This window comes from Lathamus discolor, chromosome 3 (assembly GCF_037157495.1).
Source record: "Lathamus discolor isolate bLatDis1 chromosome 3, bLatDis1.hap1, whole genome shotgun sequence".
Lineage (NCBI taxonomy): Eukaryota > Metazoa > Chordata > Aves > Psittaciformes > Psittacidae > Lathamus > Lathamus discolor.
The window spans coordinates 98,447,690-98,591,868 of record NC_088886.1 but is presented as its reverse complement, the minus strand read 5'-3'; the positions used below and the strand labels follow the sequence as shown (position 1 = coordinate 98,591,868).

The following is a 144,179-nucleotide window of genomic DNA, read 5'->3' as shown; positions in this document are numbered from 1 at the left end:
GTGATTCCCTGAGTTTGACAGCTATATTGATAGTATAACAACAGGTTGAAATAATACCCATAGTTGAACTTCCCCAAGCAAGTTTTGATGACAAAGGCTAGAATTTCCTTTACTCTGGCTCCAGCTCATTCTGGTAAGATGTTCAACACAACAATTTTCTCTCAAAGAGCAAGTTCTAAATATCTGTGACTTGATACTTCTGGGTTTGACCAGTACAGAGAGACCAGTGCTGTTACAAATTGAATGTTGCAGTGTTCCTGGTGAAAACCAAATATGAGTTCTAAATTATTACCTGTTTTGGGTTGTTAGTTTTTTTTTTTTTTACTAACACAGGAAGTGACAGAAACTCTATTGATGTTTATAGCATCATTTTGTAGATCCCACTGGTCTCACTACTTAGTACTCAGGCAGAATGTAAGTTTAGATCTAAAACATCTAATATCTAAAAGCAGCCACAGTGAATTTGAAACACCACTGGTCCTAATTCTGCTCCATTCTACACACTGCAGTTTGTCATAGCTCATAAGTATCAGCTACATGTGCTGCTTTACCATTCAAACCAAAAAGTGAAACGCATTACAGATTATGCATCTGAAAAAGCAAGATTCTCCAAAATCTAGTATCTTTGCAGAAGAAAGTTGCCAGGTGTAAAATTTGTTCAATATTAAAATAGCATAAAGTAATATAAAATAAGTCTCAATTAGAAGAACTGTTTCATTGGACTGATTATGATTAGATTTGCAAAGCAGAGCAATCTCTGGTGGAAAACTGGAAGGAAGGAAATTCATACCTCATGACACTGATTTCCTAAAGACAGTATCTCAATAAATGCAGATTTTGAAATAGTATGTAAATAACACAGAACAAGGTAAGTCTATTTGCAATTCAACATCCAGCACTTTGGCAAATTATGTTTCAGAGAATAAACATTAGATGTTACTCTGGTCACTATACATTTATCAACTCAATGTTTCCACTATAAAAAGGATAATAAATGATTTAAACCTAGTAAGTTAAAACTTGTAATTGACTTCCTTATTGGCAGAGAAAGAAAAATGAAACCTTTCTCCCTTCCTTTTATACATGTAATAATTATGGCAATGAAAGACATAATGATATCAAGAAGCACCCTCAACAGTACACAGACTGCCCTCTAATAATAGTGTCATAGCTACTATATCATCTGTATTTTCAGACATATATTAACTAAGTGTTCCATTCTGCAAACTTCAGTTAAATGCTTTTTCACAAGGTTACTGAAGGTAGTGGAACGGTTCCACAGAACAGGAAGGACAGCTATTAGCACATGAGAGATACTGCTAATTACTCAAGGTGGTATTCATACCATGACTGCATTTGGCAAATGATCTATGATGACAGGGATCCTTTGCCCCTACTTACAGCTCATACCAACTTTCCTCCTTTCTTCCTGCTCTGCAAATGAAGCACTGTGCAATGCTGCTTCATCATCCTGACACTTTGCACCAGCTCATTGCACTGTAAGCCATAGCGACACAAATTTGAAATACGCTTCTGCTATGCTGGGGCTCTATCAATACAGACCAAGGTAAAAAGGAAAGAGAGAAATAAGACTTTGTCACACATAGGTAATAAATGCATTTTTTAAACATTAATTCCATTTATGGAATTTCTGTGTATTAACACTTTATCCAGTGGATTACCAAAAGGATTACCAAACACCACAGACTTCTTTTAATCCTGCTTTCTTCCTGACCTGATGATCATTATGGTTTATAAATAAAAAACAAAGTACCCTGATAATTTCCACTGTGCATAAGTCTCATTGCAGCTACAAATATTGTCAGAAATTATTTTAATGTTTTTCCTCCTCATCTGAAGTATTTCCTCCTCACAAAATACATTTCTTACAGAAATTTTATCATGTAAGAATGATAAGAATAATCATTTTATTTAAGAAATAATCTGGTTTAGTCTGGGACAATAAATTGCTTTAATCATACTAGGATTTTAAAAGTGTGAAGCTTTGAGGTTTTTCTACATATCATTCATAGCTAATATAAAACAAAAGACTTTTCTTACCAATACCTTTACCACTGAAAATCATATATTACATATATGATCCCCCATATAGATGTAGGAAGCAAGGCCTAAGTTGATGCAAAAGAAGACACTACTTTTTTGTTGGATATCACATGAATATATAGACTTACTTCCTTATCCCCCCTCAAATGCTGTACATAAAATTATTAAAAGCAACAAAGATGATGCAAGGCCTAGAGGGCATGATTTATGAAGAGCTGCTGAGGTTTGTTCAGTTTAACAAATAGGAGACTGAGAGGTGACCTTTATTGCTCTCTACAAGTTGAGGGGGAGCGGAGGGAGAGCTGATGATCTCTTTGTGTCTCGTGACAGGAACCTGAGGGAATAGCTTACAGCTGCACAAAAGGAAATTTGGATTGGATACTGGAAAAAAGTTCTTCACTGAGGTGGTGTTCAAGTGCTGGATTCCAGCAGAATGGTCATGGCCCCAAGCCTCTCAGTGTTCAAGAAGAATTTGGACAATATTCTTAGACATATGGTCTAAATTTTAGGTTACCCTGTGAGAAGTCAGGAGTTGGACTTGATGAAATTTGTGGGTCCCTTCCAACTCTGGATATCAAATTAAATCAAAAATTAATTTAAATTGTAGTCCATTCATAACACCCATTCCTGTGAAATATTAGGACGTCTTATACACTCTAAGTGGTCTGACTGCTGGAATTTCAGGCACCCTGATCACTGCTCTTTATTCGTCCACAAAATGGATAAAAACATGCTAGGAGGAAGCACCTGGCAGCCTGTAACAATATGTAGCCACACTGACCTGAAGGTGCCAAAACTAGGTCTGTGCTTGGCCTTGGCTACTGCTGATAAAAACATGAAGGAGGTTATCAGGGCAGTTGTGGTAGTGAGTCTCAGTGTCAGTCCTTTGAGAAGTGAGAAGTTATTTCCCCACAGGTAAGCCTAAGTTACCACTCTAGGACAGACTTGTGACTAGCCTGTTACCAAAAATGCAAACTTTGAGCCGAAGAATGCCCCTTCTTAAGTGGTGTGACAAAATAGAATCAGTGGTTTCTTTCGCATGTGCCCTGGGTTCAGCAGTAGCAGTCATTTTTCTCCTTCTTAGTAGCTGGTGCAGTGCTGGTTTTGATTTTCAGCCTGTGAACAACACTGATAACACCGATGTTTTCAGTTGCTGCTCAGTAATGTTTACTCTGACCAAGGACTTCCTCAGTCTCATGCTCTGCCAAGGAGGAGGGGAAGCCAGGAGGAAGCAGACAGGACACCTGACCCAAACTAGCCAAAGAGGTATTCCATACCCCAGCACATTATTCCCAGTATATAATCTGGGGGCAGTTACCCTGAAGGGTTAGATCACTGCTTGGTCAGGCTGGGTATCTGTCTGCAGGTGGTGAGTGGTTGTATTCTCTCCCCTTGTTATTTCCCTTACCATTATTATTATTGGTGGTAGCAGTAGTGGTTTGTGATATACCTTCATATATACTGGACTGTTCTTATCTCAATCCGTGGGAGTTACATTCTTTCAATTTTCCTCCCAGACCCTCCAGGAGTGGAGGGGAGGAAGGGAGGAGTGAGCCAGCGGCTGTGTGGTTCTGGGTTGCCGGCTGGGCTTAAACCATGACAGCATGTTACACTGAATGCAAAGAAAAATATCATTTTCCTTTATGCTATTTGCCACATTCTCTTACTTAACACTAAATTATCCCAGCAGTCTTTTTTCTCCTCCTTCTCTGCAATGAAATCTGATTCCTTAAAAGAAAATTAAGAAAATTACACCCTTTCACTTTATGTCTATACTAGTTTTTACTTTTTCTTTCAGTTCTGCAAAGAATTTTTCTTTTCTATTTGGATAAAAATGACTCTGAAGAATCAGAGTTAGAAGGATCAATTAAATTTGGTATATTCATGCATCTATACCCACACTTCAGGATACTCTGATGAAACAAACCTTGATATGAAATCCCAGGCTTACTGAAAAAAATCATGAATTCACCATCTCCTCTTTCCAAGAAAGTTTCACCTTCTGTCGCCAGTTAGGCCTGGATGTCTTGCCTCTACTTCTCATTCAAGTCTGACACTATCTGCAAGAGCTGCAGGCTTTCAGCTCCCTGTTGTAATTCCGTATTAACACATGTAGGTCTGGAGACTCTTCTGCCCTGAGAGGGCTCAGAAGTTGTCAAGTAAGAAGCAGTCTCCCGTCCCTCCTCCCAGACTTCTTAAAAGAGCACTAACTGAAATGTGAACAAAGAAACACTATTCATCACATATTCTAACATCTAAGCCCAGAGGAAACAGTGCATTTTGATAAGATATGAATGTGTCAATTTATTTTAATATGTTCTAAAATGAAATACTTCCATCTGCTCATAATATAACCCAAGACAGATATAACCCATTATAAAATGGGTAGACAGAGATGTGAAGCAAAATGTACACAGAAGAAGAAAGAGCACAGATCTTGCTAAGGAGTTATTTAAGAATGATGGGCAGCTAAAAATACGTCATGCAGTTATTTCAATAAAGTAGTGCAAATAACACAGTTATTTAAATAAAATATTCAAATGAGTCTCATATTCAAGCCTATGACTCAAAATGCTTCTAGTGAACATGGCCATTGATGGAAAAAAGGTGAAGAGGTTGTTCTTGATTTCACTTAGCTTTGGATTTGAGCCAAGATGACTACATTATCTGTTGTTTTGTTGTTTTTCTTGAAAGTTGTTTCAATTGTTTTATAAAGGACAAAAACCATTAAAAAATAGTAAAATATTTGTGAAATATTTAATTTTCAAGCCATTAACTGCAGCAGGGTTACTGTGAACATTTTTCTTCACTGTTTCATGGTATGTCAGAAAAAAATATGTGTTAGGAAGCAATATGAAAAGGAAAAAGATGGAAATTTTGAAATGAAAAGGTTAATCAAATATTTGAAACATATTCATCATTAAAAGGGAAAAAACACTGATAACACTTAATTAAAAGCCATTTTGAATCAAGTATCTGTTCATTTTCTTACCTTTATGTACACCTATGGTAACAATCTCTTTAAATACTAACATATTTTGCATTATTTGAGACTTTGCAGAATATTAATATAATATATCCTTGAAGTTTTACCTGTACCTTAAGTACAAAACCAACAGTCAGACTCCTTGTAAGTGTTTGAAACCTGTCACTAGCAAGTCACACTACGTTTATTTATTATTCACATAAACTAAATCTTGTCTTCACAAAATACATATCCACCAACTATGGGAAAGAGTTATTTTATGTATGTTCTCTCCAACATAATGCAACAGCCTGTAATCCCATGTGAAAGAGGAAACAACAGAGACCAAGCTGCAAACCACCCATCCTTCCTTATTTATATTTAAAGGTAGCTCTACTGTACCACTGATGAGTGAGAAAGTTGACAAGATACATGCTGAAGGAAAAATGGTGGACTCCTAGTATCTACTGGCAGGCTTTTAAGAGGCAAATGTTGTTTTCCTTTGTCCTGCACTTCAAATCCTTCTGAGATTGCAGGATTTTAGCCCACTAACCTAAGATGATGCATCAGTTTGCATCTCTTGGCACACTGGCACATTCTTCTATGAGATGAAATTTACACGGAACTTAGTGTAAATGTGGGTAACCAATGAGCTTAATGGTTTGCAGCTCTGGAGACTGATTTTACTGGTCTGTTGTGGTTTTGTCCTGTTTAGCCTTCCTTATCTTTCTTTAACCTTCTGGTAGTGGTATTTTTGAAGCTGCTAGAATTCTTTTCCCACTTTAACCCAAGTAATGTGCATTATTTCACAACTTAAATGAATTTGTTAAAAGATATAAGGGGAATTTCTGTCAGTGTTCATTAAGTTTCTAACATCTCGTGAGATCCTTGTGGGAGTAATATATACATATTACTAGGATTTTTACTTTTTCCGCTCACTCTTTCTAAGAGCTGAAATAACAACTAACTGTACTGTGTTTTCCTCTCTAATTAGATTGCAATTTACATTGTATTGTTTGCCTTTTTTGCCACAGATATAAAAATAAAAAATGCTACATTATTATTATTAATTTCATAGTAATAAAGCATGCTTCCTGTTGGCTATAGAGGTATTTGTCAGTATCATGGCAATATCCTCCACCAGTCCTCAGTCTGCTGGGTTGACTTTGTGATAATGTAAATAGCTTATATCAAAAGTGGTTTTCCCTTTTTTTTAAGAGACTCTTAAGGTCTCAAAGCTTAAGTTGGCAATAGTCAGTCTATTTATTTATTTATGACTTCTCTGACTTTGTGGCTGTGAAACGAAGATCGTGGTTTAATAATGGTTTATCACTAAAGAACTTAATTTAAACACACAGATAAAGCATCCAGATTCCCATATCAATGAATAACATTAACTATTACTGTAAACTTTTTGTGAAATGTAGAGATGCCATAAACCCACTCCGTAATTTAGGATATGTTGGCAATTTTCCTATAAGGAAGGAAAAGCAATATGTAGCGCATTATCGTTTACCCTTTGGAACTGCCTCTTGCTCCTGAATATCCCAATCATCACCAGCATCTTGAGGGCTGAGGTGGTCACCTCAAAGTGAAACTGCTGCACAGCAGAACCAATCATCCTACAAACTAACTTGGAGAATATATTTTGAAAGAACATTCTACCCTCTAGTAATCTCTTTTCTGTTACTAAGTGTTGTCTTCTCATCTATCATTCCATTTTCTCTCATAACCTGTAGTTAAGACCTTTTGTGTCAGCTCTGGAAGAAGTCTGAGTGACATGTAATATGACTAAAGTGCACTTATACACCAGGCAAGGAAAAGAACAAACGTAATTCTAAACCAATGTGTCTGGGAAGATTCCAGCCAAAGACTCTGATATAACTCTTCACTAAGAGCTTAGTTGAATTAATGCTCCAGTGGGTGATTAAATTATTTTGTTACTTCTTTCTACAAAATACATCCTCTGCTCAGTACAGGAGTATTACAAAAATTAAGAGCATCACAGCTTGCTCTTCCAAAACTCAGCATTTCCCCAAACACAGAGAAATGAAAGGCTATACATAGCATTAGAATCTAACAGTCTGCCTCATCGTAGCCCCATGGAACAGAGTTTCAAAAGGGGTTTATAGATGTATGAAAATTCTGCATATATATGTTTCATGCCATGTTTTAAAAACTGGGCAAGCTACAGCACTACAGCAGTACAGGACATTTGATGTGTTTTTAATAGGTCTTTAAAATAAATAAATAATTATTTACTTTTTTTTTTTTAAAGGTTAGTATTGGTGTTTGTTGAACAATAGCAATGTCCTTTCATTCATTTATTATTTAATTTTGCATAATGAAAACCATGTCAACATGTTCAAACCTTTGTCACCTTTGTCTTTCTGACCCTGACTGGGAAATGACTAGCAACATGGTAAAATCTTTTTGGTCTCAGAGGGCCTCAAGAATACATTTGAAGTCAAACAGGTACCATAGGTTTGAGCGAGATGGAGACTTTAAAGTTTGCCACACATGAATTTACAGATATCACTCTAGAACTTGCTCACGATCTCCTCATTTTACATGTTCCTTTGGTGATTTGGCTGCTGCATATTTCACTAATGTATTCAGTGACATAATTCATCTGCAAATGAGATGCCCTTTTCAATTACATTTCTGGAAAGAAAGTGTTTTCTAGCCAACTTTTTGACAGTACTTTTGGAAGAGTGGGAATGATAAGAATAAATTCTTGAAAAAGTGAAAGGGTTTTTCAGGGAGGGGTTTTGGAATATTTTTCTTCCTGTTGGCTCTTTTAAGTTTTGCTTGTTAGGTTAATACTCTTTCTCCATATTATACTCTTTCAGTAATGTCCTGGGTTGAGCAGCAGCAGTCATTTTTCTCCTTCTTAGGAGCTAGTGCAGTGCTGTGTTTTGATCTTTTGGCCTTGGAACAGCGGTGATAACACCGATGTTTTCAGTTGCTGCTCGAATGTTTGGTCTGGCCAAGGACTTTCTGAGCCTCATGCTCTGCCAGGGAGGAGGGGAGGCCGGGAGGAAGCAGAGACAGGACACCTGACCCAAACTGACCAAAGAGGTATTCCATACCACAGCACGTCATGCCCAGGATGTAACTTGGAGGGAACCGGAAGGGCTGGTGGGTCTGCAGGGTTGGAGGAGGTATCGGTCGGTGCTGGGCTGGGGGGAGTGGGGCGAGTTATTGGTCGGCTGGTGTTGAGGTGTTGTATTCTTTCCTCTTGTTATTTCCTTTAGCATTATTATTATTGGTGGTAGCAGTAGTGATTTGTGTTATACCTTAGTTACTAAACTGTTCTTATCTCAACCCGTGGGAGTTGCATTCTTTTCGATTCTCCTCTCCGTCCCTCCAGGAGCAGGGGGAGGGCAAGAAGAAGGGAGGGGAGTGAGTGGACGAGGTTTGTGGTTGGGTTTAAACCACGACAGTTCTTTTTGGCGCCCAACGTGGGGCAAAGGGTTGAGATAACGACAGAGATGATCAGATTAATAGTCGTCACAGTGCTGATTTATTGGCTCTCAAAGTTGTTTCTCTTGCTCTCAGAGCTTCAGAATGTAGTACATTACTTAGAGCCGGTATTCCCTGTGGTAGTGTTTATCAAGTGTGGGGCTTGGGCTAAGGTTTTTGTTTCGCTGTACTTTATGGCAATGGCTTGTAATACGGTTGGGCTCCAGCAGCAGGGAGAGATGGATGTGGCCGTGGACTTGTACCAGGCCGTCCCGCTGCTCTTCACCGCCCTGGCCCTTGTCCTCGCCTCCGTCTTCGTGAGGCTGCGGGGAGCGAGGGGGAGCGGCCCCGGGAGCCGGCGGCGGCCGAAGCGGCCCGGGAGAGCGGCCCCGGGGACCAGGCGGCGGCGGGAGCGGGGCCCGAGCCCGGGAGGAAGGCGGCTGCCGAGCAGCGGGAGGAGGCGGCCGAGGAGCCGAGCCCCGCGGAGGAGCCGAGCCCCGCGGAGGAACCGAGCCTCGTGGCGGCCGAGAGCGTCCCCCGGCAGCCGCCCGCAGAGCCGCAGGAGGATGCAGGAGCCCAGGCAGCATTTCCCAGCAAGGCAGAGGAGGAAGAGCTGCACCCGGGAAAAGAGAAGCTGGTGGTGGGAGAGCCGGCAGGCACAGCAGCGACACCAGCCCCAGGGACAAGTGCAGCAGCGTCATTGGAGGGTTCTGAAGGGTTTGAATGGCCTTTGGGTACCCTTGGGACCTGCCTGCTGATTGCGATGGGGATCAGCATGTTGGCACACACACAGAGGGTGTTCTACCCACGGCCATTTTGTCTGATCTCAGAAGTTAAGCAGACTCAGGTTTGCTTCTTGTCTGGGGTTAGACCACAATATGGGAGGACCAAGAGATCTTCCCCAAGGCTGGACAGTCATGAGTGGCAGGGTGTGTGGGACAGTATGAGTGAGTACCTGGTCCACTGGGCCCCTCCAGTGCTTTGGAAGCATTGGAGATGGAAGGCAGCTGTATGGAGTCCCCAGCAACAAGCTGCAGAAACTGCTGAAGGGGACAGTGAATTATTTTGAACCTGGTGGGCCCATGGCACTTCAGGCCATCAGGGCAGAGATGCGACACAGAGATGGACTCATGATCGAGGGGTGGACTTAGCAATGGACACTATTGCCCAGGTTATTCACTAGTGTGAACACTGCACACAGCCTCTCCTGCTCTGAGAGAGTGTTACAAGAGATGGCGCCTGACATCATGGACCAGATGGACTCAGCAGCTTTATAGGTCCATGCACTAAGAAATTATCTTTTTCTCTGTGTGTATGTAGATGTATATATATATGTAAGAGTGATGGCATATTGAAGATGTGGGATCTGAGCATGACGTGAATGGTATGGAATAAGGGGTGGATAATGTCCTGGGTTGAGCAGCAGCAGTCATTTTTCTCCTTCTTAGGAGCTAGTGCAGTGCTGTGTTTTGATCTTTTGGCCTTGGAACAGTGGTGATAACGCCGATGTTTTCAGTTGCTGCTCGAATGTTTGGTCTGGCCAAGGACTTTCTGAGCCTCATGCTCTGCCAGGGAGGAGGGGAGGCCGGGAGGAAGCAGAGACAGGACACCTGACCCAAACTGACCAAAGAGGTATTCCATACCACAGCACGTCATGCCCAGGATGTAACTTGGAGGGAACCGGAAGGGCTGGTGGGTCTGCAGGGTTGGACGAGGTATCGGTCGGTGCTGGGCTGGGGGGAGTGGGGCGAGTTATTGGTCGGCTGGTGTTGAGGTGTTGTATTCTTTCCTCTTGTTATTTCCTTTAGCATTATTATTATTGGTGGTAGCAGTAGTGATTTGTGTTATACCTTAGTTACTAAACTGTTCTTATCTCAACCCGTGGGAGTTGCATTCTTTTCGATTCTCCTCTCCGTCCCTCCAGGAGCAGGGGGAGGGCAAGAAGAAGGGAGGGGAGTGAGTGGACGAGGTTTGTGGTTGGGTTTAAACCACGACAAGTAACAATTACTTGAGTGTTGTAATTAACTGCTACACTTTTTATAGCTGTATAGGCAAAATTTACAGTTATTAAATCCAAATTAATTATTTCCACACAAATACTAGTAGAGTGGTATATGCTTGGGTGGGGGTGGAAATCTTTTGCATTTCCTAAGCTGTCTCAAATAGAAAATTCATAACCCCTCCTAGAGCAAGGGTTTTAAGAAAACAGACTAAAATGCAAAGAATTAACTTAAAAGGCTTCTTTATGACTTAATTAGAATATTGGATGATATATGACAGGTCAATTTTGGTTAATTGGCAGCTCTAGACCACAAACCAAGGGAGGTTACGAAGTAACCCTCTGTAACATCCACAGATGCAGGTAACTCTCGTTGGACACCCCACTAAAACTGCACAATGGTCAGATAGCAGAAAAAAAACCACAAGTGCAGAGTTTCATCCAGAGAGAAGCATTAAGGCCCCCAGTTCTTTTTCTCCTGGGCAGGGATGACATGACTCACTCCCAGGATGGTGACACAACTCCCTTGTGCTTTGGTAGTATGACAGAGGAGTTAGGAAGCAGGCATGGGCTGCTTTTGCATTTATACCACATCTTGCACAGATTTTTCTGACTTCTAAGGAAAGAATTAATCTGGATTACCGGCTACCAAAATTTCACAGTAGATGTTTTAACTGATAGAAGCTGCCGTCAGCAAATCAGTCTTTTCCAGAAACCATGACTGTGAAGCAGATTCTGGTGTACAGCCCAGGTTCAGGCTGGAAGACAACCACCATGGTGTACTTGAAAGTCTTCAGAAGCAAAACCTTGTAATAGCTTGATTCTGGAAATATCGATTTAAAAGTATTCTCTTGTAATTTGTATTTGGTAAGAAGCATTTTTGTACCATCTTTCCAGGTGTTTGAATAAGTAAGCCTATGAGAATTAATTTTACCACAAGGGTTATTACAATAGAGACTGACATTCTTTTTGTCAGAGGACTTGTAAATCGAAGCAGACCGGCTGCACTTTCTAAATAAATGAATAATGTACAAACAATTCTTGCTTTTCCCAGATACTGCACAGTATAACACACAATACAGTTTTCTGCATTTATGTGGATGTTTTATGCTTACAATGGAACATTTATCTGGGGAAGTGACAATTGTGACAATGGATGACAAGATCTAGAATGTGCTTTATAGTCATTGTGCTACAACAGTAAAAAAAACCTCAAACCAATAATATCTAAATAAGCATTATCGTATAGATACATCAATGCTAGATGGTCTCCAGTTCCTTAGTCCAACATAGCCTTCTTTCTGTATTCAAGCTTTCTTCTTAATATCTACAGTCAAGACTCCAGTATTCTGGTGTCAAAATAACAAAAGTGACAGGAATACCGTTTATACCACTAATAAGAATAATCATGCTAGCTAACAGCTGCTATCCTTAATCTGTTACTGACACATTTTGTAAAAGGGCTTGTTTGAAATGTTCGGCTGATCTCATTCCGAAAGGAAACATTTTCAATGGCCTGCCAGAGCAATTGGCAAAATATGAATAAACATGAACTAGAGCAACAAAATTCTTTTCTTCCTGTGAAGCTTTATTAGTGCAGATATAACTGGAAAGAATATAGGAAGGTAATTCTCTGAAAGTATAATGTAAGTAACTCCATACTTGCCACTCATTCCTCATGTAAGTAGATATGTTGAGTATTATGCAAGAAGTGTTATTTTTACTAGCAAGGAGCATTTTTATGCTAAATTGAAACATAATGAAACAAAGCAAAAAATTGTAACGAAACAAAAAATCCTCTTAAACAGATTAGGAAGCCATATTCTGGAAACAGTGCAGCTTGACAAAATCAATCCTGAAGTCATAATGAGTCTGGCTTGTTCTATCTTTCAAGTCTTTCTTGACTGACTTATGGGTGGTATCCTGGGTTGAGCAGCAGCAGTCATTTTTCTCCTTCTTAGGAGCTAGTACAGTGCTGTGTTTTGATCTTTTGGCCTTGGAACAGTGGTGATAACGCCGATGTTTTCAGTTGCTGCTCGAATGTTTGGTCTGGCCAAGGACTTTCTGAGCCTCATGCTCTGCCAGGGAGGAGGGGAGGCCGGGAGGAAGCAGAGACAGGACACCTGACCCAAACTAGCCAAAGAGGTATTCCATACCACAGCACGTCATGCCCAGGATGTAACTTGGAGTGACCCAGAAGGGTTGGGACTGGAGGGTTGGAGGAGGTATCGGTCGGTGCTCTGCTGGGGGGAGTGGGGGGAGTTATTGGTCGGCTGGTGTTGAGGTGTTGTATTCTTTCCTCTTGTTATTTCCTTTAGCATTATTATTATTGGTGGTAGCAGTAGTGATTTGTGTTATACCTTAGTTACTAAACTGTTCTTATCTCAACCCGTGGGAGTTGCATTCTTTTTGATTCTCCTCTCCGTCCCTCCAGAAGCAGGGGGAGGGCAAGAAGGGGGGGAGTGAGTAAAAGAGGTTTGTGGTTGGGTTTAAACCACGACAGGTGGTCAAAAGGAACAAGATTTAATTTATAATGATCATATAATTAGAATCATAGAATCATAGAATAGTTAGGGCTGGAAAGGATTTTAAGATCATCATGTTCCAACCCCCCTGCCATAGGCAGGAACACCTCACACTAAACCACGTCACCCAAGGCTCTGACCAACCTGGCCTTGAACACCACCAGGGATGGAGCATTCACAACTTCCCTGGGCAACCCATTCCAGTGCCTCACCACCCTCGCGTAAACAACTTCTTCCTTATATCCAGTTTAAACTTCCGCTGTTTAAGTTTTAACCCGTTACCCCTTGTCCTATCACTACAGTCCCTAATGAAGAGTCCCTCCTCAGCATCCCTATAGCCCCCTTCATATACTGGAAGGCTGCTATGAGGTCTCCATGCAGCCTTCTCTTCTCCAGCCTGAAAAGCCCCAACTTTCTCAGCCTGTCTTCATACGGGAGATGCCCCAGTCCCCTGATCATCCTCGTGGCCCTCCTCAATAATAATTTCTAAAATCTACCATATAAAGAAAATAAAATCTTTAATCAAGTGATGATTTTGAATTCAAGGTTTCCCAAGGGTATATCCCTGCCCAGTGAAACGAGTACATCTCTTAAGAAAGATCAAAACCAGCAGTTTGGGCCCTAGCAACCTCCTTTATGTCAGTCCTGGGGTTGAGGGCAAAAGCTGATAAGAAGACCTTTCACAAAACCAGTAGTGACAGGCTAAATAAAATGTTCTGTTTCCATTGCTCCTTCCCAGAAAAGAAGAAGTGCTCATATAAACACCCAGATATTAAAAAGGCAAGTAAACAAAACTGGGCCATTTCTGTCAGTTTCTGACATTTCTTGCCTGACAAACACCCATGCCACAGAGCACTGGAATTTTTTCAGACTTCAATTAGAAGTTTTAAAGATTCTCCCAAAGTTGTTTATTTTTTCTCACATTCTCACACACACAAGCGTACCTACCACCTTTCTCTTTCCTTCCTCCACAAAATGGTTTCTTTTCAAGTAAAACTATTTTCATAGCTTTCTGAAGCTATGATGGAACAGGCTGAACTGCTGCTTCATTTCCTACAAAGCCTATATGTGGACTCAGTATTTTGAGAGGAAACTGGGGAATGAACAGTGACAGTTATGGACTGCCTCCTTGTTCTTGAGCGGTATAGTTAGTGTACAAACCTAATGCAACACAACTTTCTGTAGTACTTGCTTTCCCTGGAATGTCATAGACAAGTGCCATTCACTCCTTGCCTTCTTGCATGACTATGTGTTCTACCTCTTATCCAGATCCTGTAATGCTAGGTTTGTTTCCCTTTAAAGTGCCTGGTCTTGGAAGCATGTAACTCTGAGACAATGTCAAATTAAAAAAGTAGTTAGGTTTCAAGACAATGGAGTGATCTTTAAAACACTAAAGGCTTAAAAAATATATAAAAGCAATAAAAAGAAATCTGTATTTATTGTTTGAAAAAAAAAATATTTCAAATGTTTGGGCCTACTATGATTTATCTAGAAGAACAGCAGCAGCTCTGCAGATATACCATAAATTTTGCTTACTGTCACAGGGAAATAAGGAGATGGCTTATTTCTCAATCCCTTAACAAACGCATATTATATAGACCACGCACTCCAGTTCCAGACAAGTTAATAGAACACTTTTTGTTCTTGAATCTGAAAAGCATAAAGCTCAGTGAGGTTGCTTCAGGTCTTTTCATATTGTGAAAAGTTTGCTTTCACTGATGTTACAGGATAATAATCATGCATTAGCAAAGAGAGGATCAAAACAGCTATCCGTTATGCATAAATATTTTCTTTTAATTATACAACATGCATTAAATACAGGTGTTCATGATCTTCTAGATGTGCTCTCATGGAAATACAGAGTCTTTGTCTTTCTCAAAGATTAAGAAAACACCTAGATGAGATGTTTTAGTGCTATATAGATGGATATTTATGATTTGTGGCAGGTAATCATATAATTGCAGTGGAACTATGTATGGTTTTACTTGAATACCTGAAGAGTTTGCTATTTTTGAAATGACTGCAGTGATTCCATAAAAAACAGTGACCTGGTCTTCTAGTACATAAATATGTCAAGCTGACTTGCACCAGTAAAGTCAAGGAGAACCAGACAGCACCTAATAGGTGAAAGCACATCACTATCTCCTGAAATTTTATGAACAGTCATGATGTCATTTATGTTCCTTCACCTGGAGGGTTTTTTTACCTTTTTTTTTATTTTTCAGTCTGCCTCTCACTCCTGGATTTTTCCAGATCCTTGACTAAAAGTAAAAAGTAATTGTTATAAAGAGAGATCTTTTAGGCTGCCCTCACTCAGTGAACTCACCTGAACATTTCTGAATGCTAGATAACAGTTAAGTCCCAAATCTTCATATGATTTAGCCCAATGGCTCTATTTGCAAACATTACTGCTATTTAACCTGAGTAGGATGGGAGGTTGAGATATACTGCTTTTTAACAGTGATATAACCTTACTTTCCACATAATTAATCTATAAATAATTAACCTGAGTCATCACCCCATTTATCAGCTGGTCTTGCTGAACTTCCACTCCTACCTAGATCACTCAGAGAAGGGATGAACATTCAAAGTATGCTCCTTTTTGCTGCAATAAAAAGGGCAAAAATGTTTGGAGAGAGACATTAGAGTTTGACAATATTAGACATTATTAGTAGAATCACCATTCCTGGAAGTATTCAAAAAAAGTGTAGACGAGGCCCCTAGTGACACAGTTTAGTGACAGACTTGACAGTCATGGGGTAAAGGTTGGCCTTAATGGTCTTAAAGGTCTTCTCCAACCTAGTGGATTCTATAATTATGTCCTGCACTACAAAGCAAAAAGAAACTGGCAGGTGGTCAATTTGTCATGCACTACCGTTTTGGCCGCTTAGATGAATTGTAAAAAGCACAGGGCAGGATATTTAGGCGCACTGAATTATAGTGAGACATTTTAATGTTCTGTGATTAAAGGAGTTATTTTGATCCTTAAGCAACTGGAGTATGGGAAAAGAATCATGCTGTGCCAATCTATATGAATTTAACAGACAGTGACGAAAAATACTAAACAGTGGCTAGCAAGTAGAAGCCAGCCTTTAATAATGTCACTCATTCTAAACTATGAAAAACTGCATGGTTTCTTTGATTCTCCTATACTGAGTATCCTATAAAACTGGAACAATGGCAACAAATCATATAGGAACTTTTCAGAAGCAGGCTTCCCACACATACTCAAAGTAGGGTTTCTTTTACCCATATAATTGATGTTATTATGAGATGAATAAAAAACACACAAAAAAATGAAATAATATGTCAAGTAGACAATTTAACTGGATCCTGTCACAGTGATTCTAACTGAGGAACTTAATATTTGTGTATTTCTTGTAAATTACTTCAGCTGTCAGTCAGCATTATCCATTACGAAAACGTAGTCTTCATTCACACCTGTATCAGTAGATCAGCACTAGAACCTTTGTGTAATCACTTAAAACTCTGAACCTCAAGTCATGTTCCAACAGAGCTACATTTCTGTCACATGAATAAATAGATCAAGAAATCACAAATTTGAGATAAATCAGTGACTCTTGCAAACTATCCTTCCATTCAGTCTAAGAAGCTGCAGTTGATTACTGGAGATATAACATAGTCTAGAATAGCAGACTTTATGAAGGTGTCTGTTTTTCAAACAATACTTACAGTGCAATGATACTGCATGCAATAAGCCTTACATCACCTTGTAGAAAATACAATTTTTCATAATATTCTTTACCTCTTCAGTGAAAAAAAAAATGTTAAAATTGATGATAGCTTAACATTTTATACCTTTAGTCATCACTAAGATTCATATGAACGTTATTTATCTACACAAACTTTGCTCCCAAGGTATGCACAGCACAGCTGGTTTCATCAATACAAACTCTTCAAGAATCTTGAATGAGAGACGTTCAAAGCATCATAACAGTAAATTGGTCCTCCTCTGGATGCAGAAAGTGATGAAGCCCTATGTAGTCATGTGCTCCAGCTCTGAACTGTTCAGACCAAGCCTAAGCTTAGAACTCCTTGCACATACAAGGTTCTCATTTCTGTAAGTAGTTTTCTTACAAATCAGGAAATTACACAAGGGTAGATGGCTCCCTCCACACATGGACCCATGGAAATATAGATTCTGCATAGAAGCAGTAGATACTTGGCAAAATTGAAGAAAAAAATTACAATTTTTAATACATTTTGCTCAATGAAGATTATTGTGGTTTTGCCTGAATGTGAACCTGTACCTTGACCTTATTTAATATATTTGCTACTTACAGAAAGAATCACGCCTTTTACTTGTAAATTAGTGCAGAGAAGAAATATGAAAGATTGTATGGACTGTGAAATTGCTAGTCTAGAAAGATATCATGGCCAGAATATGTTAGACCTTCATCCAGCAGTGCGTACCCACTCCTTCTAGAGTTAAAAAATACTTATTCTGCATAGCCCAACTTGTGAATTACACAGTGGTGCAAACTAATAACCCTTTCAAGGCTCCTTCCAGCTACTGAACAGCACATGGTTTAAATAACCCTGCAATTCTGTTACTAGGTAGAAAAGTCACAAATACATATTATAAGTTGCTAAAATTATTTGCAAATAATAATAATAAGTTGCTAAAATTAATTACTTATTTGCAAACCAGATTATAATGGACCCAAACAAGGTTCTACATTCAACTATGCCAATTCTCCTAGGCTACTAAATGGACTCTTTCATCTCTTCCTTGAAGGCGTTTTTCTGAGCATTAATGTCACAAAAGACAATAATGTCAACTTACATTTAATTTTAAAAATTAAAAGAAATTCAGAGACAAGAATAAAATTGTGAAGTGACTTATACTGCTAGATGTTATTCTTCTCATAATGCCATAAGTGTAGATTGCTTGGCTTGTTTTGGTTTAAACTTGTATCTTTCATATCAGTTATCTATAGAATAGATTATTTCTTTAGAGTGTTACCTGATCAATTATGGATAATATAAAATTGTTCTTTAGGTCTCAACCACTAGACCCCTTGTTCTAGATAATGACCTTATTTTTCTGTCAGATAAATCAAAACCCTCTTGCTGTACTTAAGCACATCAATATAAATGGCTACAGCCTGGTAATGAAGCATCCTTCTCTCCAGTTAGATTTAGTGAAACAGACTCAGGTAATAGCTTTTGAGTAAAACATCTATGCTAATACAATTTGGGTAGATTTAAAAACAGGTCTCATAAATCAGTTCTCCAGTGGTGTTTATTTTTGTCTTTGTTCCTGATTCTCGTCATGCAAACATTAGTCTTGTAGGATGTGTCAGCCTTTATTATAGCCTTGATTTATTTCATATAAGAGAAAGTAACTTGTCATAGCATTAAAAGTTAATGGACTCCCTAGTTTGCTATGCAAGTTTCTAAAATTTGAGCCAATAAGGTCCCAAATAACTCCAGCATGTATTGCATTAGCATCTTTAAATATATATAATTATATTCTCCATTAATTAAAATGTTAATTTCATACATTCTGCAGTACTGTGCAGAACAGCTCATATTAACCTACAATGAATGGTTGGAAGGAAACTTGAAGGTGACACTGAATTTAGCTACCACGGACTTGAGGGACTAAGAAACAGAGAGAAAAGGCAGGGTTCCACTGAGTGTTGGGTGCAGCAGAAAAAGATCTGAAGAGCCAAGCTTGTTTGTGACTGTTACTGCTGACACTGCCAGTAGCAGTCAGCAGCTGTACTTGGTCTAAAACCTTGCTTACCCCATGGCAGTAGTAGCAGCTTAACAGAAACAACAGCAAGGCCCACTTCTCAACGACCGGATGTAGGCAAAACAGATAGTGGTAACATTGCTGTTTCATTTCCAAAAGTAATGTTCTAATTCAGACAGCTGCTTCCTTCCTTCTGGCTAGGAATGGTTTCAGGACAGATGAATCTGTTTCTGAATGAAAACTGCCAGATGAACAGCTCTAGGACATGAATTTCTCATACATCTCGGGACAGGTGTAGCATATACAGTGGAAATATATGCTCCATAAATGAGCTCTGCTTGAAATGTAACCATGGAGAGTCTGGGTTATGTAAGTCTAATAATCTTAGTCCAATACCTTATGCAGTGTCAGCTGCTCTGACTTTGTAATTTTTGCAAGGGTTCAGATAGCTACTTCTGCATGGCATTCTGTCAGGGAATGTGTGCCCTTAAGGCATGAGATCAATGATCTTCTATATATGTATATATTTTGGCTATATATATTAAGAAAAAAAAAAAAAAAAAGAAAAATGGACAAAACAGGGGAGTTGGAACTAGATGATCTTAAGGTCCTTTCCAACCCTAACTATTCTATGATTCTATGAAAACGTGTAAAAAAATTATCTCTGGTCCTTCCTATTCCACAGTATTTATTTCTTGCTGCTGGAAGTCTTACATCTGTAATACAAAAATATGATACAAGATCAAGTGATTTAAGTCACGTTACCTGGCAAGGCTGTGTCAGAAATAGGAAAATAATGTCAACTTCCTGGTTCCCAGTTAACTGAATATATTTCTAGATTATTAAAGAATCAGTTGTCCAGCATGCTAGGCTATCTTATTCAAAATCTAGATAAGCATACCTTATCCTGTGGAGGTAATATTATAGAGAGCGTGTATGAGGAATAGACAAGGTCAAAGGTGCATTTCTCAGCAGAATTAATTCTTACATATTGTGTTTACTGTTCTCCCTAAATATATGTGTAAATCCTCAAAAGTGCACTTTATAAATTACTTCAATAATGTTAAATTTGAGTACAACCATCCAAAAGGACTAATATGCACAACAGAAAAGTGCATGGCCTCCAGGATTGAGCATATCTTTTCTGAGTCTGGCTGTACATGAATTGTTTGTAACACCTCTGATTTAACTTTGTATTATTGTCCTTATTAGGTTTTTATGTCAAAATATTGGTGCTATTTTAAAATACCATTAGCCTGAGGGTGTCCCTGTGAGTACATAATGCACATAATCAAAAGGTCGATAATGACTTCCAGCAACACCATCAGCCTGATTCTCCAGGGCTGTTAATCTTCTACATCTACTTAAATTTGTGTCAAGAGCATACAAAATGTTACAATGGGCATCAGTGAGTAGGGAATACTCACTGGGTCATGGACCACAAACTCTCTGCCCAGGTGAATTACAGAGTCTCTTCACGCGACTACCCAAAGTGAACGGGAGCAAAGAATGAAGCCTGTTGCTTCTGATGAGGCAATTACAGAATGGTCACAATATTTTATTTTGCTTTCCGTCAATGTCTGATTCCACTATTAAATCTTGGAAAGTGGTAGCTATCCATTTTACTGATGTGCATGTGTAACTTGAACTCACACACCTAGGAAGCCCCAAAGAATATAAGGCTGCTAATTACAGAAGTTCAAACCTTCGCTCCGTAATGGAGAAGCAAACACAGGAGCAATTTTATCAGCTGTCATTCTTGTTGGATTATCTTACACAGTGAAGCCCTGCATTACTCTGTTTAAACTGACAAGGCAACTTGTGATTATATAGTAAATTTACTGTTTGAATAGGATGAGCATCAAAATGGCAGAAAATGCCATTGACTGCAGTTTCAAATTCCAATAAAGCCTAGTACGCTCCACTGCCTATGAGCATCTCTGAAGTAAAACACTGTAGTTAAGCTTTCACCTTGCATGCTAGTCTAGAATTCATAGAAAGAACAGGAAAGAAATCATAATAAGAAGCCCTAGCTATTGTTCAGATTTACCGTTTTACTGTTGGTGAGACAGCATATTTAGATGCTTCTCAGTATTCACTTTTTCACTCTGCTTCCCTCTCCTGACCCCCACTCTTTTACAAGTATTGTCTATAGTGCAGCCTAGAAAACACAGTATAGGGTGAAAATTTGTTGGGTAAGGGGTTCAGTGTCTTCCAAATGAAACAAGCTTAGTAGAAAACAATCACACCATACAAAACACCCTATTGCAGCAATTATAGAACAGAAAGACTCTCTAGATATAATTTAGTTACTTATTATAGACTACTGGTAGTCACTGAAGATAGTCATGCAAACAGAACTATTTTATCATGTTACAATGCTATGCAAGTGTGTATTTTTCTTCTTCATAAGATGCTATCCAGTGACATAGTAAGACCTGATGATCCCATACTGTCTTCAGACTGCTAAGGGATGTCCTTCATTGTCCTCTAGCTTAGACCCAGAAAAGTCTTGCTTCAGTTTCCACGGACAAACAAGCCAGGAATTCAGTAATAATTCCCTCAAAATCTCAACCCACCAGTATTTTAACTTTACTGAATTACAATGTAGGCTGAAATGAGAACAGCTGTACAAAGCCACTACTGATTAAGGTCAGATAGAAAAATGTAATTTTCTCAATTATATAAAGAAAAGTTAACTATGAAATTAAACTGATGGAAACTGTAGATGCCCCATAACAAGCACCTCCAATTATGCAACACATAAATTATACAGCTGAATACAGAAAACCCTGACCTATCTTCTTGCATGCTCCCTCTTTTTCCAAGGTGACTATACCATATTTCCCTCCATTCCAGGTTATTAAATGGTTAGCAAAATATATTGGGTCCTAATAGAAGGACAGCAAAATATAATCTCAAGATTACAAATCTGCATTTTAGAGTTACTTTATTTTCATTCAGGCTTCAGTTTCCAGACATTTCATTTCATTAAGTCATTCTCCACTAAACAGCCTTTTCCTACAAAGTACTTTTTTATTTTGAAAATACTCATAAATTGTGAGAAATGACACCTCTCCATCTTCCCTGGTGATCAACTAATTTGGCTAACTTCTTTTGTGTCTCTCTATTATGTAATAATCTCCAATTCATATACATAGATGTTTTGTTTCTGGTTTTGCACTGTCAGAAGATTTTCAACATTCTTTTGAAGAACATGAGTACTGGAACTTCACACAGAATTTCAGTATCACTCTTACCTGTAGCAAAAAGAGATGAAAGTCCTTCCCTTCTCACAATCTCCACTGTAAACAGTCAAGGACCCCCTTAAACATCTTTCCATAGCTTTGTCTTGAAAGCTCATTTTTGTTTACCCACCTTGACATCTATATATCTTACACAATTCACCTTTTCAGAGAAGATAGAAAGACCCATATGGAATTAATATTCACCATCCACACCTAATAAGCTGATCAGATTCTTTTTCTGATCAGAGACAGAATAATACAATGTAGTTTAGGTAATTACTGATTAAAATGGCAGAAGTTGAGAGCTCTTAATATTCTCCCACAATTTCTGTTTAGCACCACACAATACACTTGGCAGCCATGTCTTGTAAAAGTCAACACGTTCATAAGCTAGGGAGGGATGGAAAGAGGAGGAAAGGAGGAAAGAAGGACCTGCTCTGTCACGAGGCTGTCAAAAGAAAGCTTTCCTACCTAAACCTCTGCTTAGGCAATCAATTTATTATTTTTTTTTCATACTATCTGGCCAAAACAGAATTAAGGGGTTTCTATGAAGAGAACTAAGGTCGCACTTGGCAGAAAAGCTATGCCAGTAAAGAGGTGAATTCACATGTGTCAAGAAAACAGTTTGTATAGCTTATTTATTTCCCTGTAGAACAAGGGAAAAAAAATTAAAGGAAAAAAAAAATATTTGCTTGCTACCTCTTTCTGACACGACACAACACAGTATAACTTGGAGAGACCAAGGGTAAGAGTGAGTCTTGAATACTTTCAGTGATAGTGGCTTGTTTAATTAAGAGACACCATCACTATTCTTAGCTCTATATAGCCTGTTGAAACCATCCAGAAAATGACTCTATGAGAGATGAAGAAACATCAACTATCTTTTTGTATGTATGTCGTGGTTTAAGCCCATGACAATGTATTTCTCTTGTTCTATTTGCTTTTGACAAAAATTAGAACAGCAAGAATGTTTCAGTGTTCCTGCCTCTAAAAGGTCAAATGGGTCCCCCAAAACCATCACATCTCTTACTTAATGTCTTCTAACTAAAGAAGCATAGGTTAGTTCCATTTTATAACCTGTCACATGCTTGTGTAAAAGTTCAAGTATTTAAGCCTCAATTTGAGCTCAAGGTGGAAACATTTCATGTTTAAGTAGACCTCAACAGTTAAATACCATGAACCAGAGGAACCAATAGGGAAATATACTTCATGCACAGTTCTATTAAAGGTTAAAATGACTGAAGCATGACATCGACCTGAGAAACAGCTGTCTTTATTCTCTCTAAAAGTACTTATTCTAGGAACACCTCTTACTGAAAATACCTAGCTAGTCATATTAATTCTACTGCTGCAGCTAGTCATATTAATTCTACTGCTGCAGCTAACTGTCCAGATCTGCTACTTGTTTCCTTCTTCATCAGCATGGACAGCCTGTGTGGCATACAGTAGTATGAGTGTCATTTCCACATCTTACCTGCTGTTTTTCGAACAGTTTTTCAGCTGCTCTATTAACACAACATTCTTCACTCAGCTGCTGAATACATAAATAAGTAATGTCGTGTTTGAACCTGTCAGCTTTTTATTCCCTCCAAGTTCTTTAGATGGTTGATGGCACAATAAATGCAAGGGTATCGAGTGGACTCATTCTTTGATGTTTAACAAGTTATGTGGTCATGAAAAAATAAATAGCAGTGATTCTAAATTCGTCTTATTTACAAGTGAGGGATAATCAAGTAGGATAGCCCTTTATTATTCTGACACAGCTAAACAACTTTGTTGTTTTGGCAGGATAAGTTTTGTGACTGGACCAATGGAGAAACAGTTTTTCCATATATTTGCCTGGCATTTATTTTTAATTTTTATTCTCCAAACAGCCTAAATGTCTGTTTACTCTTTCATCAGACAGGGAAAAACCAAAGAACCGTCTAAGCTTCAACACTCCTAGATCTTCAAGTGTCCTTTTCAGAAGCCAAAGAAAAGGCAGTTTTTATGGAACATCTTCCTCTGTGGTAGGAGGGCCAACACTTATTTCTGACAGACATCACTCCTTTCTCTTTTTTATTGAGTACATTTGCAAATTGCACTGCAGAAAGTACAGGCTGGACACAAGAGAAAAACATTTTTACAGGAGGATAGCACAGCACTGGACAGGTGACCAGAGAGACTGAAGAATTTCCAGCTTTTGAGGTTTTATGAGACTCAGATAGACAAAGCCTCAAGTAGCCCAATCTTCTGTTGTCCGAAGTCCTATTTTGAGCAGAAACTTGGACTTGATGATCACTAAAGATCGCTCCTGGACAAAATTTAAATGATTCTGTGTAATTGCAGGCAAACCACAGGTCCAACAGAAATTCCCCTTTTGGCACACTTCCAAACCTTGACTCGGACAGTTGTAGTGCAGCTTTTCTTTTCTGCAACCCAGAGTTAGCATATTTAATCTATAATTTGTGCCTCAGTTTCTCTGTGTGTAAATTGGGATTGAGGTATTGCCCAAGAGCAGCTCTCAGGATGACACAGCTAAAGAGTGTGAAGTGCTTCGATGCTTTGAAACTTTCTTTCAAAAGGAATTCGAAATTTCAACCCACCTATGCCACAGCACTATCATCATTATATTTCAATTGCTTGGGGAAAACACAAAAACAAAGGATTTAAAGGTGGCAAACACTCTCTTTTCATTGACCATTGGTGGTAAAGGAAACACAATTTCTTTACAGAGACTGATGAACATCTTATCATATCCACACAACCTGCCAAATTCCTGAGGCATTCGTTGCACATCCAAAAATGTCCTAACACATTTTTTTCTTAAATATTTTTCTTAAATAAAGACAAAATAAGTCACCCTCCCCCAAAAATAAACTAAACCAGAAAAAAAAAATAAAAATTGGACAATTTTTTTTTTTTTTTTTAATTATTGCTATGCTTAGAATCATACAATGATTAGGGTTGGAAAGGACCTTAAGATCATCTAGTTCCAACCCCCCTGCCATGGGCAGGGACACCTCACACTAAACCATGTCGCCCAAGGCTCTGTCTAACCTGGACTTGAACAGCACCAGGGATGGAGCATTCACAGCTTCCCTGGGTAACCCATTCCAGTGCCTCAACACACTTACAGGAAAGAACTTCCTCCTTATATCCAATCTAAACTTCCCCTGTTTAAGTTTGAACCCATTATCTCTTGTCCTATCGTTACAGTCCCTAATGAAGAGTCCATCCCCAGCATCCTTATAGGCCCCCTTCCGTTATTTTGGAAGGCTGCTGAGGTCTCCATGCAGCCTTCTCTTCTCCAGGCTGAACAGCCCCAACTTTCTCAGCCTGTCTTCATACGGGAGGTGCTCCAGTCCCCTGATCACCCTTGTGGCCCTCCTCCAGACTTGCCCCAACAGCTCAATGTCCTTCTTATGTTGAGGACACCAGAACTGTACACAGTACTCCAAGTGAGCTCTCAGAAGAGCAGAGGGGCAGGATCAATTCCTCCAACTGCTAGACACGCTCTTTTTGATGCAGCCCAGAACGTAGCTGGCTTTCTGGGCTGTCAGCACACACTGAAGCCAGCTCATGTTCAGTTTCTTGCCTACCAACACCCCCAAATCCTCCTCTGCAGGGCTGCTCTGAATAACTTCTCTGCCCAACATGTAGCTGTGTCTGGGATTGCCCTGACCCAGGTGCAGAGTTAAGGTCTGTTTGCTAATTTACAGGCAGCCAGTATAAAGAAGATGAGAGGTCTAATCTGCCCAGGATTGTTCAAAGACCAGGGAACAAATATGTCCTCAAATTCTGAAGAAGCATAACCAGAGCAGCTACTCTGCTGGAAGCCTGACTGAAGGGGAACTGCAATAAATCAAGCATTGTGCTTATGAGGAAGAGGTCTTGCAGTTGCCAGGTCAGCACAGGACAAATAAGAGCACAGGACAAGCAAAATGTACTGAGACATTTTCATACCACATCCAGCAAACAGGGCTTACCACAGAACAGATGCAGTTTGCAACAAGTGACAGAAAACTAGAAGATGACTGCAATGTCAGTCTTCAGGAGTAAAATAGGCAAAATAATACATTCTTTACGTATCTATAGCATCACTACTGTTTGTGTCAAAAAATTCTTATGTCCTTGCAACAATACTCTGTAAGCTTGTCTGGGCAGGGAACATGCATATGTACCCGTTGATAAAAGACACCCTGAATGACCTCCCCTCAGCAGCCAGGCTACTGTTTTTTGTAAAACTAAGAACAAAATAATTTTTATGCATCCAGATGGCAATGTCATGTAAGCAATTCTCCAGAGAAGAGACTAAGCTCCACGGGGTACAAGATACACAGCTGTGCATTATGAGAGTGCTGATGTTATTCTATGCTGTGTTAGGAAACAATTTTGTCTAGAGGCTTCACATATCCTTTGAGCAACAAAGGTTTGGAGACAGATCTTTGAAATATGTCATTTTTCATACCTTTGGGCACCATTTCTACAGTTTGATTATTTCTTACTGGTCTTCAGAGCATAAGTTCTGATACTCCAGTAGCATCTCTTAGCTGCTGAAGCAATCACCCATGATGAGTCATATCAGATGTTGCTGAAGCATCTGCTCTAAAACACCTATATCTTTCGAATCTGCAGTTAGATGGAATACCTGCCTGAAAAGCTGCTGGTGTCTCAGAAGTGATGAGTAAAGAAACATACTCTCTTTCACAAAGTGAAAAACCAAAGCGGGAACTGATAGAGAAATAGATGGTTACTGAGCACAATGTCAAGGTCATTGCTAAAACCTGTCAGCATTATGCCAGCTCTCCAGAATACATTTTTAACATATCATGACCATGTTTTCAAGGAGCTAAGTATATACTAAGGGGAAATCCTGCCTGACCAATTTGGTGGCCTTCTATGACAGGGCTACGGAACTGATGGACAGCAGTAGAGAAGTTGATGTCATCTACCTGGACTTGTGGAAAGCATTCGACACTGTCCCACATGACATCCTTGTCTCTAAATTGGAGAGACATCAATTTGATGGATGGACCACCCGGTGGATAAAGAACTGGCTGGATGGCCTCATGCAAAGAGTTGTGGTCGATGGCTCAATGTCCGGCTGGAGACCAGTAATGAGTGGTGTCCCTCAGGGATTGGTGTTGGGACCAGTCTTGTTTAACATCTTTGTCGCTGACACGGACAGTAGGATTGAGTGCGCCCTCAGCAAGTTTGCTGATGACACCAAGCTGTATGGTTCAGTAGATACACTGGAGGGAAGCGATGCCATCCAGAGGGACCTTGACATGCTTGTGAGGTGGGCTGATGCCAACCTTATGAAGTTCAACCATGACAAGTGCAAGGTCCTACACCTGGGTTGGAGCAATCCCAGGTACAGATACAGCTTGGGCAAAGAACAGATTCAGAGCAGCTCTGCAGGGATGGACTTGGGGTGTTGGCTGATGAGAAAATGAACATGAGCCGGCAGTGTGCGCTTGCAGCCCAGAAAGCCAACCGTATCCTGGGCTGCATCAAAAGGAGCGTGACCAGCAGGTCGAAGGAGGTGATCCTGCCCCTCTACTCTGCTCTTGTGAGACCCCACTTGGAGTATTGTGTGCAGTTCTGGTGTCCTCAACATAAAAAGGACATGGAACTGCTGGAACAAGTCCAGAGGAGGGCCACGAGGATGATCAGGGGACTGGAGCACCTCCGGTATGAAGACAGGCTGAGAAAGTTGGGGCTGTTCAGCCTGGAGAAGAGAAGGCTGTGTGGAGAAATCATAGCAGCCTTCTAGTTTCTGAAGGGGGCCTATAAGGATGGTGGGGATGGACTCTTCATTAGAGACTGTAGTGACAGGACAAGGGGTAACGGGTTAAAACTTAAACAGCGGAAGTTTAGATTGGATATAAGGAAGAAATTCTTTACTGTAAGATTGGTGAGGCACTGAAATGGGTTGCCCAGGGAGGCTGTGAATGTTCCACTTCTGGCAGTGTTCAAGGCCAGGCTGGGCAGAGCCTTGGGTGACATGGTTTAGCGTGAGGTGTCCCTGCCCATGGCAGGGGGGTTGGACCTAGGTGATCTTAAGGTCCTTCCCAACCCTCACTATTCTATGATTCTACGATACCACAGTCAGAAGTGCATGTGCCACACCTCTTAGTTATTTTTACTTCTTACTTGCCCATACAAAGCCAAGCAAATCTGAACCTCCCCTGAAGGAACTTGAGACTATTTCCTCTTGTCGCATCACTTGTTAGTTGGAAGAAGAGACTGACACCCCCCTCGCTACAACTTCAGGTAGCTGTAGAGAGTGGTGACGTCTCCCCTGAGCCTCATTTCCTCCAGACTAAACAACACCAGTTCCCTCAACTGCTCCTGCTAAGACTTCTGCTCTAGATCCTTCACCACCTTTGCTGCCCTTCTTTGGACACACTCCAGCACCTCAGTGTCTTTCTGGTAGTGAGGGGACTAAAAGTAAGCACAATATTCAAGCAGTGGCCTCACCAGTGCTGAGTATAGAGGGACAACCACTTCACTATCCCTGCTGGCACACTATTTCTAATACAAGCCAGAATACTACTGGCCTTCCTGGCCTCAAGCTGGCTCATATTCAGCTGGCTGTCGACGAACACCCCAGGGCCTTTCCTGCAAAGCAGCTTTCCAGCCACTCTTCCCCAAGCCTGTAGTGTTGCACGGGGTTGCTATGGCCCAAGTTCAGTTAGCAGCATTTTGCCTGTTGAACTTCATACCACTGGCCACAGCCCATCAACCCAGCCTGTCCTGATCCCTCTTCAGACCCTCCCTACCATCCAGCAGATCAACACTGCCACCCAGCTTGGGGTCATCTGCAAACTTATTGAAGATGCACTCAATCCCCTCATCCCCCTCATCCAGATCACCGATAAAGATATTAAACAGAACTGGCCCCAATACTAAGCCCTGGAGAACACCACTTGTGACTGGGCACCAACTGGATTTACCTCCATTCAACACCACTCTTTCAGCTCGGCCATCCAGTCAGTTTTTTACCCAGCGAAGAGTACACCCCTCCAAGCCATGAGCAGCCAGTTTCTCAGGAAAATGCTGTGGGAAACAGTGCCAAAGTACTAAAGTCTAGGTAGACAATACCCTCATCCACTAAGTGGGTCGCTTTGTCATAGAAAGAGATCAAGTTAGTCAAGCAGAACCTGCCTTTCACAAACCCATGCTGACTGGGACTGATCACCCGGTTGTCCTATACGTGCCACATGATGGTACTTCAGATAATCTGCTCCACAACCTTCCAGGCACGGAGGTCAGACTGACAGGCCTGTAGTTCTGTAGACCCTTCTTTCAGTCATTCATGTAGATGAACATCCCATTTGCTAACTGGAGTCTCCCTCATTAGCCAGGACTGCTGGTAAATGATTGAGAGTAGCTCCGTGTGCACCTCTGCCAGCTGCCTCAGTACCCTTGGCTGGATGACATCCAGGTCCACAGACTTGTATACGTCTAAGTGGTGTAGCAGGTGACTGACTATTTGCCCTCAGATTATGGGGCTTGATTCTGCTCCCTGTCCCTGTCTTCAGGGGGCTGGGTATACAGAGAACAACTGGCAAAGACTGAGGCAAAGAACGCATTATGAACAGGAATAATTTAGACACATCTGTGCTGTGTCATGGGCACAGTTCACCCCAGAGTGGATACAATCTACATAAAAAACACTGTGGGGAACCCCTGGTTACCTACCTGGCTAAACACAGACAACAATTACCTTGTAGAACCTATATTGTACTTGTGAAGTGTTACACACATAAATGAGGATGCATGGATGATGTATGAAGGACGTTACTATTTACCTGATAAGAATACTAACATTCTAGCTGTGAGCATTTTCAAGTGACTGTTTTTCTTCTTTCTTCTTCCTTGAGTCTTAATGTAGAATATTTCCTACAAATTACATTGAGGAATTGTTTCAGGGGTAATTATTCTGATTCTTCTTATTCATCATCTGTCATTGGTCCTGATTTTCAAGTAAAAAGAGTACACATATTTGAATTAGTTTACACTTCTTTTAAATAGAAGCAGTTAATTCAGACAATAGCCACACAAGAATGGATCAGAAATAGTTAGCTCCTTTAAACCAAAACCTTGCCACAATACAAATGAAATTTAGCTGATTAGACCTTCATTATGTTCAGTTTCACAGCAGTGACAACCCTAAGATCTCATAGCTTGTGAACCAGCAGGGGTGAAATGTGAACATTCAACCACTGAAGGAAACTGGTTTGACAGGTGTGGGGAAATTAAAAAACATAACTGCAGTACCCACAATGTCCCTAGTCTTAAAAGTATTTTATACATTAGCACTTCTACAGAATAACATTGAAAGTCTTGGCAGTAGGTTACTTAGAAGGCTGGGGCTAATATTTACAAAAAACATGTAGGTCCCCCGTCAGGATGTATTTTACATCTGGAGCACAGGGCAAGATCCTGAGAGGACTTTAGCCATCTTTAACGCTGCTGTGCCATTACACATTCTATCAATAAGCATACAATTTCTTTCAACTAAGGCACAGAATTAGTTATTAAAAACATAATACAAATGGGCTCTACTCAGAATCAGAACAGGTTTTATTCCAGTACCAGAAAGAAATGGACTTCCAGCATGAACAATGTGAGAAACCTTGTTCCTGTACTGTGTTTTTGCTGCCCTTGGCATTGGTTGTGGTACAACAGCACCCTGTCATGACTTGCAGTTTGAGGCACATGCAGAATGGATCACAACAATATTAAAATAAAATAATTTAAAAAAAAAAAAAAAAAAAGGCAACAACAAAACAGGGGTGAGAAACCCAGCAAGGCGCCAGCTCTGCTTACATAATAAGCTCAATAGTGCCACCTGCTGAGAATAAGTTCAAAGTATTTGTCTCCCAGGGGCCAGGGGCTCGTTCAGACAGTATGTCTCATTTTATGCCGTCGAAACTTCTCATAGTCCGATCTTTTCACAGTTCTGCTTTGCATAACATACCACAATTAGGCTCCCTTCCCCGTCCGGGTTTCATCCTCTTTTAGAGGTCAACAGACACAAACGAGGACATCATCTAGCAGTTGTCTAGAAATCAGTCTCAGCTGAGGTGCAAATGAGCTGCGGATTTAGAAGGTGTGTCTAAGTGTGTCTAATCTCTCTGTGTCTTCCTCACCTTACAACAAGGAGTTTACAGGATCTATCTTCATATCAGTCTTTATTCTTAATATGGTCTCCTCCCTTAGCTTAATCAGGCTTTTGTCATCGTATATTAGTAATGCTAGCAGCCCAAGCAATAGGAGCTCTTTTCCTTCATTACTGCTAAGAGACAAATTATTTCAGAGGAGGATACAGCCAGTGTGCATGAAGGTGAGGAAGGGAAACAGACACAAAACATAGTTTTCACTGTCAAGCTCAAAATTGGAAAGACTATAGATCTCCTTCTGTAAGTGAATTCTTTTGTTTTCACATTAAAAGATCTCAATCTATGTCCACACTGCACAGGTTCTACACCAGTTAACATAGCCTTCCTTTTAACCTCAGAAAGAAATTCTTATAGTTAAGGTCATGCATTCACAAAGGGCAAATACTGAGCTGAAGATCTAAATCTTCTTTGGGGCTGGACTTACTTCACCCTAGTGCCATGGCCACTCAGAAACAGGGAAGAATATTTTCAAGCACCTGAATGGAGTCCATGCATCAGAAATCTTGCGTATCTCCAAAAGACATGGACTACTCTTTGTAAGACATAGCCTGCTGTTCCTATATGCATATACTTAGCATTACCCTTGAGATAGATTGCCATGGAATAGATAATTCAGGATCCTGAAGCACATGCATTTTGCTTTTTGTTCCCTGCAACATCTTCTCATGGTAAAGAGTAAAACAAAACGGGGAAGAACACAAACCACATTATCTTTTTTCCAAAGTAATGGAACCATAAAGAAGGACGACAAGGCTACAGACAGAGTGATCTGTTTCACAGTTTGTAAACTGTGCTTCCTAGTGTGGAAATGAAGCCTACATGAATACTCTGTTAGCAAGTCTAACTCAGGAAATGTTCTGAAGAGAATAATCAAGTGCAGCTCTAACAGTTCACAGTACACAGCTTCTAGAAGTATGAGGAAGGGCATCTTGACTCACACATCTGAAAATGAAACTGGTAAACTCATTCAACTGCCAGGATCTATCGTGTCATAGAAACCCAAATAAAGCACCCTGTTTCTGTGTGGTTTTTTTGCTTTCAAATACGGCATTCCAAAAATCACTTCATCAAAGCTGCTTGATCCCCTCCTTCACTATGGCACTTTTAAATTGTTAGAGTCTACAACACCATTCAGAGAGAAAAAGTGGTTATTTCCCATAAATATTCAAGTTCCTAAGTGGCAGTCATGTACATTGATGATACCTGCAGGTTACCAAGTGAATTATCTATTGGAGGGTGCACTAGACTTGGCCACCACCTTCACTTACTAACAATTCTCCTGAAAAAGTAGACTTCTCCTTTTCTAATGTAATGAATGAATTACAGTCTGAATAACAGATGCCAAGAGTGTGTTGACTATTTATATCAAATCACAGGCAGACTATCAATGATCCTCATGGTATTTTCCTAATCTTCTTTCCAACTTTCAGGGTATGCACAGGAATACACAGTGTGTGAAAGCTTCCAAATGTGATGTGCAGAATTATTTTCATGAGTATTTTGAATTTTATTATCTCTAGTATGCCATATAAGATATCCTGTATTACAAGAAAATTATTTCAAAGGAGAAAAAGTCCTGTTGTGCCATGAGTCTTCTGAATTCTCTCACTATCTGCAAACAAATGCAATGCTGTCTTGGAGAAGCATTAATCTATTTGTCAGGCGCATGCACCTAATTTTCCAAGACACGTTTCAATCTATCTGCACTAATTCTATCTTGATGACTATTCTTGTCAAAATATAATTTCCCCTTTAGTTTCATATGGTGAGGAAATTTTCTTATAGCTTTCATCAGGATGACACTGTCAGCTTACTCTGATTTGCTTATGCAAATGTGAACCTACCAGTAAACATGGAATATATGCACTGAAGTGACCAGCTAGGCAGGTAACCACTAATTTCTGTGGGACACTTTATATAAAATGTTATCTTAAATAATAAGCCAACACATCTATTCAGTTCCCTGCCAGAGCCATCAATAGCAAACTAGCAAATTCTGTACCCTATAAATTGTGTGGTAGAAAGGTGTAGGTAGAACCCAGAGATCTACATTTCTCTGAGATGTAATACATTGCGTAAGTGGGCTGCTATGTGTTAAAGTTCCCTGACATACATCTAAAAAAATAATAAGCAAGCTCAAATTCTGGCTTACACTTCAAGCCAATGTTATTTTTCTTCAGGCTGTTTAAGTAGGCTTCTTCTAAGTCAGCTGCATACCTAAGACAGTGGAATTGTGGCCTCATCATTTTGCCTAAACTTGCTTTTTTATTTACTCTACAAGACCTCCAGAATTGTATAGTACTATTCAGCCAGAAATGGAATAGAGGATAAAGGGAATCACATCCAAAACAGTGAGGACAGATGGAATAATCCTGAAGACATAATCATATAAAGTAACTCCTAAATCATCTCTTTCATTCATGACTTGGTTTTTCCCTATACTTCTAAAGGGGACAATATGAATTTGTTTGAGTTCAATGTCATTTAAACCTCAGGCCTCGTTAGTTGCCAAAACAATGGCAGAGTGAATCTTTTAAGCCTTTTGGTCTTGAAGGGATTTTTCTGCTGATAGGAATTTATGCAAAATTTTGCAAAGAAAAGTTTCACTCCTTTTTCAAGATGATAACTTTTTTCTGCCTCTGGATGGTGCTGGCAGAAGGAATTAAAAGTTTCTCTGTCTCAAATTTTTTGCTCTCCATACTGGTGAGAAATTTTTGCTCTCCATATTGGTGAGGCATGCAAGCAGCCTGATGAACAGAATCATGGAAGCATCTGTTCTTATTAACAACTTTAATATACTTAGATTTCCAAGAGAACATAAAAAAACATAGTCAGTGGATGCCAGGGCTATTTATATAACCACATTGCCATGAAATGCAGATGGATGTTCTAACGCAGAACAGCAGTACCGATCATGCTAACAGCCAGAAGGACCACACATAGCTGGGCATTGAGAGGCACTCAGTAGCAGCTGCCCCTTCACAACAGGTGCAATACCTGTATTATTCCCAAACAGTACTAAATACAAACAGTACTAAGCCATAGAACCTAAGTAATTTGCCAGAGGAAGCAAACCTTTGATTACAGCTCAAAGGCTGAGCTTACCAAATTAGATTTCAGTTATACCACCTCAAATCTTAGGCGTTTCAGTTCAATGCAGGCAAAGATGCACCTTTTGACAAAATTCTGTATTTTTCAGAAAGCTGCCCCTACCACCTACCAGAGGATGGCTATTCCCACCCCACAATTCTCCCATCCCCACCCCCTTCTTCTCATTCTAGGCCCAATGCAACTATGAGATAAAGTGTTCCCAAAAGATTATTTTGGACTGTTGTCCTTCACTATTATCCCAAATTAGACCATGATACAAATCATGGTTATAAAGGCTAACCAACTTTCAAATAAACCAACACATCTTTGTCTTTTTTAATATCCACCTGGAACACTTTCCACTGATCTGTTCCTGATCACATAGTAATTTCACAGGCAACAACAACAAAACACTGTAACATTTAAGTCGGATGGATGAAGGGACAGAATTATCAGATTCTAGAAAACAACAGCAAGTCCAGCTCTTTTTGGAGTACTGTAAAGCCGGCTACTTGTCATGGCTTATAACCAGCCAGCAACTAAGTATCACACAGGACATCCCTGTGTTACCAGCATTATTCTCAGACTAAGGCCAAAACACAGCCCTGTACCAACTACTTGAAGAAAATTAACTCTATCTCAGCCAAAATGACGACTTTACACAAAATATCCAGATCCACTCCAAAACTCCTTAAAGGACTCGTTCAAGTTCTATTTCATGTCCTATTCTTAGGGCTGAACAGCACAAACACACTAAATATCCACTGATCAGCAAAGTCACCATGTGCAAAGAAAAGTGATCAGACCTTTAAAGATAATGAGAATATTCATTTTGTTTGGTAATAAGAGTTTTCAAAATGTGAGGTTTCCCTGCAGAACATTAATAGAGAACAGGATTCTATCTAAATGTTTTACCTGTACTCAGGATTTTATCTGAACCATTTGTCCTTCCTATAAAATTCTATATGATTGTAAAACCTAATAAATTTCATCTACTAAATTTTATCTAAGACCACAAGCACTGTCCTCACTGCTGTGTTTGGAATTTTGTCACCAGCTTCAGTAAGGACTGGCTTTACTCTAAATTAGTTTTAAAGCTATTTTGGTTCCATTATAATGGATGCTGCGAGACTCACTCACACTAAAATGTCCCGAACAGTATTAGACTAGAATATAGATTTTAAAACCATGTGGCTAAAAGAAATGAATACTTGACTAGAAGAAGCCAGAATGTTCTCAGAGGTATTCATTAAGAAGGATGTGTCTCCGGAGCCTACACACTGTGCAATAGGAAAGAGGCATGAACAATAGTAAAGTGCATCATCAGATGTGGAGATGTGGAGATTGAATGAGCCAGGATAAGAGCACCATGATATGTAGTCATGAGGACTTCATTTAAAATTCAGTGTTTCTATTTACCCACTCACACTAAGGGGACAAAACAGCAATAACCCACTCACTAGTTTATAGTCTTTCTAGATCAGGGTCTTCTGAGGAACCTGACCAGGAACATCCACCCACTACGAACTTCACATATATTAAACACACAACATTCCCCCCACAAACCCTAGTCAACATAGTTCTGTTATGTGATTAGCCATCAACACTACTTCCACAGCTGTGTAATCTATTATTTTGACAGACCTGTAATCTCCCCAAATCTGCAAACAGAAGGCATAGTACAACCGCTTTGGTGCTGGGTAAAGGAGACATTCACCCTACCAGTATTATGCTATGCCATACCATGCCAGAAAATTATGGAACACTGGCAAATACTAGAAAGGAACTTGGAACAGTATGAAATCATAACTACAAACAGTGATGCCTATGAAGGCAGGTATGCAATGATCAAAAGTCAATGTTACAAAATTGATTATCCTTCACACAACTGGATGTGAGAAAAAGCTGCAATATATCAGGGACATCTCATACGGTACAAGGTTTCATCTTGCAAGCTATTGGTGACTACATTTAGGACTTTCCCTTTGTTTCCAGTGTTTTCAGTTTCCCCATTCTTGACCTCATCACAGACATTTATCAGTTTGTGAGACATCTTTGGGAAGATTTTTTTTTAATTTCTAAATCTTAAGTCAAACTACCATGAAAGCTCAGGGTTTTTTTCCCTGTTTGACAATAGACATATGTTAATTGTTTGCTTTACTTTTTTTTTTTTTTTCCAAGACTGTAACTTTGTTCTTCTTGAGCTGCTTAAATATGCAGCATCATCTAACTGCTATTCAGTCAGGGTTTTTTTCCTATATGCCTCCAAGATGTCTACTGAAGTAAAACAGAGATTACCTAAAAGAATACACAAGATCTTCCCAATTCGCTTTCAGTTCTATTGACCTCGCTCTGCTGGCTACCTACAGAAATTCTTGATGGTAATAGCAGTAGATGAAAGATTGTAAGAATTTTCTACGTAGAGGCTCAGGGCAGCATGAAATCAGACACACAGCACCTCCAGAGAATTGATTAAAGGTCTTGACCCTCAACCGTGGGTATTAAGAGACAGATGAAATAGAGGAAAACAGCTTGATTACTCCACGTTCTAGTCCCAGCAGAAGCAGGATGAAGCTATGTCTCTATTATGGCAACTATCCCAGGCACACCTACAGGTTTGGCAGAGAAGAGACTCAGAGCAGCTCTGCAGAGAAGGACTTGGGGTGTTGGTTGATGAGAAAATGAACATGAGCCGGTTTCAGTGTGCACTCGCAGCCCAGAAAGCCAAACGTATCCTGGGCTGCAACAAAAGGAGTGAGACCAGCAGGTCAAAGGAGGTGATCCTGCCCCTCTACTCTGCTCTTGTGAGACCCCACTTTGGAGTACTGTGTGCAGTTCTGGTGTCCTCAACGTAAAAAGGACATGGAACTGTTAGAACAAGTCCAGAGGAGGGCCACGAGGATGATCAGGGGACTAGAGCACCTCCCGTATGAAGATAGGCTGAGAAAGTTGGGGCTGTTCAGCCTGGAGAAGAGAAGGCTGCATGGAGACCTCATAGCAGCCTTCCATTATCTGAAGGGGGCCTATAAGGATGCTGGGGAGGGACTCTTCATTAGGGACTGTAGTGATAGGACAAGGGGTAATGGGTTAAAACTTCAACAGGGGAGTTTAGATTGGATAAAGAGGAAGTTCTTTACTGTAACGGTGGAGAGGTATTGGAATGGGTTGCCCAGGGAAGTTGTGAATGCTCCATCCCTGGTGGTGTTCAAGGCCAGGTTGGGCAGAGCCTTGGGTGACATTATTTAGTGTGAGGTGTCCCTCCCCATGGCAAGGGAGTTGGAACTAGATGATCTTAAGGTCCTTTCCAACCCTAACTATTCTATGATTCTATGTTACTGTAGTATGAACTTCATAACAATTGCTCGTCAGCATGTTCTCCAAGAATGTAGGAATGCAAATACCCAAGTTCCACTGCAACTACTTCAAGTATCAACAGCTGCATGAGACTAGGAACTTCCTAGAAAGATAATACCTGTAATGACTTCAGGACGTAAGAAAAATACACTGAGCTCCTCAAGGTATTCTTCTAAGTAATGTTTCATTCTTTTCTTTAATGTCAGCTAAGCCAGCATAATTTCCTTATTTTCAGTATTTTCATGATGCATCTCTACAGTCTCTCAATTCACCAAACAAAAAATTAACCAAAGTGTTCTTGAATGCTTTTAGTCTGTAAGTATCATTCTGAACGATTACCCATTTGGCTCATACTGAATGAATGTTTAACAAGGTGCAAGAAAAACAAATTCTAGTCTAGTTCAACTAATCTAAAGCATGGAAATATTTTTATATTACTCTGGTACTGCTGTACATATACTATTTCTGTATTAACTATTAACACTATTCTCTTGGTTAAACATTCTCCCCTAGTAATTTTATGAATGAGACACTAGTTTAATTTTGAAGGTTAGATAATGTACCTTCTTTCTATATAATAACAGAGATTTGAGACTGAGAACAAACAGAATTAGTAATTATACTTGCATGTCTTCAACACAAGCATGTCAAAATTCATGGTTAAGAAAAATCACTGAGTAAAAAAGTTCTTAATAATAACAGCAATTACAACAACAGCATGAAGAATTTTTGAAGTCCTTTTACACTGCTAGGCTATCAAATCAGCCTCTAAGATGCGCCGACTGCAAATCACTGAAATTAATGGAAGGAATCTTGAGATACTGGTTGATTCAGACAGAAATATTGCATTAAAAAACCAGCACCAGACTGCAGTGGACTGAAAGACATAGACTCAGTGCATGATCTAAGTTGTTTATTCTTTTTTTCTTGTCCTTTTTATAGGTACAGTCTAGGATCTTGACTTTGCAGCCATACAGGATATTCACGTACTCAGCAATCTCACCTCCTCAAAAACATGCAAACATCGTTCCAGTGTTCTGGAACAATTTTGCCCCTGTGTTTTGGGAACAGATCAAGTCAGCACAATAATCACACTCCTTTTGCACACACAGCTGTGTACTTTTGAATTCCTGATACTTGCTGGCTAAGAACCAGTTATTATTTATAATCTTGCTTGCTTTTAGAGAGGCCTGAGAGAGACACAACTGCACTTCCTGCACGTCCTCAGTTTTGACATTCCCACACCATACCTTTTCAGCTGTCATTCTCCATGTTGTTATGATGAGGAAGAAAAAAGTCACACTGTAAAATTATAGCCATGAGGTTTTTGCTAGGAGCTATAAAGGTTTTCTGTCTCACATCTCCAGCTCGAAGAAGGTCCTCTAGTGAACGCATGAAAATTAATGATCATATTGATTTACCATCCATAAAGACATGTTAATGTTTCAGAGAACAGTAGCTTTTGACTTAACCTAAAAATTGAACATGTGGCTTGCAATATTTGATGTTACCAAAAAAAAAGTGTTTTGTCTTCAGTATATCTATGCTCTTTCATCTATCCAGGCACATCTTAGTAGAAACACACTCAGTTTTACAAGAAACTTTAATTTCAAGGCCTAATGAACATGATGAAGTCTTGGGTAATAAAACATATCACAGCTTGAGTGTCGTTCTTCTTTTTCAACACATAAAAAGATGTTTGCTTCTCAGTTATCAGAAATATGGACCCCCATGGGCTAGAAGAACCAGTTATTGTAGCTGTAGCCATTTGTTCTATTGAAGAATTTCTGAAATGTTGGAAAGAATTTTCTCAAAATTAACAGTGTGATGAAAGACCACATATTAGGAGAGGAATCAGTTTTGGAACTCTGGAGTTGATTTGGAAAACATCGGTTTGGGAAAAAATACTGAATTCTCCAAACATTCTCTGCTTAGTATTAAAAGCAGAAATTAAGCTTTTGATGTAGAAATCAGTATTTACAATTAAAGTAGGAGGCTATTATTATCTTGTTTTCCTTTCTTAATTCAATCCTTTGACTGAGCATTCTGAAAGAAAAATAACAACACATTATATCTGATCTACTGGTGAAAGGCACAATTATCCATTTTTAAGTTTGCTTTTAATTGCAGCTTAATGTTTGTTAGTTATTTTCATGTCTAAAAGGCTTTTTCTCCCCTATAATGCTAAAGCTTAATTCCAAGATAAACTGTAGCTCCTGAAAAAGAAACTTTGCATACCAACTTTGTCTTAGTGTCCATGCTTCTGTTGTTACAAGTTCATGGGAGAAATCCTCAGCTTTCATACACTGACACAATTCAACTGATTCTACGGAAGCTGGACAACTTGCACTGAAGGTCTGACATTTCATTATGAGAATCTGCAAAACTCTGTTCTGCTGCAGGACTCCAACTGAGTTCTCAGTTCAGAATAGAGTATTGGCTATTTCTAGATGCCTTGCTCCAAGCTGTATACTGATCATCTCATTAGTCATTCAGATTGTTTCAAAAGAAATCCTGCTTTTAAACTGTTTTGTCTAACCTTGTAGCAATCTCATCCTCCCACAAAGATTCTCACTGAAAATGAAGCAGTACTCAGAATACCTCAGAAAAAAAAAAATAAAAAGTTGACAAAGATTTGCTTTATTCCCTTGCAACTGATACATTTCATCTACAATAGTAAAGCCACAGGACTCTTGCCAGAGCTTCTTAAGGGCATACTTGCTCCTCATTGTGACAAAATATTAACTAGTGTCAGCCACCATTTCAACACATTAAAAAAAAACCTCTGATATTTAACTGATCTTTGAGTTGACCTGTATCAGCACATGAAAACATCAGGAACAGTCCTTTGATGCCACTCAGCCAGGATTACCATTGCGATCTACTACCGTGCTTCCTTGAGGTCTTATGCAATTTTCCTTGCATGGAATTCAGAGATATGATTTATATTTCAACATCATGTGCTTAACAGTTTTCCCTGACCACCCCTGAAGACTTAGATATGCGCTGAATCGTTTTCACCAAATACGTGCAGCAGGCTAAATATACTGAGCATTTACTTATTCCTTGGCTCTCACTTTATCTGCTTTCACATATCCACTGACAATGGCTAGGCTTTAACAATGCAGGCATTCTTCTTTCAACTCTTAAATAAATACTAGCAAATAATCACTCATGCAACAGCAGTGTTGCTCTAGTAATTTAAAATAAAAACTACAAACTTTTTGTTTCGCAACTTCATTAACTCACGTTTTATTATTTTGATATCACTTTCTACCATCTTATTAAATTGGATACTTCTTGTAACATGTATTTCACTAAAACCATCTTAATTTACCCACTAGACTGTGATCTATAATCAGACTACATCAAATGCATGATATCTAACAGAAATACAGACATCCCTGGTGCTTTTGCTCCCCTGACCCTGAAACATGGAAAAGGCAAACAGCCTGTTGATGTTTGAGGGACTGCGGGCCATGTTTGCAGTTCCAAATTAATTTATACAAACTACACAAACTGTCTTAGCTTTACTTAAGAGTAAAAATCATTAAATTACTGTAATTAGATAATTCAGGCTGGGAGTATGGCTTTTTTGTGCTAACAGTTTGCAGTATTTCCTGCACGCTCTTATCCTGAGAAGGAGCTCTGGCTATCTGGCAGTCACAGCTCACATTTTTTTGAGATACTTCTGTTAATTCCCTTAAGTTTAGGATGTGGAAATGAAAATAATTAACATTCTGTACCTTGCAAATTCACATCTATGTATAATGTGGAACTTTAGCAAGTAATTCATCCATTTTACAGTATACAAGTAAATTTCCATCTCTAATAACATTCCTTTATGTATATTTTTAAAATATTGATCTAATGAGATAGTTCTGAAAATGCTATATTGTTCTGTGGGCTCTATCCTGCTTTTTCTGAAGTTATTTCCTCCATATAAAGATTTGGGGGAATACCCGAATACATGCAGGCATGCATTACATGTAGGTAGTGATAGCTAGGAAACAAACGCAACAAGCTTGAAAGGTGAGTAAAATTACAGCTGTAAGGAACTCCCCTAGAAACATGGATGTATACACTTGTACCTCTGGATCAGAAACCAATCCTGATTTTTAAGGAAAAGTATGACTGACATTTCAAAAGCAGAAGGGGAAAATATTACCCATTTTTAAAAAAGTAAAGGAGTACCTGAAAATCACAGATCATCCAGCCTTATCTGATACCCAAGAGGATCCTGGGAGAGTTGCTAAGCATTCTCAGAATACTGGTAAGTAGATAAAATAAGCCCCTCCATGATGTACGGTCTCATCAAGAACGTCTTACTAGAACAATTAAATTTCCTTGTAGGTAGCTTAATGAACAAAGTCAAGCAGTAGTTTCGCCACACCTCAGTTTCAGTGAGGTATTTGACTCTGACATTACAATAAAGTGGAAATATTTGCAGAATTGTAAGCAAAATAATAATCTCAAAAAGTAATAGTTTATGTCTAATGACTAACAGTCATTATCAGACTAAGATGTCTGTCCTGAGATTAATAAGCCTTAATATCTGTAAACTATTTGAGTAATTAAACAAACACATAAAATTCACACATGGCATTGTACTGGGAGAATTTACAAGTATTTTGGAGGAGATGGTCACAATTTGAAATAAGCCTGGTAGATCAGAAAAATGGTTTAAAGTCAGTAAGGTAAATTCTTTTAGGATTAGTGTGAAGCACTGCCCTTAGTAGGAAGGGGAAATAAAGCACATAAATACAAAGAAAGGAAACAATCATTATGTCAGGAAAGAGCCTGGTTCTTAAGATTAAACCTGAGAAATGTCAGCCATATGGGACACTTATTCTGAACTGTACTAACAGGAATATTGCAGATCTGAAATGGAGCAAATTGCTTTGCTTTTCTTCATCCTGGCAAGGGCTCAGCTAGAACGCTGACTGTAGCTTGGCCACTCTGCTTAAGGCAGACAAAAGCAAATTGTCTGAGTCCTGAAGAGAACATTAAGAGTAATAAAAGGTTTTAAAAATGTGAACTAAAAGGAAAAGCTGAAAAAATTCAGCAAGGTTAGTCTAGGGAAGAGAAATCTTAGAGGTAACATGGCAACAGTTCTCTAATGTCAAGGCTGGTAAAAATGTTGTATATAAATTGTTCTCCATTCTCACTGGAAAAAGAGAAAGAGAAACAAACTTTGGTTGCAGCAGAGATTTCGGATAGACACTGAAGGAAGTTTTCTAATTCAGAATGTTTTCTGTGTTTTGAGTGGCCAGAGAACTTCTGTCACAAGCTTAGACATTGCTTAGACAATGAAGAACAAAATAGCTGTCATTACTCCCATCTCATTGAAAGGAGATCAGCTACATAAAGGTCCCTTACTAATGTTACATTTCTAAGATTTGTATGTGTTCTTTCACTAAAAGACACAAAACTAAATACTGAAAAATATTGTACAATACAGGTATTCGCAGTTTTGCAGTTAACATGTCAAGCAGTTGTTTCTCCATCTTAAAATAACTGAAAGCCCAGATGGTCCATGAAGCGATCAAATTGTATTGATCTGTTCTGCATACAGACTACATTTCTTTGCACATTTAAGCTGTTAACACCGTACACATTCATGCAGCTTTACAATAAGAATGATAGGTAATAGTAATCTTTGGTTAATGCATATGCCACTCCTGAATAGAAATTTTGACCGTAAGAAGCTTATTTCCTTGCTTCTAAGGCTTATTCTTCAGTCTTTGAAAGAGTTTGTATAACAGATAAGCCATTTTCTGCTATTCAAAACAAATAGTTTAAATCTGTCTGGTGTTTTGTATGTGAATCTTGTAAAAAAAAAAAAAAAAAGTACAATGTATTCATAGTAGACAGGTTCTTTTTTAAATCCTGATTCACAATGTCCATTGGTATTGCGTATCTGAAACCCACAGAATCTGATGTTGATAATGTTTTTTTCTCTATTTAATTACCTGTGTTATGAAGAAAAAAAATGGTTTTAATGTTGATTTCCCATGTAAATGTCAATACCATATAATTTCTTTCAAATGATATTTGGGGGAACAGTGCCATTTTCTTAATTCTTAATTAGTAAATATGATTAATAATGCTATGCTATTCAAGCCATTATGTCTTAGCAGTGCTGTGGTGTATTACAAACATACTCCCAAAATGCAGAGCTGTTTAGCAATTTTACTACCTGTCCCGGATTCAGCTGGGATAGAGCTAGTTTTCTTCCTAGCAGCTGGTGCAGTGCTGTGTTTTGGCTTAGTATGAGACCAGTGCTGGTAACACACCCATGTTTTAGCTGTTGCTAAGTAGCACTTACCCTGATCAAAAACTTTTCAGTCTCTCACGCTCTGCCAGTGAGGAGGGGCACAAGAACCTGGGAGGGAGCAGAGACAGGACACCTGACCCAAACTAGCCAAAAGGGTATTCCAAACCACAGCATGTCGTGCCCAGTATATAAACTGGGGGGAGTTGCCCAGAAGGGATCGGTCACTGCTCAGGTCAGGCTGGGTATCCGTCAGCAGGTGGTGAGCAATTGTACTGGGTGGGCATCACTTTGTTTTTTTCCATTATTCCTCTCTCTCTTCCACCTGCCTCCCTTTTTTATTACAATTGTTATATATTATTATATTTTTATTTATTTCAATTATTAAACTGTTCTTATATCAACCCATAGGTTTTATGTTTTTTCCAGTTCTCCCCATCCTTTCATTCTCCATCCTCTCTGGGGTTTGGGGAGCAGGGAGCGATCAAGTGCTGCATGGTACTTAGTTGCCAGCTGGGGTTAAACTATGACACAGTCTCTGCAAGTATTCACTGAAGATATGCAAATAAGCAAACAAACATATATAGCTGCATTCTGTTGATCACATAAGGAGTCACATCACCCTCCATTGCCAATCATCCTCCAGTTATTCCCTGGATTAAGTTAATAAATCCACTTTTTCTCAGTTAGGAATCTCTTGATTAAGTTGTGAGAGAAAGTCAGGAGAACATACCAAAACCAAATAATAAAAAGACCTTCACAAAAAAAAAAATAAATCTATTGCAGCTGGTACAGTGCTATGTTTTGGATTTAGTAAATAAATCTATTGTTTGTGTGGTTTAATTGTCTTCATCCACTCTTGGTAGCACAGCCAGAGGGCTACAAGGTACATTAGAAAAATTAGTTGATTACACAAATTCACTTTCTCTGAATACAGAAGGAAGGGAGGAAGAGAGAAAAAACTTTTATTCAAAACAGTCAACAGCCTGCTAATTATTAAAACAGCAACCTGATGTAGTAGACCAAAATTCAAGTTCTTGTTTTAAGTCAGTTCTCAGTGGTCTTCATGGAGTTGGCTATTTTCAATAGTCATTACAATCATGAAACCCTGGGTAATCTTCTTTCACATTTTTAATTAAACTTTCAAATACTGAAATGAATATGAAATATCAAAAAGAAAAATACTATTTTTAGTCCATCACAGTCTTCATGAAAAAAAAGAAATAGCTTTCTTAAAAGCACTTACCCAAAGACCTTGAAAGTCTAAGAGCACTTACCTAAAGACCTTGAAAGCTTACATTGTTGAAAGAACTCTTTGCAGAGATACTGTAGAAGAGAAGAAGCAGTAGCAACAAACGAAAAAGGGACAAGAACTTTAGCCTGACTCCTAGATGAATTACTGCTTAGGGACTTGTTAGCAGAGACTGATTTTTCTTTTCCTTTCAGTATTTGAGGATTTTTACCTTGCACAGAAGTCTCTCATGTGTTCCCATCAAAAGAGAAAGAGAATGAGATGTCCTAGATTTACATCAGCCAATAGACGTACCAAAGGACTGGTGGGACAAAATGGCACTCATAGTATCATAGAATAGTTAGGGTTGGGAAGGACCTTAAGGTCATCTAGTTCCAACCCCCCCTGCCATGGGCAGGGACACCTCACACTAAACCATGTCACCCAAGGCTCTGTCCAACCTGGCCTTGAACACCTCCAGGAATGGAGCACTCACAGCTTCCCTGGACAACCCATTCCAGTGCCTCACCACCCTCACAGTAAAGAGCTTCTTCCTTATATCATTCCTTATATGTCCCCTGAGGGATACCACTCATGACTGTTTTCCAGCTGTACACTGAGCCGTTGACCACAACTCTTTGTGTGCGGCCATCCATTCAGTTTTTTATCCACCAAGTGGCCCATCTATCAAATTGATGTCTCTCCAATTTACAGACAAGGATCATCTTTTCCATCTCACCTGAGTACCAGGGCGCTAGCAGCTGTTATCCTCTAATTGCTCCACATCCACTTAAGGGTGAAGCAGCCAAAAAAGATGATGCATTTCTTAGCATCTCTCTCCTTTGCAGGCAAACACGTTTCTCTTTCTACACAACCAGCCTCTTCTCTACACATCATTGGATCAGGAGCAGCATTTACTGTTCTGGCAACACATCCCTGCATCTTCTCAAAAATAGGGTAGTGGGCCAGACAGATAGAAGCTCTAGTCTCTCTCTTGATTAGGCTGGCTTACAGCACTGCATCTGTGTACTATATTTAACATATGTAAAAATTATCCACCAAAATGGAGACCATCAATTTAGCATTATTGTTGATAACGATATTCCAGACACTTAATTTTCCTTAGAAGCTCAAATCAAGAAGTGTTAAAAAGCATTTTATCAAATAATGAGGAAAAAAAGATTTTTCAAAAATTACTAATGAGTTTAGATGCCTCGATTTTTCACCTGAAGTCGTTTGAAAGGATTTGTTCTGCAAAGCACTAAAACCTCCCACAAAATGTCTCTAACTAACGAAACAAGGCAATGCATAACCACTTATCATATTTGAAAAGTTGGGCTGTAGTATGTTCCCAACCAAAACTGTGCCTGAAATATACACTGAGATACAAATATATGAAGTGCAGAGTGCTGTCTGCCAAGATGATCAGTCCTGTGTGTTATACGTCTTGGAAGAACATAGAAACATCCTAGCTCATAAATGGCCACTGTTTCTACAAAATAAGTTTTGTCTTGTCCTCTGGCTTTAATTGCAACAGCATAACACCACAGGCAAGCCAAATGTTATTAGAATATTTACTTTAAAAGTGTGCTGTCTCCTTGTCTCCCAGGTAGAAGGGTTACGAGAATGTGAATTCACTTGCATTTCAGTACCAGGCCTTTTCCAGTGACACACTAGCTAAGGAGGATTTTGTGCCTGTTCCAATTTTAATGTGATCAGAAATATTTCAAGTAGCTGTGTCTGCCAAACCCTGAGAACATTTTAATTGTGAACATCCAGACAAAACCAGAATGCGACCTACTTGACTCCCTGCCTGTCAAACTACACTCACCATGTATTTTGGTGAGTTATGCACCTTTGTCAAATCTTAGCAAAATATTGGAGCAGAAGTTCCCTATCTTAGAAGAAGACTCTACTCCAATATATGTATTTTGCAAAACAAAGGCAGCTACAAGGGGATGCTACAGTCACTCAAAAGTCTCCTATTATACGGATGAAAAACGTGGAAAAAAAAAAAAATATGTGCCAGCCTGATTTGGTAAAATACTGTTTTTAAAGATGTGGTAACTAGCCAGACTACTGGGATTGTGCAAGCAGGACAATCCCAATTCAGCACGCTTGTCTCAGTGACTAAACCTCTTGAAAATTTGAATAAATACTATCATACACAAAAATTGGTTTAGAAAAAGGCTGTCGTGGTTTAAACCCAACCACAAACCTCTTTTGCTCACTCCCCCCCTTCTTGCCCTCCCCCAACTTCTGGAGGGACGGAGAGGAGAATCAAAAAGAATACAACTCCCACGGCTTGAGATAAGAACAGCCCAGTAACTAAGGTATAACACAGATCACTACTGCTACCACCAGTAATAATGGTGCTAAAGGAAATAACAAGAGGAAAGAATACAACACCTCAATACCAGCCGACCAATAACTCACCCCACTCCCCCCAGCCAAGCACCGACCGATACCTCCTCCAACCCTGCAGTCCCAACCCTTCCGGGTAACTCCCCGTTACATCCTGGGCATGATGTGCTGTGGTATGGAATACCTCTTTGGCTAGCTTGGGTCAGGTGTCCTGTCTCTGCTTCCTCCCGGCCTCCCTCGTCCCCAGCAGAGCATGAGACTCACAGAGTCCTTGGCCAGAATAAGCATTACTTAGCAACAATTGAAAACAATCGGTATTATCAGCTCTCTGCCCAGGCTGGAAGTCAAAACACAGAGCTTGCACCAGTTACTAAGAAGGAGCAAAACGGCTCCTGGTAAACCCAGGACAAAGGCTTACATGAAATATAGTAACAAAGACTTCAGAATAACTATCACTGTTGAATTATGCACATTGAATAAAACCAAGTAGCACACTGATGCACTTAAAAAAAGGGGAAAAAAAAAAAAAAGGAAGAGAAAGTGGAACAACTCTGGCAAAACTTCTTTCCTGTTTCTTCATCTTCACCTTTGGCCCACCAGGAGTTTCCTGACTCCAGCATTATGAGATATAGATGATCATCAAGCTGAGCACCAAAAATGATGAGCTGGGCTTAATGATTCATGCCCAGTGTCAGAGCCGAGTTAATACATACTCTTCTCAGTTCAGCGTTTATGAGCTTAACTCAGCACTATGCTCACTGACTTCAGATCTCTAAGCACAGGAGGAATGTATTCATGTCTGCTTGCAGCAGAAATATGCAAAGAGTTTGCTAACATCCATGTGAATAAGGATATTTAGACAATATTATATGCTTATTTTCAGATTCTGCTCACTAGCCTGAAAAGGAAAGTTAGATATGCCAAACTTCAGAGGGAGTTAGTTTTTCAAAGGCCTTCTCTTTACATCAGTTTTGATGAGGTTTTAACTACCCTTCTCTTCTTTGAGCACTGCATACCTTTTTACAAACTGAATAATTTGATTTTAATAAATTAATTTACAAACTCAATAATTTTAATGTTTGTGTAACATTAAGAAAATCCTATTAGCAAAGCAAGCATTTGGCACCTAACATTTTGTATTAAAGTATTTAGTGTTCAGCTTAAAATTGTGCCATCGTTAACTTATTGCTGTAGAGGACCTTCACTGGAATGAAGCCTATCATGTACCAAATGCTCTTTCCAATTCTGTCTCCAGCCCACATCCAACTGCCTTGTTCTACAGGTTGTGGAAACAGTGTTCATGGCAAGGTGCCATTACAGTTTTCCCAGCATACCAAGTTCGCCTGCACAGCCACTCAGAAGGTTCAAAACAGTACGTAAGATCTGCACTGATTGTGAGCTCAAAATAGTACGTAAGATCTGCACTGATTGCGTGCTCATCTTCTGAATGGGGCTGAATTTTTCTCTGGTATGACAAGAGGACTACATGTCAAGAGAAGAAAATAATCTAAATCCCTATGTAGGATATTAATTGAAGCTGAGGATTATGTTCCTTAGAGTTATGATACGCAAGGCATAGACTATGGAAATAGCTTGACATGCATTTACTTGTATACCTTAGAGAAGCTGTTGTGGTGATCATCAAAACTTAGAGCCCCATTTTTACATCTTAAGCTCTGCTTTCTACATCTTGCACACTCTCTCACAGAGTTATTTAAATAAGTCCAGCCCTAGCTGTTTCCAACTCTGCTTAAGTGCTAAATGAGCCATACCACTGCAATCTTCTAACCTGTACTTGTAGCAGAAAGTGCTTCGAGATTCAACTATGTAATACACTGCAAATATTACTGACTGCTCAATTACAGACCATGACTGGAAGTTTAGAAGGAAAAAGAAGTTAGAAAAAGAATCATAAAATACTTTCAGGAACCATAAGATTGGTAAAAAAAGCTGTGCAGACAGTCCAGGCTTTAGTGAAGTCAACCAGAGGTCTACTAACTTTCATCGGGAGCATGGAATATGTTATAAAAAGAGAATGTATACGATTGAAACTTAGCTACTACTAAAGAATTTGATTTTGAAATATTTTGGTATCTGAGAACAACTTTGACAGATGTTTGTGGCACTACTTTACTCAGACTGGAACATTTCCGGAAGCCATAGAATCATAGAATAGTTACGACTGGAAAGGACCTTAAGATCATCTAGTTCCAACCCCCCTGCCATGGGCAGGAACACCTCACACAAAACCATGTCACCCAAGGCTTCGTTCAACCTGGCCTTGAACACCACCAGGGAGTGAGCATGCACAACTTCCCTGGGCAACCCATTCCACTGCCTCACCACCCTAACAGGAAAGAATTTCTTTGATATATCCAATCTAAACTTCCCCTGGTTAAGTTTAAACGCATTACCCCTTGTCCTATCACTACAGTCCATCCCCAGCATCCCTATAGGCCCACTTCGGATAGTGGAAGGCTGATATGAGGCCTCCATGCAGCCTTCTCTTCTCCAGGCTGAACAGCCCCAACTTTCTCAGCCTGTCCTCATACGGGAGGTGCTCCAGTCCCCTGATCACCCTCGTGGCCCTCCTCTGGACTTGTTCCAACAGTTCCATGTCCTTTTTTATGTTGAGGACACCAGAACTGCACACAGTACTCCAGGTGAGGTCTCACAAGAGCAGAGTAGAGGGGCAGGATCACCTCCTTCGACCTGCTGGTCATGCTCCTTTTGATGCGGCCCAGGATACGGTTGGCTTTCTGGGCTGCGAGCGCACACTGCCGGCTCATGTTCATTTTTTCATCAACCAACACCCCCAATTCCTTCTCTGCAGGGCTGCTCTGAATCTCTAATCTAGATTTGTCTCAAATCTAGTCAATTTTAATTAAAAGTTTGAGACACATTTCCTTTCAAAAACAACCGTATTTGAAGACCTCTTCAAATTCAAAGTAAACACCCAGTAACATGCATGTTACTGAGTGTTTACTTGTAAGCAACAATACCTCAGGTGTAGTTAGGAAAGGATTTTACAAAATCACTTTCATTGTTACTCTATTGGCAAAAAATTACAGATCCACTTACCTCCTGGTAAACTCTTTTTTTTTAGTCAGTTATATTTTACAAGCTCTCCTAATACTTCACATATGATTGACCAGCTAGCAGGTTGCACCAGATACCTAGACTTGCTCTTGTGAGGCATTCATTCAAGGACAGCTCAGTTCAGGCTGATGACCTATGGAAGTTAATGTAAAGATGAGCTGTCTTACATTAACAGGATTTCCAGTAAACAGCTACCTAATCACCAGTCAGAAGACTTCAGCAGGTAAGTCAAAAGCATAAAGTCAAAATCATCTTCCCAGTCACAAAATCTACAGAACCTTGATGAACCGTACATTAATGTGGTGCTGAACACCCAAAATTGCAGTTAAACAAGCTTGCATTCTTCAGTCCAACACCAATGCCTGTCTCTATGCTCACACTTTGTCTTGAATATCACATTTTCACATAGTGTTTTTTTCACTGACTTTCTCTCCTTCTCATATGGGTCTAGTTTCCACACAAGTAACAATAGAGAGTTGGTTTTTACACTTCACGCAAGGTAGAGAGCTTTTAAGGAATATGTGTAAGGAATAAGGTAACTAAGCACATGATTAATTTAGTGACATTTAAGCTACTATTCAGAGCAAAACAATTTCGTAAACAATAATAGACTCTTATTCAGAAAATAAATGGTACCTAAACACATATTGTATCTTTTACAGTGATGAAAATGGTGAATTAAAAACATCTTCAAAGAGTTTCATTTAGAACACTATTAAAATCAAAGCAAGTCCCTTGTCCAGCAGGAGTTTCTAAACCCTTCACTCGAGTTTATTAGGCAGGAAAAAACCCCAAAGATTCTTCTTGCATTAAACTGTATTTTGTTTGGTATGGGTGGGATTGCTACAAGATAAAAGGTTTGTGAGGATATGGATTTGAAGTATTAACGAATGGCTTTTTACTGAATATCAGGACCATTTTATTGATAATGAGGGATTTGCTGATTATTTACCACTGACATTTGGAGCTGTTGTTCTGTAATCCAAAACGATCTCCTACTACAAAGCATTCACTTTTAAGCTAGGATCCAGAGGGAAAAAAGCAGGCTTTCGGCACAGCGTAGCATTTTGATATATTCTGAAGAGTTATTAAAGGACTTACCATCTAAAGCAGCAGGATAGATTAAAAAATATGTAAGAACATTTTCATTAAGAGATTGGCTGTTCTCAAAAAGCTCAAACATTTTTATATGAAACACAAGAGTTCAGGCACTCATCTGAAATTGTTTCATGGAATTCACATCTTTGGGGTCCCATTCTTTATATATCTTCTTGTGTGAAACATTCAACAAGTTGGAAAATTAAGATAAAAGCAGACTTGCATGGATTTCCAGGAGTTCTGGATCAGGCAGGCACTAACACAGCACTTAAGCACTCAGTTCAAAGCTAGTAAGAACCAGGAATTTAGGAGAGCCTAAGGGGAGACTGGAACTGGAGGCACTGAGCATTTCTTAAACTTCAAAAGAGTTTTGGTATTGTTATATATAAAACCAGGGCTACTTCAGTTTGCCTGAAATGGATTTCCTTTGTTTATCAAAATTGTTTATCTTAGGTGTTTTTTTTTTCTCTACTTTTCTACATTACCTTTTCTATAATTACTATTCTAGCACAGTTTCCAAAGGAATTCTTCAAGCACACTTTAATGGTGCACTCAAGTGACTAAACTTACTGGCAAACACTAGACTGTAGAAAAAAAAAAAAAACAAAAAACAAAAAACAAACACGAGAAGAATCAAGAAGTGGCAAATATCTGTAGCTCTGAAAAAAAGCAGAAGATCCTGGGCCTGGAAAACTGAGCAACAAGAATAATCAAGTAGAAACACTGAACCAGTTCATAGGCTGAGCTGTGCTACAAGTAACTGTTTATTGTTCCAGAAAGCATAGCTCCTGTTATAGTCTTATGATTACTGTTGATGAGGAACTCCCATAATGTGTGTCTAAATAGATAGAGAAGAACTGTAGCACCTTCTGTACCTCAACATATGCTCCAAATTTGTTATTTTACATTTATACAAACAATATTTTTTCCAATATGATACACGTACATTGTACATATAAAGTTACATACAATGTCTGAGACTTCAGTTTGGCTACTTCTATTGTGGTCCCAAATTGTGAGTTTTGGAGCCTAGATCTGCACGCAACTAAGACTTTTTTTTTTTTTACCATAGTATAATGTAATAATACCCATGTTCCTTTAGGAAGTAAAACACAAGAAAAACAATAAACAAGATGTCAATTTCACACCACAAATTCACTGCCTGAAAGGAAAGATCGCCATCAAGGAAGCTAATAGCACTGGTCTACAAGGCTTCCTGAGACAGGACATCACCCAGATGCTAATATAAATTCATTGGGCAGACATAAATCTATTGTAATATTTATTTATTTCCCTGTTGTCCATAGTGACAAATTCCTTCCTTGCATTCTCTGGTTAGAAATGAGCTGCCTTTTTTTTTTTTTTTTCTTATTTACCTCCTAAGACCCCAGGCACTTTCTCAGTCGCATCTGTAGCTGTTACAGAACTCATATGCAACAGTGTTTTACCAGAAGTGCAACAACAGCAGTCACTGTAAAATATACAGCTTAAAGAAGAAACTCCACCTGCCTACGCTAAAATGAAGCCTTCAACAAATCCTCTGTTATCCATCAAATATGTTTTTAAATCATAAAAAAAATCCAAAAAACAAGACCATCCACAAACACCTCTGTATCTCTATTACATACATTTTATGAGTTTTAATACTGCAAACATGGCAAGAATGCCCAGCTGGCTTCTGTAAAATACTTTTCAGCCTCTTTCAGTAGAACTTCTGCCCCTATTCACACACAATGAATTACAGCAGCACTGGTGTATTCTGTGATAAAATAAAAAAGCATATGGCAAAACCTTTACTGAAAGATGAGCTCCAAGAATAATAATCTGAAAGAAATTCACAAGGACAGATGTGAAAATGTATCGGTTATACCAATAAATTTGCTATAGCCCTGCAGACGGAAAAATAAAATAATCCCAGATGCTGAAAGATTAAAATTAAATTGAGCAAACTTCACATAAATCCAGGGAAGCCATCCTAAAATTTTAGTACAAACATGACTTCCAAAGACACCCTAAAATGTTAAATTATTTCGTGATTCTACAATTCTTCCATTCTGAGCTAAAAGGAGTTTTTTTCATGTCATGGGTGACCTTTTAACTCATGTTGTGCCGTGCAGAATGAAGGCAGGAGATTCTTCATCTTTTACCTGCCGTTTCTAATCAACCACAATTACAATATCCTGTGTCTACGTTTCATTTTCTCTATTGTACTCCTTAGTTCATTGAAAATTAAATTAACATGGAAAAAAACCACAAAATATTAAACAAGCATCAACTATTCATCTGAACCATTTAAGAAAATGCAACTTCAGTTAGACATTCTCTTGCTTGTTCTTCTGTACTGAAAAGATACATACTGAGATGACCTTAGAAAAAGAAATCAAAACAGAATAATGCCATTGCGAAAAACAGGCATCACTGTATTCTTGGTAGCTATTTACAATATTTCTTGTTATGCTCAAGCTTTATTACTGAGCATTATTTCAGTATGCATTAAATGGTCTTGTTTTTTGAAAGTTTATAAACTGTATCAAAGCATGTCAAATCAACCAGAACATAGTTGCTTGCCACTCTACTTTCTCTACCACAACAATTCTATTTTAGCAATTTCTTATTTTGACATTTTCAAGTCTTTAAGACAGTTTTCCCTCTCCTGTATATGAAATTGGTTTTAGTGCAGTGTGGAGAAAGGTGTTAGTGATAAGATTTAAATTTGTATTTCCGGAGACCGATAACACTTTATTTCGTTGAACAGAAACAGTTCCATTAATGGAAACACAAGCTGCCCTGGTAAATGTGTGTGCCAGCTGTGTCTGCAAAGTTGAGAAGGCAGATTTATCTTCTTTTGCATTCGAGGTCTGATCCAACGCCCACTGGAAACATTGGAAAACATTTGCATTTTGTAACTATCCTCAATACTGAACTAATATTTGATTTTGTTTTAGTGACTCATGGAGATACAAACATGCTGGATTTTTTTTTTTTTTTCCTTTAGATTCCTTCTAGATCAAACTTGAACTTTAGACCTGGTTAACACTTGGGCCAGTGAACACTAACCTCCTCAGCAATCACTGAGGGGTTTCCTCTTTCAAAAATCAGTCTTTTAAATTATCTTTCCTGCATTCCAGCACCATTACCCTGGCAATTTTGGGAAGTTAAGCCAAACAACAACAAAAAATGCATCTTACCTTCCAGTCCACCTTCATCAGGTTAATATTATTGGAGAAGACGGTTCCTTTCCCTTTGGAGGCAACATAACAGCTTCCTTCCTTACGGTCTTCCCATTTCTGTTGTTCAGCCAGAAGTAGCAGAACTGAGTGAGTCTTCTCCAGTAGCCAAAGAGTTCTTTAACTAGGATAGTTCAGCATTCCTCCATGTATTTCCTACTGCGTGTGTTATCTTGGAAATCTGTAAATTATCAGCTGAGAGAAATCAAGCCACGGAAAAAGATTCTATCAGGCCTGCAGTTCGGGCTCAGTACATAGGAGGCTTCTGGCAGATGAAAACTACTATTGAAAGTCTTCTCCAGTAAACCTACAAGACTAAGTCCTCAACAGCCGAGGCTTCACTTTGGAGCACTCATGAGCAAACTAAGCCACAACAGCTCCAGCCCTCACCCTCTTCCACTGCTTCTGTAGCCACCAGCTCCTTCAGCCACCCTGACAGTGCCAAAGCACCTCATCCTAAATTCACACAGTGACAAGGCTGAGCTAGAGGACACAGTTCTTCTGTGCAACTGCCTCACTGAGACACTGGAGGCCAAGGGACCAGGAGGACAAAACCAGTCAAGTCTGTGACACAAAGAAAACCTGGCAATCAATCCAGACAAATTCAGGTGAATTTAGATCAATTAACTTTACCCAACGCAAAACAAGTGTTGTTTCAGTTATCCCTTTCTTTTCTCTCCCTTTCAAAAAGGCTGATGGTTAAAATAATAACTGATTTCAAGCATTAAATCTAACAGTCTCATTCGGGAAAGGCCAAAATGAAGCAGCCTTTCACAAAACACACGTGCCGCGGGAATCCCGGCCGGAAGGTGGGAAGGACGGAAGCAGGAAGAAGAGGATGGTAACGCTTAGCCGACCCGGGCTTTTAGACTGAGAGACCTGGGCGCCGCGCGAGGGCGGGCGGCCGTTATCCGGGCTGTGCGGGCGGGGCCGCTCAGCAAACAGGTAAGGTTTAGCACTCAAACCCTGATTGTTCTCAAAAAGACGTGGAGGAATCTAAAAGCAACAGAAAGCCGCGATGTGTGGGGAGGTTTAACTAAGGAACTCTCCAGAACAACCGTCTCGTCCGCATCATGCCGCAAGGCTGATGCTGCCCTCCCGTTTTACGCACTAGGGTCTTCCCTGTCAGTGAGCCTGTGCCCGGCACTGCGATCGTCTCTGCGATCCGCTTGCCCTCAGCAGTGCCACCCTGCGCACCGGCGCGCCCCACGATGGACAACACGCACCCTCAGCTCTACCTATCCATGAAGTTGCATGCAATTTGCAGCATAAGCCTGGAGCTAAACTGTCAGGAAAAGGTTTATATTTCCTCCTAGGCTATTTAAGCTTGAGTAGAAGTAATTTTCGTTTGTCATATGCTTTTTAGTCATCTATAGTAGCAAAATTAATGAGAAATCCCATGTAATTAGTTCACATGGCTTTGAGAGCCACAAAGCATTTCTACTGATGATAGGTGTTTACAACAGACAATACTTTTGTTTAAGCAAGCAAATTCTTCTAACCCCTTTATACACTCCCCTGTATATTAGTCAGATTTCCCTGTATTATTCCCCTTGTACATTTGTTAACCCTGTATCACTGCAAGGCAATGAAATAGTTCAATTGCTTGCCTGTGCAGATGGCTCCAAGACAATGTAAGTGTTGTTGGAGCGTCTCAAGATCCTTAAGTTTCTTCATCTGTGATAGATACACACTAGCAGGATTTGAGGAGTGGCAGCCCCTCTGTGCTGAGTTGACAGACAAGACATTTGTACTTCACAAGTTGTTCTGAGGTGGGTGTGATGGTTGGTATTATTCCTGCAGTGCTGTGGGATTATTCTGACAACAATACAGGCTACTCCTGCAGTTTTAGACGCAGGAACTCAGTTCATGACCTCGTTGTACTTCTCTCTGCATGGTTAATTACTGCATTACCTTGGAGAGTTTTAAACCGTTTCAGATCCTGCCTGACTCCCCAGCTACTATTCTAGGAGTCAGTGTGTTCCTTGTTACATCTTTGCAGCATTTATATTTACAAGGATCCAGCCACCAACTTCAAGCCCCACATTTTTCAGTTGTCTCTCACAGCACATTTCTAATGTTAAACTAAGTTCATTAATGCATTTAATCTTTGTTACAGCTGATCACAAGGATGCCACCATTGTGCAGAAACAAAGTTATCAAAGAAAAAAATCTGAATATTATCCTTCCAGTCTTTGAAAACTTCACTTGAAACAGGTAAAGCATTAATTCAGTCTCAAGCACTCCGTTCGTTGATTTGCTGTTGATACAAAATGAACCACCAAAGACATTGATAAAGAAGCTTTACAAAGGGATTTGGCAAGTGATCATCAATTACTAAAGTGTAACTTGAAATGAACTTTAGCACCATGGGCAGGTGCAGACACAGTTTTACAACCAGAGTATTAACCAGGAGGCAGGTTTCTCCTTGGCTGTTGTGAATTTGGTTCATTATTGATAGGTCTGGGGGAGGAGGAGAGGAGAATATAAAATAAAAAAAAAAAAAAAATAAAAAAACAAAGCCTTGGTGCCTCTTGATTTATCTGCAAACTGTGGCCCAAAGTAAATGCACACAAGCCTTTTCAAATCACCTTGACTGCTTGCTTGGCAGACAGAGTATTTTTAGTCCATTGGATTTTAACAACTTCCCAGAACAGATGGGTTTGCACTTCACAACTGTATATGCAGTGCTGTAGAACAGAATGAATAAAAAATGACCCAACTGTGAAATCCTTATTCCCCACTTAGTTCTCATTGACTTCAACAAATTGTCTAAATGTCTACTCATCAATAGGAAAACAGTTTCACAAAGCCTCCTTTTTTTCCTTTGCAAACTGACTCATCTAGGGTGGGGAAGAGGAAGTTGGTTTTTTTCCTGTCATGGAAATATTTCAAGTTTTCCAGAGTTTTCACATTTTCTCCTGACCCTTTGTCTCCTCAAATAACCAGTGATCTTGACAGAGGAGCTGATACCAGACTGACCTGGAACTCTGGATGAAGTCAATGTTTCTAGTCCAACCTAAGGTGATCAGCTGGAGTCCAAGCTATTCGTTTTTGCTATACAACAGTGGCTATTCTATGGGATGTTTTGCATTTGCATGCAAATGTTTCTATTTGGTATTCACATTTGTAGTCTGAACTTTCTATTTCTTAATCAAAGACCTTCATGCAGGAGCAGATATCTGTTGTGGTCAGTCACAATGACACCTTAGAAAATTAGATCATTCTTCCTGCAAAAGTTCATGAATAGGCTTAGTTTTTCACATAACCGTAGGGTTAATTGATAGAATTAGTCTTTTTCAGAGAAACTGGAATAGCAGACTTTATTTCCATTATGTTATTTATTCCATTTAATTATTTTTCATCACACTTTTTAGTAATGGATACATGGAAATCATACTGTAAGGATGCAAGCATGTAACACAAAATATTCAAAATTGAGAACAAGATACATCAGTTCTTTTTTTCTGAACTCACTTGCTAGCTTGATTTTCTTTTTTTTTTTTTTTTTTTTGAGAAAACATTATTTGGGGTCTTATTTATAACTTCATAAATTTATTTCAAGCATCAAATTGGTTATTTAATGGGCTTGACATTTTGAATAACTGTTCCCTGGGTATTTCCATTCTCCTTTAAAAGGAAACTAGCATTAACGAAGAGAATGGATACCTAATGAAATGTCAAAAACATTGCATATCTGTTTCGACTTTGGAGCCTAAAGCAGCATATATTCTTTTAGGGCTGAATGAAAAAGGGGGGGGGGTGGTATGTTAAATTTAAGTATACTTTTCATATTTTCTACGATTAAAAATGCCTTCAGGTACTTCTAATGTTTTTTACACTAAAAAACTGAAACAATTTCACAAAGGCTTGCATTTTGGAAACAGAATGTTTCTCCATTAAAAAGTGTTAATGGAAGATTTTAGAGTACCTCAGTTTCTTTCTGGAGGAAGTGAAAAGTGATTTTCACAGGCAATGCTTACCAAAAAAAATCTATCTTATTTTTTGAGAATTTAAGAACTCCAGTGGATGTTGTAGGGCTCAGCACTGGAATTCAGTGAACATTTTCCTCCCATAGAACAGTTTGCTCACATACACAGCTCTTCACTGTTTTGTTATTTAAAAACGTGGATAGGTTCTAATGTAGCACATAGCATACTGAAATTCAAAATTCAAAATGAATGGTGTGCTGTGAGTACAGCACATAAATGGTAACAAAATACTGTCTACCAGTCAGACCAAAACTGAATACATTTGGTCATATCTTACATATTTCCATTTTTTCTGGGATTCCATAAGGACAGATGTTAATGGTAAAAATTATAATGAAACATACACCTTAATACATCTTCCATAAAGCTGGATTTGAATTACTTACTTAGTTCCTAAACCAATATTTCTCGTTAGCATCAGGCTATCAAAAGCAAGAGGAGTTTGAGAACCAAGAACAAGTAGAAGTGCAACTCTTACTAACTGGAGTTTTACCAACTGGAGTGCAGCATTCAGCATATGGCTCTCTGAAATGATTTGGTGTAATATTTAAGTAAGTCCATTATTAAGCTTAAACTCCTAGATGAGGTGACATTTTCCTGTCTACAATATTAACTGCATTTCCTAGAGGACAGGAGTATAACTGAGGATAGGCTTTATTGTTTGTTGAGAAGTTAATTATGCTTTATGCGGTAAACAGTGTCTAACTTCTGCATTCTCATATTCTGATAGTCACACATAATACAATTTAAAGTTTTCTGCCCAAAATATCATACAGTAATGTTTATTAACTCTTTTCAAAGACAAGTATTTCTGATTTTCCTTTTAGGCAATCTATATTCCATGAATTTGTGGAATAGGAAGTACATTAAGATTGGCCACATCTTCACGTGCATTGACCATTAATGACAATTGTATAATTAAAAGAATGAACTTCAACCAATCATGAATTTCTAACAACTCCTAGTTCTACACACCCATATACAAAATATGTCTTTACCATGTTCTTGATCTGCACTACTGTGTCATTGCTGGGGCACTGTAATGTGTCATTCCACTCCATTTGGGCCCTTTTCACATCCGGTATGAATACCCTCCTGTTGCCGTTGTGTAAGGAAGGGAACAGTAGCGAGGATAGGTCTCAGCTTAGATGCTCTGAATGCTAAGCAGGAAAAACACTGCATCCTAGGAAATACTGTATTCAAGACTTTGCCTGCTCTTACATGTAAAATTACATGAAATAAGACAGGCCTACCTCCTCTCCTTTCTCTCCATTGCTCATGAGTGTATGACCTTCTCCCACATACTGTTCTTACTAAAACTGAGAACAGGGAAGTAATGGCAGCTAAACTTTAAAGAAGACATTCACATGATAAGTGCTTCCTTTACACATAGATCAAGTGAACATGATTTGGACCAAACTAGATGTCCAATCTCTTTTCAAGTTATTTCTCCTCCATAAGAAAAATCAGTTACTGATGTTTAATAAAGATACCATAAAATGATGTTATCTTCATTTAAAACTACTGAAAGAAATTCCAAGACAGAAGAAACAAACTCATTGAAGGCTCCTGTCTAGCAGAAAATTCACATTAGCCATGGGTCATAGTGTAAATATGTGAGCTACAGGACTAATCACTAGCAGTAAACAAATATTTGAAGAGAAGGTTTCACACACACTTGCATGGCAAGAAATTAGCTATAAACATCAATTACACATCATTATCATTAGACAGTATGTATCTAGAAGATTCATCTCGGGAAACACAAATCAAACATCTGGTCAAATGCAAACACCGCATTCTGCAATTGATAGCCCATTCAGGGATGCATTATTACTTCACAGAGGTCAGTAGCACTGTCCTCTCAGGAAAGGAAAAAGGAATCTTAAAGCAAAGGCATAACAAAACAGAAATAAAGTCAGTCCCTGAAAACCATTGGAAAATAAACTCTAACCTGTAAATTATGCAAACAAAGGAGGAGACAAATTTCTCCCACTGTGAACTACCACATTTCACCTGAGACCAGGTTTGTGTTCTGACATTATGTAAGAAGAAGAAGAATTTAACCTGCAGTGAAATGTGATGTGACTCCATTATCCTATATTCAGGTCTGCGGTGATGCAGGAGAAGAATGAGCAGAAGTAGATTCCTAGTTTGTTCAAAACTGAATTGTTTTACTGTAGTCAGTGTATTAATCTTGGATCACCTCAACAAAGAAATAGGTTTTATTCATTTGATTCAAAGTAATTTAAATCCAGTGGAAATTCTCACTCTGAATCTGGTCTTTGGAAACAATTTCTACTCAGTAAGTCTGAAAATAATCTGTTATATCTAAAGGTTTTAGATATGTCTTTCTTGAGGCAGGAGTTATCTTCTTTTGCTCAGTACTTGTTCAGCACAGTAGGGACTTAGTACTTAATAGTTGTCCTGTATTAGTCTTTTATAAAAAACAATATGTAAATACTCATACTATATAATTATTTCATTACAGTAATTATAATAGGTAATAGGCTGGCATCTACATTATTTGAGTAGTCTTGAAAATCTCATCCATGACTGCTTGCCAATTTCTTAGTTTTTGTTCTTATGCTGGTTTTGTTTGGGTACAGGTCATTTTTTGCACACTAGCTAGTATAGGGCTATATTTTGGATTTGTGCAATATTGCTAACACAGGGACGTTTTCCTTATTGCTGAGCAGTGCTAACATAGTGTCAAGGCCTTTTCTGCTTCTCACCCTACCGCACCACCGAGTGGGCTGGGGGTGCACAAGAGCTGGGAAGGGACACACCTGGAACAGCCGACCCCAACTGACCCAAGTAGTGTCCTAGACCGTATGACCAGATAACAGCAGATCATGTTCAACATATAAATCTGGGGAAAGAAGGAGAAAGGGAAGGACGTTTCAAGTGAGGGTGTTTGTCTTCCCTAGTAACCATTACATGTGATGGAGCCCTGCTGTCATGGGAAAGGCTGAACACCTGCCTGCAGATGGGAAGCCGTGAGTGAATCCCTTGTTTTGCTTTGCATGTCTTTATCTCAACCCATGTATTTTCTCACTTTTGCTCTTCCAATTCTCTCCCCAGTCCCAACCCAGGGGTAGTGAGCAAGAGGCTGAGTGGCATTTAGTTGCCAGCTGGGGTTAAACCACAACAGTTCTCTTTCATAGAAGACAGCTGTATTAAACTGGAGATGCCTATCTACAATAACAGATTAAAACAAAATTAGAAAGAACAGATGCATCTGTGGATCTATGAAGAAGCAGGAATAAATCCTCAAGAGCTGCTTTTTTCAAAGATACATGCAAACAAGGTTGGGACCTTGTGTGCCATATTTTATTACTGTGAAACAGGTATGAAGAAAAGTTCAATTAATTTAAAAGTCTAAAGTTTCCTTTATTGCTGTAGCATTTTTCCTTATGAACTAGAATTACTGTAATAGGCCTCTCAGGTATTCCTGGTGGTCTCATTGACAAGAAATATAGACAGGAAATCTTATAATGAAAATCCATAACATACACCTCTTACAACAAAAACAGATCAGAAAACAAGACCTGAAGGTCACTGTGTAATAGAATAAAACTAACCATTCCAGACAGTAAAGCTGCAGCACTAAAAAGATTTTGTATACAGTGCTGAACAGAATCACAGAATCACAGAATCCCAAGGGTTGGAAGGGACCTAAAAAGATCATCTAGTCCAACCCCCCTGCAAGAGCAGGGTAACCTACAGTACATCACACAGGAACTTGTCCAGGCGGGCCTTGAATATCTCCGGTGTAGGAGACTCCACAACCCCCCTGGGCAACCTGTTCCAGTGCTCTGTCACTCTTACAGTAAAGAAGTTCTTCCTGATGTTAACGTGGAACTTCCTATGTTCCAGTTTACACCCATTGCCCCTTGTCCTATCACTGGATATCACTGAAAAAAGCCTAGCTCCATCAACAGCTTCAGAGATCACTAGATGTAGAGGCAGGCAGCGTGAAGCAGATGCAGCATTCAGGGCTGCAGTATGGACCAGCCTAAATCTTACAGACTGTGAATGTAAAGTCTAGCTCCAAGGTAAATTTAGCTCAAAGCTGAAATCTTGGAGACTTGCAGAGAGAAAGGGAAGTAGTGGTGCCCAGTCTTCCTCCCAGAGTAGCAAAAATCCAAAATGCCTTCAAAACAACGGGATTAGCACATTTCTCCCTTTCTTATTTTCTAATTTTTTTCCATATTTACTCCTTTACTGCTTTCCCTTCTATGTTTTTTACAATTTGGTTACCTTTTCATAGTACATTTATTTTCTGTGTAAGGCAACAAGAAGCAGGTCTTCTTAGAAAACAAAGTTCTTAGAAAAAAAAGTTCTTAGAAAACATCTGCGCACTTGTACTTCGCCCACTACTCTGAAGTGTATTGACAGCAGCTGCATGCCTCTATCAAGGAAAGCTTCTGTTCTTAACTTCTGCTTGCTATGATCTCCTTTTGTTTCCTTCAAAATTTATCTTCAGTTAAGTTGCACTGTATTTTATTGCTGCTGCTAGTTATGTATTGTTGAGTTTTTCTTTCCTTGTAACTCCATGAATTGGCTGGCTATTTTTCATTATTTCTGTGGGGCTATGGAAACAAAAAGCAATTCCTTTACTTGAGAATTCTGACATTTATTAGCATAACAAAACTCAGACAAAATTGCAGTTTTCCAAGTAATTTCATTTGCAGGGGAACTTACAAGGGATTTATTTTAAAGCCAGGTAAAACCTAGAATGAGAAATGGATGGAATTTAGACAGAAACATTCAGAAAATTTAAAGTAGGAAATGTGCTCTGGAGTGAAAATGAGGATGCTGTTGTGATGTTAATTACATCACAAGAGGACAGAAATTCAAGAGCTAATATTACCAAGCCTTCTTATCAGCTAAACAGAATGCAAGCAGTTGCTGGGAAGTGTGTCACCAGAAATAAATAGCTGTGTTATTATCAGTCTCTGAATGTGAATTCCTTATGGAACAAGTTGTTCAATATCCTGTCTGTAAACACTCTAAGAATTGTGTTCAATGCAGTAATCTTCCAAAACCTTTGGAAATTGCACATCTTCTTTTCTAGCATGCCTAGCACCTTTTCCAAAGAAAAGGCAGCATTTTATGTCCTCTTTATCTTTTTTACAGTACATAAAGGCAGAACAGCAGTTTGCAAAGATATCTAGGTGTCTAAAACCACCTTAATTACTCAGTACCACCTTTAGACCCTCAGTCCTATGCAGCCATCTACTGCTCTCTGGCCTCAGAGATAAGTCTATGAATACATATATCTTTTTTAACTTTAAATGGTCTCTGTCCATTCTCCTGTGAAGTAGGTGGTGGAACATGTGCAGCTGTGAATAACCTGAGACTGAGGTGGCTCTTGAGATGTCTATATAGAGGGAGCAAGCACAGAGCCAGTTTCTCAGAGGAAGCAGCTGGTAGATCCTGGAGCTGTTTGGAGGAGGTAGATTACACTTAGTGAATGTTCTACTGGAAAAAAGCAACTTTGTGATTATTTTACAGAGTCCACATTTGAAGCAAAAATAATTACTCTGTGCTGAGGTCCACATTCTGGCAGGTGGATTCAACAGCTGTATGTACCCTGTACCACCTGTATTCTGATCTCAGGTCACACACACAAGGCTTCTTATTTAATGGAGAAAATAGATCCTACAAAAGGCCTACATAAATGTTACTATGTTTGGAATTGCAGAGACGCATTCCATGTCTAGAATCCAGCCCCTGGTGACCTGCAAAGGATCACACTTTAAAAAAATTTCAAGACCACTTGGGTATATTGATCCTTTATCTGGCTGCCAAGTTATTTTGTTTCTTAAGGTATCAGACACATTGCTAAAGAATCTCCTACCTCTGTAAGCCTACCTCCTATGAAAAGCCCAGCTGTCTTATCTGAGCTCTGTGCACCAAGAACAGCCTGCTCCAGCTAATAAGCGTTGCTTATTTGCAGGGTACTGATTTGCTTTGTTATGAGGTGCTAACAGTAACTATTTAAAACCTCCTGAGCCAGTGTCTCAAGTGATTAATACAGAAATTCTCCAGCTAAGTCTCTTTGGAAAGTTCATTACAACTTTCTTTTCATGGATCACAGACATTGATGGATTAAATCACACAAAAAGCAATGTTAACGAAAGAAAATTTTCTTGAACAACAATGAAGTTTGTGTGCAAAAATCTGTACTTTAATATGGGTCAACTATAGAATTAATTACAAAAAATTGTTGCTATTATTACCATAGGTTTTTATTATTATTGTAGCACCTTAAATGTCTGAGCTTATAAAGTACCTCATACAAGTGTCTTGTCCCCGATGAGCTTACCATCTAGATTAGACAAAGTATAGAAAGGAACGGTGATTCAAGAGAAATGACTGTGTGAGGAGAGATGGATTTACCTGGGTTTCAGGAGGGAAGTCTACGGTGGGATTTGAAAGAGAACCACAGAGGAATTTAGGGACTGCCCAAAGCAGTAGCATATAGAAATACACATAGTGTGCCTTTCCTATGTGTTCACAGATTTCCAGGTAAAAATTAACTGTGAAGGTACAGTAACACATATGGATTGGTCCACTTTACATCTCAAAATACACATTATGTATGAAAAAGTATTGAGAAACTGCTTATTAAAGGCATGGCTGTAAGACTAATCAGTAGGTTCACAACTGACTCCGTCATGTCCCAGTTCACTCTTGAAACAAATCAGTTGCCCAGAAAACTGTCACAACCCGGTTATTTGGAATATTGCCCTGCAAAAATGAATGTTTGGAGCTAAAATGAACACTTCTATACCCAACAGATTTTGCATAGCCATTTATGGGAATAGAGCAAGGAGCACAGGAAGGTAATAGTAACAGTTTTGCAGCATTTTCACTCCATTCCCTGAATTGGCTGCCTCAGTAGTATCCAGCTTACCTGTGAAACAATGCAGGACTACATCAATACCATGTGACAGCCAGATTGCAAGAAGTGCCAAGACACAAATTTCAGGAGAGCATATTGACTATTGTGATGAGAGAAGTTGTTGCTCCAAATCAAGCTGCTTTCATTAGAATAAATTTCATTAGAATAAACTGACTGCTTTCTGTGCAGGAAATTCTTTCCAAGGCTGTTGCACTACATGAAAATGTAAATAAAATGTATATGAACTTATACTGTCTCTGCTGTGGTGAAATTTGTAGGTTTGAATTCAAAAGCACAGTGGCAAGTTTCCAGCTACATCTAAACACTTAAGCAATTACAAACTTCAAAAAGATGTTTTAAGACTGCTTCTCTTATCAAAAGTGCACTGCCAAGTAATGAGATGGTCAACAGAAACTGACAAAGATTGCTTTGGAAAAAAGAATCTAATCACCAATATTGGTACTTCATTCAATGCTGTATAAGTAGTTCCCAGTCATACGTCTTGCTGCATTTTGCTTTTTCAGTCTCAGACATTAAGAAAATTAAGATAGGAACTTAGCATTCAGCAATTGGCCATGACCCCCTGAAAAATTTCTGGGAATAGTCCTCATCTGTAATCTGCCGGTAACTTCTCACATTTAAAATGTCGGCAATATGAATAACGACGATAGTTAGATGCAAAACAGAAATATTTTGAGCCTTCTAATGAGGATGCATTTTGGCCACAAGACCAGGGGCACTGGAAGTTCATTAACTAATTTTCAGTAGTTATTTTTTGTAGTTATCTATTACTACAGCTATCCAGAATGCATTCCTGTTAGTCCTGAATCAGTTATTCAAATAAAGGGATGTAGTCTGGTGGATTCTTCTGCTGTCCACATGGCTCCAGTAGTAGCTCCCCACCTGAGGCTGTGATGATTTCTTCCTAGAAAGACAAAATCAATTAAAATATCAAAGGTCTAAGCTGTTCCCTGTCTACTAAAAAAAGCAACTGATAGGAACAAAGACCATCACTCCACTGTAATTTGTAACCAATTATGAATAAATGCTCAATAAAATAAGTACAGGCCATCAAAGGGATTCTGTCAACTATTCATATTCTTCATGCTTTGTTTATCTCTTACTTATGCCAGTAGTAACTTATGATAGTATCAAACAGTGAAATCAAGCAGTTGGTGTACAAGAAAGGCTGTGATATGTACTACCTGTAAGTTCCTACGCTACTTAAAAGAAACAGCTACAGATGCCTACAAAGGATGTTCTCAAGGGTTAACAGACATATGCCAGTCCTACTATGCTACTTCCATAGCCATTGGGATGAAAGAAGCTTCCCCAGGCAGACTGAGCAAGAGCTCAATGTTGGGTGCTCCCTCATAACAGTAACAGCTTTCTGACTGATTGTAGAGAAGGGAAAGATACAAACCTTGCTAGGGTAAAGAAAGTCTTTACAAGTAGCACCTATTCTCATTAAATACCCACATGGCAAGCCTGTCATTTCAGTAATTAATTACCAACATGAATAAAAAAAGAAAAACTCACTGGAAAAGTAGAGAACTTGGTCTTTGCGTTTATTCCTACAGTAATGATAATTCACTTTTTTTTTTTTTATTGTCGAAGTTTAAGATTTCTAGATGCACCAAATTGAGCCAGAATCCAGAATTATATTGACTAAAATAGCAATCTTTCATCTGAAATTTTACATCCAACTTATGGATCTATACGACCTAACATTTTCAGAACTTATCCAGTTTCTATTGAAATTCAATGAAAAATTTGCTGTCTCCTTTCCTCAGAATATGTGGAAGCTCCCAGGTGTGGTTCTATCCCAATCACTACCTCAGAATGAGAATAAGTTCAGAAAGTTGCTACTCAAATTAAGTGCTTATGAGAAGGTTATGAGGAAGTAAATACAAAGATTTAACAATGATTTTGGATATGTTATTGCTGCTTTCCACACAATATTTAAATGCAAATAATAAGATAAAATGCTCACTTACACCCTCTTCTGTAAGAATTTATTTTCTTCCTGCTAATGGTTAACACCCCCGCGTATCTGTCACCCTGAGTGATCTCTTCCCATTTTTTTTAAAGCAAAACAAAGCAGTGTGAGATTAATAATCATAGAGTCATAGAATAGTTAGGGTTGGAAAGGACCTCAAGATCATCTAGTTCCAACCCCCCTGCCATAAGTGTAAGCAACTTAAAAAATAGTAATGCCAGCTACGCTTATTTTCATTGAAAGTGAGAAGGACCCTCAGAGAGAAGCCCATGCAACTTTTGGGGTGGGAAAGTATAGTTTTGCCAAAAATAGTCCCGATGAAGCAGCAACTTTTCCAAACAATATAGCAATAGCTACAAGAGCAAATGTGCCTGCAGCACAACCATTTATATAAAGAGTGCGTAGCTGGTTACAGAAAGGCTTTGGGACACTTGGCATTGTACTCTACCAAAAAGGGCAGGCAGAAAAGCTTCAAAGAACACCATACAAGAGACAGGATAAGATATCTCCTGAAGTGATTGCCAAAGAAACCAGTTTTAATATGGTTATTACCTTAGACAGTTCAAAGAGAGTTGTGGGGGAACTTTAAAAGTGAACTGGCTTCTATTGGCTTACTGCAGAGGGAACTATTAACTATTGTCAGGGGACAGCTAAGAAAACTTTTGCTTTCTTTAAATGTTAGAAACTAAAAGCCATTCTGATTCTGACAAATACTCTGTTGCTGTCTGCAAATAAGTGTGTTTCTAATGCAGTGATTGCATAGGGTGAGCTGTGTTGAAAATATGGGAACATAACTGGAACAGAGATGGCTGGGACTGGTTGTCACCATCGCCCCTCCACAGAAGTACATGGAATACTACTTTAGCCAAAGCTCCCGCATCCAGTGCCTGATAGTCTGCATTTGGCGTGTTGTATGTGTGCTTTTCTTTCCCTGGCATAGCTCTGGTTAGACTCTTTCCAGTTGTACTGGGTCTGTCTGGGATGGAGTTAACTTTCTCCACATCAGTCTGTATGGTGGTATGTTTTGAATTTGTGGCTAAAACAGTGTTGGGTAACACACTAATGTTTTGGCTGTTGCTGATCAGTGTCTGCATAGCATCAAGGCTTTCTCTTTTTTTCCACTCAGGCCCTGCTGGCCGGGAGTAGGCTGGGAAGAAGTGAGAAGTTGTGAGGGGACACAGCCCAGATGTTTGATCCAAACTGCACAAAAAGATATTCTGTATCATAAAATGTCATGTTCAGCAATAAAAATGGGATAAAGGAAGAAGAGGGAGTGGGGATTGACTTCCAACATAGCCTTTGAGAGAGAATTTCAGCAAATTAGGGGAGGGTGTATTTTTTTTGATCAGATATGACACCTAGTATCTTCCCATGTGGAAATATAATTTGTGGAAATATAATTTGTGGAAATATAATGTCATAGTGATCTGTGAGGGGACACTAAAACACTCAAGAGATGTTGCAAACTAGCTGAAATAAAGATTTTAAAGAGAAGGAAAATTGAAAGAAAAATAACCACTATTTAGTGTTTGTGAGACTGAATGCTAAAAGAAAAAAAAAATCTGTGAAAAAAAAAGAGGAGAAAAAATTCAACAGAATTAGTTTGAAATGAGTGAGAAAAGGATAAAAAAGGAAAAGGACCTAGAAAAGAGAGGATGAAGAGAAATTCTGAGGGTGGCTAAGAAAAAAGCAGAATTAAAACTGCATCTGGGAAAGATGCAACATGATGGAAACAATCTACACTATCAGAAAGCTGAGTCACAGTCTGGCAACAAGAAACATAAATCAGAGGCAAAATAATTCAAACCCATCTAAAGTCAAAGACGAGTAGTAAATTACTCTTGCAAGATTGTTTTGTGTAAGATGGAGTGACCTTTACAACATCCCCAAAAGAGAACCCCTCCACATTCCCTTCTTTACTGCAGGGCTCCACTCCTTTGCTTTTGCACATTCAAAGTGAATCACATCAAAGTTTGGAAAAATTATGAAATTTCATCGAAAGACCTTTCTGTGGTATTTCCAATCCAATTTTGCACAGCAAAGATGCTCCAAATGTTAGCTGTGTCAATCCTTATTAGCCCATTTTTAGCCCAGGAGAGCGCACATTGTGTAAGAATCTGCTTAGAAGGGGACACAAATACGTGTTGAAGCGTTTGACTGAATGGTAAAAGCCTTCTGATTCATTGCAACAAAGACACAAAGTAAAAATGTTACTACTTGGCATTTCTAATGCCAAGCTAACTGCAGAATATATGCATATATTCTTTCCCCCACTATGGTTGTTACTGGTTTCCAATGTGGTTTCAAATTACATGGTTCCTCTCTAAATTATTAATCCATTCCACTCAGCTATTGATCTCTAGCTAGCAAGTGTTACCTTGTGAAAATCAATAAGATCTGTCAGTGTTGCATGTCGGTTTGGATCTACCCCCAAGAAGCTGTAGAAATCCCCCGAAGCATCAATGAGGAAGTGTTTGAACCCACTTTGCTGGCGATAAGACAACGCATAGCCCCAGATTTTCTCACTGACTCGCACCAGGAATGTTCCTTCAGATTTATTCATCAACAACTCTTCTGCCTCCTGGCGACTGATAATACCTGGCAAGAAAAAAAATGGACAAAAACTAAGGTTATGCAGATAGCAGTCAGAGTAAATCAAATGCAACAAATACAGAACAGAACTGAAATTCAAATCGCATGACTTCTCAAGACTGAAATGTTTATAGGAGGAGTTAGAGCTATGGAGAGAACGTTTATGCCATTTGTTTCTGAAGGATAGCTAAAAGGGTTTTGATAGAGTCTGGTGGGATATGCTTTTTAATTGTCTGATTCAGACTTGCTTACTGCTTTTTCAAAGGAAGTGCATAAATGCAACCGGTCTATCAGACTAGCAAGTTCTGTACATGGGATCATTTAGCAGACTAGCATGGTTTGGCACTGCAATTTGAATTAGCAGTATGCTGCTGATATTTGCAATTGTATTGTAGTATATTTGACTTGTTGCCTTACAACTGTTTTATAGGTCCTAAAGAAAGAACGTAAAGCAAGTGCCAGGAGAAAAAGCATTTGTCTGCTTTTGTACATCCCTGCACATATGCGTCCATAGATGCATATAAATAAATTGGAACACAAAGAAATAAAATCCTGCAACTAACAGAGCTGCTAAGAGAGATGAGCATGTTAGATACTTATTCACAAGCTTGCATTTCTAGGGAACATTGTCACAGAGGAAAACAAGAAACAAAGAAAGCTCATAGCCCTTTCCTGCTGGGACCTTTCAGGCTTAATATTAGAGAAAGAGTCTCTAATTAAAAACTGTAGCCATGAGCTAAAGCGACACAAATATTGAATATTGTATTTGTCGACCAGAAGTGACAAATTCAAATTCTTTACAATTCATAATGAACAATGAGTTATGTACCTTGCTCTGGGACAAGAGAAGACAAAATTAATTGGGGCTCCTTGCAGTATGTAACTATCATCCGGTGGTAATTTTCTCTATGAGCCAACGTATTTCTCTGGACAAACTCAACCAGTTTGATCAAATCAACCAGGGAACAAAGTCTTTCCCCATATCCTGGACACCAAGTGGTTGTTTTATAGGTGAATTAATTCCTTTGCTGTATGAAAAATATATTTGTCAGAGCCAAAGAAGGATCACAAATTTAGATTTTCAGAGTAAGCAAGAGAAAAAGTTTAAGAGGAGTATTACTTTCAAGAATTTTCCCATTTTATGTTTCTGTGTTAGAAGAATCTTCATCTCTCTTTTCCTTTCTAATCCCTGGATGCAACACAGAAGTTGCTGTTACTTCTGCCTGCAAACAGGGTATAGAAGATAAACCCTATCCTGATCACACTCCACGTAAAAGATGTGATCAGAATTGCACCCAGCACTGAACCAGGTCCACCCACCTAGAGACCCTGGTTCAAATTTGCATGGTAGGCCTAGAGGACAGTAAGCTCATCTCTCATAATTATCTGTGAAATACCAGATGCTCACTTCAGTCAGGAACAGATGTTGAATTAGGCCATCCTGAATGTGAGCATGGCACAAATGTCAATAAATAATACATGTACATGTTTCAAAGTTGCTCTCTGTGAAGCTAAACTTTCTTGAAACAATATAATACTGCTTGTTATTGTAGAAGCTTACACATGTCCTAGTGAGAGTTCCATGGAATCCAGGTACTGAAAAGCCACACTGGTGTAGCATAATAATAACCATAGCCCAGGGATTACCAATTTGTACATACAAAGAAGTACCTACCTGAAAGACCAAAGTACTATTCTATTCTATGTTTGGCATGCTTTAATTAAGCCCACAAGGAAAATTATGCCTCTGGGAGACATAAGGAACTGAGGAGATCTGGGTCCTAAAAGCAAGCACTGTGTGGTGTTAGAAAACAAAGAAAAGCATCTCTTTCTTTCAGTTTTTGTCTACTTTGAGACAATAAATTCCTTTTACAGTTTTACTGGTGCGATGAGGAGCACAACAAGGGCTCAATCTCAGTGGGGCTCAAAGGTCCTTCCTGAAATATCTTCAGTAATTATTAAGATGAAACATAACACATATATACTCTGCTGAATAAGGTAAAGTTTCTGGAGGATATTGCATCATTTTTGCACCAGAAATGCAAAACAGGCAGCAATCATGCAAACATAAGCTTTTGTTTAGAAACAGCAGGCTATGGCTCAGCCAATAGTGTCAATTGCTGCACCATGCAAAACTAAAAACAGTTTTATTGGAGGTGTTCCAAGATTAATTTTTTTAAATTCTTGAACTCTGTTCAAATGAAAAGATAGTACTAATATGAATCCATATGATACAGCATATTATGTGAAGCTGTATCACTAGGATCCCAATACTAGGTGCCCTGCGCCAAGAATTACACAAAAATTGATTCTGAAATCACACTATTTGTTAATCTACTCTTAGAATCATAGAATAGTTAGGGTTGGAAAGGACCTCAAGATCATCTAGTGCCAACCCCCCTGCCATGGACAGGGGCACCTCACACTAAACCATCCCACACAAGGCTTCATCCAACCTGGCCTTGAACACTGCCAGGGATGGAGCACTCACAACCTCCCTGGGCAACCGATTCCAGTGTCTCACCACCCTAAAAGGAAAAAATTTCCTCCTTATATCCAATCTAAACTTCCCCTGTTTAAGTTTTAACCCATTACCCCTCGTCCTGTCACTACAGTCCCTGATGAACAGTCCCTCCCCAGCATCCCTATAGGCCCCCTTCAGGTACTGGAAGGCTGCTATGAGGTCCCCACGCAGCCTTCTCTTCTCCAGGCTGAACAGCCCCAACTTTCTCAGCCTGTCTTCGTACGGGAGGTGCTCCAGTCCCCTGATCATCCTCGTGGCCCTCCTCTGGACTTGTTCCAGCAGTTCCATGTCCTTTTTATGTTGAGGACACCAGGACTGCACACAATACTCCAGGTGAGGTCTCACAAGAGTAGAGTAGAGGGGCAGGATCACTTCCTTCGACCTGCTGGTCACACTCCTTTTGATGCAGCCCAGGATACGGTTGGCTTTCTGGGCTGCGAGCGCACACTGCCAGCTCATGTTCATTTCCTCATCGACCAGCACCCCCAAGTCCTTCTCTGCAGGGCCGCTCTGAACCTCTTCTTTGCCCAGTCTGTAGCTGTGCCTGGGATTGCTCCGACCCAGGTGTAGGAGCTTGCACTTGTCATGGTTGAACTTCATAAGGTTGGCATCAGCCCACCTCACAAGCGTGTCAAGGTCCCACTGGATGGCATCCCTTCCCTCCAGCATATCAACCGGACCACATGGCTTGGTGTCATCGGCAAACTTGCTGAGGGCGCACTCAATCCCACTGTCCATGTCAGCGATGAAGATGTTGAACAAGACCGGTCCCAACACCGATCCCTGAGGGACACCACTCGTTACCGGTCTCCAGCCGGACATTGAGCCATTGACCACAACTCTTTGTGTGTGGTCGTCCAGCCAGTTCTTTATCCACCGAGTGGTCCATCCATCAGATTGATATCTCTCCAATTTAGAGAGAAGGATGTCGTGTGGGACAGTGCCAAACACTTTGCACAAGTCCAGGTAGATGACATCAACTGCTTTACCCTTATCCATCAATTCTGTAGCCCCATCATAGAAGGCCACCAGATTGGTCAGGCAGGATTTCCCCTTAGTGAAGCCATGCTGGCTGTCACCAAGCACTTTGTTGTTTTTCATGTGCCTTAGCATGCTGTCCAGGAGAATGTGCTCCAAGATTTTACCAGGCACAGAGGTGAGACTGACTGGTCTGTAATTCCCCGGGTCTTCCATTTTCCCCTTCTTGAAAATGGGGGTTATATTTCCCTTTTTCCAGTCGTCGGGAACTTCACCTGACTGCCATGATTTTTCAAATATGATGGCCAGTGGCTTAGCAACTTCATTCGCCAGCTCCTTCAGGACCCGCGGATGGATTCCATCAAGTCCCACGGACTTGTATGCGCTCAGATTTTGAAGATGGTCTCGAACCAGATCCTCTCCTACAGTGGGCCCAAGGTCTTCATTCTCACAGTCCCTGCATCTACTTTCTAAGAACTGGGTGGTGCAGTCAGAGCCTTTGCCAGTGAAGACCGAGGCAAAGAAGTCATCCAGAACCTCAGCCTTCTCCAGATCCTGTGTAGCCCGTTCTCCCGAAAGCTTCCTCAGGTGGCCTATTTTGTCCCTAGTCTGTTTTTTGTTTGCTATGTACCTGTAGAATCCCTTCCTGTTATCCTTAACATCCCTGGCTAGGTTTAATTCTAACTGGGCCTTAGCCTTCCTAACCTGGTCCCTAGCTTCCCGGACAACATTCCCCAAATTGCCTTAGTTTAAGTATACAATGAAAGGTTTCATGCCTACTTCCTTGTTAAATCTCTGCTAGAAATACATGTAGACAAGCCACACTAACAAGCTCAGAGCATTTAATGACACAGGAAAGGATAAACAATTCCATTACCAGCAAATGCGACATTAATTCCAATAATCGATATTTATACTGTAATTCTAGATTAAAACCATGCTGTTAACTTTCAAGATAGGAATTGGGTGCTGTTACAACTACCCCTTCTCTAAGCAGTGTCAGAATTGTCATGCAGCCCTGCTAGGGAATGAGGTGGCATAGACCATTTGCCACTTAAAAAATAAAGGGTTTGTAAAGAAACAGACTTGTTAAAAAGAAGGTTTGTATTATATGGTGAACATTATTCTTAGGATATTTCTAGGGTGACCATCACTATTAGGCATATAATACAAAATTCATTTAGCACCAATTAATTCAATGCTAAACAATCTGCTCACCTGCTTTCAACTCCTACCAGTAGAACTAAACCACTTCAGGCTTCCACGTGATGTTATATTCTTTGCCAGACCTTATTTTTGTTCTGGGCACTTTATATCATTGAGTAGATGAGAAATGCTACATTGCTCACAGCTCTTTTCTGGTTTAATTCTCTTTTCTGCTAAAATGGTGTAATAAATTATCAGCCAGCTGTTTTCTTCCCTTTTTCTCTCTTGATTCTGTTAACAGCTCATGAGAAACCATCTCTCTCTACCACCTCCTCCCTCTCTCTGCCTCCTAGTTATTTTATTTCTGGTTCAATGCTTTAGTGTGTGGTGATTGCAGCAATGAAAGTCTCCCTTCACCCTTTAATAAATGGTAGGCTGTTCTCAAGACAACTAGAAAAAGAGTGGCACTGTTCACTCCTGAGACAGCTGTAGGGAAATACACAACATCTGAGAAAGCCCTACATGAGCATTTAAAACTGTTTGAACTGAAGTCAGGAAACTTTGGTTTCCCAGGGCTCGGGTAAGAGGTTTAGAATCACTGATGCTCTTATTTGTGCTCGTTAGGATATTAATTGGAAATATTATCTCAAAAGGAAACCAGTGACGCTTTGAAAGCTAATTTTCCCTTCTCGTTAATCCTTGCTAATCTCTTAAAAAAAAAAAAAAAAGAAAAAAAAAAAGAGGCAACAACTTCACTTGATATAAAGCAATGCTGTGTTAAACAAAAGCAGTAATCCTGTAATGTCAGCACAACTTTGCAAACCAGCCATTCAAATAAATACCTCACAATTAATCAATCTATCATCAATATAATTATTTTAACTTGTCATATGGCCATATACACAGAGTATTTGGATAGGAGTTAGCAACCCCACTGAAACCCCCTTACATCTTCTGCCTGTCATGCTAAACAATTTCTCTCAGAGTATACAGACTGCTGTTGTCTATAACAAGCTCCTCTTAAAGGCATGGAAATCTATCAGTTGGTTTGAGTTTTAGGCTCCCCTCCCAGATTCACAGTATGCATCTATCGTGTTGCATGCATCTACCTGTCCGTTTTAAACATTCTAGTTTTGCAATGTTTATTAATGTAAGTTGTGAAGACATTAAGTTAAATGTTAATATTAATTTTGTAATGCATATAAACATTTTGGATTCTTAGCAAGAGAGTAACATTTTGGACGACAGTTATTTCAAATCACAGGACATTCATCATCAACTGACATGTTCCTCATTAACATATTCATTTTTAAATACAGTGCCTGTAATGACAATTTGTGGATGACAGTCAGTTCTTAACATTTTGTTGTAATTATGGTCTTTTTACTGATACCAATCTTCAATCAACTGCTCCAAAAAAGGAAAAAGAACATCCTAACATTTAGAGTATGTTAAGCCCACATGGGAACTAGAGAGTCCATTATAAACTTAGTGGGCACAGCTAAGAAATCTTGATACTGCCTTCCAAGTTTACAGCAGCCTCAATAGCAGAAAATGCTATTCTGAAACATTATAAGATGACACTTTAGCTTCCCACTCTTCTCTCAGCATTATACTACCTACCTCCTTGAGTGAAACTCAGGAGATGAAATACAGAAATATTTGCTAAAAGAATGTCATAACAAGCACGAATTCAAACTAGAAAAGCTGATAAACTTTGCCAACAAGGCAGGACTATGTATTAGAAGTCTAAAGTCATTTTTTTATTATACAGATAAAATTACACCATGTCTGTTGTTGTAATCTACCTGTGGTCTAATGTGCCACATGTAATAACAATGTCAATACATAAAGATAATTTGGCCTTTAATGATCGTTATATTTTTAACATGGGTATGTGCATTTATGTATGCCAAGAGGTCAGCTAAGACTGGAGGGACAGCAGGTATAAACACAGCCCAGAAGCATTCATTTACCCTCCTGCAATAGAAGCTATTTGCTTAGTCAATGTTTTCTCTTTTCATATTTTTTCATTAGACTGATCTCAAACACTCTAGTGCATGAGGCTTTATTTACAGAGCAAAAGCATCACAAATACTGGCATGAATAAATAGTAATGAGAGCATTCATGCCAAAAGTGTTTTCATGACCATTATGAAAAGCCTTTTATTTCACAAAATTGATTTGTTGAACAATTATGAATATACACAAGTAATCAATAAAGAGGAAAGAGACTCATCCTGTTTATACAACTCAAGACATCTGGCCAGGGAAGTGTGTGATTTAGGTCACCAATCAAAACTAGGATCCAAAACACAAGGAAGCCAATATCAGCATCTCTTCTGTTTTCAACAGAATTAGATCAAAGCCCATGTGAATACAAATATTCCTAGCCATCATTATGTGAATAATTCATATGCTAAAGGTCATACAAATGCACTACACCTAGAGCAAGTGTAAATAATAAATAAATGAGTAAATACACGGAATTATGAAGAATTAGGATATAACTCCCAAATAATGTAAAGGACTATATTTGTCCAATTATATAGGCAGACCTAAGTAGTAATTTGAAAGATAGTTATAAAATGGCACAAGGGTTAAAAGGATCAGTTTTCTAAGCACCAGCCAATCCCTTCCAACTTTTGGAACTGAAAAATTAAGCTAGACAGACATACTACTATAACTATACCATTTGGAATAAAATATTTCTCAAAAGAAAATAACCAAGCAAATATTCAAAAAGTTTCCAGATAAATTTCCTCCAAGACTTACTTTAAGAATCAAAAGTTGGATTACCTTGCAAAAAAAGCTTAAATATATTTCAGAGAATGGCTATAAAAGCCTGAAAATAAATATGGATTGAGCAGATTTTTTGTCTTGGGTACTTTTAATTAAAAGAAAAACGTTCCAGTTTGAGAAGAGGAAAACACGTTACAGGTTTTTCTGCATACATCACTATAATAATAAAAATCACATAGTTGGAATTAAAGACCCAACCCACTTGGGACCAAAATACGATTAAAGGCAATCAGTTTTGAAAGAAATAATCAGAAATGTAAACAGAAATTCAGAAGGGATTAATCCAACTGCCGCCAGTGTGGTTTCAGAAGAGCTGACAGCCTGTGATAGCATGCCAGCATTAACATAAATCACTGTCAGGAAGTACAAAGGCAGCTTGTAAGAACACTGGTCTATGAACCTAACGGCGGGGGTCATAGATTTCAGAGTCAACAGCAAAGGAAGATATACATGAGGAATAAACACAAACTAAGATGAAAGCTGAAGCTAGGGAACTAAGGTTTAGAATAAATCTGACCTTTTTATGATCCCATAAGGTGGGACAATAAAGGCTTGAAACAAATCTTTGAATGCACGATACTAGAAATCAGCTCTGGTCTAGAAGAAGGTGAAAAATCCAGCTCCTTCAACCACTCAGAAAGATCAAAAGCATTAAAGAATGGAAGATGAAGTGATTGCTTCCCTGCAGTGCAAGAGCTAGAGCAGCTATAGTTTACGCTCTCAAGGAAAAGCAGTCTCTACATCACTCAGAGCAATAGTTTCCTCAGGCTGGTTTTTTTGAGTTCTCTCCCACAGGTGTAAGTCTATATGTGGACCCTTAAGCTGAGAACATACTTATGGTTGTTCATTGGGAAGGGCACAATTAATTCACAAAACTATGATGTTTAGTCTGAATATGTTATGAGAAAACCAATGCCATGTATAATTTATAGATCACTGCTATCATTTATGGTGGTTTATGGACTGATCTGCAACTGAAATAGCTAAAGGATAATATACATATCTAGGTCACACCTCATTTTTCCAGGTGTTACAGCAGGAGTAGCATGCACAATTGAATACATGCATAAATATTTGCAGGAGTAGGCATTTACAGTGTGCCACTATTAAAAAGGTTTCATTCTCTCCTTCCTTTTAGTCACAATACTTTTTTGGATAGTGCAACAAAACAAGTAATGAAAAGAGAAGATCAATAGCATTGTGTGAGAAAAGCTATGGCAGAGAGATAACAATAGCTCTGCCTATGCTATTTCAGAATAGAAGCATTAAAGACTGAAAAGCAAAGCAAGGGGGTAAATTAAAGACGGCTGGTAACAGAAACAAAGCTGTTGAAGCTATTTATCATCTGCTTTTAAAGCAGGATAAAATCCCATGGGACTAGGTCTTCAAAAGAGTTCTGTTCCCATTTAGGCATTGAAATAAATGGCCATGCTTAAAAAAAAAAAAAAAAAAACAAACAGCACAATGACTGAGGTTTTGTGGTTGGATTTTGTTTTTTCCAAAACCTGGCCAAAAGTGTCACAGCAAGAGCCCAAGAGCTGAATTCCTATGAAATGCTTTTCCTTCTTACAGCTGGCGAGACTGTAGATATTTCATGCTGTGCTGCATGTTGGTAATCTGATTTAAGTCTGAGTAAATAGCACAGTATCCATAAATATTACTAAGGGACTATAGGCATCTGTGCTGATAATAGAGAGAAAATGTGCAATAGGTTACAAAAAGCAGAACCTAAAATACAAGTAAATAAACTAAAACCTCCCTGTCTGCACATAAGTGCAATGGGAAGCAAAACTTGGATGCATTTAGAAATCAACAGGTAAAATGCATATTTGAAATACAGTGGCCATGTCACAGATAAGGTTATCTGAGTACTCAGTGGTCAGTACAGGGCTTGCCTCCTCCCAGAGCTGCACAGGCAAAGTGAAGTGACACTGGTTAGAGAGTCTGGAGAAATCTTTCTTTGTTCCACATTCACCTCCTTCTGTGCAAGCTCAGGAACAAAGCATGCAGCATTCCATACCTAAGATAGAGATAGATCTGTGCTTTTGAAAGGTAAGCAGGAGTCCATTACCCATTCTTCACCATTCCTCTCCTTTATCACCATCCTGGTACATTTAAGATACATGCCACATTGGGAAAAATCACACCAGTGAATTTCAGCTATTTCACCAGCAGGCCTTGCTCAGTATAGAAAGTATCCTCTGTGCTACAAACAGAAATATATAGAAAACAAAGGCCCAGAGGAATAATGCTTTTCTAGGGGCAAGAGATCTCTTCAGGCAAGGATGAGGTATACTGATAATGTACCATGCCCTAAACAAGCTCTTCTTGAAGACTTATGTGGTGCATAGTACTATCCTCATCCTCTATGTACGGGAGAAATTCACCAAGGAAAAGCATCATATGTAAAAAAAATATAAGCCTCTCCAGTGGTGTTTTGTATTTTGTTGGGTTTGGGGTTTTGTTTGCTTTTGTTGCTGTTGTGTTTTTTTTTTTTGTTTGTTTTTAATAATATGTATTAATCTCTCTGTTCTGTCAGCATAAAGCTGTTCTAAGAATAAAAAAATTCAGACCTCAGAAGGTTTTTTAATTCCCTAAGGCTGAGATTCCTTAAAGCAATTAAAAATCTCCTGAAATTCTGAAGGAAATGGGTGCCTTACTCCCCTGGGTATCTTTGAAAATGCTGCCTAAAGGAGTAATGCAGTTATAATGAGTATTTTTCTTCAGGTTTACAGAAAATCAGATGTGCTACATCCATTGTTGCTAGTGTGGCTTACAGTTAATTCCCTATGCACTCTGCAGAAAATATACCCCTTAATTGTCTCCTTTAAAGTTCATTCTATATACAAACTATCAAGTACTGTAAAAACCCTTTATACCCACTGTCAAAATATTTACACCATATTCACTAACGAGCAGTACAGCACAAAAAGATAGGTCTGAATACACCATGGGTATAATAGAGCTATAAATTTTTCTGGTAATGCCTCCTCAAAGCATAGTGTTGATTTCTTTCTTTCCTTCAGAGTCAGCCTAGACTGCATTAGCCAGGAGGAAAACAAAGATTTCAGACTGTCTCTTCTCTTGGTACATTGTTAATTGTCACATATTAGGGAAGAAATGTAGCACAAAAGACCTTCAACCTTTTATCTCAGATGTATGTCTTGATTTCTTTTATAAAGATGGACTCTTCTGCCCTGAAATCCCTGCAATGAGCCTCTGTTAGTACCCTTTAATTTTTCTGAGGTTTCTCTTAACATCTGAACAGCTTCTGAAAAAGCATTTTAAAAATTAGAACAGTTAACCATTCCATTTTCAGTGGTTTCTCAGACTACATTCTCTGAGTGTAGTTTACCATGCATGATCAGTAAATTGACAGAAATTGAGGGGCAAGAACATTTCATTTTGTATTGTTTTCACTGACTACAATTTGAAGCTTCTATGGTCTAGTGAAATCAACGGAAGATCAACATGGAGGTTCCAAGCACCTAAATAGGATGTCTTACATAAACAGTACAAATATTCTTGATAATGATGTTTTTTTACTTTGCTGATAGGATGACTGGATAATAAGAAAGTGATTGCTTAAAAAAAAAAAGATAAATAAAATCAGTAAATACTTCCAGGCCTATATAGGCATCCTAAATGCTGTTATAGATGGTTGACATTTCCTGCAAATAGCATGGAAAGTAAGGTTACTCATGAGGATGTCTGCAAACTCCAAATAAGAAACAAACATGCTTTGAGAAAATATCAGTAAACTAATCCAAATAGGGAATTTTGTTACAAAGATTATTCCTGTAGGATGCATTCACATTCTTACAGTACAGATGGGATCAAATTTTTATTTCTTTTATGTGTGAAAAAGATAGCCAACTATACAGACTATCAATCAGCTCCTGTGATAGATGCGTTACGTGACACATACAAAGTAAATATTAAAACCTTACTGGATCTTCCAAAACATTAAAATATGCAGAAATACCCTTCCAAAGAAGCCTGACGGGGCTAGAAATAGTACAGTGGTGTAATACATAACCTACTGTAGAGCAAAGTAGCTGATCTAAGCTCTGATCCTGTTCCAGGCAAAGAGAAACACATCAGTTCTGGTACAATAGTCACTGATCTTGTGTTTTGTGTGAAAATTGAAAAGCATGGCGGTTCTTTTAGAACATTAGTGGCCAGTATTCACCATCCTTTCTCCAGGCAGACAAAATATTTGCATTCAGTCAGTCTTGGTCTTGCAAGAAACAGAGAATAAAGAAAGGGAAATTCTAGCTTGTGGGCATCGATTGCAGGCACTTCTTATCCACTTCACTTGTTTACATTACTCACCCTGTTACTTATTGAAATCCTCAAATATTGCTGAACTTGAAAATGAGAGAGAAAATCTTCTGGTACGCAAACAAGATCTAAATCAAAGAACAAAATGAGAATGTTGATCTGTGAGAAAGAGGGTAAGAGTGCAAAATCCCTCCTGGGATCTATATATGTTCTCGTAACTCCAGCCATCATAGGTCCTTGTTCCTTCAAAATACTTCTATGGGCAGCATGGACATTAAAAACCATGGAAGACTGAGCTTTTGCCAAACGAACTGCACAATGCGAAATAAAGCCTATGGTGAGATTTTTCTTTGCTTTAGGTTTCTCTGAAAAGGCAACCTAGAAGAATTAGTTAAGGGTGGCCTCTTTGTAGACCTTTCCTGGCTTTGTAGAACCCATTCTGAGGCAACAATGCCAGGTGACACTCCAGAGGGAGCACATGAGCCAAAGGCAAGAATAGCTACTAAATAGCCTTGGCTAGGATGACATTCCTGCAGAGGCATGTTCTCAAAGAGCCCATTATTGGCTGATGGATAGTTGCTGATTGAGAGTGGGAAGGTACAGTTTGGAACACACAGAAACTGAGAGAAGTTTGTAAGGTTGGAGGGAATTCTTTCTTGAATAATGGGCTCCTTTAAAAAATAATTTAAAGAAATAGTCATTAAATTAGAAATTATTTGCGATTCAAACTCATCAATTGCTGGACACTTTAAATGCTGAAAGCATTGGCATCAGAATCAGATTTGAGTGCGAGTTCTCTGATTTGCCATGTAAGCTGCATTTGGAACTCAAACCTTTACGCACCTGCTAACTTAGTGAGTGCAAATGTTACCATTTCGCACTTTCTGCAAGGGGAAGACAAGTATGAAAAACTGAATTAAAACTACTGCCAGTCTCAAAGAGTGCTTTTGAAAAAAACATGTCAGATTTTGATCAGCTTGCTGCTTCTCCCTTCACTCAAGTGTATATATGAACATTTAACCACCACAATTTTCTTTAAAAACCAGTGCCGGAAGAAATGCTTGTACTTGCAAATCAACACGTGTTTAATCTCAGCAAGACAGTCAAGTCAAGCACGAAACTTCTACCTAGAAGGATAAATGATGCAATCCTTTAAACCAGCATACATAATTTACTAGCTCTGAAATAAGCATTTCTGACTGGAGTGTGGAATACTTCACAAAACATGCAATCCCATAAGAACTATTTAAAAAAGTAAATTATAATATATTTGTTTTAGCACCAGCACATTTTAATATACTGATGTTTCTTTAGGAGCAAGAAGCTTCTTTCAGTCCTCAAAAAATCTTGACACAAGAAAAACACAATATGCTAAAACCCATTATATATGGTTCCACTTACAGTACTGGTATATAAATAATTTTTGATGCTTCTGAATTGTGAATATATGAATGCTTAGGCAAACAACCTTTTTTGTTTGCAAATGCAGACTGGATCCTGTGCATAACCATCCCCTCCTCTCATACCATGGCCAGAGAACAATAATGCATGTTCATTAAAAAGCCCACTGTGATTACCCCCCCATTTGTATGATCTGTCATGAATATACCCTTTGTAGAGGAAAATGAGATAATTGAGTGCCTGTGAAATTCCTTATGCGTAGGCTGTGACTACGATTTACATTTTACTGAATATACCATATAACAAATCAACAAACTCCGGCAGAACAGTTAGAGCCTGATTTGGTTTTGCCTCATATATTGTGCAGTCACTTATTCTGGGATAGTTTTGTGACCTGGTATACTAATTTTTGCATCATGTAATTGAGTACAGAAAGTACAGAACATTAAAAAATCAGGCTGTCTATACAGATTGGACTAAGACAACTGTCTGCCAAAAAGCTTTCTAATAATAATAGTAACAAATTACTGAGAACTATAATATGCTATGATTTTATTTCAAAACAAATAAGACACCAACATTAAGTCCTAACACAGTTTTCCTGTGCCATTATTGCCATAGCTGTAAGTACCTATGAAGCATAGCCACTGGATTTACTAAAAAAGTAACAAATTACTTAGGTACTAGGAAGCTACGGGCAAATTTCATCAAGCCAAGGGAGAAGCAGCAAAATGAACAAGAAGATTCTTAAATTATGAGTCAATTGCACTGGAGGCTGCATGATGCAGAAACTGACTATAAAAAAGACAAACAAAACCAAAACAGCCCAATCTATATCACCACATTTTATAGGTACTTCTGCCTTTATCAGAGTATCTCCAAAACCCATGCAAAAAAATACAGCAAAGAAAAACAGCACATTCAGTCATGAGCTAAATTGTAAAAGGACTGCTATTTTTGATGGTTAAAACTCAGAGAAAATTAGCAGTGCCAAATTCTCAAACTCATTCCGGGGGGGGGGGGGGGGGGGGAAGGAATGGAGCAATTCTTGAGCATTCTTTCCTTCTCTATATTGCCATAAAGCTCATTGACATGTCTCACACAAAAGCAGTATATTTTCTTCATTACAAAAACCAAAACGCATTAAAGAATATCTTCAATTCATACTTAAGTTTCCACCACTTTTTGTGAATTAAAATAAAGCCAAACATTTTAAATTTGGACTTAGAAACTGAACTTACTGTCTTTATTAGAGGGTTGATGTATTTTATTTGGGTGCAATAAAGCAACCAAAATTATCGATTAAGCTTCAGGCAATCGGGAAACATACCCTAGTCATATTTAGAATAAAACTTAAAAAAATAAATGAGATGTACAGAAACAAAGCACATATTAAGAATATCTGAAAAGCACTGATCATGTTAGTGGTAGAAAAAGGAAGACAACTGATTTGTCTTTAGGCTAGCAGATGTCACTGGTACTTCTATGGGCCCAAACAGTTTTCTATATAATGCGTCTCTGCAAGAAAAAGAATATTTAATAAATACCTACTGGATAAATACAGCAAATTACTATGCAGATCTACCTAAAACAAAGAAGCTTCACAATTACAACTGTGAAACAGAGAAGTGAGGACTATTAGGTATTCAAAACATGCTTGTATGTAAACTGAAAACCAAATCTCTTCATATGTCCATATTTAGTTTTATGCAAATGTCAAGTTTGTATGAACAATCATCTTGAATAATGTAATACAAAATGCACAGCTGTATGGGAAATGTTTTGTAATTCTACTGGTTAGCAAGAGACAGGTGATATCTAGGATGCTCATGGTTTTGAGCATTTAGAATGTTCAGAGCCTTCTTCAGGAGTCTTCCTGGTATATTGCTAGTTTAAATGGCCTTACTTTATGCTAGTATTGATTTGTCATTCAGTACACTGGGAATGCATTATGAATACAACTTCACTAATTTAGTGGGCTCACTGTAGAGCATTTGCCCAATAGATGGACACTGAAATGTTCAGAAGTTAATTGGGTTACATGGCAGCAAACAGAATATCACATTACAGCCTCTGACAAGTTGCTAATTTGATAGAGTTGCTGATATTTTCCACTGGCCTTTTTGTATTGATGTTGATTTCTATTGATTTCCTATTGATATTCAAATATTTTAATTTCAATGTGCTTTTTATCTGAGTATACGGAAGTTAGATTTTCATTCTTCATTGCACCAAACAAGGGTCATTAAACCTCTAGTTCAACCTCCAGCTCCATAAGCAACAAGAGTTGACTTTCTGATTCTGGGGTCCATTTCTGTTGCATGGGGTCCATTCTACATCATCTTTTTAGAGCTGATGTATAATGGACTCCTAGAAAGGGAGCCCAAGGCTCATTCAGGTGGGGAGGGACCAGAACAGCTTTGGCACTAGGGTGCAGTAAGCTCCAGCTTCCCTCTTCCCATGGAATATTTTCTAAGGGTTGCTGTACATTCCTAGCATGAAACCATTAATTTCAGGAAGAACCTAGACCATTGTTATAAATTTGCTCCACAGTTTACAGCTAATTTGACACACTATCATGAATACACTCAGTAGGTATCAGCTGATAACGGTAATTATATAGTGCAATTGGCTCTGCAAACGTCACAATTTGTGAGTATAAGGTATAATAACTTTTCAGGAGGCTTTAACAATAATGTTCTTGATTGTGAATTAGAAGAAAAGCAGTTCAGTGTATTCTCCATTTGTTTTTAAATATCAAAACTTCCCACACTTGGTTATTTACCAAAATATGTCACACAATCAAAAATAACCAACCAACCCTTCCCTTTCTTTCGAAACATAGAATCATAGAATAGTCAGGGTTGGAAAGGACCTTAAAATCACCTAGTTCCACCCCCCCCACCCCTCCCCCCCCGCCACGGGCAGGGACACCTCCCACTAAACCATGCCACCCAAGGCTCTGTCCAACCTGGGCTTTGAACACTGCCAGGGATGGAGCATTCACATCTTTCCTGGGCAGCCCACTCCAGTGCCTCACCATCCTCACAGTTCCATGTCCTTTTTATGTTGAGGACACCAGAACTGCACACAATACTCCAGGTGAGGTCTCACAAGAGTAGAGTAGAGGGGCAGGATCACTTCCTTCGACCTGCTGGTCACACTCCTTTTGATGCAGCCCAGGATACGGTTGGCTTTCTGGGCTGCGAGCACACACTGCCAGCTCATGTTCATTTTCTCATCCACCAGCACCCCCAAGTCCTTCTCTGCAGGGCTGCTCTGAATCTCTTCTTTGCCCAGTCTGTAGCTGTGCCTGGGATTGCTCCGACCCAGGTGTAGGAGCTTGCACTTATCATGGTTGAACTTCATAAGGTTGGCATCAGCCCACCTCACAAGCGTGTCAAGGTCCCTCTGGATGGCACCCCTTCCCTCCAGCATATCAACCGGACCACATGGCTTGGTGTCATCGGCAAACTTGCTGAGGGCGCACTCAATCCCACTGTCCATGTCAGCAATGAAGATGTTAAACAAGACCGGTTCCAACACCAATCCCTGAGGGACACCACTCGTTACCGGTCTCCAGCCGGACATTGAGCCATTGACCACAACTCTTTGTGTGCGGTCGTCCAGCCAGTTCTTTATCCACCAAGTGGTCCATCCATCAAATTGATATCTCTCCAATTTAGAGAGAAGGATGTCGTGTGGGACAGTGCCAAACGCTTTGCACAAGTCCAGGTAGATGACATCAACTGCTTTACCCTTATCCATCAATTCTGTAGCCCCATCATAGAAGGCCACCAAATTGGTCAGGCAGGATTTCCCCTTAGTGAAGCCATGGTGGCTGTCACCAAGCACTTTGTTGTTTTTCATGTGCCTTAGCATGCCTTCCACGAGAATGTGCTCCAAGATTTTACCAGGCACAGAGGTGAGACTGACTGGTCTGTAATTCTCCGGGTCTTCCATTTTCCCCTTCTTGAAAATGGGGGTTATATTTCCCTTTTTCCAATCGCCGGGAACTTCACCTGACTGCCATGATTTTTCAAATATGATGGACAGTGGCTTAGCAACTTCATTCACCAGCTCCTTCAGGACCTGCGGATGGATTCCATCAGGTCCCATGGACTTGTGCATGTTCAGGTTCTTAAGATGGTCTCAAACAAGATCCTCTCCTACAGTGGGCCCAAGGTCTTCATTCTTACAGTCCCTGTGTCTGCCTTCCAAGACTTGGGTGGTGTGGTCAGAGCCTTTGCCAGTGAAGACCAAGGCAAAGAAGTCATTAAGAACCTCAGCCTTCTCCAAATCCAGGGTAGCCAGTTCTCCTGATAGCTTCCAGAGGGGGCCTACATTGTCCCTAGTCTATCTTTTATTCACTACGTACCTATAGAATTCCTTCCTGTTCTCCTTAACATCCCTGGCCAAATTTAATTCTAACTGGGCCTTAGCTTTCCTAACCTGGTCCCCAGCTTCCCAGACAACATCCCTGTATTCTTCCCAGGGCCCCTGTCCTTGCTTCCACCTTTTATAAGCCTCTTTTTTAACTTTGAATTTTCCTCAGAAGCTCCTTATCCATCCAAGGAAGTCTCCTGGCCCTCCTGCTGCACTTCCTTCTACTTGGGACGCAACACTCCTGAGCTTGTAGTAGGTGATCCTTGAATATCAACCAACAGTGTTGGGCCCCCCTGCCCTGTAGGGCTATATCCCATGGAACCTTACTAAGCAGGTTCCTGAAGAGGCCAAAGTCTGCTCTCTTGAAGTCCAGGGCAGTGAGCTTGCTGCACACTCTTCCCACTGTCCTGAGGATGTCTAATTCAACCATCTCATGATTGCTGCAACCAAGGCTGCCCTGGAGCATAACATTTCCAACGAGCCCTTCCCTGTTGGTGAGCATGAGGTCAAGCATGGCACCTCTGTTTGTCAGCTCCTCTATTACTTGTAGAAGGAAGTTGTCTTCCACACATTCGAGGAACCTCCTGGATAACTCGTGCCGGGCTGTATTGTCTCTCCAACAGATATCAGGGTAGTTGAAGTCCCCCATGAGAACAAGGGCCTGTGTGAGGCTGTTCCTATCTGTCTGTAGAGCGCGTCATCCACAAAATCCTCAAATTCCACAAATTCAGGCAGTCTGTAACAGAACCCCACAATAATGTCCGCCATAGCTATTCTCCCTTTAACCCTGACCCAAAAACTCTCTGTTGACTATTCACCTGTCCCGAGACAGAGTTCCATACTCTCCAGCCTATCCCTAACATAAATAGCAACTCCCCCTCCCTTCCTGCCAGGCCTGTCTTTTCTAGAAAGCCTGTAACCTTCCATTCCAACACTCCAGTCATATGAGCCATCCCACTATGTTTCTGTGATGCCTATTATATCATAACCCCGTAGATATGCACACAACTCTAATTCCTCTTGTTTGTTCCCCATTCTACGAGCGTTTGTATAGAGGCATCTGAGCCGAGCTCCAAATGAAGCCGGCTCATTGGCTGGAGCGGCTGGAATATCTATACATTGCTCCAAGCATTTATTATAGGTGCTGGCAACTGACCGGGTGTGTTGGGATGGAATGATGCCCCCTCCCCCAACACATCTGGTTTAAAGCATCCTTGACCAGTCTGGCAAGCCTCCTACCAAAACAGACCAGCTCCACCAGCCCCCAGTAGACCTGGCCTACTAAATTGGGTCCTGTGTTCAAGATATCCAAACCCTTGACTATGGCTCTACTCTTCTAAGAATTTATTAACCTGGCCAATCCTCCTAGCTTTTTTAGGGTCCTACCCTCTATCCTGGAGAATTGATGAAAAGACAATCTGAGCTCCAGAGCCCCTAACCACCTCTCCCAGGGCTCTGTAGTCCTTCTTTATATTCTCCAGGCTACTGCTATCTATATCACCAGCACCCACATGGATCACTAGAAGTGGGTAATAGTCCATGGGACTTACTAGCGCAGGCAGCCTCTCTGCAATATTTTTTTTTATTATTTTTTATCTCTGCAATAATATTTTTAAAATAAAAATAACATATAATATGTAGGAAAACTTCACATGTATACAAATACATTCACATGCACATTATGGTTTTCAAAAGCAAATATATCGTACAGCTTACATAGAATACTGTAATCTCATAGGCATCAAATAAGCTGTCAAGATACATTTTCCACGAACCTAAATGACAACTGTAATAGTAAATCACAGTGTCAGCAGAGCTCACTCAATAAAAGGAAAAAAATAAAAGTCAGTGTTAACATGGACCCCTGGAATTCAAATTTTATAGCTGGTGTTACAAACAGATAACTAAGCAGAAAATATACTGTGTTCTTTGCTTTTCATGCTTTTTTCGTTTGTGAAGAAAAATTCTTTTGCTTCACATATATTCCATCTGTGTAAGGTTTAAGAATACATACATTGTTTAGGTACATTTGCAGTCAAATCTGAAGTCTTGAGTATCTTCCAAATGATATCAGTGATCTTAGAAGAAATCCTTCTGCATGTTTTAGAATATCATTAGAACTTGTATTGCTAAAAGGGATGCAAATTTAAATCATACTATATCTGGAGTATTTTCTTATATTTGAACAAAAAAAAAGAGTTCCAGATAGATTTCTACAAAGCAGATGGATGGTGATCTTTTCTGTAAGAGAAACTATACTTTATCCAGCTCAAAGAAAAATAAATCTTGGGATAATATTGATAACTAATTTTTCTTCTCAGACGCTTGGCTAGATTTGGGAACGTTACGCTCACTTTGTTAATTACAGTGCTTTCAAGCTGCTTGCAACATTCTTGCATACTGATTTAGTGTACTATTCCTCAGGGGAAAAAGTTACCTTTAATCACTCAATACAGCAAGCCAGACACTCAAGCACTGTTGAAAGTCAAATGAGAGTAACACTGGGATAGTTAAAATTTCATGCCTAATGAGTGGCAGTATAATAACCACGTGCAGCTCTTACAATGATCCAGTTCTTGATATCCTCTGGGGTTTGACCCAGTTCTCAGTTAAGACACTAAAAAACAGCCATTAAATAGCTTCATTTCCTACCATCACTGGAACTAAGTGAGCTAGCAGCTAGTTCAAACTCACAGCAGAATAATCTGAATTAGGTTTTTGAAGCCACTATTTAGTAAGCAGAAATGGCTTCAATGGAGGGACCAACTTCATCTGAGGTTCTGAATGTTACAAACAGAAGCAAACTGCATTTTTTTACTTAATTTCTAATACAAAGTCTGGAATTAATCTAAATTTCATCAATAGAACTATTCCAGTTTACATGATAAGGGGAACTGGACACAGGCAGCAAGTGTGCAGACTCATTTGTTGCTACCACCATCTTAGCTCTCAAAGCTTCTGTCCCCACCCTCTAAACAGTAGCATGGCTAAGAGAGAAAATAGGAGAGGGAGCTCTATCCCATGACTATACTATCACTTTCTTGTATCTTGGGTTGAAATACCTATAAATGTTTGCTGCTTATTTCAAATACAAAAGATTCTTTTCATCAAGCATACTGGAAAGAATTTACAATAGTCACATGCACTCATGAAAGATCCATGCTGTGTTTAATTGTGAGAACCAGTGCTAACAGCAGCAGCGCAGTGTTTCATAGAATTATATATAATTTAGATCTGAGTCCTCCCTGTCATGGGTTAAGAACTCTTGTGTATTATATTACAGATGCTAACCTCAGATAGAGATGTAGGGTGTTATCCAGTCAGAGCCAATACCTACCAGCATGCTAATCTACATAGCAATTTTAGAGTTTTTCCTCTGAAAAAGATTCATGAGTTTGTGATTTGACAGTCCCATTCACTGAAAGGCCAGAAGAAGGAAGAACTGACCTTTCTGGAATCCCAAGAGGGGAAAAAAGGGAGCTGTCATTCCCTTATCTTTTGCAGGGGAATGGCAAATGTGTTTCCCACACTCCACCTCACTCTGTCTCCATGCCAGCATCACATGATGAAGTTTCACATACAGGTTAGTCACCTACAGAGTCAGAGAAATCTTTTCCCTTTATTTTCATATAATCTCCTACTGTTTATCTCCTGTGGTGAAAGCAGCTTAAGTGGCACAATCTGCTCCTAACTGGGTGAACCGAAGTTAAGCAAAACCAGCAACATAATTTTGTACAGTCACATGCTTCCCCCCAGCATGACTACACACCATACCTGCTGATACCCTGTTTGAGAGAGTTGTGTTTACTTCGCAGGAAAACAGCATTATTTCAAAGGAGCTGTCAAAGTCATAACTTGTAGTCTTTTGCCTTGAGGCTGGGTCAATAGGACTGCAGTTTCAATATTTTGTGGCAATACTGAAGGACCAGTAAGAAAGGCATCTGCTGGGAAACCAGAAAATTTTCTGGCCTTGGGTCTGCAAGTACTTGCTGTGCTTGAAGCAGAAAATACTGCAGATAATAAATATAACTTAGTCAAGCGTAAGATGAATACAGAGGCCTGTAAAATAGAAAGCATGTTATTGTACGTGTGCAGGCAAAGGAGCAAGAGCTGGAGGCATGGTGATAAATGGTTAGATATGGACTAAGAAAAAGCAGGATATCAGCAATTCATCCAAAACTAACAGGGTTCTACACAGGACACCTGTGGTATGCTAAAGGGGGTGATCAGGTAACATCTAGATACAACATTTAAAGATACACAGTATGAGCTTCATGTTTTTTGCTGGTAGCAACTGACGTTTCAGTGCACCTTGTAAATGAATAAACTAACCATTAACACATACACAATTGACACTGAAAGGAGAAAGCATGATCCAGCATGTATGGAACAGACTACAGTATATATAAAAGGGTACCATAGCTCATCTGTAGGCAGATGAGCAAAGCCTTCTGTGTGCACTTTGGTCGCCATAAACAGTCATCATCATTTCTTCCAGTCTTAGTGTAAACAACACTTGTAGATGTCAGGGATCTTTACCTGTTTCTAACGTTCTTTATTTTCTTTAAATTGGGTCACCTTTAAGTCTTACATGCAATTTCTTTCAAATAACTCACGCTTTTCTATCACTTGTTTTTTATAAATGATGCTACATTTCCAAACGCTAACAGCAAAGCTTTCTACTCAGGAACACCTCTCCCTTTTATGTAATGTGGTAAAAAAAAACTGACTGAGGGAGCTGCAGTAATAGAAAAATGTACTCACACACAGCCCACTTCAATAAGGAGACAGAACACAGAACTGTAACCTAAAATTACAGGTAAACACATTAAGCTACCACAATGGCTTACTAAATGAAAACATAATTTCTCACCACGTCATGCTCTAATAGTACCACATGGAGAAGTGTTTTAAATAAAGGGGCAGAAGCCTTCAGAATGTAAAGCAGTTTGATTTTCAATAGCAAAATATTATTTCATTAAGGAATTAGTAAATTCACTTGGAAGTAAATTCCATTAAAAACACGGTGCATATTTTTCACAAATGCAAAGAATTGTTGGCACAAACTTGAACTTGAAAGGATTTACTTTTTTTAATAATAAACTTTAATTAGCAGTGCACTGTATGGGCACTGCACCTGATCTGTTTGTATCCATGAAACACTTTGTCAAAATTGTTTCCCCTTTGTGGTCATGTGCTCTTTATTGCCTCTAATTTTTAGTGTCTGCAATACTTGTTCAGAAAAACTGCTGGCTTCTGTCTTTAGAACATGCCTAATCTTTAGTATATAGCTTCCAGTTAAAAAGCAGTCAAGAAGGACAATGTATTGTAAAGAAATAAGAAAGCTCACATTAGCAATTAGCCTATTTACATTAATTATTCAATTGCCTCATTCTACAATTTCCCTGCTGTTCTTTGTGCTTCCTTTCTCCTTGCAGCATGTTACAGCTCGTTACCTCACTTTGATACTTTGCTCCGTTCCAAGGGGAACCAAGAGTCCAAAACTTTTGTTTGCTAATACCCTGTTTGTGTAGACATTTCTAGCGCAACTTTTGCAGTGGCACTAGAAAAACAATTCTGAAGCCTTCAAAAGAACTGATAGACTGATAACAACTGTATAGCCCAAGTGGAATGACTTCGTATATGGAAGATCATTGTATTTCTCAGAAAACATCATCACATCTCTCATTTCTTAAAGAAGAAGCTAAGAACTGAATTAGAGCTGAGGAAGTATTTGGGTGTTTTTGTGTTATGGATCTGCCTTGAGACATCCATAACTAAGTATCAGAATCTACCATATGATCTAAAGACATAATTCCAAATACCGCAGTATCTTTGAAAAATACTATCAGAACATCCAGTAGGTGTTTGATAGGAATATGTGATGAAAATATGTGGCATTCCCTCTCACAAGAAATAAACAGATGATCAGGGCTCTAATAATATGGGTGTAAATCCACCTATATGGAGAATATATATAAAACTGCAAAGCCAAACTAGTTCATGTATAAATAAAACCCCAATAAAACCTGTATGTGTAGGTTATAAACATTGCTACTTTCTATTTATTTCAAAATAAAGTAAAATTACAAAATTATTACTATCTAAAGGCTATGGTGCAAAACCAGAGTGAGCCTATCATCAGTCCTTCAAATGCTAGACACAGATTTTCCAACTTGAATTGCCTCTTCAATGTTTAGCAACCCCTTTATGTAATAAAATAGAGGGCTCTCATTCATCCTGCCATAACCACTGTGATATGGTTATTCATCACTGTGTCTGAATTCGACAGTGATGAAAAGCACAGGACTGAACAGCCTTGGAAACCAATGTATTCTGTTTAAGGACAGAATAGGGACAATAGGGGTGACAGCAGCACATGCTTCCCTAATCAGGGCTAACAGTATGCTTCAACACATTCTCTAATGTAAGGTTAAGTGACGAGGGTGTAATTTGGCATCCAAATTTGTTCCATATCTGTTCTTCCTAAGTATCCCAACAAAGGGAACACTCATTCCTAACAATGTTGTTGGTTTGGGGTTTTTTTTGAGAAATCCACACAGATTAGGAATGATGATTAACGCTAAATGACTGTGGCATTACTTGTTTTACACAAAATAAACCGGGTGGCAATAGCTATCTCCTGTGTTGACCTACGTATATCCTTGCAGCACTCACTAGCCACAAAGCGTCAGTTATTCAAACTGCTGGTCACAACTGTGCCAGCCCTCTCCTTGAGAACAGGCTGGCAAAGTACAAAACAGAGAAATCTACCTTTATTATAAACAGAATACGACATAGTCTGTTCTAAGTCTAGCAACTTGAAAGTTGTCTTTTTTTAATCCTTCTCAGACAATTGTTCAAAATACATTTTTATACTCTGTAACTCTTTTAATCTTACACTTCCCCTTCTTCATGTACTTGAATAACTTGGAGACCCAGAGCTGTCCTGCCAATGTGTGCAAGATAACAGGTACATACTAATTGACAACTCTTATTTCAGCTGGTTTTATCATTTGAGTCAGGAATTCTGCGATTCCATTTCAGATGTTTACCAATCACAGTATGTTTTAGATACAAAACTTTGCATGTAGCTCTTTTTTGGATGTGTCTTTCAAGGCCTGTGAAGGACAGTGTAAAAGCTCTCAATTAATTCAGGAAGGTTTTAACAAGATCTTGTGTCTTTTTCCCCAACAAAGTATCTCGTCAACAAGTGTAGAAGAGGAAAGAAAAGCAGACCCTGGGGCTCAGTTTACTTAAGCAGAGAATCTATCTGTGCACTCTCTCAAATAGAAGTAAAAGCTAAATAATGAGAAAGCAGTGAATTAGAAAATAGATCATTAATATCAAGAAGGCTGTACTTTGGCTGGATTTACAACACTTGCTTTACATCTTCCTTCCATTGAACGACTGGAAGGTTCTTCTTCAAGAGCAGAAGAAAAAGTGTTCTTTTACGTTCAAAGTAGCAAACTGTATTCTTAGATGTATTTCAAACCAAACCACTGCCATTTCTGAGTCCCTTAAAAATACTACAATACCAGCTATATTTTATTAGATATTTCCCACTATTCAGCTATACCAATATGCCTAGTGTTGTCACTACTGTGCAAGGAGTCAAAATTAGTAGATGCTCATAAATATTAAGTTTGTAATCCTTTACTGAGATCATCTGATTTGCAGAACCACTGGCACTATTTAGGTCTGCTAGATTTACCTCCTCAAAACAAGTTTCTTCCTAAAAACAATATTCACCATCTGAAATTAAACCGCAATTTATAAACATTTGCAACACAATCCCATTAAACCAAAAATTGTCTTTCCTGCCTCCCCTGACCTCAGGGATCACTCAGCTTCTATTTCTCTCAGCATTTTTCAATCCATCCTTTGACATACTCTGATCAGCTTCTTCACAGCTTGCCACTCCCTTAGCTAGTAACTCTGATTTCCCTTGATAAAATAGTTCTCCACAACAGGAGCCATGCTACTGCAGTTACAGTTTAAAGGTACAGCCTTTAGGGCAACTACCTCATGTTTCCAGATCTGTGATATCAGCCTCTGAACATTACTTTCAACCTGGAGGGAAGTAGAGATCTGATAGTGCTACAGTAGATGCTTAGCAAATATGAAACAGAGCTACCTCACTGACAGGCAATGAATAAATTCCTTATTTTGTCATACTGTATTATAATCACTATGCATCTAACAGATCCTTTGTGGATAAAATCAACAACCATATCCTGTTGGTCTCAACTATTGCTGGGGGAATACTTAGACAGAACTCCACCCTGCAGGCAGCAACACTGTCCTATGTTCTGAATGGAAAATAACCAAATACAGGACAGAAAACATGAGAGTGAAAAGTCTAACACCTGAAGTAAAACAAACAAACAAAAATAAATATCAAAATAACATCTGACAAACCAGTGGGAATGAAAAAAACTGAAACAGATTTCAACAGGACAAAAGAAAGATAGAACAAATGAATGGAACTATTACCTCTTTCAGCTGCCAGCATTCTTCTGTGAAATACTTCAGGAAGAAAGAGGCCTCTAGTCTTGTTGCTATACGGAATTCTATTCCCATTGTTTTATGTTTGAAGTAAATTGAAAATTACAGTTTGCTAATGTCTATGATAGAGTTTGGAAAAACTCTTCAACATATAGGGAAGGCTGGTAACTTTCCCTTTACTTGGCATGGGTTGCACAGATCTTTGAAAAGAAAATTCCAGTTCAAAGCTAAACTTGGCCAAAACAAAGAGTGTCTCTCTTTCTAGCCTTCCCATCCTAAATATCAAATTACTCACCAGCTTTCAAAACATACCAGCAACTGAGATCTTGGCAAAGAGTGTTCTTAATTCAGATTTAAAAAAAAAAAAAAATCATACATCTTGATACAATATAGGATGCCCTTGTAAGTTAGATTCATCTACGCAGATTCATTCAATTAGCAGGTAAGAATTCAGAAGTTACCTTTATCTAAATTTAGACCTATTAGTTTCCATAGTCAAAAATTGAAGGCATAATTCTTTCCAATTAAACCTAAGGCAACTATTAGGTAATATAAAAGAAACAGCTGGGTTTTGTACAAAAGTTAGACACTGATCTTCTTATATCCCAAGATAGCCTCAGAAGCACCTTAATTGCTTCCTCCAATTCTCCTTTATTTTAGCAGTTTTAGAACTGAGCACCATTGCACTGTAAAGACTAAGTGAGCATAGGTAATTTTAAAAAAGGTTCATTGGGTCATCTAATTTTATGATTTCCTAGGGGGATAAATGCACTTTTAAGTTATGGATAACACTTAAAAACAGATATTTAAAAATAAAATGTTCTTCTTTGCCAACTTAAAAAAATTATCCTATATTGAAGGGGTAAACAATCCAATTGGTGGCAGGGATCTATTACTCAAACATAGCCAACATTACACCTAAAAATCAGCTGAACAGTACAGTTTGTATCATCTTTAACATATTAATTATTTAATCAAGGAAACAGTAAAGCCTATTCAAAATGAGCTAAAGACGTCTCTCAGTAGAGTTCAGGTAACTGATGATGATTTCAAGAGACAGATATGGATGAAGTTGAATATGATATTGGTGTAAGAAGTAACATTTTGTGAATAAGGAAGGAAATGTGCATACTTGAAAAAGAATTTCCTTTATTACAGATTTTACCACTTAACTTCAAATGAAACATTCTGTACTGATACTTCAAATGAAGACAGAAGGAAAACTTCAGGTACTTTAAGTATGCCATAGGTTTCCCTGTTTCACATACCATGAAAATGCCCTAGACAATATGTATTTCAAAATCCAGATCAGTTTGATGACTTAATATGGGAAATATGCCGAATATATGAGATGAAAGACATTTTTGCGTTATTATATGGACTTTTTTATTTTACCTAAACACATCTATCTCAGACCTTCATCTCTTCATAATCAGAAATTATCATATGTCCATAGTACAATTTGAAGACAGCGAATCAGCTAGTGCTAAACTTCAGCTAAAAAGCTAAACCACCTGACTGTCAAAGCAAGTAAGCAAAGGTCTATTAACCTTAGCAAAACCATGTAACTCTGTAAGAAATTATTATCTAATTTTTTGGTATGGTTATCATAGATCTCTCACTGTATTGCCTTCAAAAAGCCTTTAACATGAGGCAGAATATTATACTCCCATTTTGTGGTCCAAAACTGGAATATAACAAAATACAGAAGTTATTCAAGGATGTGAAAGACCTGATTATACCTGTTTTGAGAGATGCTTGAGGTTTTGAGAACCTGCCATCATAACACTAGATATACTAGAATACCAGGCAGCAGTTCTTTCTACAGAAACATCCACATAACCACATGATGATTTTTATAATAGCTACATTGGGTCACATGGTTAGCTGTAATTCCGGGCTTTGAATAATGGCTTTCATTTGTATTGGCAATTTCTTACACAAGTCATATATAGTCTGCTGTATTTTATTCATACTAAAAAAACCCCATATATAATGTCCTGATTGCCTGAATACAATGCAAAACAACAACACACAGAGGATCCTAAATAGGCTTATACAATAGGCATCAAAATCTTTATTTGAATGAGTAATAAAGAATAGACAACAAAAGATTTTTGGCTGGATCAAAAGTGGCTTTGGTTGCCTTCTTCCCACCTCACCAGACTGGAGGCAAATTCAATCAAGAGGGTTTGGGTTTGGTTTTGCTCTGAATTTTTCATTTATTTTTCTTTCCTCAAAGTTTGTCTACATTACAAAATATAACGTAGATAGTGCATAACACTACAAATCCTTGCTTACTGCATCTTTAACAACCTGATGTTCTATTTCCACAACTCCAGAAGAGTTAAAAGGCACTTGAGTTGTTCGCTAAGGGTTATGATGAATCTGACCAGGGCTGCAGAAGCTAAACCAGCCAATCAGCAAATAAGTACAAAAGGAGCATTCATGTGGATCTCTGCAAAGACAACCACTGAGCTTTATGTTTGGGATCTATCTTAATTAACTTTGTCAGGCTCTGAGTGGGAGGAGGACAAATGAGGTACTTAGCTCACTTTCATAAATGTCATAGGATAGTCAGTTTCTTAAGATACGAGCAGCAGGACCTGAGAAACTAAAGAAAGATCACTAATTCTTCAGTTCTTGCCCTGATTAACATATTAATCCAAAACCACAGAAATTAGACTGCACAAGCCCAGACGTCTTCTTAATTTAGGCATGAATTATGTTCATCACTACTTGTGCCAATTTATATGGATGTGAACTTCCCATGAGCAGGAAAAACATTTACCATAGGTGACATAGAAAGATCATGGTTGAAAATGCTTTTGAAAAGTGTCCACATATGAAATTTTAATCAGTTTGTCTCTCAGAAAAAAACTCACACAAAATGTCATTTGTAAGAAAATAAAAAACTCTGTCTGCATCAATGCTCCTGCTTGGCTTGCTATTAAACAGCAAATATATTTTGGCCAAAATATTCCTGGGGAAAAAAAACCAACCAAATTTTGGTGGTATGAATCACAAGCTAGTGTACCTAATCAGAAAAAAGAAAACTGGAAAATCATACGCAAATAATAGGAATGATGCAAAAATCTTAACAGGCACCATGTTTCACAATGTCAAGTACACGTTCCTTTTTGTGATGAAAGCTGGCAGGATTAATTTCCTGAGTGTATGCTTACAGCTCTATTTTAAATGAAATGAAGGATCAGTGTATTACCATGAAACCATTGAGCAATCCTGTTGGTGTTCCTCTCAAACCCCGCACGTCGAGGGATCTGCTCTTCTTTGAACCAGCGAATGATGACATCTTGGGAAAAGGGTCTAGAAGGACGCTCCCAGATGTTACTGTATGGAAAGGCAAGTAATTACAGAAAAGAGTCATACAGAGAATTAGCGGTATGTAAAAACAAGGGACAATAGAAATATTAATCTATTTTTTACCTATTTACAAAACACTCAGCAAAGTAAGACAGACAAGTAAGAAAAAAGTGAATGGAAGCTTTCTAAAGTATATAAAAATTATAAGAAAGAAAGATTTTAAATAAACAGAATACTATTTTCTAGTGACTTAAAAGAAAAGGCAAGGCAAAAACTAAAGGAGCTATGCTTCATGCTGAAAAACTTCAGAGACATAACACTGAACCCACATTCCCTCGAGGAAAAGAAATCCATCCCACACTACTGGTAAATAACAATATATTGTGCATCTCCTCCTTGACCCCTCAGGTCACTGGCAAAGTAAAATTTTGGATGCACATCTATTCCTGCTCAACCGTACCAGTGTTAGGTGTGAGAAATTGAATTATAGACATTTAGGTATATTCACTATTAAAGTATGTGTTTAGAGCAACTTTTATTTTTCTTGATGCCTTCAAAATCAAGCCATGGAGAGACAAAGAGAAGCCTTAAGAGATAACAAAAAAAAATATTGCCTGGTTTTTGTAGTATAGGCATAGGTTAGAAACAGATAAGTAGTACTGAACATGAGCTGGAGAATGATCGAAATATTTTTCAGCTTTTTTCATGCCCTTTTTGAAAAGGATCACATCTAGCACAACCAAACTCTATTGCAAATAATCTCACCTCACAAGCTCAGAACTTCAAGTCAGAGTTACGTACTGCCTTTTCAAAATCTGCCACTTTTAATAGTATTTTTTTCTACTGCAATTTGAGTAAGACTTTAAGTAGTTTGGACAAATAAGAAGACAATTCCTTTGACAAGTTGATTTGGTGGTAACTTTAAAATCCTGGTCTCTCCAAGACAGAAATTCTGCTTGCTCCTCAAACTGGGAGTTTAGCTGCTGTTGCAGGGAAGTTTCTGTCTCAGCACAGTAGAGCAAAGAACTTATTAAAGCACAATACATTTCCAAACAATTCTCACTGGTGCTACAATGACTGGTAAAGGAAAAGGTAATGGCACTCTTTGCTTTCTGATCTTGGGTATTTGTTGTTGGGATTATTTTATTTATTTATGTGGTTTTTCAGCATTTAATGTTACCATCCTGCTAGTGCTCACATTGTCTTTATCATCACATGAAGCCAAATTACTGGTATAAGAAATACCCAGGAAAAGAGTAATTAGTCAACTCTCTAGCACCCATCTGCCAGTTTGGATTCTTCCCCTCTGCAATTCATGGCACTCCCTAAATAGTCAGATGAAAGAATAATAAACACCAGATACCTGATTTTTCCTAAAATAAAAACTTGAACTCCCTGAAACTTAGTAGTATGGCAGCTGTCTATAAAATTTTTCAAGGAGCTGTGATTCAGCAGGCAGTGTTAGGCTTATGACTTGCCTAAGAATTTGTCCATTTGACTTCTCCACATCACAGCCCTGCACACTAATCAAATACTGGCTTTTGAAGGATCCATCTCTCTGTGTGAACTCTAAGAAATCTGTCTGAAAAATAAATGGCATTTAGTTTACATTAAGCATTCATCTGTTTTCATTTTTCTTTAAACGTTCTTTTTCTATTTGTAGTGAAAGAGCAAGACTGAGAATTTCCAACATCTGAAGAAAAACTTGGTTTTGGAGAATCCTTCGAGAAGGATCAATTCAACAGAAAATTATTTCTAAGTAAGTAAGTGACTTGTGTATAAACCAACCTGGATGCTGCAGGGAGAGGCTGCAAACAACTTGCACTATTATTCAGTTTTATCTCCTGATCACTATTGAGGCTTGTCCCCTGGAACAAATTACTCAGGCCAGCCACTATTCCCTTCTGAATGGCACGCAGGGATTGTCGTTGGTATTCATCCCGAGCCCTGCGTGCTTTGTGGCTCCTTTCCTCATCTGCAGCTTTGGAGCGGCGCACTGGGTGGAAAGAATGGAAAGGGTGAGGAGGAGAGACTTTAGAAATACAAACAACCATTTACCCTTTTCCTAACAGAGCTACTTTTATTCCTTACATGACCTGATATTAAGAACGTTCAAATTACAATGCACTATCAAAGAGATGGGTAACTGGATGAGTTCCCTGATGCTTCAGGTACAGGCCCGCCATTAGAAAAAGCATGCCAGATGTGAGCTACCAATGATCTGATGCCTGCTGGCAATAACTGAGCCTCTACATAGTGCAATTACATTTGACACTTGCTTTGGCTGTAATAAGAGAAATTCTGCTTCAGGACATCTTTTCCACTGGCAGTGAAGCAAGTTTTATGTTTCAAGAAAGAATGTTAACTACTGATTAAACTTAAGTCAGTGTTTAATGGAATTCTTTGCAACTACGCACATAACTGGCATTGTAGGAGGTAGTCTCAAAATTTACAGTCAGATAAAAACTAGCATGTAGGTCACACTTTTTGTTGTTACTGTTGCTTTCTTTCTGAAAGGCCTATGCTATCTTTGTTACAGTACTTAAAGTCACAGAAGTCTCCGTCTTGAAAATTGCAGTCGAAAAATATTTCCAGTAACAATGTAGAAGTTAATAGTCTTTGGAAAGGGCATGCTGATGCTATGGATGGAGTTGTCTCACATTTGAGTCTCTCAAATTGCATATAAAGAAACAGAATCTGTACTGGAAGTTTTAATACGCATCTATCAATGGCATTGACCAGGGAGTTAAACATTTCCATAACCTGAAATGAGACTGCTGCTCTAGCCCTTGCAGGTCAGGCATCTTTCACTAAAGCTTCTTCGTTCTAAAACTAACGTACTAAAAATCCTGTCTTCAAAAGGGTATGTCTTAAATGGACCAAAAATTGTACTGCAAATATTCATCATCTATCAGCTCTTTTCTGGTGCCTCAAGCCCCATTTTGATGACTGATTTTTTTTTTTTTTTTAGATAGAAATAACTTCAGGCAAGCAAATTATTCTAGTGCAAAACAAACCTTTAACATCCAGTGAAGCAAATATTAAAGCAACAAGCTATTGCCTCCAGTAGCAATTATCAATCCTGCCATGACTATCCTGGCTTAGGTCATACCCAATTCGTAAAGTGAACAGACTATTTCTTACTCTGCTGTGATTGCACCTGTGATTATGAATGCATGATATAAAGCCAGATAGATAGATGCATTTCATTAGGCTGTTTGCATGCCTCTGGTTTACACTCCTGATATAAAGCAAGCAGAAGTATAAATGGATTTGTCCAAATCATGAAAAGGATTCATGGAATCAAGGAATAAAAGTGCTCAAAACAAAATGACATGAAATAAAACCCTTAAATGAGGGAAAAAAACTTTTAGGCTAAGAGTTATACATTATCATAGGTAGCAAGATATACAGGACTAAAAGCTTAGCAACATAGCATAATAAAGGTGTCATAGATTCTTCATGTGTATATAACTGGCAGGACTTCAGTTTCACTTAACTACATACAGAGCAGTTTTTGCTAAACACTATACCAAAGAACTGTACAGCGCAGAAAAATTGAGTAAGTAACAGGTTTCACTATTTATCTTACAGGTTGTTATTTCTAAGGGTAGATAATGTCACCTAAATATGCTACTTCAATGGCTCAAGTATACTAGTTACCAAAAAATAAAAAGTTCTGTGATTTATCATTCGTAAAGCCACTCAGTAATGGCTGCTTTAAAGATGGACTTTGTATTTGCAACAACATGAGACAGCAAGGAAGAGGAGTGCAATGCAACTTCGTAAGACACTTAGAAACCAGCCACTGGTTGTCACAGATCAAGGTCAGACTGCCTGGAGCTTTCTGGGATTCTATTCTACTGATGTACAGGCTGCCTGATAGTAAAAAAAGTCAAGGTATCTTCATGCCCCACTTTCCCCAGCAACAGACACTCTTTTCAAGAGACATTCTTACGGTACTTTTACTAGCTAATAAATAAATCTATACCATCAGAAGCTAGTGACCTTCACTACATTTCCCAAAACTATTGAATGTTAGTATTTCTTATGACAAAACAATGGGGAGAGGTAGCATGGTTTGCAGCTTTTAAATATCAACATAATATGAAATGAAGAATTTGATTGACTTGTCAAGTTTGCAGGAAATCTACAGTTCAGCCCAGTCCTGTTGTTCCATCTCCACTACCAGTTTTTTCCTTCAGGTGTTGGTGATACCAATGACAGGTACATCCTCCTTCAGCACTTACAAAATTAAGCATGCTTCTGCCTTGATGGCAGGGAAATTATGTAACAATGTCTTTATATAGTTTAGGTTTATAGAGAACTGTTTATATATTTTAGGTGCCAATGTGATTGTGGCTGCAGTAGAGCAGGCCAAAAATGAGTTATCAAACCTTCCTGGAAAACTGGTAAAAATATTGAGACTAAGGTTTGTGCTGTCATGACTACATGGTTATCATTGCTAGAAAAAATAGTTAAGGCCAGCTTAGGCATGTCTACATGACCTGCAGTGTTATGTAGAACATACTCTAACAACAAAAAAGAAACCACAAAGCTTGTGTGTGCAATACCTTTCATGATCCTATTGGTCTCACTGAGTTTGCCTTGTTTTCCTTGAACAGTTTAAGAGAATCTATTATTCTTCTGTGCTAATCAAAGTTGTCTTTTGAGTGAAAAAGCAAGATTTCCTTTTATATTTTTCTCTTAGGATTGTGAAATCCCTGTTAGCAGTCCTAGCAAAGTTCTAATGCCAAGTCTTTGATACAGATGAGGATTTGCTTTGCTGCAGCTGAACTTGATCACACAATTTGTGAAAGACTAGGAACTCTCAATTTTGTACAGTCTGGTTTGTGCTTTTGAAGACTGAGTTACAATCAGAGCTGTATGAAAGCAGAAAGAAACCCATGTGCTATGAATATGCATCCTCATTTTTAAATTATTTTGTATCAGTTTTACCCTTGTTAATAATTCTTGGAAGCTTGTTTATGAGCAATTCAAAATGAGTACTTAAGAGATAAAATTCAATCTTTAAATTTTCTGAGTGTACATACAAATCACATGGTGTTTTACCCTTTCCTAATTCGAAAATAACTTCCCAAAAATACTCTGCGATATGCTCTGGTTCCGCAATCTGCTTACCTGAAAGCATGTGAATAATCCCATCCCTATTCAACAAACACTGTGTGACCTACCGAAGTTCAGTAAGCACATACTTAAGGTTGAGCACTTTCTTGTCAATGCATAGCTGAGCTGGGGACTACTGACTTCAAAATTCAGCACTTTATCGAACGCTCCTGCCAGTAAACTCACTCATTTGAATTTATGTGGAAAATAAGCAACAAACAAACATAAATTCCTTTAAAATTCAGACAAAAAGAAATTCATGGACATAGTTTGTAGAACAACATAAAAATGTAACAATATAAAAGAAGATATAATGAGTCAGCCTGGTATCCTACTTCCAACAGAGACCAAAGTGGGTGCTTTGGGAAAAGCATAAGAATAGATAAAGTCAGTCAACTCTGTTTACTTTTTTACTGGAATAATTTTTGTTTGGGGATGAGTAAAGCTGGTCAGATGCTATCTGAGCACTTCATTGGTGCAGTTTGCAGGGGGTTCTAAGTGTATTAACAGAATGCCTTTTGCAATATTCAATCAGATGATTATTTATACTACTGTTTTTCCTATTATGTTTCTCAGATTCCTTTTCTGCTTTTACAAAGGGCCTGCTCTCACACTTGGAGACTGTGATATACAGTATTGTTTACTGAATACTCTAGAAACCTACAAAATAGAACAGCCTGTAGGCAGGTCCAAAACTAGTCAGAATATATGTACTCTTCCATCCAAGCTTAGCCTTAGTTCTCACTTTTCAGTTTCGAAAAAAAAAACCAGAGAACAACTTTGAACAGTGGACACTTTGATTCAGTCTTTTCCACTATTCATCTTCTAATTTGCCAGCTGATATACTTGACTTCACATATTAACTCACAAGTGCCATCTAAAACACCACAACATATATCTATTATATGAAATTGAAGTGTATAATTGCTCTTACAACACCATTTTTTCCTTTTAGTACGGATTTCTAAAGTTGTTCTACATTTGTCATTTAGTACATTAAAAAGCACTAAAATTATGTGTTTCAATTAACACAGTGTTTCTATGAGCTTTTATTGTTATTTGGCATAATCAGGGAAACAGCAGAAGCAAACTGAACTAAGCAATAGGTGCTAATATTAGCAACACTTTGCTTATTGCCTTGGCAATAAACAACTGAGGGATAATGTGATGAGAAGAGATGAATCCTCATCACATTCCAAATTCCATCTACTAAATAAATTAGTAGTGTCATCAATATCATAGCTACATTTGCTCTCCACAATAGCTGCTCTAGCACTACTTTTCCTCTTCAGTACTGACCCCCAGCACTGTTGAATATGAAAGGCTGACTTCAAGGAGGTAAGACACAAAGAAGCCTGGCCTTGTTCCTAATGGGCAATGTGGTTTCCGTTGCAGGTGTGTAGAGACAAAAGATGTTGATGTTACATCTGCTTGTAATTCTCTTATACATTCAGGCATTTGTTTATTGCTTAGAAAAGATGACAAGTAGACAGCTTTGCCTAACTTCACTGAATTTCCTCTCAGTGTCCCAAAGGAATATTTGAAGACAAAATGAAAGGATTGTTCTAAAAAGGGGGGAAAATAATCTGGAACTGAAATCAGAAGTAAAAAATCTGGTGAACCTGAAGGACTAATTCCATACCAATTTCTGATGTTCCCACTTCCTAACATTTGTTATTGCCTGTCTGCTGGGGTTTCCGGCTCTTGTTAAGGAAATAGAAGATGTTAACATTCCTGAGGAAGCTCAATGCAGTCTGATGGCATAGTCTAAACCAGCCAGGAACTGTTTTCAGATGAGGCACTAAACACTGCATCTTCTCTTAAGTCATCACACCCATTTGCTAATGGAACGCAGTTCTAAGCTGTCAAACCAACTGGGATAAATTGAGACACTGAGATAAGCATAAGAGGATAACCAAGGATGTGATACACTCTAGTCATTAGTCTGCACTTAGTTTAATGCTAAATCAATTACTGATAACAGCATAAACTCTGGCAGCACAGAATTTATAGTAGGCTGCAAAACCCAACTGTGGTGCCACCAGCTAGAAGGTGCTGAGCTTTTGTTTTGCCATGGCAGCACTATTATTGGTGAGCAGGCTAGATAGCTTGAAATTACTGCAGTCAGTCACCCTTTTGACCACAAGCAGACAGATCTATAAGTACTGAGGCACACAGACTGACGGTGATAGAATTCCTTCAGAGCATACAGAATACTCCAAAGGTTATACAAGACAAAATACTGATGGTAGATTATATTCATCAGCATAGTGTTTTGACACTATGTGTCAAAAAAAACCCCAACAAACACACAAGTGTTTTGACAGATCAAGAATGACATTACAGAAATCATGGTCAAAACCTTTCAGACCTTATTCCTTTCCTCTCTGCCTTTTCCCATAATTCCTCTATTGCATTTCTGATTTCTGTCACCATATAACCACCATTCCTTAAGAAAACAGAGGCAACAGTTTAAAACCTATTACGTCTGTAGTGCAAGAGTAAGAAAATAAGTTATAGTTACAGTATATAGTTATGGTATGTTTGAGGTATTTTGTTTTATTGCCAATTTCAGTGTAAAGGGAGGCTGGGGGTTTGTTTTGTGTGTTTGGTGGTTGTTGGTTTTTTTAATAACATGGTTGCTAATATATTTTTTTCCTTATATACCACCAAAGAAATACTAAAGCACATATCATCCCTGTGCTACGCTGCCAGCTGATGTTAGTTTTCTGCAAAACCAAGAGGCTATTTTATTCCCACCAACTCATTCTGCTCTTTAACACCCAATATACAGAAAGCTACAGTTTTCATTTCCAAATAAACACATACATGTGGATTTAGATAATTCTCCAGGAAATTATTACCTTCTCTTTATTGACAGTGTTATATATAGAGGTTTTATTGATCAAAAATGAGCATAGCCTGCTATGAGCTTGGAAAATGGCAGCAGTGCATCTTATACAGATTTAATTCATGTTGTACAAAATGATTCACTATCACATCAATTCCAGGTAATAGGACTCCAGTAATCAGTTCTCAGGAGCTCCTAAAGTGATGACTAGAACCATAAAATAAACTCAGTGCATTTTTTGAAACATTTCTTTTACCTCTGTCAGGAAATATGTAACACTACAGCAGTATTTTTTCCTACTTCATGAGGTATTTCATGCAACACATACTATCAGCTCCATATATCTCCATATTTAGTATTAGTTAATGAACCTTTGTTTTATATATAACTAATATAATGACCCCACATTAGCTAAAACTTTCTAATCGTTACATTTCCATTTTCTGCAGAGTAATTAAATCAGTATAGATGTGGGAAATAAAAAATATCCTTCCCCCAACAAAAATACACAATTCTCATTGCAAACAAATTTCCTACTTCTAAAACCACCTATACAACAGACATCCAGATGGATATAGGTGTACATTTTGTTCATAATATCCTATTAAGTCTTATTTACTCATAATGTGGACCTTTACTTACCTACAATATGTATGTATACATATATTTGTAGGAATATATTTGTTCTGTTCCTTAAAGGCTTTCAAAAATCACTAACTTATTTTTAAATTAATCACAATGGTGATAGGTACAGCACCTTTAGTAGAGAGATCATCATCATGATTATTTCCATGGCAATAATCTAAATATTATATACTGCAATTTTTTGCAATGAAGTGAGTGTCAGTGCTCATATCATAGCTTGACTCCATTGCCATATGGAAATAATTAAAATACAGATGAAGACAGATTTTACCTCTTCAGAGACAGATGAGGACAAGCTGTGAAATAACTGTGCCCAGAATTCTTATTAAGCCAAAATTGTTAATTAATGACATTAGACAAAATATTAATGATCTCTTATAGAAAAAATGTCTATAAGACATTGACATCGATTCTGATTCAGAAAGGTACGTAAAATTGGTAAACTCACTGTAACTTCTGTTTGTGAGCTCAGGCTGGTATTTTCCTAAACAATAATACAGCATTTTGCATTGCTCTATGGAGAAGAGATTTTCAGCAGTGCTGTTTTCCATTCTACCAGTCTCCTTTTATTTGCCTTCCAAAATACATTAGATCTGTGAAGGTAATTTTACTCACGCTGTTCTTCCCACTCCTGGTCATCATCGCTGTGTTGACTATGCTGCTGAGCTTGCATGAGGCTCAGATACAACTCTTTTGCTCGGATTTCTTCCTGTTGTTTTATTTGTTCTTCACCTTTTTGTCTTTCCTCTTCTTCTCTTTTCTAGGCAAAATGAAGTAAAATAGAGGTGAGGAAGAATGTGCCAAAAGTTAGAACACTGCTTCAGTTGCTTCCTCCCACAGGGTAGCTACATTCCCTTTGAGAAATCACGCTCTCTTCTAACTTTGGGTTTCTCACATATTGCAACAGGCATAATAGAAGTTTCCTACCATTTAGGAATTTCTGCTAAAGATATGTTTTGAGATGCACAGGTATTAACAGGAATAAGGAACATATAAGTACCTGAGACTTGAAGTCTACATGGAAAACATGTTTTGTCATGTCGTACCAAAGCCTCTGCTATCCTGCAGTCCACAAGCAATGCTTGTTTTAAGTCCACATGTACATTGGAGATATCCCTGTCACTCAAGCAGTATACACATCATCTACAGAATCTATAGGATTCAGTAAGTGATTTACCGGTGTTCTTAATTTAGCAACTGTCACCATGTATCATTCTAATCAACACAGAGAATAACTTTTTCCAAATATCGGGATCATTACATTCCGGATGAAAAGCCAGATCTTTCAGCACACACCAGTTGCTTTGCAAAATGTAGCCAAAGGTAATGTACAAAAAAAGTTCCCTTCCAAGAAGACCAGATGAATATCCAATAAAGATTGCCTCTACAGCTGGCCTTCAACATAATACTGATAATGTAGGAGCTTGATTCATGCAGAAATAGAATCCATATCTGTTTTCTAAAAATCCACTACCCAAATTCCTTAAGTAGCAGAGAGGCAAATTTAATTCATTATTCAATTAAACACCCCCCCCCCCAAAAAAAAAAAAAAAAAACAAGCTGAAACTGAATTTCATGAAATCTTATTCGTATTATTGAAATAACTTGAATTATGAGAAGAGCATTTAAAACGTTTTTTGTATTTAATTTTACAATGAAACCAACACTATGCCCTTTTGGGTAACAAACTTATGGATAAGAATTTTGCTATAAGTCGCTGAGTAAAATTGCCCTGAATTATTAACCTAGTTACATGACCTAAACTACAAGGGTGTCCAAAGTAGATTGTGAGTTGTTGCAAAATGCTAATGTTATCAAACTTCTAGTGCGAAGCAACTGACATCTAGTTAAATAAAATCTAGTGAAACTCTTAAGTTTTACATCAGGAGACCTGGGGGAGATATTTCTGGCTTCCTTAAATAACTTTTCTTCATTAAACGTCAGAAGTGGGATTTCACCAGATTTTTGCATTTTCCTAACTTTTCTCCATTTCAGTGGGATTTTAATGTTTCATTGCAATGGGACCAGCAAGAGTTGAGTGCGAAAAAAAAAAATAAAAACAAAACAAACAGAACCCCAATCCAAACCAAAACAGCAATAAAACAAGCAAATAACCTCACATGATTACATTAAACTGGAAAACAATTTTATCAGATGCACCTTCACGTTCTATCAGTCAGCTGAGGTGGTGTATGTGAGGAAATGTTTTCAGCTACAGATTTTGAACTGGTACTTTTTTTTTTTCTTAAGACATGGTATGTTGTAAAGTCTAAAAATTCTTTTCAGATAGGATTGCTCCTGCTATCAAAGGGAAATCACATACATTAATCTTCCGGTTTATTTTATCATATATTTGCACTGTGAACTTCATGGAAAGGCATCTTTTGTAAGTTTGAAAACAAACTGTCACCACAGCAGGATTCACAGCATGACAGAAACAGTACATGGTCTATTTTAATAAGTACTACAAATATGAGTGGAGACAAAACCTGACCTTTGTTATTCTGTAAACTTAGTCTGTAGGTTCAGGAGATGCAAAACTGAACTCGCATGAAGTTGCTCACAATCCTGCAAAAAGTAACTTGCATGCCTTTTTTTTTCTTTTTTTGATACACGTAGGTTGTTTCTGTCCAGTGTCTGAAGATGCAACTTACATGAAAGTTCACACTATGTATAAATGGCTGCTATAATTCAGCCTCTTTTTAGGCTGAATGGGTGGGAACTATCCAAAAGCTGTATTTTTATTCAATAAACATATGCATAAATTAACACTTCCCTACAGTAAATTGCTTGTGTTTTATAATACATTGGAAAACTTATTCGAAGGCAGTCTGTCCTATCTTAACACCTGCCAGGGATCAAATAGTAAAAGCATAGTAATATGAATGTTCAAACAATGTTTAATGACCCTAAGAGAGACTCATACACATTTTCACAATGGTTGAAAAGGTGTCTGAAACGTATGTCTGGGAAACGTGTCCTTCCCCATGGTATTGTCAACCATGGGGAAGGAAAGGTGCTTTTTTCTCTCCTCTCCCAGCCCCAGTTCTCTCTAGCTCTGCAGACATTATCTGTTGTTAACCAAACATCTGGAATTAGAGGAAGACAACTCCAATTCTTTTCAGAAGACTGCTTTCCAAAGCAAGCAATATTTCTGTTTACAACCTCTAGAATCAAAGTGAGGGCCAGAAGCAACAGAAGGAAAGAGGACTCTGGTTGTTCTGGCCGTGAATCGTACAACAGCACATTTAAGGAAGAATGACAAAAAGACTGAAAAGAAGTAAGCAATGACAAGCAGTGACAAGCAACACCATCTTCAGAGTGGGAAACCAAAACAAATGCAAATCTCCATCCTTTGAAAGAATTCAACCACTTCTCCATTTCCTTAAGTAAATTAAATCAACATTTCTCCATTTAACACAGCTGAGCTCCACCAGTTCACACCAGCAGAGGATTTGTCTTCTTTATAACACAACAAATCAAAAAACCTGAAATATTGGGTATTAATAGTGTAATGAATAGTAGCTCCATAACACACATGATGAACAATAGATTAAGCTGCCCTTATTATTTCCAAGAAAGAAAAGCCTAGTATTGTCCTTCAGTCAATTTGTTCTAATATCTTTATTACTTCTAAAATCATACTCCCATTGTTATCTCCTAAGTCCTAAAAAGATTAGTTTAGTGGGCAGCTCATTATTTTTGAATAGTCGATGCTTTTTGGAAGCATTGATTTCAAAGCCCAGTAGCTTCTTCAGAATAATAAATCCAAAAACTTTACCTTTTTTAATAGAACTAGGGATTTCGTATTTCAGCTGCTAATAAAAGGCTCTATTCCTTTCTTGGAAAAACTATGCAATGAGCTATTCTTTTTTCTTATGAGAAGAATATTTATTCAGCTAGCTTCACTGTCTAAAAAAATTCAATCCATCTAGGCTATCTTTTTGGGAAGATAGAGAGACACAGGGGTAGTCCTGGGTTATCGAGATGTCTCCTGTTCAACCTCTCAAATAACAAGGTAAACTAAAGGGAGGGCTAGATTTAAGTCAAAGAAGAGACAACAATAACAGCAAACTTAACACTGACACTTAATTATGAAGTCACAAAAAAAATCATATAATGCTTCTTATTAAAGGAAAATATAAAATTCTATTTATTCAAATTAGTGCATGGATACATGTGCAAGTATATTGTACAACTCCTTAATGTGTGTGTGAGGAGAAATAACTCTTGTTAATATGCCACAGGAAATAAAAGTCATCCTTTTGGGAAGTATGAGTAAACCCCATATGTTTGTATTTAAATTAATAACTGAACTTGCCACACTTACTCCATTGGAAGAACAGAGCAACCAGTTTATCTGCTTCTCCCCGTGAACCCAATCCTGCACATCAGAGCTGAGAGTGAAGAGCAACAATAACCGAAAAACACCGCCTTCTGCCTGACAGTTGAGAGATTGTACTTTGTGCCATGATCCTTTCAGCTCTTCCAGAATAATTAGAAAGGTGACAATTCAGTATATAGTCACAAATTGCCAAGAAATACCAACCTGCTGCAACGAATCATGATGAAAGTCCAATAGGCAGCAATAATCCTCTCTAGCGTTAACTCCACTGGAGAATTTGAACATGCTAAATGATCCTGTGTAGCCTCTGGCAGTTGAATATTTACCACAGACCTGTTACTTGTTACCACGCATGTCTGCTTTACAGTGTTTGATAGCTTTGCTACAGCCAGCTCTGAATAACTTTTGATGTGTGAACCACCCCCGAGCCAGGGCAGACATGCAGGCTTCCTGCCACAGGGCTGAGAGCAGAGCTCATTTTCGGATCTAAGCCCTTAAGACTTCCTGCTCTGAAAGAGGGAATCTGGAAATCCTGGGTTCCAGGTTCCGGCACAGCCTGCTGTCAGCAAGGTTGACACAGCGGGCTGAATTCAGAGATCAGTTCTCCGTAAAATCACCTGCCAGTTTCCAACACAGCGTTGATTGAGTATCAGCAGAAATATATGTAACTCTTTACCACCCTTTTTCTGAGAAAATTCTCTCACTCGCATCAGAAAAGGAAGCAGTTGCAGAGACATTATTTTCTTCTCTACCACCAGTGTCTCAAAAGGAACACAGGGTTTGCATCATTTCATGGTGCATGTATTTGCACTGAGACAAACATATAAAATGCATTCATGCTTTATGTAGAAAAAGTTATGTTTCTGTCACGGATACGCTCCAGTATATGCTATTCACATATGACTCATATAGCGAGGTGACGATATACTCTGTTTCACAAAGACCCTCTTTTAGATGAGACAGAGAACAAAGCTAAGGACTATTGCTGGTTGGGAGAGATCTAAGATTTATTGCACATGGTAGAGTAGACCCTGCTTGTGTAGATTGCGTAGATCCAGTAACAATCTACTAAAGGTTTGTCTCTGAGGCTCGAATTCACAGCTTGAATTTCCTGTATGCAAACTATGCATGCAGGATTACCCATGGAAAATATCAGAGCTTTGCTAGTTTTTATTGGCAATCCAGAATGAAGACAGTGGCTGCAGCAAGCGCAATTGCCACTGGGGAAAAGATTTTTTTAAAATTAATAGCACAGTTCCTCACAAGTAGGATAGAAAATCCTGACGACCTGATTCCCAGCAGCAGCTAATAACTGCCTCACTTCCAATATGGTTCTGGAGACAACTGCGTGGTAAAAAAGGAATTCTGAACTGAACTGTGGTCGCATGAAAGAAAACAAAATGAAGTATCACTGAATTATTGTATTTGTGATTGAATGAACTTAAGTGAGGCATTTTCAGACTGAACAGGGTGCCAAACCCCAGCAAGAAGCTGTTCTCATATACCTAGATTCTAAATACACTGTCCTTGGGAAAGAGTTCAGTGTTTTCCTGATACAGCTGAACTTGCAGCCTATTTGCAGTTAAAGATAACAGGCCCATTCAAATGCTTGAAGTTTACTTGGAGAGAATAGTTGTTTTTTGATCAGGACTGAATGCTCAGTGTATATACCATAAGAAGCCCACAGTAATGCAAGTGGTGACAGTGACATTTTACTGTGTTCCTAAACTCTACAGCTGGCAGCAATTGTCTGAAGAATCAGGTCCGTAGCACTTCCCAGCACCATAAATCACTCAGATGTGTTGAAAACCTATCCAACTCAATGGGACTGAAGTGTGTTCTTTCTATTAAGCACAGGCTGTCCTCAGGAAATTAGAGATTTTCTGAACTGAAGCACTAATCATTCTATTATTTTCTGAAGGCTGATTCTATACCTGTTGTCTTTGATGAGAATTGAAACATCCAGGACACAGAAAATCTTAGATCCACACCTTAAAAAAAAAGCTCGATTTACTCACTAAAATTCCAACTGGAATTGAAGATCATGAACTTAACTGACTTTACTGACTGGGAAAGGGGAAATACAACCCCCATTTTTAAAAATGGAAAAAAAACAAAGACCCAGAGAACTACAGGTCAGTCAGCCTCACCTTAGTGCCCAGTAAGATCGTGAAGCAGATCCTCCTATATACTATGCTACATAGACAGGTACATAGAAAGTAAGGAGGTGATTAGTGAAAGCCAACATGGCTTCACTAACAGCAAATCATGCCTGCTAAATTTGGTGGCCTTCTATGATGGGGCCATGGCACTGCGGATAAGGAAAGAGCAACTGATATCATCTACCTGGACTTTTGTAAGGCATTTGACACACAGCATCCTTCTCTCCAAACTGGAAAGACACGGACCTGGATAGAAGGACCACTCGGTGGATAAGGAATTGGCTGGATGGTTACCCTCAAAGCATTGTGCTCAACAGCTTGATGTCAAAGTGGAGACCAGTGATAAGTGGCATTCCTCAGGGGCTGGTGTTGGGACGAGTGCTCTTTAACATTTTTCAGGGACACGGACAGTGGGATTGAGTTCACCATACAGCAAGCTTGTTAATGAGACAAAGTTGTGTGATGCAGTCAACACGCTGGAGGGAAGGGATGCCATCAAGAGGGACCTTGAGAGGCTTGAGAGGTGGGCCAGTGCAAACCTCATGAAGTTCAACAAGGCCTGTTGCAGGGTCCTGCACTTGGATCACTGCAATCCCAAGCACAGCTACAGGCTGGGTGGAGATTGGATTGAGAGCAGGTCAGAACAGAAGGACTTGGGGGTGTTGGCTGACAAAAAGCCCAACATGACTTGGCAATGGGACTCTACTCTTGTGAGACCCCACCTGGAGTACTGCACTCAGCTCTGGGGACCCCAACACAAGAAGGTTGTGGACCTGGTGGAGAAAGCCCGGAGGAGGGCCACAAAGATGTGATCAGAGGGCTGGAGCACCTCTCCTATGAAGACAGGCTGACAGATTTCGTCTTGTTCAGCCCAGAGAAGAGAAAGCTCCAGAAAGACTTTATAGCAGCCTTCCAGTGCCTGAATGGGGCCTACAAGAAATCTGGAGAGGACTTTTTACAAGGGCACGTAGCGACAGGGCAAGGGGGAATGGCTTTAAACTGAAGAAGAGTAGATTTAGACTAGATATAAGGAAGAAGTTCTTTATTGTGATGGTGGTGAGACACTGGCACAGGTTGCCCCGAGAAGCTGTGGCTGCACCATCCCTGGAAGTGTTCAAGGCCAGGCTGGATTGGGCTTTGAGCAACCTGATCCCATGGAAGGTGTCTCTGCCCATGGCAGGGACACTGGAACTAGATGATCTTCCAACCCAAACCATACTATATGCTATGAGCTTGAATTAAAAAAAAAATTAAATTGTGGGAGAAAATTATAATGCACTGTTACTGTGCTGTTGCCTATCAACAGAATAAGGATTATTTCTCCTTAAGTGCCCACTCTCATTAAAATTCCTACTAAACATTTTTTGATGTGTGAAGAAAAACAATACCCATAAAAGTTGACATACGCAAGTTTCAGTTAACAAATATTTCATCTCCCAAGGAATTTTTAAGAAGCAATATAGTTTTACTGTGAACCGTGCTTATATTATTAAATTTGGCAGGTGTCTGATCTTGTCATATAGATTTAATGTTCTCTTGCTTTATGTGGACCACATGAAGAGCAAGCTGAGAGAGAGTATTTTTAAATGTAGATGAAAGATACTTCCCATGCCTGGCTCAGTGACATTGATACCTTGAATTTGTCCTAGCTCTGCACATTGCTCAGGACTCCGAATGACAGCAACTGATTACAGTAGGAAATTATGCCTGTGATCTCATACCCTTTGTAAATTAGCAAAAAGATTAACGGTAGTAATTGGCTCTCCTATTTGTCTTTTGCAATAGATTGACAAAAGAATAGCTGTCCTTAAACTGCAAAAATAGAGCAGTCAACATTTATATTCTAGCATCATAAATTAAAGGCATTTCTGCTTAAGAAACACCAAGGAAAGCAATACTTTTCTAATAGTGTTGGAAAAGGAAACAGGGGTCATCATTCACTTTGATATGTGAGATATCATTTATATGGTGCAGACAGCCCTAAGTCCCACAATAGGTCAAGAGGAATAAAATCTCTTTTAAAAGGAGTGTGTGAGATACAGTATGTTTAGAAATTAAACACATCAGCAGAAAGGACAGTTTCAATCTCCCAGATCTCCCAAGTTGAAATCCTTCAAGAGGATGAAACTATAGCAGAAACTGAAGTTTTCATACCTCATTTTTGAAACTGCTTTAAACATGGTCTCTTCATCATCACAGAAGGATGGTTAGCAGTGCGTTAAATATTTTAAACCTGTTAAAGTGGGCTTGCTAACTGATCTGCATCTCATTCCACACCATTAATCATTCATGAAAGGTACATTTTTGTGTGATTTCAATGACTGCAGTCATACACGAGTAAATATATTAATTCATCTTTTTCCCAACACCTTAGTTCTATTCAATTTTTGTAGTTGGAGGTAGATGCCGGAAAGATATCTTCCCATTTTCCTGTTCAGGTATCTGTCTACTCATTCAGCTTGTAAATATTTCATGTACTTCTTCCACTGCACAAGAATAGTTATAAAAAGAGTAAAATGTGAATAAGGAAAGCCAAGTGAGTTTAAATAAGCCAGTGGATAGACAAGTTCCCCATATTAGCCTGTGAAATTCACTTGCCTTTGAAATGCGTTTGCTGTTTTTAAGAATTTCTACAGTCCTACATACAAAAACCTGCTCTTTCAAGACCAAGTAATAGATCAGCAGCTTTTTTGAGCAGCAAAGTTGTGGTGTTATAGTACCAGGGATCAATCATGTATTTCGATCTCTGCTATCTCTGTCCAATTCCCTCCTAAATGAAAACCCAGGGCTGGAAGTGTAATAGACTATGTTGTATTAATATAGCAAATGCTGGGAGCACACACAGTAAAGGGGCATTTAAAAAATAACCACTGAATAATATCTTGTTTCCAAAGATGTTGGTGTTCAGCTGGGACAGAATTTTCTTCGTAGCAGTTGGTGCAGTGCTGTGTTTTGTCTTAGTCTGAGAACAATGCTGATAATACAGTGATGTTTCAGTTGTTGCTAAGTAGTGCTTAGTCTGTCAAGGACTTTTCAGTCTCTCATGCTCTGCCAGTGAGGAGGGGCACACGAAGCCAGAAGGAAGCAGGCAGGACACCTGACCCAAACTAGCCAAAGGGGTATTCCATACCACAGCACATCATGCCAAGTATATAAACTGGGGGGAGCTACCCAGAAGGAACCAATCACTGCTCTGGTCAGGCTGGGTATTGGTCAGCGAGTGGTGAGCAATTGTATTGTGCATCACTGTTTGTTACTGGAGTTTTTTTGTTTTCTTTCCCCCTTTTAGGTTTATATCTCCTTGTTATTTTTATTAGTAGTAATAGTATACCGTATTTTTTAGTTATTAAACTGTTCTTATCTCAACCCATAGGTTGTGCACTGTAAATCAGCCGCAGAGATATTAAGCGAACATCAGTCTTTGTTCAAGAGGGCTTTGCTTTCCAGGAAGCAGAGAAAAGAGCATTTAATTAGTTGCTCTGTTCATTATTCATACATTAATAAAGCATTTGAAAGGTATAGTCTCATTACTTACTGACATCAAATTTCAAAGGCCCTGTTCTCTCCTATGAATTCAGATTAATTGTGCAAAAGTAAATCAGCAACTTTGTGCAGGAACCACCCGTGTTTTGTGCTACCCTGTAATCACTATAACCACCCTCAAATTCCAAGCCCACAGTTCACAGAATGACAGGTAACATGCTGACTCTAGTTTGTAATCAAACCACATAAATTTAACACTGCACGTTTTCAGCATTCCTCCCTTCACAGAGGGACAAGGTGGGAGTCTATCTACACTTTCTACACTTTTAATCACTGTTCTGGGAAGGGAAAAATGACATAGCAAGCCATCAGCAGGGGAGAAGCATGTAGATGGAAGTTACTGGATGCAGATCTCCTAGGAGTCATATTTTGCTACAGACTTTCTCCATGGAAACCCAGCTTCACCATCTTGTGCAGTCCCAGTGCGCACATGCAAGACTCAGAAGACTGTGACAATTTCTCTGCACTCCAAACCAGTTATATTTTAGTTTTTTTCATTTTTAAACAAGTTTTTATCTTTATAAAGTAATATGAAAAGGGAGACAGAAGCTATCTTCTTTTCAACAAGAGAATGTGAAAACAAATATTTCAAACAGTAAAATTCTGTAACTTTGCTCTTAGAAACTTCAGTATGAAGTGAATAAAAATCAGGCAAATGAACGTCTTCCAGCAAAGCCAACTGGACTTTTCCCCATATGTTGAGTAGGAGAAGGATCCACCCCTTGAAGAAAGTAGTGACAGAATTTTCAAGTTAAATATGTGAACAACCTAGCCAAAATACACAAAATACATCCAAAGAAACTAACTTAAAATGTGACATTTCACAATTGTACATTTTTCCCCAGTATGATTCATTCTGCACAGCTGACTGAACAATTCTGTTAATGTCTGAGCTGAATAACCAGTTTGATTGTCCTGACACTTTTGAATGAGATATGTAATTTTTTTGCATAACTCACCCAGCTGTTCCGGTGAACACCATGTAGCTATTTGTACATTCCAGGATGAAAAATTACAACTCTGGGTTTTAAAGTTATTAATAAACATGCACTGAAGGTGACAAGAACTTTGAATCTATATAAAAACCACTATTAAAAATGCTAAATTACTCTATGCAAACCTTCAGTTCCTCCTGAATTTTTTCCTCCTCCAATTTGGCAGCCTTCCGATCTTCTATTTCTATTTTCCATTTCTCTGCCACTATTCTGGCTTTTTCCTGAGCCATAGCATCCCGGAATTTCTTTGTAATTTCAGCTTCCTTTTGTCTCCTTCAGAAAAGGATTTGAAAATAAAATTCATTTAAGACACCAGTTATTTTTTTTAAATTGAGGATATATATTTGCTCACCGGCTGCAACAAATACTTAGCATAAGACTTCATGAAAACATGCAAGGAAAGTATTAAAATATATATAACAAGAGACGCAGAACAAAGCAGATTTGAGGAAACTATCCAGAAAGCAGACATTTTAAATTTTTGATAAATGACTAATTAAAATAGCAACTTCTAAATTAAAGAAGTACTTCTTGGATGTCTTTGAGTCATACCCTGGATTTTTCCTTCCCTGGCTGAAAAACAGGGTTTTTTCTGTCAGTCTATCAAAGCATGATTGGGAATTTATTGTCCTTCAAATATCTATACAAATGTCTGCCAAATTCTTACACTCGGTTTTTAATCAGTACTGACAATGTAAAAGGAATGGAGAGCACAGGTTGCAGCTTTTAATCCCTGCTTAAATATGCAATCACTATAAGCAAGAAGAATCTCACATTAAAAGAACAATATAGAATAATCTGATATTTAAAGCTGTCACTTTTCAGTGTTGCACTACAAAAGGAAGTGCAGGAGGCAGGTGGCCTATTTCCTAACAATATCAAGCACCAAAACACTTCTGAATCTCTCACAAAGCTGGAAGAGGCCCTGCTGGAAATACCAGCATCATAACACTTTATGTAATCAGTTTCTTAACTGATGGGATAAGAATTAATACAAGCAATATGCAAATAAAACCAATTTCAGAAGGGATTTTATGTACCAAATCCCCATTGTGGGCATAGAGATGTGTTATAAAGCAAACATTTCTAATTTAATCATCTCAAAAAAAGGTTGTTTCATTTTTATTTATTTACAAACTGGTCAATGGTTTATGAAAATTCCCTCAAAGAAAAACGGTTGCTTCACTTCTTTTGTAAAGGAAGGTTTTGTTGTTTTTCAGTATTCAATAAAAATAAAACCACATTTTTCATGTGCTGTAAAAAACTTGCCACAATAAGTGAAAACATATGTTCACAAAACATACTTACCAGTTTTACCCACCATTACCTGCTGCCTTTCTACAAGGCTATGTCTCCCAATATGCCAAGTGGACCCTGAATTCAGATTCTTAAATCCTCACCATATTTCTTCTGCCTCCTTCTGTGCTTGTTGCCTGGCTCGCTCAGCTATTAGCTCCTCTGATATCTGTTCATATGGCTTGTCACCTGGGGCTTCTCCCATAACCCAGACCCAGACCTCACCATCCTTCCCACGGAGCCACTGCACATGTTTGCCATTACCTGCAACAGCCACCAAGAACAAATCAAAAATATAAATACTGGCTCAAAATATTGTGTGGGTATAGGAGATGGGAAATCTGCAATTTAGAAACATTAAGCTTGCAATTTACAATTCAGAATAAAACAGAACTTGGATGAAATTTTCATATCTAACCCAATGTATGATGCTAGGGGAAGAAAAAGGGCCTGTCCACTCCAGATCACAATCTAAAAGGACTCACTGTCCCACAAAATTAAGAAATTAGTAGTTCTGAAATGCATTTCCCAGAACTTAGGTATTATAACCCCTTTTTAATAGTTATAAGTACATTTTCTTGCATCACTCAGTAAGAGATGAATGAAGAGAATGAAAAAAAAGAGACAGACAATAACCAGTGATATTGTGTGACTAACAATGCTTCAGGACACAGAGAATGTTGAGTGTTGAGCATAGAGAGAATTCCTTGGAACTCCTGCAAAAAAGTCAGGAATTTCCTGCACCCACTGTATGAAGGAGGAGTTTCAGAAAGCCTGCATACCCAGAGCACACCACTCAGTACTGCAGAGGCTTTTCTGTTCAGGTAGGCGATTGAAAAGGATTAAGTTTCTGGTTCAGTTTTCATAAAAGACGTGGTGCAAAAATCTACAGTTACTGTGCTGACAGTAAAGAGTGGTTTTAAAAACATGAAGAACTGGACAGTCTGCTGTTTTCCTAGATAGTTTCTCTGATATTTCCATACAAGTTAAAAGAAACCTGGTCTTATTTGCATGGCCAGTCTCTGCTTCCTCTCTACACCATCCTCTATTAGCAACAGCTTAGCTATTCTTACCTTCAGCTACCTGTTGTTCTGTAATAAGACAGTATCCATTTAACCAGATTAAGTTTCCCGATGCACAATCAATACAGTGTTTTTGACATCCCAGACTGAAGAGAGAAAACTGCAGGAGGGAATGAAGTGGGGCTGTTGACAGCAGGCAGTGCCAATGCCAACCCACACTTGAAAGTGTTGATGATATGAACCAAAGGCAATGAAAATATCAGATCTCTCAATGAAAGCTAATATTCTATATCAAATTTGAAAATGTGATTTAAAAGAATTCCCAGTGTTGGCCTAATGGTAGTGACTTCAAGGGGGGGAGGGTAGAAATCTAAGCTAATAATATTTTCCTTCAATAACTCTCAAAAGCATTTGCTCTTTTCATAGCCTATCAGGTTATGTCTCAGTTTATAAATGTGAATGTATTCTACTACAGTTACTATTCTGTATGTTTCTGTGTTCCTGTCAGCACAACATTTTCAGTATAACATTTGAACAGTGTCTGCTGAGAACTTATTGGCCATATCAGTATTTGCCTGCAAGGTTTTCACCTACTGCGTTTCATGATAAAGTATCCTGAGAAGTATGAATGGTTTCCCAGGAGTACTGATCTCACATAACCAATGGCAACTTTTGTTTTAAAAGTGGCCCATGCCTTCTTACCTGGGAGGAATTTGAATATCTTAGTTGCTCCTCCTTATTTAGTAGTTTAAATAGAACATTGCAAACAACATGCCTCATGTTAATTTATAACTGGTAGATACCAAATACATCTAGTGTTCTGGGACAACTTCTGCTCATTTATGAGATGGAAAAAGGATAAAAAATAACTTTTTAGGTAAGCAGACAAATTTTATCTTTGCTTCTTTCTAGGTTTTCTTTGCCAAAGGGTTATTAATATGTTTCTCAGAGACACAACTTATCCATTACTACCCAGCCCTATAAAATAAACTGTTGATTTGTAGACACATCTTGAGAAATTATACACTTATTTTAAACACAATGGATCTCTCTTCTAAAGCTATAGACAGTAGATGTATAAACTCTTTTAAAAACATCATGATAACTTATGGTTGGTTCAGCACAAACTACTGTATGCTACACTACAGTATACTACTGTACATGTACCCATAGATCAAGTTCAAATATAATAGCAGTATCAAGCAATCTGGCAATTTGAAGTTTCAGCATTAAACAGACAAATCTCCACGTGTACAATTTTAAAACAATTCAAGTTGAGCACAGAATCACAGAATCACAGAATCCCAAGGGTTGGAAGGGACCTAAAAAGATCATCTAGTCCAACCCCCCTGCAAGAGCAGGGTAACCTACAGTACATCACACAGGAACTTGTCCAGGCGGGCCTTGAATATCTCCAGTGTAGGAGACTCCACAACCCCCCTGGGCAGCCTGTTCCAGTGCTCTGTCACTCTTACAGTAAAGAAGTTCTTCCTGATGTTAACGTGGAACTTCCTATGTTCCAGTTTACACCCATTGCCCCTTGTCCTATCACTGGATATCACTGAAAAAAGCCTAGCTCCATCATCCTGACACCTACCCTTCACATATTTGTAAACATTGATGAGGTCACCCCTCAGTCTCCTCTTTTGCAAGCTAAAGAGACCCAGCTCCCTCAGCCTCTCCTCATAAGGGAGATGTTCCATTCCCTTAATCATCTTTGTGGCTCTGCGCTGGACTCCTTCAAGCAATTCCCTGTCCTTCTTGAACAGAGGGGCCCAGAACTGGACGCAATATTCCAGATGCGGCCTCACCAAGGCTGAGTAGAGGGGGAGGAGAACCTCTCTTGACCTACTAACCACTCCCTTTCTAATGCACCCTAAGATGCCATTTGCCTTCTTGGCCACAAGAGCACATTGCTGGCTCATGGTCATCCTCCTATCCACCAGGACCCCCAGGTCCCTTTCCCCTTCACTACTTTCCAGCAGGTCAACCCCCAACCTGTACTGGTACATGGGGTTGTTCTTCCCCAGATGCAAGACTCTACACTTGCCCTTGTTATATGCCTTTATTCAGGTTTTTCTTTAGAAGGGGAGTTTTTTTCATATCCAACCTATTTTACACTTCAAGAAATGGCTCCCATGCAAATCTTCCCTTAAACCTACACTTTTCATGAAGAAGAGCTTTACTGTACAATCTGATCATAAAACTTGGACGTTTCTTAGAACAGAACAACATTCAGTAATGAGAGTGAAGGAAAATAAATAAACAGCACAAGGAGAAAATCTGGCACTGTAAAAAAAACAATTTCTGCCGTATAAGAAGTCTTTGCAGCCTGAAGAATCAAAATTCATAGTGGGCAGCGTCAACTTTTCTAATCTAATGACTTTGGGCATGGACTTTTAAACTAGAACCAATTGCAAGATCTGGGCTGAAAGTGCAGTAAATTATTTTCCTTAATATTTTTACAGTAAATTTACAGTAAATTATTTTCCTTAATATGTTTAGAAAACAAGCAGAGAATTACCACCACTAAGGTCTGACTCTAACAAAAATAATTCCTGCTTTAAGATGTATCTCAAAGGTCCTGCCTAAGCAAATTTGAAATCTAGGTGAGAAAGAGACATGGGAACCTCACATTTCCTGTGTAGAAGCAGGGATCTGAGCCCAGTCATAAGGCCTGATGCAGAGTCAGGAAATAAAGATCAAATTTCTTGAGCCCCAGTCTTGACCTTGACCACAAAAGTACTTTTCCTGGAGAAACTGTGGCAGGCTGCACATAATTACCATTAGGACATCAAAATTAGTCTGGATTGGAGAGTAGAAATGAAAATGTTCCAAAAACAAACACTACTTTATCAGGAAACTATACTGAATAATTTACCAAGTCTTTTCCATTTCTACTGTTCAGACCAACAATTTATTTGCTGCAGAATTCTAGAAGTTGATTTTTTTTTTCTAAAACAACTCTGTAACACCACAAAGGTGGCAATATTAATTCTTGCATTTCTTTTTACCTGTAGCTTCTCCCTGAATTAGTATTTCCCATGGAGTTCCCCTAAACCTATGTCTACACTGATTTGAGACCAGTAAGTCAGTTTCTGTATATTGCTCCTTACTCCAGACAAATGCAAAATCAGGTATCTCAGATTTGCAGCACAAAGGGATCACAGTGAAAACTTTCTTTGGAAACCTACAGCCTGTACCAACAGTGACAAAAATTTGCACATATAAACACACACAATCAAAAATAAGACCAAATCATGTTTTCTATTTGTTTGTATTTATGCAGTCAGTGAAAAAACAGCAATGAAAGTATAAAACAATGCCCTGGGGAGCCATAGTGAACTCAAGGCTCTTGACTGTAAGAATTACTAGCCTGTACCAGCAGCACTACTAATCTTATACACACACACACAATGCTGGAGTGCACCCTTGAGTTGTGGCATACAGCACCACAGGATGCTCTTGCTCTTTGTGCTACCCTCAGGAAGTCCCTGGTTTAAGCAGGGTATCACTTCTGCCATGGCTGAATGCTGGCAGAAAATACAAACACTGCCAGCCACCTTGGCAAAGAGAGAAAAACAGCATGTGAAGGCACATGGGAGGGGGAATCCTGGCTGCATGCAAAGCTTAGGCTAACTCAGGCTCCAATTCCAATCATCTCAGACTTCTACATTGTGACTAAGGCTTAAAACAAATAATTACACAAAGGAGAGCTGGGTCTTACGATGCCTCTGCTAAACAGGACAGAGGAGTAGAACCACAGACTGGGTTTGGGAGTTTTACAGGGTTTGTTTTTTGGGGCTGTTTCTTGTGGGTTTGGGTTATATCTGGCTTCATTTTCATGCATTCTTCTAATTAAAAGTGCTTTAAAAATAACAGTAATCAGAGAAAATTGAATACTGCTGGAGTCAGCTTCCTTCCTCCAAGTTTGTTTGGCATCGCTTTAATGGGTACAGCATCCACGACAATTCCAACTTGTGATCCATCTCCAGTGTTTACAAGGGAACTACTCCAAGGAGCATTAGAAGCCTGATTTGGTGTCAAGTCTCCCAGCTGTGCTGTCACTTAGCCACAGTCTGCCCAGTTAGTCTGGCAAAATGACAGCACACCAAGTAACCCTGACTGCCTTTCTGTCATAGGGAATATTACAGGCTGTGTCAAGTGTAAATTCAAAAAAATAGAAGATCAATGATTTATAACAGCAGAAATATGGAATATCCTTCAAAGTCTGCTGGAACTTTTTCAAAAGAGTCTGCTATTTCCATGAATAGCCTTGTTTCTCTGAGGTTGGGCTTCTCACCATAGTTTTCCTGCTTGGAGCTACAGATCTCTGCAACAGAAACTGACTCTCCTTCCTTACCTGCTGGAAAGCTTTGTCATCACACAAATATCCTTTGACTCTCTCTGTAGACAATATTCTTTTACTCTCACTGCACCAGAACAAGGCTGCTGAAAATTATTCGGCGTTTGAAACAGGCTACATAAATCATACACTGCTGAAATCAAGCTGATCAGTCTGATCTACTTTTGTCATTAAGAGATAAACCACAGATGGTCGAGTTTGGTTTGTTTGTAGGGATGGGTGCTTTCTTGTTTCTTTTGGAGTTCAGATATATGATATACTTCGGTCTCAGTGCAATGTGTTTTACACGTGATTTTACCCTTGGCTTGCTGAACAAATTATTTTTCTGGCTTCTTTAAAACAGAAGCTTGAATTTTGACAGCCTGCAGGGTAGATAAGGTTCCATTCAGAGTTTCATTAGCTGCAGAACATGTGTTAGAAACACATTGATCAGGATGAAAATGAGAATGTGAGGTTTAGGCTGGTTTTAGTTCCTTGAGCCTGCCCAGTACAAGTTTTTTGTTTGTTTGTTGGTTTTTTTTTTTTTTTTTTATACAAACACACACATATAGTTTCACTTCTTTCTGAGGAGAAAACCTAGGAAGTTACTGTGGATGTTTCGGAGATACTGTTAAAAGGACAGAATGCAACATTAACTGCCATAAATCCATTAGAAAAACCCATATAGAATAACTAGATAGTGATGATGAAAGTAAGGATAATAACATAATCCCACAATAAAATGAAGATCTGCTATAATTAATTCTGTGATCTGCCCCTGCTGATATTGATTGGACCATGAACACCTCTTTTTCAAGAATATGTTAAAAAAAAACAGTGACTTAAATTCTTAAAACAACAAGAAAATAGAGAAAAATTCTGAACTTCTACAGCATCCCCCCAACATTTCAGTTTACAAACCCTCCAATTTTAGCACTGTGTTGTGTGCCTTTTTATTTACAGGAGGATTTGCAGAGGGAGAAAGAAATTCAGCCAATTTATATGAATACATCAATAAGGGCTGCAGGATCTCAGCATTGCTGAAAAATCAGCCTTCATGGCTCTCCAGCTGCTTCCTGATCATATAACAAACTCAATCTTCTGTTTATGGAATTACAGCCTGTTACCATGGAAATAATTATGCTGCAATATACCCCTGCAGGATCAAATAAAGAAAGAGTGACTGAAGAGAGCAAACAGTAAGGGAGGAAACAATTACCCAAGACTATGGTAATTAACAAATGAAGCAAAGATAACTGTATGCAACACCCAAAGGTATGTGGGTTTGCATTAGCACATGTTATGCATGTATGCAAGATCTAGATACAGCTTTGCATATTATAAACCTAAAAAGAAGAAAAAAAAACCAACAACACAAATAAAATACCGTTTTTGCAGTCCCTATCTAGTAAGTGCCAGATATTTTTGTGGCTCCCTGGCCAAGGCATGTTGTAACAAGTAATTTTGTAATTTTCCCACTTTCAACTGGGAGATAACATTCTGAGTTTGTTCATCAAGACATTGTTGAACTCCACGTAAAATCTAAAGGTAGTCTCTTGCCTGTCCGTTTTGATGACCCTTTCGCTGTTTGTAGTATAAACATGCAGGTACACATCAGATCAGTCAAAGGTTGTAAAATCATATACAAGGCTTGGTTTCTCACACAGAGCTATCACAAATCATCCAGGTTTTCCCACTGACAGAGAATAAACAAAGCCCAAGTCTGCACGGCTACTTTAGGATCTCTTGGAAACTCAGAAGGATTACGGTTCTCTGCCACAGAATGAACAAAGACCTGCTTTCTGCACCAGACTCCACTACTTAATACAGTGTGGCACGTTTGCACTGACTCCTTTTATCAGGCACACAGGACCAGAATATCAGGGAGAACTATACCACTACAGGCAGATTTTCTAGCAGCACAGCATTGAAGTGCACTTGAATGTTACTGAACAACCACCATTGTCTGGCTAAATCCACTGCTGACTTAAATCCATTGAACTTTCCCATGTCTTCCAAATCCTGCTATCAAAACCTAGTGTCTTTGTCCTTGAATATTTTAGCCATTTATGCTAGAAACTAGCAAAATCAGCAAGGAAATATTGAATTCGCTGGGGCGAATCCCGTTCTCCCCTTGGCTACAGTACTGCTCTTTTTCCATATCAAGTATTCATGAGCTTGCAGACAGTCACAACCTCATATAATTACCAAAGCACTCGTATGTACAAGAAAGCCCATCTAACACCACTGTGGCCAGACAGGCTGAGGAACACAATGCTGCAGAGTAACACAGGAAAGCTCTCCGTGCCAGTGGCTCAATTAACCCAATAGCCTCTCTCGGAAAGCAGCCGATGCCAGATGCTTCCAACAACAGGAGTGTTGAGGATCGATCCAATGTAATAACGCCCAGGTTGCCAGCAAAATTCTGCTGTCACTTTTCTGCAAAACAGAGAAGTCAGCTGCAGGGCAGGATATAAGAGGAAGAAGCGCAGATTTATGGATCTGAATTCTAGGAAGGCAGAGAAGTCTCTCTGGATTTGTTCCATCTGGTACATATTTAGGTCATATGGTGGCTGGAGGTCTCTCTAGCCCCAGGTTTGGAGAAGTGAAAAGACAGTTTAGAAGCTGCTGTTTAACCGTATCTCAGTACACAGCCACACTGAGCATGAGCTCCGAGCAACTGATTTCTGGCCCCAAGGGATACAGTACTAACAAAGCTGCATCATATCGCAAGCTGCTATACAAGTTGTGAATGTTATATTCAAAAAACTTTTCCAATGACTTCAAATTAGTTGGCTTAGTCCCCTAATAAACATTATTCTAACATTCTCCTGTTACTTTTTCAGTTGTATCTAAATTGGAAACAAAAGACAGAGCTCTACAGAATTCAAGACCACGTTCAGCCAGAAATTTCTCAAATACTCAAGTCTGATGTTTCTGGTTAAACTCATATCCAATCATACAGAGAAAGAGAACGAATACTGCCAGGAACATACCTCTATAAGAGATAAAATCATAGCTAAGCACTACCAGCATGTGGAGAGGCCTTAGTATAAACAAGGAACACATTTCCGAATTCAAAACCAGAAAAAATGTCACTGCTTGTACAGCCTCTCACTGTTCATACACACATCAAAACACACACGCACTCACGGGCCTTCACATGTTAGACTGATGTATTCTCCAACCACCTGCTCGCGATATGTGAAATATTCCCTTTCAAATAACTTCAACTATTCTCTAGTGATTTTCTAGCACAAATGTGATTCAGATGAATAAATTATTTTCTAGCCATGCTGTGATAAGCCTACCTAATTTTCTCCCAGCCACTCTTGTTAAGGACAGGTAAGTAAGAGCGTTTACAAATAGCTCATGTCTGAACTTCATGAGCTGCAGTTCACAATAAATAAATGTCAGAATAAGCAGCAGCAGCCCAGCATTGTCTTCCCTCCCACATGTCTGTCCTTCAGCTACCTAATGCTCAGTTGTTTTTGAGATCTCATTTTGGGTATTCTGACAGGTCTAGATACTGCATCCAAGTCAAAATCCAAATTGGCAGGGTCCTTTGCTTACTCCCAGCTCAACTCTAGTGGTTAAAGGGCTCTTGCCTAATCAAATAGATGTTTCTTTTAAATTGCAAAGCTGCCATTCAGTCAACTTTCAGCAAATCCCAAAGGGATTTTGAAATTTTGAGGAGACTTCCCTGAGTGATTTTAGCACAGTAAGAAAAGGCAAACTGTTTTATTACAATTAAAGTATGTTCCTGAAAGATCTGCCCAGGAGTAATTTGTAAATGAAATGAAGATAGACCTCTAAGAACTCAACTCACTTGTCAAGCTACTTCAGTACAAGCCAGCTGTCATGATTTAGTTAAAGCTACAGACCACTTTTTAAATCTTGAATAAGCACTAAACACTGCAGTTTCCGGAAGACCCAAATGACTCAAATTCTAATAGATTTTTCCTCCCCAGTTCTGTAATTGTAGTTTCTGCAAGACAACACATCTAAACCTTGCACAAGAATCCCATATCCTCAAGTCAATGTAGGAAATCAGAATTTGATTCACAATCATTGCTGTTTTGAAAAATCCACCCTTTTTCCTGTGCTGCTGGATTCACACACACCATTGCAGGTCAGCTTTTGAAGTGATAGAGAATTGTACCCGTTGCAGAATGGGAATCCAGATCAAGCCCAGGCACTTTTTGGAGCATTTTTAGTTAGAGAAGCACTCATTTTCATTAATTCTTTTTGTTCTATCCCATTCTATCCCATCCCAAAGAAGTGGGGTGAAGTTTTCATGCATAGCTATTCAAAGTATGACAAAACTAGAAGGATTTGAAAGGTAGTCCTATAAAGATAATTCTGATTCAATTAGTAAAAAAAAATATTTTATACAAATATTATGTTGTATTCACAAATATATACAACTGTATATTTGTATATATTCTGTCAAATAGAAAATTTCAAAAACTGGGCACAACATGAGGGATTTTAAAGTCTCACCTCTGTTTTCTGCTATATGACAGGCTACAAAGATGTCTATAAAGCCAGAGTAACACTTGGCTTCAACAAAATAGCCCGAACATAAAACCTGTGCCATGCAGTAGAAGGTCAAAACCAAAACCTTGCAGGTGAAACTGCTCAAATCTCTCAGTTTAAAAGGAATAAAGAACATGTAATTGCAGTAGCCTGAAATTTCTGGTAACCATTAATTTTAAATAGGAATAAAAAACTCTATATTCTATGCTGTGTAGCAGTGGCAGAATGCAAAATCATTTATACATCTATGGAAATTGAAAACTAAGCAGCTTGAAGGTCCAAAAAATGTTGATGCCAAAAGTCTTTTAGGGAATAAAAACCCCACATTTAAGAAAAGAAAGGATTACTAAAATCATCTACTCTTACCCTTTGAGTCATATAGGTAAGAATATTGCACAGTAAACCTTCTCTTTTAAACAAAAAACTAGCTCCATTGTGAGACCATTTATGAGCATATTATGGAACTGTAAGCAGAAATCTGTAATCTGCATAGTTAATGACCAGCATGCCTAAAAGATAGAAGTTTTCTTTTGTAACTGGCCCACATCAGTTCATGCAAGCCAAAATACATTTTCAACAGAACCAAATTTCTAACTTGCAAATCTGAATCAAATACTTCTCTACAAAAGATCAGTTCTTTAGCACAGTTATGAAGGAAGTAGAAAGTTTCTAACAGTGGGCAAAAGTCAAAACTAAGCAATACCTTAAATTGGCAATTTAAGAAAGTAAAATGGAAATGGTATATTGTGAAATTTAACTCCAAGTATATTTGTGAATACTTTCATCAGAGCAAATATAATCTATAGGTTAGTCTGCTGTTCTCCTTTTTCTTTATAAATCAGAAAATTAATTACCCAGAAAATGGTCTCCTGTAGTAGGAAGCTGAACCTGTCTAATGTATAATTTATATATGGAAATCTAGGTGTCAATACTGTGAAAAATCATCACATAAATACTTTTACAGTTAGATTTTTCTGCATCTGTGTTCCTCAAAGAATGAGCATAATACAGATTATCTCAAAGATACAATGTTGTTTTAGTATGTGGAGCTGAACTGCATTTTTAATTTCTTCTCAGCTACAAATCAATCAAAATAAACAAAGTTTTTGTGCTGTAGGAGAGAGGTTATTTTGACACCATGCCTCTTAGTAGAGCACCATTCATAGTATGAACACTGACATTAAGAAAATAGAAATTAAACAGAACAAGGTTTTCCAATGTATACCTTGCCATCTGTGAGTGGACATTTTAAACTCCTATTAGGGTTTATCAGGGTGGTCTGAACATTCCCCCTTTATTTTAAGGCTACCATTGCATCTTACTCTAGAGTAATTTCATAAAGGTCAAAACGCTTCAGTGGAGTCTTGGAAACTAGCTTTGCTTTGAGACACATTTAATAATAGCCTTTGATTTAATAAGTATCTCATGGGCACTTTGTAGGGTTCAAGAGCTCTCAACATTTGAAGATGTATGACGACTGAATCCAATAATTTATTTGCACTGAGGTTCTCTAAGCTTTCTACTATGGGTGTGTTAAGATGAGCAATGCTTCAAAGACTTACTGCAGAGCTGCTGGAGTGCTTTCTTAAAATCAGCTGCCCAAAATTATTAGAAATTTTGAATATTCAAGTTTTACTAGACTTAAAGACAGAATAAGATCTTTGGCATTTCATAGCGAAAGGAGTGTTTGACATATCTCTGTGACATTTCCTTGCTGGGTAAGGAATTACTATGCCAACATTTCCAAGATGAAAATGTTTTCTATCCATCTTGAGTCAGACTGAAAATCCTCTGAATGGGGAAAGAGTCAGAAGACACTTGTGAGAAGAGAGCAAGGAAATAGTATTTCCATTGATCAAAAACCATTTGCACCCAAGACCAGACACTTGGGAATGACATCTGGAGAAGTTCTTTTTTGGTGTTTTCTTCCATGATTTTGCTTACTTCCTTTTTAAGTCAACACCCACGTTTTGTGTCTATAGCAGCCTGTGGAATGAGCTCCATATTGCATGAAAACACATTTCTATTTTTTGTTGTTCTTTTATGTGTGTGTGTGTGTGTGTGTGTGTGTGTGTGTGTGTGTGTGTGTGTGTTTCGGTTTAGATTTTTTGGTGGTTTTGGGGGTTTTTTTGTTGGGGTTTTTTTTCCTCTTTTGGTTGTTGTTTTGTTTGCTTGTTTGCTTTTACTTGCTTGCACCATTATCATCCCATTCCCTAGACATAACCTTTTGGAGAGTGTTCACTAGTACAGTTGCAAATTTAGTCTCATATGGTGTGGCTGTTCTGACATCACATCAAATTCACAAACAGCCCTTAATAACAAACTCAAATTTATGAATTTATCTCCTACTCCAGCCACCTGGCTACATTTAATGCCAAGTCAAGAAACCCCAATAGCACAGATAAGATTGCCTTTTGCCTGGCTGAGGGCGTTGGGTGGGGATGGTAGGTGAAGAAAAGTTCCTTAGAACTGGAGGAGAAAAATGGTCATAGTACATCTGTTATCACTAAGACAATAGGAGTACTGACTCCTGACTGAAGGAGGCACTTCAGAACAATTCCACTTGCTCCCAGGCTTAACTACTCCCCTGGAGAAAGAACCAGCCTTGAGGAAACAAGGAGCAGGAATGTGGTGCTTTTGCTGCACCAGACTGTCTTATTGCCTGTAGGGACAGCTGTAATCTCTTCCAGAAGCATGCTACACCATAGCCAGTTGCATGCCCACCATCCCCATCTCTTAAGTACAGAAGGAGGTGACAAATCTTACTCTGGTTGCGCCTCGCCGTCTTTCTCAAGATGGCCTCCTCCATTCGTGCTTTTTCTTCCCTTTCCTTCCAGCGCCTCAGCTGCTCTTCTCTCATTTTGTAGAACAAGATCTGCTTTTGCTCTTCATTCAACTCTGCCAGGAGCTCAGGGTCAATATACATATCACGCAAAATTTGCTGCAGCATGATGACTCAAAAAAAAAAAAAAAAAAAAAAGGCAAAAAAGAGAAACCTGCTTCCAACTGTACACTCACTAGGGTGACAAGACCCCACTGACTGCACTTCAGAAAGCAGCCTGCAGCAATGGAGCTCTCCCACACCTGCCTGCCCAGGCGAGGTTTGATTCTTGCTCTGGCCCTCTTTGTGCAGGCATATTCTGCTCCTCGTCTCTTACAGGGACAGAGTTCTCTGCTTACCGCATCCTCCAAAGGCAGAGACAGGTGTCAAGTGAAAGGAAGGGGGAGTAACAGACAAAGATAAGGAAAGAAAAAATGAAAAGGACAGGAGAGAAGAAAAAAATAAAGTCACTTCAGTGCTCCTGACTGCAGACCAGTGAAAATAAGGGATTCTTGACTGAGTCCATCAGCTGAGCTCCTTTGAGCAGAAGTAAATTCAATGTAGAGAAAGCCTCAGACTTTCAGCTCAAATGCTTCCCTTCAGCAGCAATTCACTCCCAAGGGTATAAGTGCTGCCCAGGGGTTTAAAGTGATGTCATGGTTAAAGGTATCACCTATACCAACAATATCTATGTCACTTTGGGAACTGATCTCTTCCGATAAGAGAGGAGAAACAGGTTGGCATATTATTTCCCAGCCTAGCCTGGTAACTAGTCTAAACAGAGTAGGTCATATTAGAGGTCCTATTTACCTGGTGTTGACAAATATTGTCATGCAAACTAATTAAAACGTCTCTAAAATTAAAAGTAGATGTAACAAAAGCCACAAGAATCTTGTTATCACGTTATAAATAGTAAATAAATATTAATTAAACAAGAATAAGTTCTCAGCACTTCATGCAGACTATGCCAGTCCTGCTGTTAACTCGTTTTCAACTGTGTGACTGGAGAAAGTTACAATGCTGCTATTTGAGCAAATTCTAGCAGTAAAATAATATTATTTTGACACCAGGGTGAACAGCCACTTCATTATGAAAAAGCAAAACACACACACACACACACAAACCCCATAAAGCCAGAAAACCCCAAACCAAAACCACAACACATTAAAACCTGAAGTCATAACAAAACACAGATCACATTTACATTTGCATCCCATTGCTTGATGTTATGCAAGAATACAGAGCAGAAGCAGATCTGTACTCACTCACAAGAAACCTGCTTTATAGATGGGTATCTGTTGAACTCTTTTGTGACTTCCATGATCCTCATATTAAAAAAAAATTAAACTGTTAATGCATCTATTCATGTAACATTCTTTTCAGGTATGCAAAAGACTATAATCTTAATATAGGCAGAAATTACATCAGATCTAAAATTCAAAAGAAGACACTGTATCACCTAGAAGTATGAATCCAAAGGTTATACTTGAGTGATGCCTTCAGCTGAAATAGAATTTCATAACCCATTATGTTTGGGCTTTACATAGTACAGTTCACATGCATGCTATTCTGCAATTCAGCATCTCTCTCATGTACAGATTTTGTCTCCAAAAATAAAATGATTTTTTATTTTTTAAGAAATACAGTTCGGCAAGAAAAAACCTTGGGTAAGAAAGACTTTGTTACTGCTTCTTTCTTCCATTTCACTTGGACAGATATAAAAGGGGAGAGCCTGGGGGGTTGGCCTTTCTTTCTCTGCTTTTATTCAATTATATTAGAGCTGTGGCTTCACATTTTGGCACTAATTGAAAAAGACTCGCCTTTGCAAAGGCTTCAGGGCACGCAGTTTTGCTGTTCTACCCATTTTTCATCTTATTTTATTTTACTTGACTCTACAGAACAGAAATCAAATCCTGATCAGAAATGACCACAGTGCAAAGAACAAACTCTTCATCAAGGATTATGTGCATTTAAATGTAATTAGAAGAATCATTTCTGAACTGCATTTAGCTGCTGAACTAGATCAGGATGGAGATACAAGACAGCATGCAAACAAATTTTCAGGCAACTACCGGTAATGTTCAATGAGTGATCATGCAACAAAAATAGCAAAAGCAAGCAGATGAAATGGATACTTCACAAACCACGCACTGCCTGAAGATTATTCACCAAAAATATTTGAGAATGGTAACCAAATGATCAAGTGGAATTAATCTGTGTGGGACTTTTTTTGTTTGGTTGGTTTTTAAAGGCAGATGTGGTAGTGTTGTCATCTAATCACAGTGATGAATCTGATCAATTTCCTCTGTCATAGCTTTTCTTCTTTGGATCACAACAACCTCAAAATAGAAAACTGTGAACATACAAAGGAGCAGTAAGGAAGGTAAAGAAATACTCCACCCGATATAATCCAATATCCTACATAAGTAGAAAGACACATCTTTCTAATTCTGCCATTAGTTTCTTGACCAAGATACTCTGCCTCAGAATATCTGGTCCTCAAAAATCTCACATGGGTGGCAGGTTTTGCATCAATTCTCTCTCTTTGATTTCACACATGGCTAAGTTTTAAGACTTATGCTTCTTTCTCAAGGTCCTTTCCAACCCTAACTGTTCTATGAGTCTTTATGAGGTAGAAAATCCAAGAGGACCAAAGGGAAGAATTAAGTGTTTTAACTGGCCCCTTCCTTTTCCTTACTAATTAACATTTGATTTGACAACAGTTCAGGAATGGAGTGAATGTAAAGAGAGGCATAACTCAGTTGCAGATTCCCAAAGGTATAGAGATTTAAGTAAATATTAGGCATGCTTGAGAAACCATCCAATGCTCCACTTACCAAAAGAGACTAACAGAGGATGGTGTTCCAGAAATGAAAACTTTGAATATTTTGGTCCAACAGGATATTTGGCCCAAACCAGGCCTAGCTTGCTGGCTTCACCAGGAGCTCACAACACCCAATCCATCCATATGCTGAGCACCTTGCAAGGATCTGAAATAGAATTAGAATAGAATATGAAGAATCTGATAGCAGGTCTACCTTCCATATACCCTTACCAGCCTAGAAGTGCCAGAGAACAATAGTAATTCAGGCAATTACCACCACTCCAGTACCTGAGATCTCTTCTGCATCTCACAGAAATCCTTTCAGAATCACATTTCTCCTCTCTGAAGAAATGCTCCTGAAGAACTATTAGAAAACAATTAAATGATGTCTCTGATACAGACAGAATGACCGCAAACACACACTGCTAGGACTAAAAAACGTGTCTACACAAAATGTAGTCATCTGCCCCATTGTAATAACCGCCATGAGGAAGACAGACTGCAGAAAAAAAATCCCCCACTCATTCTTTTTCCATCCCAGTTTATTTCCAAGCCTCTCCACGTGCTTTCCTACCCACTGTGATGAAGCTTCTCGAGAAGCCAGTTTCCTCAGCTGGTGGTCCAAATGTAAGAGCCTTCCTAACTAGCTGTGACCCTTTATGCAGAATGAAAGAATATTTATCTAAAAACATTATCTTTTTGCACTGCCTGTCTTCCTGTGGGAGGCATCGTTTTAAAGCTTAAAGATATCCTCACATCTGGCCTTTGGTGATCTTTAAATGTAGGCTGTTTTCACAGCCCACTCCTGTAACACATGGATGTCAGGATGACCAGCGAGAGGCAGGCATCTGTGCAGCTTTGCTTCCTGCTCACCCTCTTCACTAAGAGAAAGGTAGACACTCAATACCTCTATGAATGACAATCTCTAGAATGACCTCAGGTAAAAATTAATATCTCCTGATACAAGAGATGTCTGACAATCAAAAATTCAAAGAAAACACCATAGTTAAAAGCAAAAAATAACAGATCATTGTGTAACCAAGGACAGAATTTCCAATTCTAAACCTACCCCATCAGAGGGGGAGGAAGTCTCCATCTACTCAAAAATGAGTTTTCTCTTAATTGAAAACACAGTCCTGTTAAAAAGATAGAAGGGCTGCTTCTCTCTTGGCTATCTCAGTGAACCTGCTGTCTGGTTATGAAACATTTCCAGCAGTATCCTATGCAAATCCAAGGCAGGGTTTTTAACCTAGTAGACAATGATGCTAATTACAGTTCACCTTTCTGTAAATATTCCAAATTAATAGTCTGAATTATCACGAACTCTCCTGATTTCTCAGAAAAATTGGAAAAATCTATGAGGTCCAAAACTCAAAAGGCAACCTTGAAGAAATACTAAACCTAAGGTATGGATGAATTGATAACTCAGAAGAGCAGGGAAATCCGAAGTAAGGATGGCTGCTTCCTGATTGTGGCCATTCAGCATCTTCCTAGCTTTACTGGAAAGTAGCGTGAATAGTTTAGAAGGATGATGACCTCTTCATTACTCTTCCATCTTGGCTACCCCTAGTTCAACAATCAAAAAAAAAAGCTAAAATCATTACATAAAGACATTACATCTCAACAGCCTATACACAAAATAAAGGATTACTATTAATGCAGTTCTTTCTTGGCAGTCATGATGATGATGCCTTGGCTTCATGAACAATGATTTGGGAAGGGTTTTACCCATGCTTACTACAAGCACAATGACCAAGAGCATGTGGGATATGCAAAACTGGCTGGAAAAAAAGCAGCTTAGGCAATCAGGAAGTGCCCAACCAGGACTGACATCTCCTGGGCAATCACTAGCTATTCATGCCCTGATCCAGCCGCATGGAAGGTTGGATCTGCAGCTTCCCATGCACCTTATCACCTGCCATTTCAACCCTTGCCTATCCATACAGACAAGTGAGAGTAAGCCCTTCCAGCCTGCGCAGTGTTTTTTTTAGGTGAGGGCAGCGCATGCAAAACTGGCCCTACCCTTTACACCTGAGGTTTAATTGCCACTGTCTAGCTAGCTAGGGCGATGACAGCAAAGTCCTCAGGTCATAGGTTTTATAAGAGTGTCCTTCTCTTAGATGGAAGACCTTACAAGGCCAGATAAGCTCCATCTGCCTGGGTCCGAAAATAGGAGTTTTCCTTCTCCTGTGAGGAAGGCCTGTCTTCGCTAACAAAGATTCAGGAAGAGCTTTAACCCACGCAATCTGAACAAGACTGTCATCTCCTGGGTCAATCTCGAGCTACCGATGACGCAACAGCACAACATCAAGTATCAAGGCACGATTCTGACTTAGAGACATTCATTCATAAGCCCACAGATGGTAGCCTCGCACCAATGGCTCCTCAGCCAAGCACACACACCAGGGGTCTGAACCTGCGGTTCCTCTCATACTGAGCAGGATTACTATTGCAACTGCCACACAACTCAATGCTCTGATTAGTAGCAGTCTCACCAAGGAACTCAGAACTGTTTAAAAATATAAGTTTGGAGTTTCCTTTAATCTTTAACATTATCTTCTGGGACTAAACGCACTATCCCATTCTATGTTATAGCATCTTCCCGGCTAATCGGTTCTTAGAACTGCCACTAGGATTCGTCTCCTGGGGAAGGGGGAGGGAAGGTGAGGAAAAGAAACAATTTCATTTTTAAGAAAAGGAGATGTGCTTAATTGGCCAAGGCCTGCAAACCTCCTAATTCATTTTTCTCCAATCATGTACATCCTCTATTCCTTGAACTGAATAGCTCAGTTGCAATGTTGTTGAATGCCGAGCCATCAGACCAGCATTCTCATTTGGATTTTGCAACACAGACGTATAACCTACTTTAGCTATGGCACTTACACAAAAATATGCTGCTATAAACTGCAGATAACAGGGAAAGGAAGAGGGGTAATGCCTCCCCTGGCACAATTTGAGGCCATTTTCTCTCATCCTATAGCTTGTTACTTTGGAGAAGAGACCAACACCCACCTTGCTACAACCTCTTTTCAGGTAGTTGTAGAGCAATAAGGTCTCCCCAAGCCTCCTTTTCTCCAGGCTAAACCACCTCAGTTCCCAGAGTTTTCCAGACTATGAACTCTATAGCCTTAATCAATCATTTTGTGGTGCCTTTTTTACATTTTTCATTGTTTAGTAAGCAGTGTACAATATCTGAATGTTTATATCCTGCTGTGTCAACATCGAAAGGACAACAGTAGAAACTGAAACTGAATGGTGTGGAAGGGAGCTGACCATGTGAAAATGGAAAGGTAAACTTAACATTTGCTAGAGACCTTCTAAGTCTTGCAGATCTGTCACTAGAAAAGCAAACACATTAGGGAATTCGCCACAACAAACCAGCTTTTTGTCTAATTTTCATATTGCTGTCAACTAAAAACTAGGAAAAAAATCCAGAAACAATTGAGAAGCATCCCCTCCCCACCTCCTCTATCACAGATGAAAACCTGCCCTGTTTCCCTCCATTTCCATAGTCTAGTCTGTGGCTCCCTCTAAGGGCTAAAATGAGCACCTCCACAGCACAATCTGCAACTGGATCAGAATTGTCCTTTTCCTGAAGCTGCTATTCCATTACAAAGCAATCACGTAGAGCAAGAATAAGGATATGTTTTCCCAGATCTTTCTTTTTCATATAGGGCTAGTATCAGTGAATCAGACTATGAAGTGTTTTGGATCATGGACTGGCTTTGCGTATTTGTTATCATCACTGTACTGGTTCAATACTGGTATTTCTCCAAGGTACAGCCATAATGAAAAAGAAAAAAAAATACCCAACAAAAACAAGCAATAAAAAAAACCCCAAAACAACCCAACAACAAAACAACAACAAAAAACAACCAATAAAAAAAAAAACCCACCCCCCAAGAAAAAAAAAAAACCCACCAACAAACAAGCAAGCAAACAAACAAACAAACAAAAAAACCCAAACCCCAAACTTGAGGTCTGTATAGGAAAATAGAAATTAAACAAATTTATACTTCAGCTTAAATGAAATGCAGTTGAAGAAATACAAACGTATTAATGAGAAAAGATGTCTTATCATACTGTCAGTCACATAGCTGTAAGTGAAGTGATGCTAACTTGGGATTTTAATGGTACAACCACCATTTACAGTGGCAGGAATCTCATCAAATAGCTGGATTGGGTTTGTTTTGGTTTTGTTTCAAAATTCAAATCTGTTACTTCTCAGCCCCTCAAAGAAATTAGGCAATCCCAAATACAGATAGCACAGACAGTAGGCACAGAACTAACCCAGAGAAAATAGTATTTGAAGTCCAGGGCTGCAGATAATACAGTGATCTGTCATTACTTCACTCTCCCAAGGCTAATTCTGTACTCTGCAACACTACTTGCCCTTCAGAAGACGTTACATCACTGATCACTTTTGCTTGGCAGCATGGCAGTCCTACCCAGAAAGATTACTTTATGTCTACCCTTTCGTGTTCTGTGCTACAGCTGTACACACTGTTACACTGGAGGCTGTAATGCCTTCATAGTTCAGTACCATTTGTCAGAGACTTGGGGTGCTAGGTAGAAAGGGCAGCATTTTTTCCCTCAAGTTGATACTATTTGAAATAGTTGATACTAGTTACAATTTGATATTTGGAATTCTGACCCTCATTACAAAGGTCTGAGATTAATGCAAGTTTGTCAAATTTAAGTTTAGACTTCTTTTAATACCTCCATAGTAATAGACATGGATGCTACCCAAACTAGAACATTATGTATTTTATGTTTATTGCTATCAATACACTCACAATAGCAAGATACATCAAAGAGCTGGCAAGTCCCATGATAATTTTGCAAATGGAGGATTAAATATCCACCATTAAAATAATTCAGAGTGCAAACTAGTAATGTAAACCAAAGAGAAAAAAAAGTCAAGCTTCCTTGAGAGAGTTCATGTGAGAAAACTTGGTATATAGGCTTGCAAGTAACAACTAGCGTCCCATAAGCCAAGCACTGTAAAGAGATACTTCACAGAGGAGGGACAGAAAAAGAAGGCAAAACACACATACACTGCAGTTAACTAAGAGGTCTTGGTACTCCACCATCCACTCACTTGGATTTTGCTGTCTAATTCAGTTGGCGTATATCTTATTTACAAAACAGTAATCAAGCTCTTCAAGTCAGACCCTCAGCCATAAATGGGATGTACTTGGTTGGTAGGCAGCACGCTCTACTTCAGCAATTACAACTCATGACGTGTCTGTAGGGATCTAGCCTTAACATAGATTAAAAGGCCCACTGGCAAAGGTCTCCAATTAATAATATTTTTTTGTTCAAAAAGGTACACAAAATGCACTGCCCCCTGTTCTCCTATTTACGTTTCCTTGCTCATGTCAGACCCGGATGTTTTACCTTACTGTATTAAACGCAGCATGTGCTTACACTGCACACTGCAGTTCAGCTTTGTGCTGTGTAAGTACAAAATACATCAGTCCATCTGTTTCTCAGCAGAAGTCTCTGTAGCTGAGGGAGGCCATCCGTGACTCTTCAAAGCATAACTGGTTGCCTTTAAACTCCATAGTGATCTTTTCTTTTTATTGATTTACCTCTATTTGATCTTTATAAAGAAATGTTAGCCTAGGACAAAACTCCAAGTACACACACTTACCTAAAGAATACTGGTATAGTCTTCCCCAAGACTCAGCTGTCTGCAAAATAACAGGATACGTATCTTCAAGCAGGAACTCAATACTCTCCTTTACCCAAATTATTCACTTTGTGTATTGGCAAAGCCCAAGAGACCTTTGGATTCCATGACCTAATTGCTACATGAAATTATTCCAGCATTTCATTTTCCATGAAATTTCAAATTCTATTTCAATTTCATTACAATAAGCTACCCAAAAGACATCATGCTCTGAATTACACGAATTTCTTCTCTGGGATATGTATTAACTTATGAAGATGCTCAGTGAGTTCACCTTTTTCCATCTAACTGTAAGTGCTTCAAAATGTATCATGCAAAAGCTAATTTTCTGTAAGATACTCCCTGGTACAATTTAGCTGCATTATGTTTAATGCAGCAATCATATCATATCAACTTCACATCATATTAGACACTGCATTATGGCAGCTAAATTGATTACTTGCAGTTGAAGGCCACCAATAGGAAAATTTTTAATCATTTAAATGACTCATCAGCTTTATACACAAAGTGTCTTGCTTTAGTGGAATCATGCAAGTGATTGTCTTCCAGGGCATAGCATTTTGCCCATTTAAGCCACTTCTTATTCTTGTCATCTTTGTTCTTAATAATATTTTACAGATTTACAAAGGCAGCATGCAATCTGCATGAAGACTACATTGATTTTCTTTTAACTGTTGGACTCTTGTTTGCAAGACCTGATCAACAACCCAGCTAAACAAAGTTAGTTGCCATTCTGAATTGCAACTTCAAAATTGAATACTTCTGTTATGGAGTTTTAATTGTTCTTTAAAGTCCTTTAATTTTCAGCTTCACTTGCTGCCCACCTCCTAAAGTGGCAAAGCCTCTGCTGCCAAACAGCCCTAGTTTTCTCCTGCAGATCATACTCAGCACTTTCTGTGTCTTGACACTGAGGTGCTGCTCAAAAGATTTAAAAAGCAGTAACAGAAGTATTCTGAAAATCCTTCTCCTTTACTTCATAGCCATTTTAAGACCTTCTCCACTCCTGTCACGCACTGTGGGACAAAGAATGGCTCAGGATGTTGTCAAAAAACTCACTTGATTTTTCATTGGTTTTTTTTTTTTTTTTTTTAACTCTAATCATCTTTACAGTTTCAAATCACAAAACCTGGATTAAGGCTACTGACTCATTTCACAATACAAGCCTTAGCAGCTCTGGCATTTATGTCTGTGCTCTGTTCACCTGAGAGAAAACACATTCTTGAAAGCTATTTGTGAAATCATGACAAGATCCAAGTTTCACAGTAAGAATGTGCCCCTGTCAATCCCTTATGGCAGATTTAGGAAGAAGTAAGAGCAGCACTATTTCTCCTCATTCTCTCTACTCATATCTTCAGTGATAGTAGTTGCCTCCTCATTATTTTCCAACAGTGTCACACAGGGCAGTTCCTCACACTTTTCTTTTGCTCCTTTCTCCTGAGCTTCTGCATTTTAGATTTCTACTGCTGCTTCCTGCACTGAGCCTATATCCATTGTCAGTAGCTACCTCCTGAGAAAGACCAGCTCAAGTAAATTCATCCCTCTTCCTCTCACTGCAGAGGCCTGTACTGTGCCTGCGGTATCCCACATTTCCTCTCTTCCAACAGGAAGATGAGCCCCTCTACAATCCCCATGACCCACATATGCAAAGCTAATACAGTTCATTATATTAAATTCATCATACAGTGTGGCCACAAAATGACTTGGATGACTGAGGAATTTCTTCCTACAGAACCTCTTGTTTTGGGAAAACTGCTACTATATTATATAAACTAGTTCTTGTGAGGACGATACTTACCATACATTGGCCAAGTTTTCTAGCCATTCTTGAGTAACAATGGATTCAGACAGGTTGTGGCTATTGTTCCAGGTCTTTCTTTCCTTTACGACGTCATTTTAAGTCACCTGCATGCCCTCAAGGGCATATTCTGAGATTTCAAAAAATAAGATTACCTCCAATTGCCAAACAAGATAATTTTTATGTGCTCATTTTAGAATTCCTGAAGTGCCTCTTTATCTTACAATCAGGACCCAAGCGTGCTGTCCAGGTATGAAAGAGTATGCTACTACTGTTGCACATTTTCTCCTCTCTCACTGCTACCTGTATGGATCACCATCAGTTCAGAACTCTTCCATTCTCTGCAAAGTATTGAATGACAGAACCCGCTGTCAGCTGTCCTCAGAAATCGAGTGGAGTTCAGTTAACTGCTGTACTTCAGTTATCA

The 144,179-nt window shown here is 38.8% G+C and overlaps 1 protein-coding gene across 4 annotated transcripts; it reads right to left on the bottom strand.

Annotated features, from left to right (window-relative positions):
- Positions 1 to 63,015: 63,015 nt before the first annotated feature.
- SH2D4B (SH2 domain containing 4B) lies at positions 63,016 to 136,396 on the bottom strand. Of its 4 annotated transcripts, XM_065670775.1 has the most exons (10): positions 136,276 to 136,396; positions 134,708 to 134,763; positions 133,384 to 133,515; positions 120,816 to 120,975; positions 119,541 to 119,688; positions 108,986 to 109,130; positions 101,536 to 101,743; positions 99,647 to 99,774; positions 70,180 to 70,400; positions 63,542 to 66,728 (listed from the first exon to the last, which is right to left on the bottom strand). In XM_065670775.1, exons 3-10 carry the CDS (start codon positions 133,475 to 133,477, stop codon positions 66,636 to 66,638), a joined length of 1,197 nt encoding a protein of 398 aa, XP_065526847.1. In that variant the 5' UTR covers positions 133,478 to 133,515; positions 134,708 to 134,763; positions 136,276 to 136,396; the 3' UTR covers positions 63,542 to 66,635. The 4 variants fall into 4 exon arrangements, 3 of the variants coding, with proteins under 3 accessions (XP_065526847.1, XP_065526846.1, XP_065526848.1); XR_010610759.1 differs by lacking the exons at positions 134,708 to 134,763; positions 136,276 to 136,396 and adding an exon at positions 63,016 to 63,485 and having other exon boundaries at positions 65,816 to 66,728; positions 133,384 to 133,567; XM_065670774.1 differs by lacking the exons at positions 134,708 to 134,763; positions 136,276 to 136,396 and having other exon boundaries at positions 133,384 to 133,567.
- Positions 136,397 to 144,179: the final 7,783 nt, after the last annotated feature.

Coding starts and splice junctions, on each gene's coding strand:
- SH2D4B (XM_065670774.1), bottom strand. CDS start 133,567: ATGCTGCAGCAAATTTTGCGTGATATGTATATTGACCCTGAGCTCCTG. Junction 119,689..120,815: donor AAGGAGGCAGAAGAAATATG/GTGAGGATTTAA, acceptor CCTTTTCTGAAG/GAGACAAAAGGAAGCTGAAA. Junction 109,131..119,540: donor AAATTCAGGAGGAACTGAAG/GTTTGCATAGAG, acceptor CATTTTGCCTAG/AAAAGAGAAGAAGAGGAAAG.